General features: G+C 43.2%; 4 protein-coding genes across 4 annotated transcripts; 3 read left to right on the forward strand and 1 right to left on the reverse strand.

The window, feature by feature from the left end:
- Positions 1 to 31,657: 31,657 nt before the first annotated feature.
- On the forward strand, positions 31,658 to 36,509 carry LOC126474565 (cuticle protein 12.5-like). Its single transcript, XM_050102041.1, has 2 exons — positions 31,658 to 31,669; positions 36,210 to 36,509. The coding sequence occupies exons 1-2, from the start codon at positions 31,658 to 31,660 to the stop codon at positions 36,507 to 36,509; spliced, it is 312 nt and encodes a 103-aa protein (XP_049957998.1).
- Positions 36,510 to 55,969: 19,460 nt separating this feature from the next.
- Positions 55,970 to 71,589, reverse strand: LOC126474566 (cuticle protein 38-like). The gene is made up of 2 exons (XM_050102042.1): positions 71,536 to 71,589; positions 55,970 to 56,275 (listed from the first exon to the last, which is right to left on the reverse strand). Exons 1-2 carry the CDS (start codon positions 71,587 to 71,589, stop codon positions 55,970 to 55,972), a joined length of 360 nt encoding a protein of 119 aa, XP_049957999.1.
- Positions 71,590 to 71,595: 6 nt separating this feature from the next.
- LOC126474567 (cuticle protein 38-like) lies at positions 71,596 to 104,370 on the forward strand. The gene is made up of 3 exons (XM_050102044.1): positions 71,596 to 71,607; positions 74,597 to 74,893; positions 104,291 to 104,370. The coding sequence occupies exons 1-3, from the start codon at positions 71,596 to 71,598 to the stop codon at positions 104,297 to 104,299; spliced, it is 318 nt and encodes a 105-aa protein (XP_049958001.1). The 3' UTR covers positions 104,300 to 104,370.
- Positions 104,371 to 132,075: 27,705 nt separating this feature from the next.
- Positions 132,076 to 135,215, forward strand: LOC126474568 (cuticle protein 12.5-like). The gene is made up of 2 exons (XM_050102045.1): positions 132,076 to 132,087; positions 134,916 to 135,215. Exons 1-2 carry the CDS (start codon positions 132,076 to 132,078, stop codon positions 135,213 to 135,215), a joined length of 312 nt encoding a protein of 103 aa, XP_049958002.1.
- The last annotated feature ends 8,964 nt before the right edge of the window (positions 135,216 to 144,179 follow it).

Genomic DNA, 144,179 nt, shown 5'->3' on the forward strand with positions numbered 1-144,179 from the left:
GGAGTAAAATTAGTTTTATTTCGGTGTTACATATGTAAGTTATCTACATTTTACTGGCCAATACATTTCCGTGCTACAGCAGGGACAGTAAGGTTCAAAAATGGTTCAAATGGCTCTGAGCACTATGGGACTTAACATCGGTGGTCATCAGTCCCCTAGAACTTTGAACTACTTAAACCTAACTAACCTAAGGACATCACACACATCCATACCTTAGGCAGTATTCGTACCTGCGACCGTAGCGGTCACGTGGTTCCAGACTGAAGCGCCTAGAACCGCACGGCGAGAAGAGTAAGGAAGCTAGCGGAAAAATGCTTTTATCGGAACACAGAAGTTAAAAATATGTTACTGTTTATTTAAAGAAACTGGCTGAAAATTGTGGTAACAGCTGCCTCATTCTACCTGCCTCAGCCCCATCGAAAATTTTCCTAATAACTTTGGGTGTGAACATATACTGAAAGAGAAGAATACAGTGGCAGTGCAAAGGGACGGGAAAGTAATAAATACAGGAAAATAGTAGCGGGTTTTTTTTATAGATGAGCGAAAAAAATGGTTCAAATGGCTCTGAGCACTATGGGACTTAACTTCTGAGGTCGTCAGTCCCCTGGAACTTAGAAGTACTTAAACCTAGCTAACCTAAGGACATCGCACACATCCGTGCCCGAGGCAGGACTCGAACCTGCGACCGTAGCGGTCTCGCGGTTCCAGACTGTAGCGTCTAGAACCGCTCGGCCATCCCGGCCAGCAGATGAGCGAAGGAACATTGACAGTATGAGAGAAAGACAGTATGAGTGGCAGTGGAATATAGTTATCAGTGACAGGATAGTGCCGGGAAAAGAATGGAGACAGTGCCAGGGGGGTAGAATAAAGAGAAATAGAAAGTGGAAGCGAGTGAGAGTCAGTGATAATGAGACACAGAGTATATGAGAATAGCAACGAGGAAGACAGAGAGAGATGGTGACAGTGAGAAGAGGCAGCAGTAGTAACGGAAAAGGAGTGAGATATTATGAGTAAGAGAGAGCAAGAGAAAGAGACAGTGATAGTGATAAACGAATGTAGTAGTAGGTCAGATAGAAGGGGCTGTGGCTGTGACACAGCAGAGAATGACTGAGAGACGCGAAGAGATAATAACAGCGAGTTGGGCTGAATGCGAGAGTGAGAAAGCGCAACTGGGAGTGGGTAAGTATGAAAAAAACTAATATGTTCGTATTTCAAAAGTTTTAAAGGTGCTGAAGAAAGTAGAACGAGGCAGCTGGTATCCCGTTTTTCAGTCACAAGCTTTTAAATAAACAGAAAAATATTCGTTTATTTTATGCTCCAACAGGAGCATCTTTCTCCTGGTAAAATGTTCCTTCTGAACTGATTGGCTGCAGGCAGTTTCATCCACTGGAAACACGAAGCTCAAGGACCAAAGCTCCTATCACTAAGACAAAGAACTGTTAGAGATAGTAGTATCTCTACAGTGAATAGCACTGTAAAATTTTGCATACAATGCCAGAAGTGTGAGTTAGTACAGGCACATTTACCACTGTTTTTCTCGTCGTAGTTCCTCAGCTTCGGGAGTAATGCTGCAGGCCTTCTTGCTCATTATTGTCGGAGGGATACACGTAAATGTACGACTTTCATGGTATTTTTGTCGATACAAACATATAGCTTCTGATTCATCACCGTCAGCCCTGCCTTCCGCTGTGACTCCACCTACCACTTTACAGACATACGACGTGTGCTACGACTGTCAACTGTATCCATTCTATCCTGCCTGTATGTGCGGCTTGGTTACAACAGTTCTGTAAAAAACACCGGATTGAGGATCGCTTCCAGTGCACAACGGGTAAAGCGTAACGGTGCTTATAAGGAATGAAACCAATGGCACCTGGTACCCATCCATTCACAATTACCACATATCAAGGAGAATTATTTTTTTGTCTACTTGAGTACTACACTCAGTTCCAACAGCATATAACAGTCGATATTGTGTGTATGAATGTAAATGAATTACTGATCGGATTTATACAAATGGTCTCACTCTTAATTCAAAATAAAACACACAGAGATAAAGACACACACACACACACACACACACACACACACACACACACACGCACACGCACGCACACACCACAAATAGAGAGCGAGAGCAAGCGCGATCGGGGGGGGGGGGGGGGGGGAAGGGAGAGAGAGAGAGAGAGAGAGAGAGAGAGAGAGAGAGAGGGGGGGGGGGGGAGAGAGAGAAAAGAAAGGAAGGGATTTGAGTATTTGAGTTATGTATATCAAAGGATGCAACCAATTGATAAATGTAATACTTAAATAAGAGTTCCCAGTTACCATAGAATCTTTAATATCTTTTAATGTTACCTGATGATACACGGAATAGGAGGAAAGCACACGAGTTCACATTTTTTTTTGTCGGTTCATTAGAAACCTTAGCGAAAAACTAATCCGTATGTTACCATAATTTACTTATTTGCTCTGAATAGTGACTTATGTAATTGGGTTATGGAATAACCCCTAAATAAGACAGGAAGCTCTCATTGCACGGAAATGTGAGAAAGAATTATGTATGGTACTGACTAATGATTTTCTTCCAAACAACTGATTAAGGAATAATGTATTTTCCCTACATCATCGCAGTACATTTATTCTCACATGATATTTATTGGAAATATGGCATTGATATGAGGAAAAAGTAATCCTCCAAATTACAAAATTAGAAGTAAAATGGTCGTTACTCTTACTTAAGACTTACTTCAGAAAACAAAGAAGTCAAATACGCTGCCAACTAAATCTTAAACTGCTTACGTTATGTTAAAAACCGATTAGATATCGAGTCAAATTCTAAATTCAGTCAATAACTTCCTTAGAGGTATCTTCACTTATTTCGCGGACGGTTTTTTGAAACTTCCTGTGAGATAAAAACTGTGTACTGGACGTAGTCTCGAATTCCGGTCCCTTGCCTTTCGTGGGCAAGTGGTCTATCGACTGAGGTGCCCAAGCACAACTGAGGATCCTTCCTCACAGCTTGACTTCTGCTAGTGCCGTATCTCCTACCTTCGAAACTTCATAGAAGCTCTCCTGCGAAACTTACCATGTTAGCACTCATGGGAAAAACGATATTGTGAAGGCATGACTTAGCGACAACGTAACGGATGTTCCCAGGAAAGTTTGGAAGGTACGAGCCGAGGTCCTGGCGGAATTAAAGCTGTGAGGAGGGCTCGTCAGTCATGCTTGGGTAGTCCAACTGGCAGTTTTCCGTCGGTTACGGAGTGGCGAGGACGTGCGTTTAGGTTCCCGTCGGCCACGTGTTGTGCGGAAACTTGTTTACTTCGCGCGGGCGTGAGTCGTTAACCACAAGTTCACTAAAGCAACATTGAGCTCTTCTACAGGAAGAACACTATTGACATTACGTTCCAAGCCGTATGTACACGACCTAGAGCATATTAAGTAGGAAAGTTTTTGCGTGATGAACTCGATCTAGATCCACAGGACATCATTGGTATCAATTTCTTGATCACGGCCAGTGTCGTCAAAGATAAGACGATGTAAATACCTACCGAATGCCCGAGGCATGGCGCTTACGGTCCAATGAATACATTTCGTCTGCGATTACGCACCGTCGGGTGTCGGAAAGAGGCGTGGACGTTCACTATTCTTTGTTGAAGATTAGCCTGTTGATTTGGAGAGCAACTAATGCGGTCATCAGTACCATCTTTGGTGAAGAATTAACGCAGCTATGCAGATGCAAGATATATGGTATGATCGGGGGCGATTTTATTTGTACGGCGCTGCCAGCAAGCTCCACATATCAGCCCTGTTACCATTGAACATGCAGGCCTAGGCATGAGGACCCTCCGTTCCGTGTTTCCGAGCTACCTTTTGAGGTACTCGCTGATGCGGTTATCCCCACTCTTACGCGGTACGGGACTGTCATTAGCCATGTGGCTGAGAAGTGACAGACTTTTACAACATATCCCGTACTCACTGGAGTAAGGCAGGGGAAACTCCTACTCAGGAAGAATGTTCCTTCCTACTTAAATATAGTCGGTTGTTTTGCAATTATCATGTAAGCCGGGCAACCGCGCACATGCTCAGGATGTGGACAGGAGGATCATGTTCGCTCCGATTTTGTGCAGCAAATCACCCAGATTCCACACGCGAAGCTGAACATTATCATAGTCCTTCGATTCCACCATTTACTTATGTTTAAATGACGATGCCTACGGCGTCTGGAGCCGGCCGGTGTAGCCGAGCGGTTCTAGGCGCTACATTCTGGAACCGAGCGACCGCTACGGTCGCAAGTTCGAATTCTACCTCGGGCATGGATGTGTGTGATGTCCTTAGGTTAATTAGGTTTAAGTAGTTCTAAGTTCTAGGGAACTGATGACCTCAGAAGTTAAGTCCCACAGTGCTCAGAGCCATTTTGAACGCCGTCTGGTGGCGGAGATCGGGATAGATTACCACTGTAGATTGACGGACACGTTATTGATGAGCCCAGAGGGAGTCGCCAGATAGCCTCGAACAGCAGGGCGATGTTGATCCACGAGTCGTGACAACCCAAGCTTTTCTCTCGGAAGGGGCAGGAAATTCGGATCTACACACATTCTCAGACGGAGTCTCACATAATTCACCAGCTTTCGCTCTGCAAACAGAAGAAACGCCGACGGTCGACGTATGACGACTGTCTCTTGTGAACGGTTACACACGATCTTACTGGTTTCCGCCGTGTCGTGGACGCACTTGTTATTTTGGCGTCGGCCGATAGTACTCCCTGTTTCGGAATTGAGTCTTTTGATTTTTCTTCACCTGGAAATCCGTTCGGAGATGGAGGAAGCAATGGAACACGGTCACAGCAGCGAGGAAACACGACAAGGGCTTCCTGGGTAACCACTGTAACACACCGGCAGTCTCTCTCCAGAGAATCGTATGCGGACGACGCGGAAGACGACTTTTTTTTTGTGGACTCAGCGCTTGTTGTATAGGGAGAGCTACCCCCCACCCCTATCGCCCGAGGAAGGCATGTTAACAGAGACGACAGAGCGGCATTGGGTTAACATAACTCGGCACGGTTCACACTGACGACTGCCACTACCTTGGAGAACAACAGTCATGTCGAATCGCGACTATCAACATCAGGATAGTACGGTAGCGCGAAGCTGTCATTGTTACGCGACGCACTTCATACGGCCGACACTGACGTGACCTTACTGCAGGAGATATACGTTCTCGGCTTCGTGGACATGAATACCTCATGGGTCGGATATGGGCAGTGGCGTGGCAGTTCTTCTCAAGGCAGGGTTATTGGCCACTAATGTAAATACCTACCGAATGCCCGAGGCATGGCGCTTACGGTCCAAGGAATACATTTCGTCTGCGATTACGCACCGTCGGGTGTCGGAAAGAGGCGTGGACGTTCACTATTCTTTGCTGAAGATTAGCCTGTTGATTTGGAGAGCAACTAATGCGGTCATCAGTACCATCTTTGGTGAAGAATTAACGCAGCTATGCAGATGCAAGATAGGTGGTATGATCGGGGGCGATTTTATTTGTACACGATCTCACAAGGATCTAATTCTTCGCCACTCACCTCGCCCAGCGCTGTCATTCACGTGCTCGGCTTGGTAGACACTTTGGTCAACATCTGTGCTGATAGACCGGTTTCATGCACTTCACGAAACATTCGTCTAGCAGAGTTAACGAGGTATATACCGTCCGCTCTCTCAGGAATGCGGGCACCGCTGACGAGCTGTGGCCGACAGCTTTTACTGACCACGTTGCTTACATCTGTACTCACACGTGGACACTACCAGGAGTGGTACAGCCACAACCTGTGGAAACTCACCTCCCATCACCGAGATATCAGGCGGTGGTGAGCGACACGTGGAGACTGCCTTTGACGACGAGGGTCGTACATGTCAGCTTTACAGTGGTGGCTGGACTATGTCAAGCCGAGCCTTCGACGTACCTTGAAGGCATTTAGTAGCGAAGCTGCGGCACGGAGGAGCAGCACTAAGGTGCTCTGTTATGTCATCCTCAGGGAGTGTTCTTCTATGCTTCCATAACATGACCGCCAGATAATTGTCAACTCAACCAAGCAAAAGCCAAGATTGTGACGTTGACGTGTCAGCACTGGGAAGGGACAAACATTCGTATACGCCAAACGGTCGCAATCGCCAACGAACTGCCCTCCATGTACCATATAGTCATGGGTCGAAGGCCCGGGCACAGGAATTTGATCTGTGAGATGGCGACAGAAGATGGTGTCCACCAGGTCATGCACCTGTAAGCGGAAAAGATATTCTATCCAGTTATCGTTGATGCTGTTGCTGGTTTGAATGCGTGGCCGCCCAAAACGACAATACTTTCGTAGCTCGTCCACTAGATGTCGGAGTTCTTCGAGCTCTGCTACTGGAGCAGTCACCATGTATCAGAAATTCTGATGCTTAGCAGACGACAAACATCACTCTGAAAGCACGTGTTGGAAAGCCGTTGGGGAGAAAAATGATGGTAACGGCCGCCATGACAGACTAAACAAACTTATTAAAAACTGACAATCACATATCTTCTAATAAAATGTGAATCAAGTAAGATACTGTAAAGCCAGTACAACCGAAATAAAGTGAAAATTGTAGTGAAACTGGGGGTATAAGTGCTTCCTTAATGCGTTGAATAGAAACCTATCCGAGAATTGAACCAAAATTGTGAAAATATTTATCACAATTTCGGTTAGTTATAGTTAAAAATTGTTAATGTTTTAGGCCGGAATGTGCATTCCGTGCTGAAAAATCGGCAAATTTTGTCTCAAGATTAATCTATATCGTGAAAGTAGCGGCAGCAAAAGAGAATAAAAATAGTTGGGAAAACAGAAATAATTTCATAGTTATTTGTTTATATTTATTAACAATAATATCACCAAAAGTAGAAGTTGTCACGTTAAAAGCGTAATTTATGCAAAAAGCAGAATGTGTACCAAAAATCTAACTTCAGCATGAAAAGATGATAAAATTTGGAAGTGATTTCTTATATAATGTATTTATCGACAGATTTATTTTTTAACATCTCAGAAAACAAATATACTAGATTTGACTCATGTGAACTACGTGAAAACATAAATATCAGCCGTGCGGGTTAGCCGCTCGGTCTGAGGGTCTTGGCACGGTCCATGCGGCTCCCCACGTCGGAGGTTCGAGCCCTCCCTCGGACAGGGATGAGTGTGCTGTGCATAGCGTAAGCTTAAGTTAGATCAAGTAGTGTGTAGGATTAGGGACCGATGACCTCAGCAGTTTGGTCCCATAAGACCTAACCACAAAATTTCCATAAATATCCGCTGGCCATATTGATTCGGGCAGCCTGGTTTGGGCAGTATTCACGAGTAGTTTGTGTGAAATGGACGGGCGGTGAGTCGGTCGCTTCGTGAAAGTATTGAGATTTTTATAAGTGCCGGTTGTGGACCTAGAAAATTTTCTAGTATGTCGCCAGTGAATGTTCAGCAATATTTTAGAGTAGATGCCCATTTTAATACACACGCAATACACAGAATATCTTCGAGTTGTTGACTTAGAGTATTTTTTCGTCAGAGGACGATTCCAAACTCTGAAATTTTACTTCCGATGTAGAGTGTGGAATCAGACTTGTGATTTGTGCCAGTTAGCATCTGAGAGCTTTAACTTGTAACTGAATCAAGCTGGACTAAGAATTTTTCGAGGTTTTGGTGTGGGTTGGGACCTATCTGAGATACTGCCTGGTTATTTACGTTCTCGCATAGAATAAACACTAATCGTTTAGTGTTGATTACAATTGTTACTGCCGGCTGCTGTAGCCGAGCTGTTCCAGGCGCTTCAGTCTGGTTACTGAGGGTCAAAAGAAAAATAAATCTAACGATTTCGTGAAACTCTGCGGGTTTCCAACTTTATTGCGAAAATCAATACATTCTTGATTGGTAATTGTAATTTTGTATTGAATAATTTGGGCAAATGCGACGAATCAATGGTTGGCCCCTAGAAGTTAATGCAGTCGGGCTTTGGAAATATCCACCTTCTACTGTGGCGTGTGGTGGTGTGCTGCTAACTAAATCTTTAATGTGTAGGTAATTTGCACTGTTGTGCTGGGGTCCCAGAGCTGTTTCAGTGATCCATTGGACATTGAAATTCGAGTGACATAATTTCAATTCAGTGCTTCAGTTCTACGTTAACGTTTTCATGTTAGATAGTGCATTTAGAAATTAGTGATCAGTGCAATACAATCGCAACACACGCCACTGTTACTCCGGAACTCCACAGGAACTGCTAGAACCAGTTCCTGAAGAAAAAGTATTGGATGCCATATGAAAATGGGCACCAAATGGGTTGCCCCTGGAAATTTATAGGACGTTCCGGAGGCTATTAGTGCTCTTATTGGACGACTGTATATCAAGAACTCATGAAGCCGGACGTGCAACTTCAGGCTGCCTTTGTGGGAGGTATCATCATCCACATACGTAAGCCTCGCGGAAGATCACGTATTACGGACTTGTGTTACTACCTTTGTTGAACTGTGGCATGAAAATTTTCATACGCCTATTGGAGTCTTCAACTCGGCGTAAGACGTCTAGAATCCTATCAAAGGATCAGGCATCGATGGGTGGGATGCATAATAACCGTGCCGCTCTGTCTCACAGCAGGGATTTGACTGCCGTCGCTTGCTTGGAGCTTTGGCGGTGACAGACTTTAGTCAAGTTTTTGATTGCGTACTTAACTGCTGCCCTTTAGAATATGCGATACCCGGCCGCTTTCGTCGAGGTGGTGCTCCTTCTCCTACACGGCGCAACGTCGAAAGTACTTGTCAACCGTAGACTGTCGAAAGCCTTGCAGATTCGCCGCTCTGTTACGCATGGATGTCCCTTATCGACGATACTGTACGCCGTAGCAGTTGGAACCGTTGTTGTGCGATCTGCGAAACAGCCTCACGGGATTGCCTATCGGTGGCACCCTTTTAAGGTGCACTGCGTAAGCAGATGATCTGTGTGACGAACATGACGTCCGCATAGCCGTGGATTGGTGAGCCTCTTATGGAGAAGTGTAAATGTTCATAAATTGGTGGCTTTGAATATTGGTACTGACACCTGTAAGCGTCGTCCCACTCAGACTGTGCGACATAATCCGCTGTCTTGGTATCGACTTTACGGACGACATCCCACGCAAAACGACCCTTAATTACCGGAGCCTCTCGTGACGCATTTGTGCTGGACTTGTGGATCCTTGCGTCCTGGCTTTGGATCTTCATCAGCGAACCGAATTTCTTAATGCACATAAGATATCGCGAATTTCGCTTGTGGCGGAGGCGCTACCAATGCCTGAACACACAACTTAGAGCCTCATGGCTACATTCGGCTCATTTGTCAGTGCTTTAATGATATCTAATGTACGATACGGTTCCCTCATTCTTCCTAAGGAACGTTACTGACTTGACCATGTCAATATTCGTAATCGAGCGGTCTCTCTCTACGCTGGTATGCACATCAAGCCTTGCGGGCGATGCCCCACCGTTCTCGCGGGCATACTGATTTAGCCTCTTGCACCGTCTCCGCTTGACCCTCCAGTGGCGCTTACCGAGCTACCGCTGCCAGAGACAGAAATTGCAGCATGTATTCTAAAGACACTGTCTAAGTTCCCTTTTCGGCCTCTTCTGGAGTGCAGCTGCGCGGTATGGGATCCGCATCAACAAGATTGACGGAGGACATCGTAAACGTTCAAAGAAGGGCAATTCGTTTTCTATTATCGCGAAACATTGGAGAGAGTAATGCGGAAATGATACACGAATTGGGGTGGCAGACTTCAATACAAAGGCTTTTTCGCTTTTGTAGGACCTTCTCATGAAATTTCAGTCACCAACCTTCTCCTCAGAATGTGAAAATATTTTGTTGGTGCCCACCTACGTAGGAAGAGCCCGCCTCGTTAGTCGTGATGCCTGACGCACTGCTTTCCGGGCAGGAAGGCGTGCCGGTCCCGACACGAATCCGCTTGCCTGATTAGTGTCGAGGTGCTGTGTGCAGGCCAGTCTGTGGATGGTTTTTAAGGCGGTTTTCCATCTGCCTCGGCGAATGCGGGCTGGTTCCCCTTATTACGCCTCAGTTACACTATGTCAGCGACTGCTGCGCAAACACCTTCTCCACATACACTTACACCATAATTACTCTACCACGCAAACATAGGGGTTACACTCGTCTAGTGTGAGACGTTCCCGGGGGGATCCCCTGAGGGCCAAACCGCACAATAACCCTGGTTTCTGTGTGGGGCGGAAGTGGGGTGAGTGGATTGCTGTAGACTGTTGTGGGTTTGTAAACCACTGAGAGCTAAGGCGGGTACGAAGCCTCTCCGTCTTTTCTATGTCCCCAATTTCATACAATACAACACAATAGGTAGGAAAAAATCGTCATCATAATAAAATAAGAGAAAGCGGAGCTTGCACGGAAAAATTTAAGTGTTTGGTTTCCCATGCGTTGTTCGAGTGTGGAACCGTACGGATGTAGTTTGAAGGTGGTTTGATGAACGTTCTGCCACGTACTTAATTGCCAATTGCAGAGTAATCATGTAGACAAAGACTTAGATGTTCTCAACCCTACAACTTTCGTCTTGTGGTCCGTCTTTCCTCTGCAGTATCTTCATAGGTCTTCGATAGTTCTTTCATACCTTGGAATATTTGCTTTCTATCATGATGTGAACCACAGTAGACCGAGAGAGTTGTCCCAGTGGTTGGCACACTAGACTCGCGTTGCGTAGGACGACGGTTCACAACCCCGTCCAGACATCCGCATTTAGGTGTCACCGCTCTTGGATGTCCTAATTTTCAACGTGCAAATAGGTCATTTCAGTTTCACACGCAACTATTTTAGACTCTCCAGCCCTGCTCACCATAATCAGCTCCTTCGCTGACCCCATTGCTGCGCTTCACTTGTTCTTACAACGCATTCTTCGTTGATTTCTCAGCCCAGCAACAGCTATAGAACCTTTCTCCCCCTTTCTGAATCTTCCGTTGATTGCCTGTTTCTGCCTTTTTAGTAACACCAATCTTTATTGTAACTGATGACTACCGTTAACTTACTCCATACCTTCACGTTAATTATGCCCCCATTAGTATTTGGACTAGGATAGCCATTTCTATAGCTGCTTTGCACCACGTGTAACAATCTGACCGACGCCAAAAGATCCCGGTGATGGTGCGGTACAACAGCTGCATCCAGTCGCTGTCCTCTGCTGCTACCGGCCCCGTCACTTCCGGAGATGCTGCCCCTTTCCACTGTCCGTGCTACCTATCGCCGATGTTGTCGGCTGTCAAGATCGTCGTCTTGTCACCAGGTCCGAGGTTAGAAGATCACAGGTTGATTACGACTCACTGACTTGGATAAATAACTGGGTTTCGATGAGGATTATTGCAAGCTGGTAAATGGAAATTAAAATTCGCATTCGTGCCAGTAAATATACGGCTTCTCATTAAAATAGCAAGTGTATCGTTTTTTTTATTTTTATTTTACTTAGAGCGTACAGTACAGTAAGATGAATACATGGTGCATCTGAAAAATTCACAGAACGGTCTCAAAAAATAAAGGAAACTAGATTTGCAAGCAAAATACCCGCCCTGGCTTTCGTATTAATCACCAGCAACCACAATACACCTTTGACATCGGTTGTAAAGCTGCTGGTAATTGTCAGAAAACGCATCTTGTGAAACCACTCAAAGCATCGTGGTCACATGTTGTAGGATGTCCGTATCATTGGAGAATATGAGATCTGGTCCTACCAACACGATCCAGAGACCAAGTGACTGAGGCAAGCTCTTCATTGTCTTCTCCGCTTTCCTCGATAGAGATTCACGCTGGGTCAAACCTTTGGTATGAAAAAAGGTGGTGAACATCACCTTAGTCTTGGATTTTGTCAGCCGACGCTTTTGGGGGGCAGTGAAGACGATGAACACCATGCCACTGATCGTATTGGAAGCAACAGGTCTCATCTCCTGCAGTAACGAGGATGTCCAACAACGCATGACCAGTGGAGTGATACCGCAAGAAGCGTTTGCTGACAGTTCCCAAAAGCTTTACAATCAATGTCAGAAGTGTGTAGTAGCGAATGGTGATTACTCTGAAAGTCAGTAAAGATATTTGGCTTGTCAATTTCCTTTATTTTCTGAGATCATTCGTCGAAATTTTCAGGGACACTTTGTTCACAATTAAAGTTGTAAGTGAATTGGCAGGCTCAACGATTCATCAGTCGTGATGGTGTACCTGCTGTCTCGGTAATACTTAAGCAAATGTTTCAAGTGGATGTGAGTATATGTTGAGCAGGCAAATAGCCGAACATCCGTTGTATCCATTTAAGCCAGGACAGTACGGGCAACATAGGCTTTCAACAGTGGACAACCACTGGCCGTAACACATTCGAAAGGTAATAGCTGCTATCCAAATTACAAGCTACGTGAACCAGAAGTGATCTTTCTGTATACCTGAAGGCACTCGGTACCACGACGGTTGGTGATGGGCCTATGTGACGCTGACGAAAGCAATCTGCCTTCTCTGAGCCTTCACACATGAATATGTCCATCATGATGCTGTATGCAGAACTGAGACTCATTTGAAAATGAGAAGGGCGCTCAGTAAGTAATGTAACATATTTTTTATGAAAGCAGGTTGGCTATTTTCAGGATTCCCTTACAACATATTAACCCCACTTTTTTGCCTACAAAACCCCATTTTTCAACATAACGTCCGTTCAATGCTCCGGCTTACGCTACGGGAGGGCCCGTGTGGACGCATGTACTACTCTACTGGTCGACTTCAGGGCCAACGTCTTGCTGCACCAATAACTTCCCCATCAACCACGTACTGCTCCCCGCAGAGTGCAACCGTCATTGGTCCAAGGAGACGGAAATCGAAGGTGTGACATTCTGGGAGTAGGGTGGATAAGGAAGAACAGTTGAATGAAGCTTTATGAGCTCCTCTCGGATGCACAGATTTGTATGAGACATTGTATTGTCATGGAGAAGGAGAATTTCGTTTGCACTTTCGTGGCCACGACAACGCTGAAGTCGTTTCTTGAATTTCCTGAACAGTACACCTCCGAGTTGACTGTTGCACCGTGATGGAGGACGTAAAACATAATAATCCCTTCAGAGTCTCAAAAGATCGTGGCCCTGATTTTACCGGCTGACTGTGCGGCTTCGAACTTCCTCTCCCTTGGAGAGATACTGTGTTGCCACTCCATGGATTACCGTTTTGTTTCCGGCTAGAAATGATGGACCCATTTTTCACATCCTGTGACGATGTTCAACAAAAAATTGTGACGATCAACCTCGTACCGCGCAAGCGATTCCGCACAGATGGTCCTTCGTTGCTCTTCTGTAAGGTGGCGAGGAACCCAGCAGGAACACACATTTGAGTACTCTAACTGGTGCAAGAGTGTTCCAGCACCACCAAGAGAGACATATAATTGTGCAAAGAGGTGTCTGACTGTGATCCGTCGATCACCACAAATGAGAGTGTCCGCATGGTGCAACACTGCAGGAGCTGCGGCTGTACGCGGCTGGCTGGCGCGCGGGAGGTGTCAGGTTTGGGCGACCTTGTTTCTTTGATGACAGACGTCTTTTGCAACGTACTTTTCTTCACTGCCAGTTCTCCATAATTTTGCAAACGTCTATCAATATCTGCAATGCGGTGGTTTTCCGCCAAAAGAAAACTCAATGACGTCTCTCTGTTTGGAAGGCATCTCAGTTACAGACGCCATTTTGAGGGCAGCCACGAATCGGAACTTCATGAAACTATAGGGACTGAAGCGGGAATGTTTCACAATGTCCTACAACAATTCTTCATTTCTTCAACCGCAACTAGCCGAAAAAAAATTAGCGTTACTTGGTGAACGCCACTGGTAGACTGTTGCACCACTCTTGTGTACGTAACGTCACTGGGTGTACCTTCTCTTGTGAGACAGGCGTAGCTGTACGCCTGATGGTTTGAGAGCCGATGCAGTGCCACGCGAGTCCCGGCGCAGGTGAGCACTGATCGTGAGGAGGTCGCTTGGGAGGTTACACGCTTGACTCTCAGACACACCTCGACCTCTGCTAATGGCAAAATATACAGGCCACCAAGTAAACCGGCGGTTAGATGGGTAGCAGGTAGTCTGAAGAGTTCCTGTCAGTGTTTGTCCCCAGGCGAGTGGCCGTTGCCGACCCGAGCGTTGTGTGAGGGTGGCACGACAGCAGAAACTCTGAGGCCTCAAATTATTTTACGGACGCTGCATAAAACACAGAACAGACAATAGTACCACATCAAAGAGAGAAACGAAGCGAGGAAACATGTCCAAACATCCAGACTGTAGATGCAATAGTTCTTCAGATATTGACGATACACCACTCGAATGCACTTCCCTCCTTTAAAAATTAATTATTTTTAATCGTCGTAAGCGATCTTCGTGAAAATATTCTAGACTTGTAGCGCCTGGAAAGCAGTGTCTTATAATAGCTTGAAAGTTCCTATTAGAGCAATACAATTTGAGTTAATGAGCCAGACTATTAATTGGTTCAAATGGCTCTGAGCACTATGGGACTCAACTGCTGTGGTCATAAGTCCCCTAGAACTTAGAACTACTTAAACCTAACTAACCTAAGGACAGCACACGACACCCAGCCATCACGAGGTAGAGAAAATCCCTGACCCCGCCGGGAATCGAACCCGGGAACCCGGGCGTGGGAAGCGAGAACGCTACCGCACGACCACGAGATGCGGGCAAGACTATTAATTCTAAGGGGGTTAAAAAACGTATTTTACTGCAAAATAAGTCGGAAAAAAGGGTAGCGGTAGAATCAGACTCCAACAGCTATCCGCAGAAATTCGGTCATTCACTGGTCGTCGGGACTTAGTTCGAAGAGGGTTTCATCACTGAAGACAGTTCTACTCCTCTCAATGATATTCCAGGCCAAAGACGTGTCTAGAGACGCCCCAAACAGCGGTGGGCTACCACCTGCTGCTGCCTGCCATACGGCCCGAAACCAGGAGTGATGGTCTGCGGTGCCACGTCTTTTCGTGCCAGGATACATTTGGTTGTCATCAGCGGCACACTTACAGCTTAGCAGTACGTCGAAGATTTTCTACCCTAAATTTTTTTGCCATTCGTGGCAAGTCAGCTTGGACTTACATTTCAGCAAGATAATTTTCTGCTTGTCTTTTGGTTGCCAAACCCTACCTTGGTAAGAAAGGTTGCCGGACCTCCCCCCCCCCCCCCCCCCAATATAATGCTCAAATTGGACAGAATTTGGCGCTATGTTCTTCAGGAGTGAGTCACCCGCTAAACCTGCAGGTGATTAGGATTGTGGAAAGGGCCAAATAAGGTATCGGTCAGGTTCACTCATAATTGTAATTTATTATAATTTAATAACACCTTTAAACCAAAACAGCACATAGTCGTACCTTTAGAACTACGAGTTAAAAAAAGGCAATTATTTCACGGCTGAGGGCCTCCAAACAAGAAATCTTAAAAGCCAACAAAATAAAAATGCAGTTAAAATAGCAAATAAAATAATTAAAATATATATGGAATCACAGCTAGGCTGGAAAGCGTCAACGCAAAGGTAGGAAGAACAAACATATACAAGGTGCAATACAAGCGGCTGAGGGCCACCATTAAATCTGAAAATTTTAAAATATATTACCATAGTCTTTTAAGGCAGAAGGCAGCAATCTTTTTGCTTAAAGAATAATTTCAAGAATAAGGTTTCAAGCGGCTTAAGGCCCACAATTAATTTTCCAAAATTCAAAAATACATAAAGTCCAGTAAAACAAGCATTTTAAAATAATTGCCTATGATACATTATTAACAGACGATTAAACACCGGTGAGTAAACAACACCGATGAGTAAACAAAACGGCATTCAGAAGCCCTCAGGGAGGTCGGTCTGCCCTCGTTCACTTAGGTGAGACAGGTGGTGAGCCCATCTACACTTGATCCGTCGGAACCCAACCATGGGACAGCCACGGACCGATCAACAAACGACTTACATGTCATCAATCGGTACGTGAGAATTCAAACACAAAATGTTATGGGCGTGATTACCCACAATCTAATATGTATATGTATTAAACTGTCAAAACTAACCACCGTGTTGGACAGCGATAACATGTGAGGAACGGACAATGCCTGAAATTACGTTAGTGGCCAGGGCAGGTAACCGGAACACTAACGGTCACAAGGCAGAAAATTCCGCTGGTAAACTTGAATTTGAAATACGGTAATATAGTTAACTTAACCCAGAAGGAACACTGCCTGAATTTACGTCAATGTCCAGGGCAGCTAACCAGAACACTAACGGCCACAAGGCAGAAAATTCCACAGGTGCACTCGAATTGTAGTCAAAAAATATAGTTAATTGCACTGCATGGCAGCTGAATTTCAGCAATAGAAACACTCGGTGTTGCTCACAGGAAAACCTCTTCATCAGCGAAAAACCGAAACGAACCACACAACATGAATGGACGTGGCTTGGGTAGTTGAAACCACTACTCAACTTTGATGTCCTGGGCCGGTGAACCACGAAGCTCGTAGCGATCGGACAGCTCCATACACGCTCCGACAATGCTCAAGGACCGCCAGCGGACCCAGCCGACTGCGCCGCGCGGAGATAACTTCCCCGGACCGCCGCAACCGACCAGCTCCTCTCAGAATGCCGTCATCTAAAATAGTCGCCAATGGAAATAACAGCAACTACACACACACAACCTGACAGACACTTGCACGAAGACCTACATGATACCCAACAGTAACTAAGCACACACGAAGACAAATCGGGAGTTGATGCACACACACACAGCTAACGATGGGCGAGCCAAAACGCGTCTACGGTAGGACGACCAACTGACGATCCACCAAGAAAAAAATGGGTCAAATGGCTCTGAACACTATGGGACTTACCATCGATGGTCATCAGTCCCCTAGAACTTAGAACTAGTTAAACCTAACTAACCTAAGGACATCACACACATCCATGCCCGAGGCAGGATTCGAACCTGCAACCGTAGCGGGCACGGGGTTCCAGACTGAAGCGCCCAGAGCCGCACGGCCACACCGGCCGGCGATCCACCAAGACCGTGGCCCGGCTCAAGTGATGCGTGGTGGCAATGGTCGGGTGAGCCATGTCGACGCAGGCCTCACAGCTCCAACCCGACTGCACTAGTGCCGCATTGCAACTCCCCGACTGGCAGGTCCGGACTGCGCTCCAGACACGTTCCAACTAACTGGCAGACCCAAACTCGAGACGCAAACTACCAACCCGAACTGGCTTATGACAGACAACAACCGGGAAGTAATAGCAGTCGAGCAAATGTACTATGAGGGGGGATATATCGATACGCGCTGCTAGCGCCGGTCACGGTCAGGCAAAGCAGCAACTCAGTGACAGTAGACATATCAATTAAAGTAGTAAGGTGGAAGTACGTTAAAACAGGGTGTAAAATACACGATGGTGGGAGCACAAGCCACGCACGGCTCAAGGAGTATACCCGACAACTGTATTATTCAGTGCCAATCCGAATAACTAGTAGTATAAGGGGCAGGGGTGGGCCAAAGCGTTGTTGACTTACTCAGTTTATGAAGCTCTTTCTCTGTATTAAATCATAAGATATCTTAAATAGCAATCATATGTTCGTCTGTACATGTGTGTCACTACATCCACCGAATTCCGTCCCATTTGGATAGTTCATTCCTGGTGAGTCGTTTTTCACCTTTAGAATGCAGTTGTAATACGCAATGAAACTCGCGCCATAAGAGAAGTAAAATTCACTTGTAACCTACAAGGCATTATGTTAGGTTTGCTCATAATAGATACTCAAGTTGCATGCTCTAAGGTCTGAACATTTCAAATTAATCCCTGCGTAAAATGTCTAGGTGCGCTGTTCTTGTAGCAAAATATACAATTTTTTTTTTTACCTTCGTGGTTTTTGTTACCACATATCGAACTTACGTGAGGGCAGCAGCCACATTGGCCTAGGTCAGTTTGCTTTGCGAGATCGGTGAGTCAGGGCTTGTGCTGGTGAACGGCGTGTCAGTCGTGATTAAAGTGTTTGAAATTTGGTCGGCGAGAATTGTAGGGATTTGTAGAATTTCCGATGGGCTTCAGGAACTTGGAGAAGTGTTTTGTTAATCACGCTCGTGGGCTTTGCCTCTGGTCTCCAGCACCATATTGAAAGATCTATGAAATTTCGATATAGGTTTGTGGACTTCGAAACGTTAACCGCAACCGACTAAACTGACATGTGGTGAGCCGGTTCTTAGCACGTTCTTAATCAAGCTCGTGGAGCAATCTGCCACTGAACACTTAAATTTAGCTGTATGTTGTCGGTATTTGTAAATAGAAACTCTGTCTAGCTGAATTTTTCGCTAATAATCTGAAAACTGTCTGACTTCTAAATTCTGATTAAAAATTCAGATCTAGAATAGGCATAGCTACCATAGTCTTGAAAATGAACTTATTTATGCAAAATTCGTTTTAGTAATGTGATTTTAACTAATCTGAAATACATCTCAGTGTAAATTAGACCGCGTAAAAGGACATTTCGCAAGAATATTCAGAATGAGTAACTGTTATGTAATTTAAATATACCCTAAATATACGGTTCCTAACATTCTGTCAAAAATGTTCAGTTATTCCCTACAGCAAAATCTTACCTTGGAACGGATGACTTGACTCTGCTCTAGCTTTCCAGCAAATAATTATTTGAAATAAGTATCTGCGTGGCAGTTGACCTTGTTGATGATTCAGAACACCAGCTCTTGATTCTCTTTTGAAAATTATGGATTACTGCTCACGCGGAATTGCAAGGCGTCACAATGCAAGTTCTACCGAACATCTCTGTTTGAACAGTGGGCATATGCTCTGTGCAATATTTAAAAATGACAAAACGAAGTATTTTGAAATTCTTTTAATGACACAAAATTGAATCGAACTAATATGAACAATCAGCATTCTCTCTCTCCACGTTGTCATACTCAATAACGCCTGCTTCTACAAAATATTTCTATTGCAAAAATTTATTTCCTTGGATTCATAATGGAGTACTATTTAACCGATCTAAATGGTGGGGGAGGGGGGGGGAGGGGAGGCCAATTTGAACACTGAACTCATGACTGATAGTTTTCCCTGATTACCAGCACATAAATATTGTTAGACACTATGGAATCCTTGAACATCCTGCTCCAATGAGCCAGCAAACAGGAATTCATGGAAGGGCTAAGCCCCAGGTTATGACATCATTCATTATTTCCCAAGTGATTAAACAATGTTCTTTTTTAAAAAAGGCAATAATAGTAAAACTCAATGAAATATTCTTCTAAAAATAGCAAAATGATACCAGACTAACAAAATGGTATTAAATTACAGACCCAAGATTTTACGCGATCCTGACAAATTAAAGCATAATTTTTGATGTTCAAATGTATCAATCACTAGCACAAAATTAGTAACAGATAAAATGTTTAAACAAATTTAAATGTTCCAAGCTAATAGAATGCTGTAATTATAGACCAAAATTTTTGATGATGTGACAGCTGGTAGCACAAATTTAATAACAGGTAGAATTTTTAAACAATTTAAACGTCCCAAGTTAATAGAATGGTTTTAAATTACAAACCAAAACCTTATGAGGCCAAATGTAACAACGACTAGCACAAATTTAGCAACAAGTGAAATATTTAAACAGTTTGGATGTCCCAAGCCAACACAATGGTTTTAAATTCCAAATCAAATTTTTGAAATTCACATGTGACAATTTAGTAAAAGGTAAAAATGGTTAAACAGATTTTCATGTCCAAGCTGAGAGAATAGCATTAAATTTCTAATCAAAATTTAACACGGTCTATTGAGAGAGCTGACTAATTTAAGCGACACAAGGGTCAGCAAATGGCCCGGCTGACTACGGAAAACTTGATGGACAAAGGGCGCGACACAAAAGGGATCCAAGCCAAAAGACAAAAATACTTGAACTCTGAAAATATTTAGACCCACGCTAACCAGAGAAGAATACACTTTAAAAAGCAGTCACCATGCCATAGAGCTGCTTCACACAGGCCAACAGCAACGGCGACTCCTCAATTGCTGGCCAGCAATATGCTGCAGCCGTTACGCTCACCCTTGTCAGACTGGCCCATTTGCACGCATACAATGCATAAACAGTAGCTGATCCATCAGGCAACAGCGGGGCGCTAGTAAAATAAGCCTCATGCAACAAGAAGATGCCGAGAAACACCAACATGTCCATTAGTACAATAACACACTTTCAGAAAATAGTTAAACAAGCCATCCAGAATAAGGTACAACAATCCCGCGAAACGCCGATTAACAGATTACACTCAGAATTTCAAGAATACTACAATTTAAATGCTGACAAGAACCAAGAACAAGCATTTCAACATAACCAAACTACAAACATAGTTAAAGTAGATTTTAAATAACCATCGGAACTTTCCTTCCGGGTTAAATTGCTGGTGCGATTAATAAGACAGGTCTGCAAAAAAATATTTTTTTAGAGTTGTTTGAAATTTGATAACTGACTTTTGTGTACTTTTCAACGATGATTTCAAACATGCAATCCATTTTTTCCATCACGGCACCTTTTCTCATAAAAAAGGAATTTTGGGTATAATAACAAAATTTAAGCAATTTATCACATTCATTCAAAGGTTATAAAATTTTATATAATTTATAAATTATGTTCTAAACTACTTTTCCATCACACTTAAATTTCTTTTTGAGGTCATAAATCCTTATAATAATACTTTTGCTTTCTGTCGAAGCTTATTTATGCTTTTTCCGGCTGTGGACTCGTTGATGATCATCTCTTTTTATCATCCAGCAGTAGTCCGCTATCGTATTGACGTTCCTTCTCCCTTGATATCTTCTGTCCATTTCTTTGATATCTTGGTAAAATCTTTCGCCCTGCTCTTCACTTACATCACCAAGGTTTGCAAGGAAATAGTTAGGATGTGAGTGGAGAAAATGAACTTTAATGCTCGTTTTACAGCCCAGCTTCTTAAAGTTGTCAAGCATGTCTGCGACGATTGTCTTGTAGTTTGGATCTCTTTTGTTTCCTAGGAAACCGGTAACAACTAATTTAAAAGATGTCCATGCTGCCTTTTCTTTTGTTTCGATTTTGTCCACAAAGTTGGGATCTGTCATTAGTTTTCTAATGTCTCGTCCGACAAAGATTACTTCCTATAGCTTTGCCTCGGATAAACTAGGAAACTGTTCACAAAGATATTCGAAACACTCCCCTTCTTTTGGCAATGGCTTAAAAATTGTTTCATCAGCCCAACTTAATGTGAAATGGTGGAAGTAACACCTTTTTCGGATCCACGAAGCTTTTCGTTCAACATTTTTAACCCCTACATGTAAGGCTTTCCTCAAGGGCCAAGCTTTTTTTATGTAGTGTTGCTTTCTGTGTCTACTGTCCCATTCACAGAGAAAGCAAGGGAACTTTATATAGCCACTATGTTGACCAAGCATCAATGAAATCACTTTTAAATCACCACATAGTGTGCATTTGTGTTCTGAATTCAGGTAAGGGTGTCGCCTTACAACAACCAAGGCAGCCAACACGGAATATCTTACAGCTCTCCATCAGTGCACTCGGCATACTAGTGTATCTGGCCAGATTAGAACCTGAAACACAATTAAAAGAACACATTAATTGTAAATGTTCATGACAGCACCAGTAGCACCTGCGACCGCCGTCACATTCCCACCCCATACACAGACGGTGACAGTAATAATGTTAGCTATCATTTGGCAAGAAGAAACACTATTCAAACCAAACAATAAAAAAACCATCACCACTATCAACACACCCGGGAACAACAACGAAGTTACTTTTTAGGAGAGCAACACAGGGAGCTCAGCGAACGCAGGTGGGCAGACTCAAACGGTTTGTGTAAGAGATACACGCCACACTACGTCGGATCCAAAGGCACAGATCCAGAACTCAGGGAAGAATCACGCAAGGCAGGACAGCAACAAGAGAGACCGGTAAGCCGCCAAACTGAATCACATAACACGGGGCGACCACAAGGGAGAGGTGACCTTTCAAAAAATGGTTCAAATGGCTCTGAGCGCTATGGGACTTAACTTCTGAGGTCATCAGTCCCCTAGAACTTAGAACTACGTAAACCTAACTAACCTAAGGACATCACACACATCCATGCCCGAGGCATGATTCGAACCTGCGACCGTAGCGGTCGCGCGGTTCCAGCGCCTACAACCTGTCCGGCCACCCCGGAATAAGCCAAGATAATCAAAGTGGATCCCCTTGCAACAACTCCCTCAGAAAAAATCGGTCAAGATCCCCATTACCGGCACGTGACAAACGCATTTCCTCCACTCAACTTCCTTCCCCCTCGCCCTCCGGTGACTGTGAGTTGCCCCACTCGCCCGCCTCGCAAAAATTTCAGGCCGGAAGACGCGGTGCAAGAGCTCCTTCCGGAGAAGCGAACCAGACATACGATCTACACATTGCAATCGTACGAACCAACACGGCTCACACAGCAATAGTCATTAAATTCGGGCTTGCAGCTACCAAATTCAAATTAAATTACCTTTTTTGAAATGCTGTCTCTTTATATGATTATGTTACAAATCACACTTCATCCTCAGCTTTCAGATCTCTGTGCGGGACATCCGCTATCCAGCTGCTCATTCCGCCATGATACAACACCATCTCTTAGCGATTCCACAACTGCTGCTACTCAAGGCTGTGACTCGGCTCGATTCTTACGTATTAATTTGCCCGTGCTTTTCTCAATAATCGAATCTTTGGAAACCAGAGACGATATATCGCTCATGTGTTCAGTATGCAAAGATATTTAAAGTGTCAATATTGCCAAAAATCAGCTAATTTTAATTAGGTGTGCATTCAATGAGGCGTCAAGAGGTAATATACCAAACTAACTATGATTTTCTATTATTTCATTTAATTATAAAGCTTTCAATTTCTCTAACATAATACTGGCCATAATTTAATCAAGTTATAGGAAGTTAAGAGAACATTAACGGTGTAATACGTCAGGTATGTGACGGTTCCCTAGGCGCATACAAAATCAACAAACTTCAGAAACGCGGTCATGCACTTGCTGAATCCTTTCACGAGAAGAGAATGTGTAAGAAAGGTACTAGTACCTCGAACGTTGCTACCTCGAAAAGAGCCGCTGCATCAGTAATCGCCGTGTTGGCAGTTAGTGGCGCTCCAGACGTCATCGCACTGCCCGTGTGAATATTTTTCTTGAAGATAACAAGACTATTTCGTGACTCAAGCTCCGTGACGTGGCTGAATGAATCAGCACAGGCAAGCTAAGAGTACATTTGCCCTCTCAGGTGCTAGCCGTGTGGGGCCGTTGAGGTCTTGCATGGCCATGAGTGTTATCCTCCTGAATCCTGATTCCAAATTGTGCCTGGCAGTCTTGGGATCCCAATCAAATCGAGCAGCCATATTGCGAAATAATAAATCGGAGCCTCGACAGATGTCGCACTTCGACGCGTTCTGATAGACTCTCCACCTCCTTGAACGAGGAATATCACTCACCAAACAATATTAAAACACCACTTATGAATGAGAAACGCTCTGTATAGTCTCTCCTTGCATATAGAACATTGAAGGCGTTAAGTCTGGCTACTTCGAGCTTTTGGGCTGAAACCTTCTTTGTTTTCATATTCGAACATCTAGCACATTTTATGCCAATTTGGCGTTTGTTTATACCGCCTTCACGGTTCTGCAGTTTCAATGCCCAGTAGTGTTATATTTTTGAAGCATGGTAGCGTAGATTCCACAGCCCGAATAAAACTCACAAATCAGTACTTTTTGAGAACAAAACGGGCAGCCAAAATCTCACCACTTCATCAGCTGCTTTCAAAAGCTTGTGCAGTGCATACTGAAAGTTTGGCTTCTTGAGAAAGCTCTCCTTGCTTCTTTGAATTAGCCTGCCGCTCTGTTCTGAGGCAATAATCCGCCTTCCGATGGGTTCTCGTAGTCTCTATATCACAACCTGAGGCCGGCCGTGGTGGCAGAGCGGTTCTAGGCGCTACAGTCTGGAACCGCGCGACCGCTCCGGCGCAGGTTCGAATACTGCCTCGGGCATGGATGTGTGTGATGTCCTTGGTTAGTTAGGTTTAAGTAGTTCTAAGTTCTAGGGGACTGATGAACACAGAAGTTAAGTCCCATAGTGCTCAGAGCCATTTGAACCATTTTGAATTTCATAACCTGACGGCGTACTGTAGTGATTCGTAGGTCATAAACATATCCAATGAAAAATTTCGGGAATGAAACCGCCTACACACGATTAGAGCCAATGGTGATAAAACGAGACTAAATGGCAAGCTGTGTCTTCCTGATTGTCAGCAATGTCTCGAAATGGTCAAAGCAACGACCATTAGTGACGAATGAGTTCCAGCCAGTCTTGAATCTTACATGTTAAATAGTTACAACATGTAATGAATCTTCACTACATTAAATGAAATCCTTCGAAATAGAAACGGAAAGAAGAGTAAGCATTAACTCACTTTCGCTTCTTTTTATACCAATACTGTCCAAAAATTATTTAAGTAGTAAATATGACAAAGTTGTTCCGATCTAGTTAGTGCGATGAATTTTTGTAGTGATTGGCGTTCGTTCTCAGAATTACACTACTAAGTTAATACTGTAAGTAGATTACATTGTGGTGCTCCAGATTTTAGTAGGCAGTACAATCCTTATTTTCCACCTTAGCGACATCAGATAGACCATGGAAGTATATGATTGAAGTATGCATTTTTATATAATGTATGTACTAAAATGTTTTTGTTTTTCTGTCTGTTTCATGCCGCACGAGAAACATCCTGGCAGGTGGTTCATCGATGTTCCACCGATGCAGTAATTATAAGAGCGCCGACAGTCCGCGACGGCGAGAACACTGGGTCTTGGTTCTCAGCATGTCCTCTGTGTATCATTGTAAAGTTGATGTCTAAACCGAATTTATAAAAATGTATTAGTTCGTAAGAAATCATGTAATGACCATTTCTGTCGGGTCTATCTACTGTAAATAAAAAGAGAGTTATTTAAATGTGTGTTAACTGCGTCTACAGAGTAGCTTAGTCATTGCACCAATCAGAAAAGACTGAGGTTATTACAGTTTGACTCACTTCGAGTTACCGTTTGAAAATCAATAGCTGATGCATTTCAAGGAAGAATAGGTCCTCATTGTTATGATCTGTGAACATTACTGTGAAAGTTATTAGTGATCAAGTTATTTTGGGAAAACATTTGAAAGTGGTGTTAGTAGACAGAGTGGGAATCGCTGTCTGAACGACTCCCACAGCTACTTAAGATAGAGCGCTCACTTTTTAGCATTAATGAGCTTAACGTCAATTAAAAGTACGCCAGTAGGCACATGTGGTAAAGTACGACTGAAGTAACTGGCAATAACCATAGCTTAAACCATGTTTTCAGTTTAGAAAGGGGGCTAACATCTCTATAATTAAACAGGCACTTGCCTGATCAACACTGACAATAAATTCCAGAATATGGCGGTGACCAACGCTCTAAAGAACTGGAAGAGTTCTCGTTGTAGGGCTTGGCAGATGAGAGATCAAGAAAGCCACCGCGAAAAATGAATGACCACAACAACGAACATATGTTCGTTGTTCCTAACGCAATACAAGGGTACCACTTAATAATTTACGCACGTCGGTAAAACAAGCAGCACGGACAAGTATACCAAATGTTCACATAATAAAATCAAAAAAGATCTCGTTCCTTACAACCGGCTAAAAATCAACGACATTCCTCAAGGATCTGGAAACAATCGTTAATACAAGACACTAGGCAGACAAACTGTAAGGCACTAGTCGTTCACGTAGTTGGGCTACCAAAATACACACGACACATGAGTGCCTAATCACAGATTTCATATCATAGTGGCGCTGCCGGCCGCTGTGGCCGAGCGGTTCTAGGCGCTTCAGCCCGGAACCTCGCTGCTGCTACGGTCGCAGGTTCGAATCCTGCCTCGGGCATGGATGTGTGTGATGTCGTTAGGTTAGTTAGGTTTAAGAAGTTCTAAGTATATGGGACTGAAGACCTCAGATGTTAAGTCCCATAGTACATAGAGCCATTTTGAACCGTAGTGGCACTAACTACCATGGATCTATCAACAATTCCTGAAAAGGTGATACGCGATAGATCAGGAACACTCACACCAACAAAACCATTCTGACAACAAATTAGCGTTGCCTGCCGCAGGAAACAAATTCCAGCCTGGTGCTGACGGAACTTGGAAGAAGCCAATCAGAGCTTTCGAATTTTAAAATAAGTTACGAACCAATGTCACAGTGGAGAGAAACAATTCAAATAACTTCCACTTGCAGACATGTATGCGTAGGGTCTAACACTGTGCCGATTTCGTTGCAAATGACGGAGTTCACTACGTGAATGCTGCTACCACTATTTTTCTCTGCCTCGTGATGACTGGGTGTTGTGTGATGTCCTTAGGTTAGTTAGGTTTAAGTAGTTCTAAGTTCTGGGGGACTGATGACCATAGATGTTAAGTCCCATAGTGCTCAGAGCCATTTTTTTGCTACCACTATTACGGAAACGAATACAGAATTTCAGTCGGATTGCGCAACGCAGGTTTCGACGCACAACTGGCTGTGCTAAGTCTATGGAATAGCTTTCGGTCACTAAACCTCCAAATGTTTCGCACACATGACAAACATAAGTATCCCATTAGGAACAGCATATAACGCTGGAAACCTTGCCAAGCAATGAAAGCGATATCATTAGACGTGGTGCCAATTTATGCCGGTAACACGCACAGTCACTGGTGCAAAACATGAAACCGACACAAAATGGAAAACTCCCTACACCCGGTTCACACACCGAACAAGCAAAACACGTATTCTTAATCATTAACCACGCGTTGTTTGCTAACCCAGTCCCAGTGGAGCCAACGAAACTCAGAACGCGTGATTCATGATAGATTAAGAACACAAACACTCGTGTACCACACCGACCACATTTGATCAGAAACGAGGGAAGTAGAAAGTCGTTTGCGGTAGCGGCAGCTGCAGGCAAGCGCGGATGTTATGCCCTACAAAATATAGCACAAGCGACGCAACATTGCGAGGTGAGAGAGCCTCATGAGGTACGGAAAGCTGACACAGGACTATCTAAGCATAAGAGGGAGGAAACCTTTCCACACAGGCGGCTGCCCAAAAGTTTAGTATACAGTATGTGCCGCAAGGCGTAGCGAAAACCAAGCAAATTCAAAACTTCCATCCTCAAGCACGCTAGCTTCCCTAGATATGAAAAATCTCTATACCAATATACCAGTGGAGGAAGCTATTAAAATTATTGCCGATAACTTTGCTAGGAACAATTCTAGTGGAGAAACATATTTGTTAAATATGAAAATAAATCAACACTAGTCGGGACATAACATAAGAGGTGCTGGGTTAAGGCCAAGCAATGTTTCGGAAAACTACGCAATGGGCATTATTTATGTGATATTGTCAAATATTATTATGCGAAGTCATAAGTCCTATAGTCCTATGAAATGAAGTAACTAACAGTCATCAATGGAAATCGAAAAATAACTAATATTAAGTGCATTTACTCTCGAATTCTATAAACGTTTGCCGGCGGTTCTAGGCACTTCAGTCTGGAACCGCGCGACCGCTACGGTCACAGGTTCGAATCCTCCCTCGGGCGTGGATGTGTGTGATGTCCTTAGGTTAGTTAGGTTTAAGTAGTTCTAAGTTCTAGGGGACTGATGACCACAGATGTCAAGTCCCATAGTGCTCAGAGCCATTTGAACCATTTTTATAAACGTTTCATGACTAGACACCGTTATTGAAATGTATGTACTCTTGAAATTGAAAATTGCATTTGAGGTAAAACAGCAAACCTGAAGTCGCTCAGCTGCGGATGAGGATATGTGGGGCTCCAGATTTTAGTGAGCAGCACCGTTCTTACTTTCCCCTACTTTTCCCTTGAACCACATCCGGTAGGTAAGAAAAGTGTGTTGTTTACTTATGTCGGAAGATGCACAAAAAGTTCGCCTATATGTGAAGAATAGTCAGAATTAAAGCCTTAAAAAGTTAGAAAAAGGAAAAACTTAATTTCTTTTGAAGTGACTAATTTTCAACAATACAGCGAAATTGTATCCTTATAATATGTGAGTATGAATTTGATCATGGTAGTCATTCAAAGGTAATCACAGAACAATACGGCTACGCGAAATTTAACCTGTTATGCTTATTTATTTACAGCTTCATATTACAGATGTGTTTGACAGAAAAATCCACATAGGAATTTTAAGGAGTAACGAATCTTACATTCGCATAGGTGACACTTAAGAAGGGACTGCGGACAGGTGGCTCTCGGTGGGAGTGTGGAACGGCCATGAGGCGTACCGAGATAGTCCGTGCAGCTGCGATAACGCTGTGCCTCGGATGGCGCAGTGGTTACCGCACCTGCCTTGTAAGCGGGCGATCCAGGATTCGAATCCCGCTACGGTACACGTTTCCGCTTGTCGCCGCAGAGTCCACTTAATGGTCCGCTGCAGCTGTCAACAGTGATCACCCTTCAATTTACACGAAGTGTTTTACAGTTGCGGGATCTGCGTGGTGTCTGTTATTTCGAAGGAACAGGCGCCTTGCATTCATATATATATATCCTGAAAATGGTATCATTAGGTTTGGTATGCTGCCATGGAAAGTAACATAGAAATGTGTGGCGTGGAAAACATACTGTAATATAATAATATCACCCTGATGCCATATTTCAAATGTTCAAATATGTGTGAATTCCTAAGAGACCAAACTGCTGAGATCATCGGTCCTTAGACTTACACGCTACTTAAACTAGCCTATGCTAAGAACAACACACACAGCCATGCCCGAAGGAGGACCCGAACCTCCAGCGGCCACTCCGCGCGACGATGCCTTATCTGCATCAATGTTCTTGTGTACTGTACATTGTGTCATTTACAAAATTTTACTAGCGGCCTATCCCATAATTTACGTGCGTGCCACGAAAACTGTTGTAGTTTTGTGTTCGGAACTGCTTCTGATAAATTATGTTCTCCTTCTTCTCTCTCTCTCTCATATGTGTGTGTGTGTGTGTGTGTGTGTGTGTGTGTGTGTGTGTGTGTGTCATATAGTGCACTGAGAACAAAGTGTGAAAAACACGAATAATTAAGCCGGCCGAAGTGGCCGTGCGGTTAAAGGCGCTTCAGTCTGGAACCGCAAGAACGCTACGGTCGCAGGTTCGAATCCTGCCTCGGGCATGGATGTTTGTGATGTCCTTAGGTTAGTTAGGTTTAACTAGTTCTAAGTTCTAGGGGACTAATGACCTCAGCAGTTGAGTCCCATAGTGCTCAGAGCCATTTGAACCATTTGAACACGAATAATTTTAACATTTGTGTCTTAAATACTCTCACATTTAGTGCTAGTGCCATATTCAAGCTAATATCACGCGGATGAAAAGCAGGACAGGACTCAGAACATTTAATATTCACATCCCATCGCTCTGTGTAGCTTTCTATATGAGAACAGTATAAATTGTAATAGAGATCGGTAAAACGTGGGGTACGGAATAGAAACGCTTGAATTTCTCTGACGCTATACGTACTACGATAATGAATACCTCAGTAGGCGGTTCAGTTGAAGAGGAATGAACAGCTCTAGAAAGGCCAATCACGGAAGAAGGTTCAAGATTGGGATTAAAATTCAAGGTGCAAGATTCGCTGATGAGATTGCTATCCTCCGTGAACGTGAAGAATAATTACAGGAAGTGGTGCGTGGAACGAACAGTCTAATGAGTACAGAATGTGGATTGAGAGTAAATCGAAGGAAGACGAAAGTAATGAGAAGTAGCAGAAGTGAAAACAGAGAGAAACTTAATGTCAGGATTGATGATCACGAAATAGAAGACGTTATGAATTCTGCTACCTGGGTAGCAGAATAACTTATGATGGACCAAACAAGGACATACAAAGCAGACTAGCACAGGCAAAGATGGCATTCTGGCATTCCTGGCCAAGAGAAATCTACTAATATGAAACAAAGACTTTAATTTGAGAAAGAAATTTCTAAGAATGTACGTTTGGGGCACAGCATGAGCGGCAGTGAAACATGGATTATGAGAGAACTGGAAAAGCAGAGAATCGAAGCATTTGAGTTGTGGTACTACAGAAAAATACTGAATTTTAGCTGGACTACTAAGGTAGGAAATGAGGATGTTCTCTGCAATATCGACGCGGGAAGGACTATATGGGAAACACCGACAAGAAGAAAGGATAGGATGACAGGACGCGTGTTAAGACATCAGGTATTAACATCCATGGTAGTAGAGTGAGCTGCAAGGAATAAAACCCGGAGAGAAACACAGAGTTCTGAATACATCCAGCAAATAAGTGAAGATGTATGTTGCATGTGCTATTCTGAGACGAAAAGATTGGTCCATACGAGGAATTCGTGGATGGACGCATTAAAACCAACAGAAGACTGATGACAAAAAAAAAAAAAAAAAAAAAAAAAAATGGGAAAAATCAAAATCATGTAACGTTTCATATCAATAGCTGAAAGTATGTCCTAAGAAAATCGAAACGCTTGAGGATCATGAATATTTATAGTGCGGTACAAAGGAAAGCCAGCCGGAGTGGCCGAACGGTTCCAGGCGCTACAGTCTGGAACCGCGCGACCACTACGGTTGCAGGTTCGAATCCTGCCTCGGGCATGGATGTGTGTGATGTCATTAGGTTGGTTAGGTTTAAGTAGTTCTAAGTTCTAGGGAACTGATGACCTCAGAAGTTAAGTCCCATAGGGCTCAGAGCCAGCCATTTAATACTGGGTAGGATCCCATCTTAAGCGGTATTTTATTTCGATATTTATAAGATGATGTATACCCCGTAAAATGAAGTGCACTGAAGTTATACAGTTCCTAATATCAATATGGCGTCAATAAATCACATGATTTGGAGCATTGAGTGGTTGTTTTAAGATATTATTTGTTTCATCATATAAAGTCAGTAGGCAAGATATGCACAATATTGATTTATTCCTGCACGTTCCTGGATGGTACAGAAGCATTGACGAGAAACGACAAAAGTGATTGAATATGAGGACGATGAACATAGAATTAGAATCAGGCGGTCATAGCAGTCAAATGGAAGGACACTCCGTAACATCGTCAGGAGCTCGGAATAAACTTACAGAAAGCTTTTCTGCTTACACAGCAAGAGGACATATCATTCTCCTTGAAATAAAATTCCAGGGACAGCGAACCTGAGAAGACGAACGGGCCTTCCTAGTCATATTTGCTTGTCTCGTCTGCTGATATTTTTGTGCGTGATCACAACGCCCGTTGAATCAGGGAATTTGGGAACTGGATATAGAGGTAGAATTCAGTGTTAAGTAGTTAGCTGTTGTGCAGCCAGTTGTAATAAAAAGTAGGGTATTTGGCTCTCGATTGCTGGCGGATAGCGAATGGGATCAAGAACGCACTGGCGTAACGCGCTACCGGTCCAGATTGCAAACGAGACGACAGAACTGCGAGAACGGGAGCCACTACTATATAAGCTCACGGCGATTCTACTCCACATCAGTTGTTTGTAGACAGCAGACCTCTCACATCATGTACAAGCTGGTGAGTACGTGGCTATGCCCACCACCTGAAGTCAAATACAGGCGAGACCACCGTACGCATGTACGGTATTCGTGTGAAGTAAAACTTTGATTTTAACATACAGGCAATAACGTGTTGGAATTTTTTTAATTTGGTAGTACTGGTTATTAAAAGTCTAAGACAGCAAGTACTGAGTAGCAGGTGGTTACCTACATTCATGCACTCTTATGCAACTCAGTACTTCGGCTTGTGTAATGGAATGTAATTAGTGTGCATCGTGCACTGTCTGCACTGTCGCCGTATTCTTTTTCAATAGCAAAATGAGTTTCTTTTTTAATTTTTAATTTCTTTTATTTTTTGAGTCGTCAGCCTTCTCACTGGTTTTATGCAGCCCGCCACGAATCCCTGTCCGGTATCGACCCTTTAATACCATCTCAGAGTAGCAATTGCAATTTACATCCTCAATTATTTGCTGGATACATTCAAATCTCTGTCTTGCTCTACAGTTCTTACCCTCTACAGCTCCCTCTGTTACCAGGGCACTTATCCACTGAAGTCTTAAGAGATGTCCTATCATGCTGTCCCTTATTCTTGTCAGTGTTTTCCATGTACTCCTTTCCTCATCGATTCTGCGGGGAACCTTCTCATTTCTTACCTTATCAGTCCACTTAATATTCAACATTCTTCTGTAGCACCACTTCTCGGATGCTTCGCTTCTCATCTTTTCTGGTTTTCCCGCAGTCCATGATGCACTAGCACACAATGCTGTGCTCCAGACGCACATTATAAGAAATTTCTCTCGCAAATTAAGGCATTTGTATAATATTAGTAGACTACTCTTTGCCAAGAAAACATACTGTACTGAAAAAAACTAATTTCCGTGAATAGTTGAAATTGTGGACATTTATTGTTTTATGTCCGCCATTGACGAATGGTACATAAGATCCAAGCACAATTCTGGTGTACGTTATATGAATCCGCAAACATTAATATTCCTGCTTATTTATGTTTTTCATTTTTATGTTACAATCTGTTTAGAGACACGCGGTTAGGTTCATTTTTACAAAATATTATGGTAATGACGATGTACAGCAGATTTCCTGCAGACGTTAAGTGACCTCAGAAGTTCATCCTGGTAACGTATCAGAGAGTTTCAGATACACGATAGTAGGGTACAGGGTTATGTACGAGTATTTCATGTTTTGGTTAATTAACACGTGTCTGGCATAGTATAGCTGGTACAATTTGCCAATTAGTGCTTCCGTTTGAAGGAAAGGAAACGTGGCTTTCGAAAGGCAAGAGGAGTTGACAGCGGGTAAAGCTCTAGTGGAAGAATGGTATAACGGAAAACACAAATGTTTCTCAACTTGTAAGATCCTCACTATTGTACTGCATTCTCTTCTTAATGTTTGAAGTTTTGTTACAGTACCAAGGTAATCATTTGTAATCATTTGCCAATACCGTAGACTCATTAAAGTCATTGTGCTCAGTTTTCTGTTTCTGAACATACACTCCTGGAAATTGAAATAAGAACACCGTGAATTCATTGTCCCAGGAAGGGGAAACTTTATTGACACATTCCTGGGGTCAGATACATCACATGATCACACTGACAGACCCACAGGCACATAGACACAGGCAACAGAGCATGCACAATGTCGGCACTAGTACAGTGTATATCCACCTTTCGCAGCAATGCAGGCTGCTATTCTCCCATGGAGACGATCGTAGAGATGCTGGATGTAGTCCTGTGGAACGGCTTGCCATGCCATTTCCACCTGGCGCCTCAGTTGGACCAGCGTTCGTGCTGGACGTGCAGACCGCGTGAGACGACGCTTCATCCAGTCCCAAACATGCTCAATGGGGAACAGATCCGGAGATCTTGTTGGCCAGGGTAGTTGACTTACACCTTCTAGAGCACGTTGGGTGGCACGGGATACATGCGGACGTGCATTGTCCTGTTGGAACAGCAAGTTCCCTTGCCAGTCTAGGAATGGTAGAACGATGGGTTCGATGACGGTTTGGATGTACCGTGCACTATTCAGTGTCCCCTCGACGATCACCAGTGGTGTACGGCCAGTATAGGAGATCGCTCCCCACACCATGATGCCGGGTGTTGGCCCTGTGTGCCTCGGTCGTATGCAGTCCTGATTGTGGCGCTCACCTGCACGGCGCCAAACACGCATACGACCATCATTGGCACCAAGGCAGAAGCGACTCTCATCGCTGAAGACGACACGTCTCCATTCGTCCCTCCATTCACGCCTGTCGCGACACCACTGGAGGCGGGCTGCACGATGTTGGGGCGTGAGCGGAAGACGGCCTAACGGTGTGCGGGACCGTAGCCCAGCTTCATGGAGACGGTTGCGAATGGTCCTCGCCGATACCCCAGGAGCAACAGTGTCCCTAATTTGCTGGGAAGTGGCGGTGCGGTCCCCTACGGCACTGCGTAGGATCCTACGGTCTTGGCGTGCATCCGTGCGTCGCTGCGGTCCGGTCCCAGGTCGACGGGCACGTGCACCTTCCGCCGACCACTGGCGACAACATCGATGTACTGTGGAGACCTCACGCCCCACGTGTTGAGCAATTCGGCGGTACGTCCACCCGGCCTCCCGCATGCCCACTATACGCCCTCGCTCAAAGTCCGTCAACTGCACATACGGTTCACGTCCACGCTGTCGCGGCATGCTACCGGTGTTAAAGACTACGATGGAGCTCCGTATGCCACGGCAAACTGGCTGACACTGACGGCGGCGGTGCACAAATACTGCGCAGCTAGCGCCATTCGACGGCCAACACCGCGGTTCCTGGTGTGTCCGCTGTGCCGTGCGTGTGATCATTGCTTGTACAGCCCTCTCGCAGTGTCCGGAGCAAGTATGGTGGGTCTGACACACCGGTTTTCAATGTGTTCTTTTTTCCATTTCCAGGAGTGTATTAATAACAATGATAATATGATATCAAATGGTTCAAATGGCTCTAAGCGCTATGGGACTTAACATCTGAGGTCATCAGTTCCATAGAACTTAGAACTACTTAAACCTAACTAACCTAAGGACGTCACATACTTCCCTGCTCGAGGCAGGATTCGAACCTGCGACAGCAGCGGTCGGGTCGTTCCAGATTGACGAGCCTAGAACTGCTCGGCCACACCGGCCGGCGATAACATGATGTCGGTTTTCATACTTGAGTAAGGTAATTTCCTCATTTATAGGTCGATTTTCCTCGAAAGATTCTAATCTCGCTTTATATTAATAGAAGTTCATTTCAAGTAAGATTTTATGCTCTAAGGTAATTGAAATATGATACTGAACTCTTAATTTGGAATGTCTAGCCCAGATAAGAAAGAATATGAATATAAACGTCACCTAGTAGAAAAAACACTTGAAGAGTTGTAAAAAAAGGGAAAATTAAAGAAAAAGACAAGCAAGCGTAGTGTATAACTCCTTGGTTAGATACGAATAAACATCGGATGCTTGGAGATTGTAAACGCAACTGCACATGAGACTCATAAGGGCCTCCATATTTTGTTACATGGACTGGCCTGTGAAATCATTCGATTTGTATGAGACTTCCTGAATAATGACGATTATTTTGCATACTAAAGTTCAGTGGCAAACTGATCATCGTACTGAAACTGTGAGGATAGGTCATGAGTCGTGCTTGTGTTAACTCAGTCTACTGGCGGCGTCGTGGTTAAGTGGCTACGGTGTTGGACTGTAAACCAAACGGGCCGTGCTCAACACTCCCTCGTACAACTCAATTTTTGGTTAACAATCTGTGTGGCAGCAAATGGGAGGATTCGCTAACACCACAGCTAAATATGCGTGGAGTTTGATAGTAGACCCCCCGACAAATCATTATAACGTACACATAGATTGGTTGTCTATCACCATAGTATAGATCTGATCTTTATACATATACTTAATTTTGTCGGCACGGTACCTCAGCGTGTTCGGTCAGAGGGCTGCTCACCCTCTGTTATAAATAATAGAGTAAAGGAATCGAAGATCAATTTCAACGGATGTCTTGTGATGTCCGCCCATACCAAACGCAACGAACAATACCGAACAAAATGAAACAAAACGTCGATAGAGTACTTGCCCGTGAAAAGCAAAGTTCCTGAGTTCGAGTCTAGGTCTGGCACACGGTTTTAATCTGCCAGTGAATTTGATCATCATACTACTTTCTTTTATTTTATTTAAGTGTTACGCCCTGTCATCGAGATGGTCATATTAATTAATAAAACTGCTGTTGGACCTAGTACTTTCTTTTCTTTTATTAAAGCTTTACACCCTGTCAACGAGATGGTGATATTAATTAATACAACTGCTGTTGGACAAGAACATGTGGCTACATGTTATTTGTGGGCTGTGTTAAACAGAAATTTCCCAAAGAACTATAGGAAAAATTCAGCTCGTTTCCAGTCAAAGCTTTGTAGTGAAATCACACTAATTGCAGTGACGTAATAGCAAACTAAAATTAGTCCTCTTACTTCCTCACCAGGACCTAATTGAGAGATTAGCAATTTCAATACATAGACGATGGTCCTTTCCTGTTGCAGGTGATCCTGATGTGCGCCGTGGCCGCCGCCCACGCCGGCTACCTGGGAGGCTACGCCGCCCCCGCCATCGCCGTGGCGCCCGCCGTGGCCGCCCCCGCAGTCGCCGTCGCCCACGCCCCCGTGGCCGTGGCGCCCGCCGCCTCCTCGTACGCCAACACGTACCGCGTGTCGCAGACCGCCCGCCTCCTGGCCGCCCCCGCCATCGCCGCCGCGCCCGTGGCCTACGCCGCCCCCGCCATCCACGCGCCTGTGGCCTACGCCGCCCCTGCTCTCGCTGCTCCCTTCCTCAAAGTGCACTGAGTGAGAAGGGGCTGTGTCAATGATATTCCACACATAATGAATCATCTTTATTTAATAAAGACATCACAAACAGAGTACATGCAATTTATGTTTCGTCATTCCTTCCTTCTATCACTGCGTTCCAATTCTACAATACAGTCATTCTAAATCGTAGTTAAGTCGTATTAAGTCACTGTTGATCATAACCTTATAAAAATCGAGGACCATACAGCAGAAACCAGCTACACAAAGACATTAATAGAGGTTTCATTCAGTATGGGCATTCTGGTCACCAAATACTGGAGAATAATTGCTGTATTACTTTCACGCCTAGTACACACCTGTCCCACTGCTGTTGATGGACCTCTGTGTTACGCCACTCCTGCTGCCAAAGCATCAATTTTCAAGATGGACTGAGAACAGGACCAGTCAGCAAAGAGCTAATGGTGTGAAATTTATTTATTTGCATGCCTTTTCTGCGCGGTTTCATCCGCTGATGAGTTCTATACAGGTACTGAACACACGTTCTCCTTCCCTTCTCTGTGTCCACCTCATCCTCCCACCTCTACCTGTCAATCTCTTTCTTCACACCCTCTCTGTTTCTTCATCTCCTTCTCTCCCTCTCTTTGTCCATTTTCTCCGCTCTCTTTCATACAGATGTACACATATACATTCTGCTTTATACATAGAACCTATTAAGGAGACTGCCTTGGATTATAAGACCTAAGTTTCAGATTACGTTTGATCCATAAAACTAGTATGAGCTGTGGGCGAAAGAATAATATACGCTAATATTGGCATAGCAAGATGGATGTTTGACTAACAGAACTCAGTACGTTATATTGGATGGCGAATGTGCCCCAGAAAAGAATGAAACATCAGGTGTCCCCCAAGGCAGTGTAATCTACATCATGTACCTCAATCTAACAGTTTGTGTGGGAGGGTACTTCTGGTATGTTGTATGTTAACCGGGGACCTAGAAACGACGGAGAGGCTCCGTCCCCGCTGCAGCCGCAGTGGTCCACAACCCCACGACTATCGCAGTCCACTTCACCTCTCTGCCGCCCCACACCGAACACAGGGTTATTGTGCGGTTCGACCCCCAGTGGACCCCCCCCCCCCACCCCCCTCCAGGGAACGTCTCATACCAGACGAGTGTAACTCATATGTTTGCGTGGTAGAGTAATGGTGGTGTACGCGTAAGTGGAGAAATTTTTTGCGCAGCAATCGCCGACATAGTGTAAGTGAGGCGAAATAACGGGACTCCTAGTATCACTAATAGATTCCCCCTTCCGCATTCCATTCACGAATGGTACGTGGGAAGAATGAGTGTTGGTAAGCCTTTGTATTAGCTGTGATTTCTCGTTCTTTTTCGTCTTGGTCTTTTGGATAGATGTATGTGGAAGGAACTTATATGTTTTCCGACTCTTCCCAAAAAGTGCTGTCTCGATATTTCAATTGTAATGCACAAGGCCTGTTTTGCAAAGTGTGCCACTAGAACGTGTTTAGCATTTCTGTAACGCTCTCGTGCCGACTAAACCGATCCGCTGACGAAACGTGGCGCCCCTCGTTTTATCTTCTACACCTCTCGAAACAATGCTATTTTGTAAGCATCCCAAACTGATGAATAATACTCAAGAATTTATCGAACTTTCTTCGTGGATAATTACATTTCGTTAAGGCTCATCCTCAGCCTGGCATGTGCTTTTGTTACTGTTTGTTTTATGGGAGCATTCCACTTAAAGTCGTTCTGGATAATCACTCCTAGAAATTTTACTGTAGATATTGTTTACATCAATTTTTCATCAATACTGTAGCCGTACAGTATTGGATTTCTTTCCTAAAGTGTTGACAATATACTACATTTTTTTACGTTCAGGGTCATCTGTCAGCGCCTAAGCATTCGTCAGTGCTCTGCAGGTCACTGTGCAATTCGATACTGTCTTCTGGCATTGCTACTTTCTGACAGACAACTCATCTGCGAACAATCCTAAAGAACTTGCGGCGCTTTCTACTAGATCATTTGTATAATTGTGAACATCTGTCCTATGACGCTTGCTGAAAACGAGTATGACCTGCACTTTTCTCCAGTCGCCAAGTACCTGTCGTTGCTCCAAAGACCTACGAAAAACTGCTGCTAGAATAATAAGACTTTTAATGTTCTCAATATGCTTAAACAATTTAACAGAAAGGTTCAGCAACAATATAAGACTGTAGGTTGACGATGTTGTTCTCTACAGGAAACTTATGCCGTTACATGACTGAAAGGAAATGGAAGACTTGGACGAAGTTTTCGTTTGGCTAATGAATGGTGGCTCTCTGTGAAGGTGGACAGAGGCGATATGAAATGAATAGATCTTTCACTTCTAGGGAAGACAAATGGAATATGTAGATTTGTTGGAAGGTTCTGGGGAAATGTAATGCATTTGTAGGGCGAATCGAATGGAAAACGTGTGACGAATTGCATAATATTGTCCCAGAGTTGCAGTCCTCATCAAATAGGCAAGACAACATACGCCGAACAGATCTATTGTCTTGTTGTATAAAACGTCGTTTCTCCTTCGCCCAATACATGACAGAGTAAGGAAGATGGAAGATTAGAATTTAACGTCATCTCGATAAGAGGTCATTAGAGACGGAGCACAAGCCCGGGTGGTTTTATGTATGAGAAACGAAATTGTTCGTGTTCTTTCAGAAGGACCAAAAAAAAAAAAAATGGTTCAAATGGCTCTGAGCACTATGGGACTAAACTTCTGAGGTCATTAGTCCCCTAGAACTTAGAACTAGTTAAACCTAACTAACCTAAGGACATGACACACATCCATGCCCGACGCAGGATTCGAACCAGCGACCGTAGCGGTCACGCGGTTCCAGACTGCAGCGCCTAGAACCGCACGGCCACTTCGGCCGGCGAACCATCCCAACATTTGCTATAAGTAATTTGGGTAAATAATGAAAAACCTGAATTTGGGTGATCAGAACAGAATTTGAACGGCCGTCGTTCTGAATGAGAGTTCACAGTGTTAAGCTCTGCGCTACCTCGCTAGGTATCAATGGAAAATAACAGAAAAAATCTATAATATTGGTATAAAGTTCCCTCCACCAGGCTCAACACTGTTGCTTGCGGAGTATACAGGATATTTTACGAACCCCATTACTGGCATCTACTTGTAGTGGGGACATCGTAGGTAAAATTTTGATGAGAAACCCATGTTCAGAAATTTACCGTCTGGATACAAAATAACTTTGAGGATCCAATCGCTTTCAAATCTCCGCTTCACGGTACGCACACAAAATGAGAGGAGGGCCCGTTCACATATCATTTTCGTCCTGCTAAACGTCTCAGATAATGTGGTACATTAGCGGTTATGAGTGCTGGCGGAAGGCTCCACAGACGCGCACTTGGGCTTGTGTACCGTGTGTATGAAAGCATGTGTCGCAGATACACCTTGCGCAACGAACATCGAGGCAGTCACATGGAGCAGTCCCTGTGAAACACTCCTAAGCTCTTCCCGGAAATGTCGCCTGTTCCAACGGCCAACTACATGCCACGAATTTACCAGGGAATCAAATTAAATGCATTTACCTAACCCTAGGCGTGGAAGCTGTAGTGTTAACATCCACTGCCTCGGGTGAAGAGCATGTAATTCGTATCACGCGTTCATCTGCCCTCCAGGTGCTCGCTCACACTTGGTGGTTGTTCCTCAGGAGATTACAAAACAGTCTCTTCTTGAACTCATTCCTGTTTCCAGCGGGTAATTTACCTTTTTTGTTACACAACAGCCTCCCTTCTCATCTCCTCCCTGCCTGAAGCCTCTGAGGAAGTCTTTCAGCAATTGCTCTACTGCTTGCGGTCCCTGCTGCAGCTCGCCGTTATGTGTCGTGTGAAAGCTCATTCGGTGTATCGATTTGTTGTTACGCCAGAGCATAGTGGTTCGTTAACGCAGATTGCATAAAAACAAGGGCTGTAAGAGAACATAGTTGCGTATCTGCGATCTGTTTGAATTAAATGAACCAACCATAAACTGAGGTACCATTATCAGCAACGGGAAATTTTTACAACGGTACATAATATTCTTCCAAATTAGCTGAGCTACAGTTATGTACAACGCATGAATAGGTAAACTTTCGACTAAAGTTATGTGTTGGCCATTAGATTGTTACAAATATGGTCCCGAAATGGGATAAGGAACAACAGTTGCAAAGAACGCAGGCAATTCAGTAATTAGTACTCGTTTCTAGTGGCTTTGAAACATCAGTGCTATAGACTGTTGATTTGTAGAAACGGTATCATTGTATTTGCAATCGAAGACGCCTCACTGTCGTTGTTATTGTCATTCGTATTAAGTATATGAATAAGAGTCTAGGGGACGATTGAAGCCCTCATAAGTATTTCTGTATACCGTTAAAATTTTGTTTGTGCTTCAGTGATTCTGTGGTAGATAGTTCATGTTCGGAACCTTATACATAGATGGGAAGCATACAAGTATTCATTCCGACTAACAAATTACTACATACTACGAGCTTCATAAAGAAATAAGAGTACACCTAAAGAATTACCAATAACTTTAGCCACACTCCATTCTATCGTAGGTTTCATAGGACCGTTTGTTTAAGAGTTAGGTAATTTAAATTTAAACGTGTTGAAGAGCTGTACATCAAAATTTTCTACAAAAAAGTATAAATCATTTATAGTTAATGCCATTTGATACTTTGAAGCAAAAATACTGTAGTGTCAGACGATATTCGAAACTGTCATCGTAATTTGCAACAGTAATCTCCTAAATTTATTATATTTGACATGTCTTGTCACGATGGTGTGCTTATGGCATTTTTATTAATTCTTTAACCTATGTCCATAAAAATAAGTACTTCATACGCAACAAAGACTCATTCTTCTGTACTCCAGGCTACGGAAGAACTGACAATTTTTGGAATCGTAGCATATACTGTTCTCAGTATAATGCCTGCTATACAACTGCAATTTACGAGCTTTTGATGCAACTTTTACCCACGCAACTGGCAACTTTCATTCGTTATTACCGTCATGCTGCACGATCTACAAACCTCACAGCTATATACAACGTACTGTAATTCTCTTCGTATTTACGAATACATGTCATCGGATAGTTGCAGCTAATGATGTTTTCCAGTGGATAGTCACTGCCTTATTACATTTTGAGCGATCTGAAGATGGGTGTAGATAGCAACCGAAACTAGTTATCGTAGTTTACTAGTTACAGTGCACAAAAGTGAAGACTGTATAATTGATAAAAACTAAACATAGCGAAACTTCAGGTTATTCGTCTCTTTATGAAGCACATTCCATAAGAGCTAAACATGAGAATTCAAATTGATTCTGAATATAGAGTTAGCAGAGGAGTCGATGTAACAGGGATTAGAAAAGTGAAACAGAAGGTTGCGGAACTATTTCCAGGAATAACTGCCGTTACTAACAGGGTAATTACAAGCAGGTTCAGATAACGCAGACAGAACCGGGTTAAGCTTAAGTATACGAGTTGTAAACCAAGTTTAAATAGAAGATTGTGACATAGATAGAAATAATACATCAAAAACATTTTCGAGCGGTAGAACTGCCAGAATGAAATGACAGTCTTCCAAAATTCACATTTCTTTTCCAATTTCACTACATTACTCTTAGAATAAAAGATACATAACTTCACAGTCATGTGATTCTAGCCCCAGCAATATCTTAGAAAAGTGTCAAATAAATAGTTTTCATATAATCATTTATACCATAATATTTAACAGGTGCTAATTTGTAATGTATTTCGTCAACCTACATCTGTAATACAATAACAAGACGTGTAGAAGACACCACATAGATCGCCAAATCGATAGTCAAATCGAAACCAGCTGTATTTTGACCACCATCTTCTCCACTGCACTACAGATTTGTTTTTGTGATCGTGTTTCCAAGTTACTGATACATTTGTGAAAAACTGTCAACGGTGATCTAGAAAGCCAAGAGATCCACAGAAATGGAAACACCTCAGCTCATCACAACGAGACTGCCACGCCATAAAACAAAGTGAGTGACTGTTATAAAACACTTTCATGCAAACATCTGTCCAGCTTACAAAGTGACACCACCTCTTACTAGGTTCTCTTTTCTTCCAGAGGATAAGCACAGCATTTATGAGAAAAATTGTTTAACGTCAGCATGATCCTATTGTGAGACACTGTTTTTGTAATGCCATATAGCCTGATGATGAGATATACCCTCGAAACATGGCGCACAATAAATAAATAATACATTAGTTAACAAAGTTTGTGACTGGCAGCTGTAGTTAAAAATTTTTACATTATTTTTGAGACAGTCACAGTCGGAAAATAAAGTGGCTTCAAAGATAGGGTAAAACTCGTAGCCAGCACATAGCCATCCTCTCGAACAGCATCAAGATGACACCAGAGCTTAATGTCTCCATCGATGGACAGTTTATTATCAACAGCATTACATGCACCCACTCCAGGAGACACTGCACAGAGGTTTGTAATTTAATCAAAACACTGGCACATGGCTCGGGGATTATTTGCTTTTCGAAACCATCTCTAATCTTCCACTACCTGGTTTCAGTCTGGGTACAACCAAACCAAGCGCCATCACACAGGTATGCTAAGCCCCCTGTGCTATGGTGGATGATGAATATTTACTTGGTCTTACGGATTAATCATAAACTGGCATTAGTTTCATCTACAGCTGAGCCAATGTGATCGTTCCACATAATATTCATATACGTTCTCCCTGCAAAATATTTGCATAACATGACTACCAGTACTTGTGATAAGTTAGTGCTTTGTTTTCCAGAAGTACTACAAGATTATTAAATATACTGAAATGGTCCCGGATAGCAAAGGGCGGGTTACCCAGAAAAGAAATATTTTTTTCCAACAGTAACGTTTATTTCTTAGAGTAGTTTTCTTTCTTCCCTCTCTTCTTAAGCAAATTTGGTACAATGGTAATTCTTATATGAAAGTAACTCTTGGTTAACAATAAATCATCACATCAATTTACTGAGCTCAGATATTACTGCTTTTATCTTAATTTGAAATAAAAGGTTTCAGCTATAAAAAAACATAGAATTAAGAAAAATTGGTGAATCTTTCAATATTCAGTATGAATTACCATAAAATTTAGTTAATCAGATAAAACTTAACGCTCTGAAAGCATTACTTCCAGTTGACATTTATATTTCGACGCTGAAAAACATGAGAGCGCTTCTGAATTTGCATCCTCGTGATTCGAGTGTCAGAGAGAAACTTTTCACTAATTTTTCTTCTTTCCTCCGCGACAAGTGAAAACGACCCCGCACAAGATATATTTTCCTCAAGTGACCTCCTAGTTGGTAACCAAAGATACGGACCAAAAAGAATAGCGATGGAAAATGATGTTTAAAAAACCACGAAACTAAGCTGGTTGCGTTATGTCATAGGCACCGTGAGGTGTGATATTACGGTGCTCAGCATTACATTTTTCTATCTTAGGAACTGATTGCTAATCTTTGCTTCATTGTGATATTTTGTCAAAATTTATCTGCAAACTACCGATGTACAGGGTGGTCCATTGATCGTGACCAGGCCAAATATTTCACGAAATAAGCGTCAAACGAAAAACCTGCAAAGAACGAAACTTGTCTAGCTTGAAGGGGGAAACCAGATGGCGCCATGGTTGGCCCGCTAGATGGCGCTGCCATAGGTCAAGATAGTGCTACTTTTTTAAATAGGAACCCCCATACACATATTCGTGTAGTACGTAAAGAAATATGAATGTTTTAGTTGGAACACTTTTTTCACTTTGTGATACATAGCGCTGTAATTTTCACAAACATATGGCTCACAATTTTAGACGCACAGTTGGTAACAGGTAGGTTTTCTAATTAAAATACAGAACGTTGGTACGTCTGTACATTTTATTTCGGTTATTCCAGTGTGATACATGTACCTTTGTGAACCTATCATTTCAGAGAACGCATGCTGTTACAGCGTGATTACCTATAAATACCACATTAATGCAATAAATGCTCAAAATGATGTCCGTCAACCTCAATGAATTTGGCAATACGTGTAACGACATTCCTCTCAACAGCGAGTAGTTCGCCTTCCATAATGTTCGCACGTGCATTGACAATGCGCTGACGTATGTTGTCAGTCGTTGTCGGTGGATCACGATGGCAAATGTCCTTCAAATTTCCGCACAGAAAGAAATCCGTGGATGTCAGATCCGGTGAACGTGCGGGTCATGGTATGGTGCTTCGACGACCAATCCACCTGTCATGAAATATGCTATTCAATATCGCTTCAACCGCACGCGAGCTATGTGCCGCACATCCATCATGTTGGAAGTACATAGCCATTCTGTCATGCGGTGAAACATCTTGTAGTAATATCGGTAGAACTTTACGTAGGAAATCAGCATACAGTGCACCATTTAGATTGCCATCGATAAAATGGGGGTCAATTATGCTTTCTCCCATAATGCCGCACCATACATTAACCCGCCAAGGTCGCTGATATTCTACTTGTCGCAGCCATCGTGGATTTTCCGTTGCCCAATAGTGCATATTATGCCGGGTTACGTTACCGCTGTTGATGAATGACGCTCCGTCGCTAAATAGAACGCGCGCAAAAGATCTGTCATCGTCCCGTAATTTCTCTTGTGCCCAGTGGCAGAACTGTACACGACGTTCAAAGTCGTCGCCATGCAATTCCTGGTGCATAGAAATATGGTACGGGTGCAATCGATGTTGATGTAGCATTCTCGACACCGACGTTTTTGAGATTCCCGATTCTCGTGCAATTTGTCTGCTACTGATGTGCGGATTAGCCGCGACAGCAGCTATAACACTTACTTGGGTATCATGATTTGTTGCAGGTCGTGGTTGACGTTTCAAATGTGGCTGACTACTTCCTGTTTCCTTAAATAACGTAACTATCCGGCGAACGGTGCGGACACTCGGATGATGTCGTCCAGGATACCGAGCAGCATACATAGCACACGCCCGCTGGGCGTTTTGATCACAATAGCCATACATCAACACGATATCGACCTTTTCCGCAATTGGTAAACGGTCCATTTTAACACGGGTAATGAATCACGAAGTAAATACCGTCCGCACTGACGGAATGTTACGTGATACCACGTACTTATACGTTTGTGAGTATTACAGGGCCATCTATCACAAAGCGAAAAAAGTGGTCCTACTGAAACATTCATATTTCTTTACGTACTATAAAAAATGGGGTTCCTATTTTTAAAAAAAACGCAGTTGATATCCGCTGACCTGTGGCAGCGCCATCTAGCGGGCCAACCATGGCGCCATCTGGTTTCCCCCATCAAGCTAGACGAGTTTCGTTCTTTGTAGTTTTTTATTTATTTATTTATTTATTTATTGTTCCGTGGGACCACATTTAGGAGAAGTCTCCATGGTCATGGAACGAGTCAATACATGAAATTATAACACGATTGTAGAAACAGATAAAATGAAATATAAGAAACATATTCAGGCGACAAGTCGTTAGTTTAAATAAAGAAAATCAAGAATGTAACACTGGAATTTGCTTAATTTTTTAGCTCTTCCAGGAGCTCCTCGACAGAATAGAAGGAGTGAGCCATGAGGAAATTCTTCAGTTTAGACTTAAAAGTGTTTGGGCTACTGCTAAGATTTTTGAGTTCTTGTGGTAGCTTATTGAAAATGGATGCAGCAGAATACTGCACTCCTCTCTGCACAAGAGTCAAGGAAGTGCATTCCACATGCAGATTTGATTTCTGCCTAGTATTAACTGAGTGAAAGCTGCTAACTCTTGGGAATAAGCTAGTATTGCGGACAACAAACGACATTAAAGAAAATACATACTGTGCGGGCAATGTCAAAATTCCCAGACTATTGAATAGGGGTCGACAAGAGGTTTTCGAACTTACACCATACATAGCTCGAACAGCCCGTTTTTGAGCCAAAAATACCCTTTTTGAATCAGAAGAATTACCCCAAAAAATAATAACATATGACATAAGCGTATGAAAATATGCGAAGTATACTACTTTTCGTGTTGAAATGTCACTTATTTCAGATACTGTTCTAATGGTAAATAAAGCGGCATTTAGTTTCTGAACAAGATCCTGAACATGGGCTTTCCACAACAGCTTACTATCTATCTGTACGCCTAGGAACTTGAACTGTTCCGTCTCGCTTATAACATGCCCATTCTGTCTGATTAAAATGTCAGTTCTTGTTGAATTGTGGGTTAGAAACTGTAAAAACTGAGTCTTACTGTGATTTAGCATCAAATTATTTTCCACAGGCCACGAACTTATATCATGAACTACATTATTTGATAATGTTTCAATATTACACACAAGATCCTTCACTACCAAAGTGGTGTCATCAGCAAACAGAAATATTTTTGAATCACCTGTAATACTAGAAGGCATATCATTTACATAAATAAGAAACAGCAGTGGCCCCAGCACCGACCCTTGGGGAACGCCCCATTTAACAGTGCCCCATTGGGACTGAACATTATTACCACTCTCAATATTGCAGAGGATTACCTTCTGCTTTCTGTTCTTAAAGTAGGAGGCGAACCAATTGTAAGCTACTCCCCTTACTCCATAATGTTCCAACTTCTGCAGTAATATTTTGTGGTCAACACAGTCAAAAGCCTTAAATCAAAGAAAACACCTAACGTTCGCAACCTTTTATTTAATCCGTCCAAAACCTAACAGAGAAAAGAGAATATAGCATTTTCAGTTGTTAAGCCATTTCTAAAACCAAACTGTACATTTGACAGCAAATTATGTGAATTTAAATGCTGCAGTAACCTTGTATATACAACCCTCTCGATAACTTTAGCAAACACCGATGGCATAGAAATAGGTCTATAATTGTCAACATTATCCCTGTCTCCTTTTTTATAAAGTGGCTTCACTACCGAGTACTTTAATCGGTCAGGAAACCGACCACTCCTAAAGGAAAAGTTACAGATATGGCTAAGTACTGAGCTAACATACGTGGAACAATACTTCAGTATTCTGCTAGATACCCCGTCATATCCATGAGAGTTCTTGGTCTTTAGAGATTTAATTATTAACTCAATCTCCCTCTTGTCAGTATCATGGAGGACATTTCAGGTAACAGTCTCGGAACACTTTTTTCTAAGAGCGCTATATGATTCCCTGTTGGGACTAGGTTTCTATTTAGTTCACCTGCTATATTCAGAAAGTGATTATTAAGTACTGTACATACATGCGACTTATCAGTAACACGGACATCCCCACTACGCACTGATTCTATATTCTCGACCAGTCTCTGCAGACCAACCACTTCCTTTACGACTGACCATATGGTTTTAATTTTATCCTGAGACTTAGCTATTCTATCTGCATACCACATACTTTTTGCCTTCCTAATAACTTTTTTAAGCACCTTACAATACTGTTTGTAATGGGCTGCTGCATTTAGGTTTTGACTGTTTCTAACGTTTTGGTATAATTGCCACTTTGTTCTACAAGATATTGTTATCCCTTTAGTCAGCCACCCAGGCTGCCTGTTTGTGCTAGTACCCTGTTTTGAACGTTCTAACGGAAAGCAACTTTCAAAGAGCACGAGAAAAGTCTTGAGGAAAGCATTATATTTATCGTCTACTGTATCAGCACTATAAACATCTTGCCACTCTTGTTCCTTGATAAGGTTTACAAAAGTCTGTACAGCAACTGGATCAGCTTTCCTAAAAAGTTGGTAACTATATTTAACATGTGTTGCAGCACAAAAATCTTTTAGACTTAAAATTTGTGCACCATGATCTGAAAGGCCATTCACCTTTTTGCTAACATAATGCCCTTCTAATAATGACGAATGAACAAAAATATTGTCTATGGTTGTTGTACTGTTCCCTTGCACTCTCGTTGGAAAGAATACGGTTTGCATAAGATTATATGAATTAAGGAGGTCTACCAGCATCCTTTTCCTTGCACAATCACTTATACAATTAATATTGAAGTCACTACATATAACTAACTTTTTGTATTTCCTATAAAGTGAACCAAGAACCTCCTCTAGCTTTAGCAAAAATGTTGTGAAATCGTAGTCTGGGGATCTATAAATAACAACAGTAATAAGTTTAGCTCCACTAAATTTAACCACACCTGCACAACATTCAAACACCTTTTCAGTGCAGTACTTTGGAACATCAATTGACTCGTTTGACGCTTATTTCGTGAGATATTAGGCCCCTTCACTATCAATGGACCACCCTGTATAGGTTCATTTGTCTAAAACATAGTTAAAAGACCTTCGACAAAATGGTAGGTAGGACATCTTATCGGTTCCCGAGAAAAATCCAGTTCTTTTTAAGCAGTGAGAAATTGAACTTTGCGATAATACGGGACTCGAACCCAGATTTGCTGCTTACTATTAACAGTATTAACTATTCAGCTACGGCGGAGGTTCGAGTCCTGCCCCGTCATGGGTGTGTGTGTTTGTCCTCAGGATAATTTACGTTAAGTAGTGTGTAATCTTATGGACAGATGACCTTAGCAGTTAAGTCCCATAAGATTTCACCCACATTTGAACATTTGAACTATTAAGCTAGATGTGCCTGCCTCTAAGCCTAACTCAAAATTTCGTTGTCACTCATGTTTCCCTCTATGATTTTCAAACACTAAAATCACAAGTCGTATCGCGCGGTATCTGGAAATATCACCACTACGTGATTGGAACTTGTGGAGGGCCGTGATTATCCTGCCACAAGGGACGTATATTAATTCAATGCAGAGAAATGAAGTGAATAAATGTACGAGGATGAAATGAATGACAATTCAATGACGTGAAATTATATCAGCCTATATCGTTCCGACAGGCTGCAGAGCATGTTTAGCGCTGGTATCATCTCATGTCGTTGAATGTTCACTAATTTCATCCACATCAATCTGTTCATTCCATTGGAATATATACAATTCATTTTCATCTGTTTTTGAAGCGGAGAAAACTATCGTGATCAGTGCTGTACTCGCATTTGTAGCCATGACTTCTGCATCCAGATAGACTTCTAGAGATACAGACGCTGTCTCCTTCGTTCACATGAAACTCGACTTAACTTTCTCGCCTACATCACCCTGAGTTGATTATTTTTGTAAGCGTTTCGCTGAAGATGTTGAGAAACGTGAACGGGAGAATTATGCCTTGACACTTTCACAAATAAGCTATGATAATAGATTAAACGTATCCCTGTTGCTAATTTGGACAATCATCAGCAGTATAATTGATTTAAGACAGTGAAAATTTGTGCCGGACCAGGATGTGAGCCAGCGTTCCCAGTTAATTGCAAGTGGTAGCCTTACCATTTCTTTTTTAATTTTTTAAAGCTTCAGCCAGAAGACCATGTCTGCACAGGAGCTATGTCAGCTGAGCGACGGCCTCGAAGTTCGTCTTTACGCAGGCTTGCTTTCCGATTTGTTTTGCAATACGTAGTAAGTGGTCCTGTGCGTCAGTTCCCGACCTTCAAGAAAGATGTGTCCTCTGTACGGTTATATACATAATGGATATACGAGTACAGATTGTAGACACATGGCTGACGACATACTGGAGTTTGGGTCTGACAGTGAATGACGTTCGGATAGTTAAATGGTGAGGCGACCTGTCGCCATAAGACTTCGAGTCGCAGTCCGGCGTAAATTTTAACTGTCGTAAATCAGTTATACAGCTGATGGTTGTCCATATTCGAAACTGCGAATACAGTTAATGTACGAATATTTCGTAACGTCTGTAGTCGACGCAGTGCCTGTTCCTTCGAAGACGCATGCAGTTTCGTAGATATGTTACTGGTTGTGTTATTAATTTTAACTGAACTTCAGTGTAAGTGCAGATGATGTGTACTGCATTACTCAGTAGTACGAACACTGTTTGTTCCATTTAAAAATCAGTGCTACGTTCGTCTGTATGTAATTGTACTAGGAATTTAAATGATGTGCCACATAGTAATCTTATAGCTTTCTACAGCGTATTATGAAAGAGTGATGTTGATTGGCAAGCATCTGTCCCCTCTATAATCATAATATTTCAATCCGAGAACACTTAACATTTTTGGTCCATTGACCACGTGTGATCATTTATTTTACACCAAGGCAAGATACCATTCCCTCTCGAGATACATTGCCTGACAAGAGGAGCTAAGGAGACAGAAGTCTTTGTAAATGCTCACGTTTTCGTACACATACATACCTTCGTCGGGTATGTAAATGATTATTGAGAGAACTCGGCTGGCACAATGCCACGTCACAGACATCCTCCGTCCTCATGTGTTACTTCTCATATAACAGCATCGAGGTACCATTTTTCAATAAGACAATGCTACTCCACACGTGGCAGGTGTCTCAGTGAACTGTATTCCTGATGCTGAGGTATTCCCTCGGCAGCATGATCCGCAGTTCTCCCCATGTGGAACATGTGTCAGTACGTCAGCTCCATCCCAGACCCAGTATGCAGGGTATTAAGGACCAGTCACAGCAGTCTCTGTTGATCCAATGTGGATGTGGGACAGCAAGGAAAATCGCCAAACAACCGTATGTTTTGAAAAGTTATTTTATTGAGGCAACCAGTTTCGGCATCTCAATAATGCCGTCTTCAGGTCCCATACGCACTTCATGTATAGACAGTCTAGATGTATCGATACTTGCATACTGGAGCCATCAGTACCTGAATGCCGTGAATTCCTTATTCGAGTGTTTCTTTCGAAAACTTGACAGCGCTGCTGTTGCCAAGTTTTCGAAAGAAACACTCGAATGGCTACACATGAAGTGCATATGGGGCCTGAAGATGGCACTATTGAGATGCCGTAAAAACTGATTGTCTAAGTATAATAACTTTTCAAAACGTACGTCTGTTTGGTGATTTTCCTTGGTCAATAAAAGTCACGACAGTTGTTGGCCGGCCTGACTCAGGAGAGGCTACAAAGTCTGTATGTTACCCTTCCCAACTGAGTCAGTGTGTCCATCCAGGCTAAAATGATGCACTGTCATACTGATGAATGGGCTTATGCTACCAAGTTTTTTGTTTATTTGACTCGATTCTGTAATCACTCCAATAATATCATATACCCTCACAGCCTGTGAAATTTCATTTCGTTTCCTACGCCCTCCCCCGGCGTCCCACTTTTCTTTTGTGAAGCACTGTATGTATGTCTCTTATCCATTACCTTAAGACTGTTAATCTAGCCATGTATATCAAACAACTGCGGCGGAACTCGTAGCGCTAATTCCATACTGCGGGGAGTGATATGTTGTACAAATAGAACTGTATTCTCTGCTGTAGCCGTTGGAGCTCGCTGAGGGACAGATGATCAACTCCTGAAGTAATAGATGATCGACACCAGGACCCGAAGCGTGGGAAAGCTCTCTGAGAGTAGAGAACTCTGTCCTTGAACAAAGGCAGATCGGAGGATCTCCTTTATCAGAAATGGCACCAAGGTCCACTACGTCAAGTAGTAACATTTAACGTCTGAGTTACTGGAAAACCAATGTAATAATGCTGAAACCTTTGCTCATGTTGCCGGCCGCGTTGCTGCTACGGTCGCAGTTTCGAATCCTGCCTCGGGCATGGATGTGTTTGATGTCCTTAGGTTAGTTAGGTTTAAGTAGTTCTAAGTCTAGGGCACTGATGACCTCAGATGTTAAGCCCCATAGTGCTTAGAGCCATTTGAATCTTTTTTTTTTTTTTTTTTTTTGCTGATGTTGATGCTTTATAATTGCAGTTTCATTTATTAAAAATTAATCTGCAGAGAATAACAAATTAATTAGCTCACTGCTACGAATATAGGTGGAGGTGGCCAAGCTGTAACGAGAGTGTGCCTCGGGCAGGCATGTGGAAACAATTTCTGTCTAGTAACAGTCACCACTCAGCATCGATGACATGATAAAGTATAACAGAAGGACTAGTTATTTTAAAGTAAGTGAAAGTAATAGAAATGATAAATTTCCCTTGGGAAACATTAATTTGATTAAAATATTCGGATTTAAAGACAGTGAATTCATGTTCAATGTTTGCGGTGCTCCAGGTAATACGATCAGGCCTGGGGAACAGTACATTAATTTATGAATTGCGAATGTCTGTTACTAATTGTTGATTGCTTTATGTCCTCCAACAAGGGTTAGCGCGCCTCCCCCGACCATGGCTTTTGTACACTTTGAAGACGATACTTTTCACTTAAGTAACTTCTCAGTTGGCATCACAAGTCGGAGTGCACCTCCGACCAAGGAAAAGTCCATGGTAGTACAGGAAATCAAAGTCCTCAACATAGAAAAACACTGAGCTAGCGTGCCCGATATCACCAGACACAAGTGTTGCCTTATTTCACTTGGTCGAATGAATAAGGTTGCATTCCTTTTTCATAAGGTAAGGACTTGGAACGTCATTGTCGTGACCGTAGTACCAATTCCAACATCAGCATTTAATTTCACTGTTAATGAGTAATGTTTGTAGCGGCGACCTAAGAATAGAGGAAATCCAGTGGGGGTGGGGAGAAGCTTTAGAAGATACGAGGTAAGTACGCATCTTCCCAAACAACCAGCGAAACACCGAGCCCAAACCGCTAGGATGTACTCTTTCAATTTATGAAACGCACAGCTCTATACGCATCTTCACATAAGGTACAATTTACGGCGTTAGTACATTTAGAGCCGGCCGGAGTGGCCGAGCGGTTAAAGGCGCTACAGTCTGGAACCGCACGACCGCTACGGTCGCATGTTCGAATCCTGCCTCGGGCATGGATGTGTGTGATGTCCTTAGGTTAGTTAGGTTTAAGTAGTTCTAAGTTCTAGGGGACTTATGACCACAGCAGTTGAGTCCCATAGTGCTCAGAGCCATTTGAACCATTTGAACCAGTACATTTAGACACAGCAATGGATCGTAGCAAGAAGGTTCCCTACGTCGAGTTTTTCAGTAAAGGATGCCGGAAAAGAGGAACTGCTGTTGATACAAGCTGCGGGGAATGTATGAAATCAGTACAGTAGGTTTTGATGTAAATTTTTCTTGGCAAAAATGATAGCTTGGAAAAAAGTTTTACATGTTAGCCCATTCTAGCAAGATGTTTGTATTATAATATTCTTCTGCGTCTACTTAAAAATTTTAATCTCGGTGGATACCAGTCACCAATAAAGCGATATTCATTAAAACCAGAGCATGGTTTTCCTTCTAGTATAACTTTATGCTCAAGACCTGTATGCACCTTATTTCCTTTCATGACTGCTCAAATACTCTTGATTGAAACATCATCTGCTAGGAAGACAGCAACCAGTTACCTTCAGATTGAAATGCTCCCTCTGCTGTTTATTGATATGTTTGAGAAGGGGGTAGATAATATAAGCAATATAGCTTCCAAGGTTTGAAAAAATATCTGCTAAATCGTCATGTGCTCACCAAGCACACGGGTATAAGAAAGTTGTTGAATAAGAAAGTCTTGCATTTTATGTGTGAGTAAACCATAACCCCAGAAGTGAAAACAGACCTGGAAATATCAACCCAAGTTTTTATGGGGATCACAATAGAGACAAAAATATTCCATTTAAACTTCATAATGTGCATTGCTTTCTCCAAAACGAAGAAGTGTTAAGACGCTGACAATATTAATATCTCATTTCACATAGCTTCATCCCGGCATAAGTTGAAATTTTGTTGTTGTTTCGGTCGTATTCAGTCAGAAGTTCTCCACGCTACTCTATCCTGCTGAAGCCTCTTCATCTCCGAAAAACTATTGCAACCTACATCCTTCTGAATCTTCTTAGTGTGTTGGTGTCCCTTTACGACTTACGAAACTCCCCAACCACCTATACTTGCCTTGATTCCCGGCGGGGTCAGGGATTTTCACCTGCCTCGAGATGACTGGGTGTTTGTGTTGTCCTCATCAGTCATGTAAGTGGCGAGTTTGAACTGAGCAAAGGTTGGGAATTCGTACGGGCGCTGATAACCACGCAGTTGAAAGACCCACAAACCAATCATCATAATCAGCATCATCATCATACTTGCCTCCAGTAATAAGTTTCTGATTCCGTGATATCTCAGAATGTGTCCTACCAACCGATCCCTTCTTCTCGTGACGTTGTGCTACAGAGTTGTCTTCCCGTCAATCCTCTCCAGTTCCTCCTCATTAGTTACGTGATCAACCCATCTAATCTTCAGCATTCTTTTGTAGCACTACGTTTGGAAAGCTTCTGTTATCTTCTTGTCTAAACTGTTTAACTTCAATGTTTCCTTCTATACATGGCTATACTCCATACAAACACATTCAGAGAAGACTTCAAATGGCTCTGAGCACTATGGGACTTAACTTCTGAGGTCATCAGTCCCCTAGAACTTAGAACTACTTAAACCTAACTAACCTAAGGACATCACACACATACATGCCCGAGGCAAGATTCGAACCTGCGACCGTAGCGGTCACGCGGCTCCAGATTGTAGCGCCTAGAACCGCACGGCCACTCCGGCCGGCAGAGAAGACTTCCAGACACTTAAATCTATACTCGATTTTAACAAATTTCTCTTCTTCAGAAACGCTTTCCTTGCCATTGCCGGTCTAAATTTTATATCCTCCCTACTTCGACCATCATCAGTTATTTTGTTCCCCAAATAACAAAACTCATTTACTACTTTAAGTGTCTCATTTCCTAATCTAATTCCCTCAGCATCACCCGACTTAATTCGAGTTGAATCCATTATCTTCGTTTTGCTTTTGTTTATGTTCAACTTATATCCTCCTTTCAAGACACTGTCCAATCCGTTCAGCTGCTCTTCCAGGTCCTTTGCTGTCTCTGACAGAATTACAATGTCATTGGCAAACATCAAAGTTTTTATTTGTTTCATCTAGACTTTAATTCCTGCTCCAGAATTTTCTTCGGTCTTCTTTACTGCTTGGTCGATGTACAAATTAAATAATATTGGGGATAAGCTACAACCGTGTCTCACTCGCTTCTCAACCACTGCTTCCCTTTCATGCCCCTTGTCTCTTATAGCAGCTGTCTGCTTTCTGTACAAGTTGTAAAGAGCCTTTCGCTCCCTGTGTCTTACCGCTGCTGCCTTCAGAATTTCAAAGATAGTGTTACAGTCAACGTTGTCAAAACATAAAACGTATCTTCTAGAAGTTGTAGAATCAGTATTGCCTCACGTGTTCCTACATTCCTGCTGAATCCAAGCTGATCTTTCCCGAGGTCGTTGAAATTTTATCCTTCAGCATTTAAAAAAATCATTTACTATACAGCTGTGTGCAAGGTATGAATGCATCGTTGAATCAATTGTTTCTCAGTACGTTTGAACGTCGCTCTCCAGTAGAACCAGAACAAGGAGTTCCAGATTCTCAAACTTCCAACAGCAGAAGGAAGGGAAAGGTAGGCAGAAATGTAATGAAGCTGGTTTACGAAATCTTTAATAAATAAAGATGAGCCACTGGGTTTGGCACGTCACTTAGAGGCGTCGATCTTAGTGGACCTTGAGCAGAGGAGCAGCGACAGCAGGGGCGGCGTAGGCCAGAGGGGCGTGGACGGCGGGGGCGGCGTAGGCCACGGGGGCAGCGTAGGCCACGGGGGCTGCAGCGACGGCGGGGGCGGCCAGGACGCGAGCCGTCTGCGAGATCCTGTACGTGTTGGCTATGGAGGAGGCGGCGGGCGCCACGGCCACGGGGGCGTGGGCCACAGCCACGGCGGGGGCGGCCACGGCAACAGCGGGGGCGGCGTAGCCTCCCAGGTAGCCGGCGTGGGCGGCGGCCACGGCGCACAGAAGGATCACCTGTGACACAACAGGATTGCGTTAAAGACCTCAGATGAAGTTGAATGATGCTATAACGGGACAAATACATTACCTGTAAATTTACGGTTTTAGCTTCATTAATCTATGTTCATAATATAAAGCCAAGGTATGTACAAGACGGTGTTTGAAACGAATTTGAGTGTTTTTGTATTCCAATTATGTCATGGGTAAATTGCAGAAGAAATGTTTTACTATGTGCTTCTGCCATATTTTCTGTAATTTCTTCATGACCTTTCATATAAACCATCTAAATATGTAGGACTGCTATTTATTGTGACTTTCAAGCCCCATGTTTCAGAGAACTGTATGAATAACTTACGTATATTGTTCTGACTTGCAATACTATTCCTCAAATATTTCTATAATGCAATTGTTATCTTTAATCATACAAAGGTTTTGTTTTATTTTACAATTTCTTTTCTTTTATGGCTATTATAACTTGATAATTAGGTCAGTGTGATAAAATGAAGTAATTTTGAATGAAAGAGACGGCCTAGCTGTAGATTAAACGCGAGTGACTGCTTCTAAATACGTTGTAGATACCAGAAGAGTTCAGAATGATCTAGATCTACGGAAGGACCTGACCGTCCGGCTGGAGAGCCGTTGAAGACTAATGTTTTGATAAAGGTCTGAGTTTACACTATTTTTATAACTAGCAATAGGAAAAATGTGGCTAATGTTCATTGTTTGCATAAAGTGTGTTATAAAACTTGTGTTCGTCACAAACAAAGATGATTTTTGGGGTTCTGTGCCTGAGTCGTTAAAAACAGAATCCTTATAGAATCACACTGGTGTCCGGCTATTTGTCTGTCCGTCTCTCTGTCCGACTAGTAAAAACCCTTTCCTTCAGGAACAGTACAGGTGTCAAGTTCAGATTTATCTCACGTACTGGGGTCTACGGACCCTTGGTGATGTAAGAAAAACGTTTCTGAGTCAGTGCACTCAAAAGAATCGTCCATTTATGTCACATGCTTGATACTCGAAAACTCACTCATGAAAACCTATAGCGTACTTCCCGTTGAACTAGAATCATCAAGTTTGGCAAGCATCAAAGTGTCAAATTTACATGGAATTCGTAATCTGACAAAAATCTCAGGAACTACTGCACGGAATTTGACCTGGTTTCTAGAAATAGGTAGAATGATTCAAGAGGAAGATTTCTGTAAATAATTTACAAACATTTCTTGCTAAATGGCTGAGCTACGATGAAATGAAGTCACCAGCCGCAATGAAAACGATGCCTTTGCATCTAGCGTTCGTAGGAGTAAGGCCGTTTTGCTACTACCGTGCTGACAGTCTGTTCCTACGACATGTACAGCATCCGTAATGTTTCGAAGCAAAGTAATGCTGGTGATCAGTACGGGATTGCGCTTCCATTGTTTGAGTTGAGGTTCCAGTATCCCATAAGGTATCCACTGAAGCATCCCATAGAACAATTAGACATATTAGTAACAACAATATCCCTATGAGCGGTTGTATCCTTTTCCTCTCTGGTCAAACCTTATCAGTAATCATAGCAGGGACAAGTGCATAAAAAGTTGTGTTCGGTTGTCTTGGGGGACGAGACCAAACAGCGAGGTCATCGGTCTCATCGGATTAGGGAAGGACGTCGGCGGTGCTCTTTCAAAGGAACTATCCCGACATTTGCATGCAGCGATTTAGGGAAATCACGGAAAACCTAAATTAGGATTGCCAGACGCGGGATTGAACGGTCGTCCTGCCGAATGCGGGTCCAGTGTGCTAACCACTATGCCGCCTCTCTCGATCAGAGAAAGTCAACGCATGTGCAACTGCCAGTTAGCGTAGCATGTTAACAAAACTCAAAAGTTAATAAAATAAATGAAAAATTACAACAGCAAATGCAAATAACAAAAAATGAGATACTTAAAATCAAAACATTCTCGAAAGGGTTGAAATTCCCTGGATTGATATCGGGTTAGTATCGATTTCGATAAGAGGCAAAAACTGTCCAGATTCTCGTTTCCTGGGATCGGTGGACTGTCTATATGCGTAATTAAGTTCGTACGGAATCCTCGGTGCGCGACACCTACTCTCAGTTACCCGGACTTCTAGCAGTCCAGTAGTCCAGCAGGCTCAGTACACTAGAGGCCCTGTGCGTTCGCTTATCTGGCTGGGTCGTGCTACTCACCAGCTTGTACATGATGGTAGGGCGTCTGTTGTCGTCTGCTGGCAACTGATGCCGTTCGCCCGCCTGGCCACTTTATATACCGGCCCTCTGTGGGTCAGGCGGCCTCCGGCACTCGCACTCGCAGTCCGAAACCAGGCTCTCGCAGCACTATGCTGTCCTTGGTCTCGTTCCGTTTGACTTATCCAGGTGTAGTGTAGCTGATCCCTTCCGTAATGTGATGATTTATAATATAATTTATCAGGTCTACAACATTGCTTTCGCCGTTTTGCAATAGACGACAGTAGCGGCAAGTGGGGTTCAGGTGGTTGGTCATAGGTGTAATACAATAAGCTTAGGCATCTGTAAACATAAAGCCATAAAAATATTAGTCGATTTGTGATCGCATCGTAAGGTTATTCTCGATCAAGTACGTCAACTTACGTACCCATTTCTCGGCATTTGCGGGAACTTTTAATTTTCTGCTTTAACCTGAATAAACCTGCGGCTGTGTCTCTTAAAATGCTGGGTAAGACCAATGGTGAGGGAACTACTAGTGGAAGAACGTGCAGAGAATGTTTTGAACGCCTTAAGAAAGGTGGTTTTGATGTCGAAGATCGGCATGGCGGTGGAAGACAGAACGTTTTCGTAGCTACTGAAACAGACGAGACAGTCACAGGACATCATTATCGAAAGCAATTGATGCGTTCGAGCCCAGCACTGAAGCACAAACGGCCACAATACAGCGACAGACACGTAAAAGCAATTTTGCAGCAGGTCAGTGCTCGACCCCATGTCGCAAAACCCGTCAAAATATACATGGAAACGTTGAAATGAGAAGTTCTATCCCTCCCACCATATTCTCCATACGTTGCTCTCTGACTACCACCTTTTTCGATCAGTGGCATACAGTCTGGCTGACCAGCACTTACAATCATATGAACAAGTGCAAAATTGAATCGATTCATGGACACCCACAAAAAACGCCCAGTTCTTTCGCCACGGGATTCGTATGCTATCCGAAAGATGGGAGAATGTAGTGACCAGCGATGGGCAATACTATGAATCACAATTTTTTATAAGTTTTTCAAAATAAAACCCCGAACTTCGAGAAAAAATGGTGGAAGCAAAGTTGTAGACCTAGTATATTTCATGTACGCATGATGCAAAACAAAAAGGCGCTTTGACATCCAGTCGGCAAACGAGGTCATTAGAGATGGATCTCAATCTCAGAACAGAGACGAATTTTCTAGGGATTCGGTCACGTCCTAGTCAAAGGGACCAGTCTGGCACTTGCCGTAAGGCTATACGAGTATATGGAAACCACACAAGACCTAGGTTTCTTTCATCTATCGCTGGATAGGATTTTCAACTTCGGTCCTTCCTAAAGCGAGTATCTTAACCACTGCTCAACCTTCTTAGTATCTGAGGTACAGCCACTGAGCAGTCTGTGGGTAGAGGGATGGTGTTACAACATCGATTACGTTCCCCAAGTTAAGCTCCTCATTCCTTATCACTGATGGATATGTTTTGTCGATTAGTAAGCTGATACTGTTTATTGTCCCTGACTACAGGAATTAATTTTTTGTCTTGTAGTCGATTAGTGTTGATCATAGGAGATGTCTGTATTTTAATATCGCAATCTACATCATGTGTTTGGTGTTAATGAAAAAAATTGTGAGTGTTTATTAAAGAATTATTTGCACTATGTGCTGTGATTTTTGGATCATAAGCTGGCCTGATTATGGGACTTGGTACTAAAACAGGTAGCCAGTAGGCAAATTTATAAAGTACAACTATAGACCAAAATAAATAATTACGAAATAGAATGAGATTTTCACTCTGCAGCGGAGTGTGCGCTGATATGAAACTTTGCCTTTCGCGGGTAGAGCACTTGCCCGCGAAAGGCAAAGGCAAAGGTTCCGGGTTCGAGTCTCGGTCCGGCACACAGTTTTAATCTGCCAGGAAGTTTCAATTACGAAACAGTTTCGCATTTTGCGGCTATCCATTGCCGTCAGCTGTTAACCACACACCAAAATTTGTGCCGGACCAGGACTCGAACCTGAATTCCCGCTTAGTGTGAGCGGTCCCCTACATCACTTCAACTCTCTGAACACGCCCTCAGGACCGATCCAAACCTCCATATGCCAACTCTTATTCTCTCATAATTCCTGATACTGCACAGGGAGACAAATATATCGTCATTTTAGCCTGTCGAGGCACGGATACATTACTGATGGCTACAATGTTTCTATACAGTGTCTTTACCTTCACGATACAGTGTCATTCAGACATGCATACATGGACATTGTATTGTAAAGGTACCTACACTGTATAAACACAGGCATTCTACCGATCAATAAAGTAAATACTGTTTTGTTAAAAGGGATATGAAAGTATCTGTACACGCAGCGTTGCTCCCGTATTAGATGTATGATCTAAGGCGGAACAGATACGCTATTCATCGAGCTACAGTCTGATATGCCGCTAAAGAGCCCCTTGAACTTGCCTCAACAATATATTTGATGAGAAAGAGATGTTTTCTGGTTGCGCGAAGTGCGTTCCTATCAAGTTTCGTGCCGTATGGGGCAACCACGACTAAAGAAGATATCTGCTACCACCACCTTCAGTTTGTATTGATTTAAAATTTCGAATGAAACCAGTACTAGAATCTTGTTTGCCATTAGAAGTGCCGTTTATCAAAATGTTGCGCTATGTCGTAGATAACTAACAGAATTTCCTCTGTCACAATATATCTATCGTTTACCGTTTATCGCGTTCTGCGTACAACGCATTCATCGTACAGAAATTTTATGGCTTGGTCATTATAGTAATTTACGTGGTCCTTCCCATTTTGACTCTCTTATAGCTCCCAACGAGGTGAACCTAACAAGAATTTGAGTGTATCACACAGGAGGAGATTTCTATTTCTTCACACTACGTACAGAATGAGAGCCATAGATCTACATAAACATGAGGATAGTGCAATGAAGTTCCAGTAAATTGTCATATAGCAATTAGCATTAATTTTGATTTTCGTCACGTGTTTGGTGATGATAAGAAGAATTTTTACAGGCCAACGAACTGCTTCGGATGAAGTCCTCTTGCAGACAGCCACTCCTTTTTCCTCATATATACATCAGCTGGCAATTGGTAACAAATCCTGCCTTCTGTACGTGGTAAATTCAGATATATTTCCAGAAAGTCGTGTTGATCATTAAGAAGACATTCTTAAATAATGCATGCAACGGCTAGAGGACACCATGTACAGTACAGAAGACACTCCATATTGTTGACTTTTGCCAATTACATGGCCTTTTCTTTTTTTTCTGCGGTCTAATGTAGAACATTTCTCACCGCATTACGACATGTCTACGGGGACTCCTTAAATAAACAATATTAACTTATAATTAACTTGTACATACATAACTTAGTACAATAAGATGAGTGTATGAAACGAACCTGAATTCCGTGGCGTGGTTTCCCAAATTAAAAGAATGATCTTATGCTACTCACACCAAACATCTAAAAAAAGATAAGTAAAATAGAGACAGGGACCATAAGCCACATCAATGAATGTACAGATCTTTGTCGTCAGTGTTCTCACTGGTCTGATGCAGCCCTGAATGAATTCCTTTCCTCTGCCAACCCCTTCATGCACACACTTACACCCAAATCCCTGATGACTTTTTGCATACGTTCCTACACAGCTTTTATTCTCTACGCCTGCTTCCAATACCATGGAAGTTATTCCTCCATTATGAACGTAAGTCCTATGATTCCGTCCCTTCTCCTAATTCCTAATCGTGTTTTCCACGTATCCCTTTCCTCGCCATTTCTCGGAGAACCTCCTCATTTCTTATCAGGCCACTTTATTTTCAGTCTCCTTTTATAATAACGCATCTCAAACGCTTCGATTCCCTTCTTTTATTTACTATACAGAGTCCGTGATTTACATGAATAGAGTTCTACGCTCCAGGCATACATTCTCAGAAAAATGTTCCCGAAATTACGTACTATGATCGATAACAGTAGACATATTTAGCGGGGAATGCTGCCTTGGCCTGTGCTAATAGGCTTCATACACCCTTCTTTCTTCGTCCGTAATGCGTTATTTTTTTCGAAAGTAACAGAATTCCGGCACTTTGTCCCAATTTTGATGGTTTATAGAAAATCTTATTTCTGTTACTCCTAATTATTTTCGCCTTTCTTTGTTATACTCACAGCAGGTAATCTGTGCTCATAAAACTGCTTACTACACTAAACAGGTCCCTTAATTCCTTCTCACTTTCACTGAGAATAGCAATATCACCGGCAGATATTTCCATTGGTATACATTCACCCTGAATATTAGTCCGTCTCCTGAAGCTTTGCTTTATTTTCATCATAACTTATTAATTAAGGTATCGGTTGAACATTGGTAAAGAACTACTGCGTCCCTGCCTTATGTCCATTTTACTCTGCGATCTTTTGTCTACGTATTCCACTCCAAATGTTCCCCCTTGGTTTTTGTATATACTGTTTATTGCCCTTCTGTGCTTATAGGTTACACTTGATCCTATGAAGCAGTCTTGGTCTTTATCTTTTTTAAAAAGAAGTATTGCACTATCAAGCATAACGCCAGAACTGCGCCTGTGATGGCTTTACCTTTCCAGTCTGACTCTAATACATACATCAAAGAAGTTTTGCATCACCCCTGTTCCCAGAACTCCTGAAGACAGACGTTGACTGTGGATATTGTGTCACAGACACAGTCCCCTTGACTGTTCAGAGATGTCACTAACCCTCTCAAAGATGTAGACAACCACGTATGAACAGCGCCTATTAGACGGAGGGAATCCGACAGCCGATCAGTTCCAGTCATTCCAGGAAGGAGGTACACGGCTCGTGTTGTCTGTAGTTCAACCATGCCTAGACGATCAATACCGCGGTTAGATGGAGTCCGCATTGTTACTTCGTGCCAGGAATGGCTCTCAACAAGGGAAGTGTCCAGGCGTCTCGGAGTGAACCAAAGCGATGTTGTGCGGACGTGGAGGAGATACAGAGAGACAGGAACAGTCGATGACATGCCTCGCTCAAGCCGCCCAAGGGCTACTACTACAGTGGATGACCGCTGCTTACGGATTATGGCTTTATAGTTAGGGCTGCGCGACGCTTGATTGCGAATATTAACACGTCTTTATCTCGGAATGCATATGTTTTCGGACCCATGTTTGTTAGACTCATTTTTCTTGCTTCGATGAGTACTATCACCTATCGAAGAATTCGACACCTTTTTTTGAACACCCTGTGTAAACCAGTGTACAACCATAAGGAATTTTATATACATCTGTTGTAACCAAAAGATGTCGAAAATCTTTTGCCAATTTTAAACATTATTTTATCTGCCTGGTGGGTCTGCAGGTAGTTTCCACACAATACTTTCTTAACACTATACCGATGCAATCCGTAATCGTACTGATGAACGAAAGGAAAACTTTCCCTTTGGGTGGCCGTCGTCCCTAGTCGATTCTGGTTCTCTCCCTAGAGCGATGCGCTCGATCTATGTCCTTGTTGGAATAACGGTTCTTCTTAAATGTCGACAGTAGATGACACTTAGCCCTAGGAAGAGAATCAGGATCGACGAGGAACAACAGCCATCCAAAGGGAAAGTTTTCCTTCCGTTCATCAGTAGGATAACAGATCGCATTGGGAAAGTGTTAAGTAAGTATGGCGCAGAAACTGCCTTCAGACCCAACAGGAAGGTAAAAGAATATTTAAGATTGGCAAAAGATGTAATACATCCTTCGGCTATACAAGGGTATATACGAAATTCCCTGTAGTTGTAGACTGGTTTATACAAGTACCACAAAAAGAAGTTTTAACACCCACCTGATTGAACACAGGAGAAATTCCTGTGTGGGACATACGAATGAATCGGCCGTAGCGGAACATCTTTACCAAGAGGATGACCATGAAATAAAATTCACTGGAGACGAGTGTCATACCGAAAACATTTCATTATTACGTCTGTATGTGTAGAGAGGCTAAAAAATGGTTCAAATTGCTCTGAGCACTATGGGACTTAACATCTGAGGTCCTCAGTCCCCTGGAACTTAGAACTACTTAAACCTAACTAACCTAAGGACGTCACACACATCCATGCCCGAGGCAGGACTCGAACCTGCGACCATAGCGATCGCGCGGTTCCAGACTGAAGCGCCTAGAACCGCTCGGCCATACTGGCCGTCTGTAGAGAAGCTATTGAGGTTTATAAACACCGCAGTAATTTTAACAGAAAAGAGGTAGGTGTTAAATTAGACAAACTTTGGATGTCAACATTGCAACGTAATGGCGAAGAACGATTACTGGGGTAATCCCAAAAGCAAGGTCTCCTATTTTTTTATAAGTACATAGCCCCGTTTATTTCTACAATGATTTATATCAGTTTACAGCTTGAACATTTAGCTATTTTTCGCCATAATTATCATTTCCGTCGATGCATTTTTGTAGACGCTGTGGCACCTTTTGTATTCCCATGTCATACCAGCTCGCCGCCATGCTGTTCAGAAAGTTACGAACTGGCGTGATTGCTGTTTGGTCTCAGGTGTAAAGTGGTATGCTCAGGTTTCGTCACCCGTGACAATTCAGTCCAGAAAGTTATCCTGTTCGGCTGCAAGGCGGTGAAGAAATGCGCTGGAAGCATCACCTCGTTGCCGAAAGTGGTCCTCAGTCAGTATGCGTGGCACCCATCTAGCGCACACCTTCCGGTAGTTCAATGTTTCCGTTAAAATTCTGTGCGCGGTGCTTCGGGAAACCTCAGGAACCAACGTGCAGAGATCATCCAAGGTGATCCGCCGATCTTCACGCATGCTTTGCTCAACCTTCAACACTGTCTCGTCAGAAATTGACGGTCTCCCGCTGCTTTGTTCGTCATGAATTTCGGTCCGACCAGCTGCAAACTCTCTAAACAACTTACGAACAGTTTTGACATTCATGCACGACTCACCATACACTTCCGTCAGTTGGCGATGGATTTCAATCGGCGCAGTGCCCTTTGCGTTCAAAAATCGAATAACTGCGTGCAATACGCACTTGGCGGTAACATCCAACGGGAGCTCCATTCTCAACGGCTGCCAATCCAAGACTGGGTGCCTCAGCGCGGCGTGCGCATGTTTACACACAGCATGTGAAGCACTCTTCATAACAGTGTGACCAACAGCCACACAAACAGAGTTCTGTACCTATAAAAAAATTGGAGACCTTACTTTTGGGATTACCCTCGTACTTTCAATCGAGAATGTTGGCACTACCAGAGATAATCTCATAGCTGAAGTCAAGTGATGGACTGTGATGTTCTCTACACTGCACATATATTCGGGGCTTCGTCAAGCTCTAGTAGCAATTCGTCACTTTACCTCTGAAGATGTATCCCACATTCAAGAGAAAACATCAGGAGAAAGTTTTATACATCGACCACAGCCTGTTGGCCCGGAAGATTTAAGTGATGTCAGTATCAACCTTGAAAGCTTACATTATAGTCTATAGTTTGTTTCTGACTGCCTGGGTGAAAATCTCGTTTCACGTTATTGTATAGTTAAGCACAGTCGGAGGTGGGCAGGTTCTCACGTCCTTTCAGAATTTGACGGAAAAACTTCAGGAATGGACTCCTCATATAAAAAGAAGAAAGGAGCCTAGTAAATATGGCTTCTAAAATGTATACCTTATGAGCTATGAGCCCTTTTTTTATTTCGGTAACGTGAAACAAATCTCTTTTTAATGCAAGGTCTTTGCTTTACATACACTCCTGGAAATTGAAATAAGAACACCGTGAATTCATTGTCCCAGGAAGGGGAAACTTTATTGACACATTCCTGGGGTCAGATACATCACATGATCACACTGACAGAACCACAGGCACATAGACACAGGCAACAGAGCATGCACAATGTCGGCACTAGTACAGTGTATATCCACCTTTCGCAGCAATGCAGGCTGCTATTCTCCCATGGAGACGATCGTAGAGATGCTGGATGTAGTCCTGTGGAACGGCTTGCCATGCCATTTCCACCTGGCGCCTCAGTTGGACCAGCGTTCGTGCTGGACGTGCAGACCGCGTGAGACGACGCTTCATCCAGTCCCAAACATGCTCAATGGGGGACAGATCCGGAGATCTTGCTGGCCAGGGTAGTTGACTTACACCTTCTAGAGCACGTTGGGTGGCACGGGATACATGCGGACGTGCATTGTCCTGTTGGAACAGCAAGTTCCCTTGCCGGTCTAGGAATGGTAGAACGATGGGTTCGATGACGGTTTGGATGTACCGTGCACTATTCAGTGTCCCCTCGACGATCACCAGTGGTGTACGGCCAGTGTAGGAGATCGCTCCCCAAACCATGATGCTGGGTGTTGGCCCTGTGTGCCTCGGTCGTATGCAGTCCTGATTGTGGCGCTCACCTGCACGGCGCCAAACACGCATACGACCATCATTGGCACCAAGGCAGAAGCGACTCTCATCGCAGAAGACGACACGTCTCCATTCGTCCCTCCATTCACGCCTGTCGCGACACCACTGGAGGCGGGCTGCACGATGTTGGGGCGTGAGCGGAAGACGGCCTAACGGTGTGCGGGACCGTAGCCCAGCTTCATGGAGACGGTTGCGAATGGTCCTCGCCGATACCCCAGGAGCAACAGTGTCCCTAATTTGCTGGGAAGTGGCGGTGCGGTCCCCTACGGCACTGCGTAGGATCCTACGGTCTTGGCGTGCATCCGTGCGTCGCTGCGGTCCGGTCCCAGGTCAACGGGCACGTGCACCTTCCGCCGACCACTGGCGACAACATCGATGTACTGTGGAGACCTCACGCCCCACGTGTTGAGCAATTCGGCGGTACGTCCACCCAGCCTCCCACATGCCCACTATACGCCCTCGCTCAAAGTCCGTCAACTGCACATACGGTTCACGTCCACGCTGTCGCGGCATGCTACCAGTGTTAAAGACTGCGATGGAGCTCCGTATGCCACGGCAAACTGGCTGACACTGACGGCGGCGGTGCACAAATACTGCGCAGCTAGCGCCATTCGACGGCCAACACCGTGGTTCCTGGTGTGTCCGCTGTGCCGTGCGTGTGATCATTGCTTGTACAGCCCTCTCGCAGTGTCCGGAGCAAGTATGGTGGGTCTGACATACCGGTGTCAATGTGTTCTTTTTTCCATTTCCAGGAGTGTATTTTGGAAGAGAGCAGTATGGAACGAAACAAGAAAAAAATCCAGTAAACATGGGCTCTAAGACGTATACGTTAAAAGATGCGAGATCTTGTTGATATTGGCTATTGTGAAACACTTCTATTGAACTTGCTCATAGTTGTTAACATATGCATTTTACAGCCATTGTTACTGGACATTTGTTATTGCTTTGCTTCATACTACCTTTTCCCAGAATATGGAAAGCAAAGAGGTTTTAGTAGAAGAGATATGTTTCACAGTATCGAAGATGAAGAAGCGCCCGTAGGTCTTAAGGTATGCATTTTAGAGCTCATGTTTACTAGAAAATTTTTCTTCTTTTTACATGAGGAATCCTTTCCTAAAGACTTCGCAGAAGCTCTCCTAGTTCTGCAAGGTTCGCAGGAGAGCTTCTGTGAAGTTTGGAAAGTAGGAGACGAGGTACTGGCGGAAGTAAAGCTGCGAGGACGGGGCGTGAGTCGTGCATGGGTAGCTCAGATGGTAGAACACTTGTCCGCGAAAGGCAAAGGTCCCGAGTTCGAGTCTCGGTCCGCACACAGTTTAATCTGCCAGGAAGTTTCATATCAGCGCACACTACGCTGCAGAGTGAAAATCTCATTCTGGAATGCAGTAAGTGTTTTACACCTTTCAGTACTGTGTACGTGGAGATTATCTCGCTCTAGTTGTATACCGTTTCTTGCGTGGGGATTTCTATGTATGACATTCACTTGCTTTCTACGGAATAAATACAGTACAGGAGACTCATGAGACAGATATTCAACACAAAGCGTTTCTGGATTCTCGTTCTTCCGTGTATTCAGCTCTCCCTTATGCAGGACCTCCTGTGCTGGAACACCATAGCAGTAACACACAACACTGATGTAGGGATACATTTTGGAATCAGATCAACCGAGATTGGCTCTGAGCACTATAGGACTTAACATCTGAGGTCATCAGTCCCCTAGAACTTAGAACTACTTACGCCTAACCAATCCAAGGACATCACACACATACCTGCCCAAGGCGGGATTCGAACATGCGACCGTCCTCTTCTTGAGTACTGCTGCGCTGTGTCGGGTCCACATCAGACAAGACTGACTTAAGACATCGACAGGGTCCAAAAAAGGGCAGCTCGGTTTGTATTATCGCTAAATAGGGGTGAGAGTTTCAACGACATGGTAGGCAATTGAGGGTGACAATCATTATGACAAAAGCGTTTTTCGTTATGGCAGGATCTTTTCAATAAATTTTAATCAGTGACTTTCTCCTGCGAATGAGAAAATATATTATTTGCGGCCGACTACAAATGCAGGAATGTTCATTGTAATAAAATGAGAGAAATCATGTTTAAGTGTTCGTCTCTTTCCGCCGCTATTCGAGAACTGAACTGTTGAGAGATAGCTTCAACAGGGTTCGATGAACTTTCCGTCACGAGTTTAATTCTGAATTGCAATGCAGTAACGTAGATGTGGTCGTAGATGTAGAGTGACACTGCACTAATGTTACAAACGTCATGGGATATCCCCTAATATCGTTTAGCACCTCGTTTTGCCCAGTGTAGTGCAGTAACTCGGTATGGCATTGGCTAAATAATTCGGAAGTCCCCTACAGAAATGTTGAGTCATGCTGACTCTATAGTGTGCGTAACTGAGAAAGTGTTGCCGGCGCAGGATGTTCCGCACAAACTGACCACTCGATTATGTCCCATAAATGCCGATGAGATAATTGCCGGGTGATCTGGATGGCCAGTTCTATCGGTAGAACTGTCCAGAATGTTCTTCAAAGCACTCGTGAAAAAATGTGGTCAAGTGACATGATACCGTAGTTTGGCAACATGAAAGCCATGAACGGCTGTATAAAAATGCTTTCAGTATTACGTAACTTCAGTGAGAGATTAGAAATCACTTTTTCAGTCACTCAGTGATCATACAGGCACCGAAACGTAAGATAAAAGAGAGAAGTACCAAATATTGAATTCGGTCTTCAGAAACTGTTTCACCGCTGAAGATCGTAATATTGTTCCTCGTTTCAACTATCGTACGAACGTCGGAATGGCAGATGTTGAGCTAACCGATTGCGGAATAGAAAAGAAGATAGGGTCACTTTCTACTGGAAAGGCATCAATACCGGATGAGACACTTGTGAGATTCAACAAACAGCAAGCGAAAGAACTTGCTCCCCTTCTACCAGCGGTTTATCGTAGTGCTCTGGAGAAAAGAAGGGTACCTAGCGACTAGAAGAAAGCCCAGGTCACTCCCATTTCGAAGAAGGGCCGTAGAACAGACGCACTTATTAAGACCTGTATCGTTGACGTCAGCCTGTTGTAGAATAAAAGAACATGTTTTACGGTCAAGAATAATGTCGGTTCTGGAGAAGAAAAATCTGCTCTATAAAAACATCAACATGGTTTCCACAAACAGAGATCTTGGAAATCTCAGCTTGCTCTGTTCCTCCATGAGGTTCGTAGCACTGTACACAACAGCGCTCGGGATGATGCGGTGTTCCTTGACTTCAGGCAGACATTTGACACCATCCCGCACTGCCGTTCAGAGAAAAAAAAATACGAGCTTACCGAATATCGGACCGGATTTTCGACCGGATTCAAGACTTCCTTAGCGATAGAACATATCGCTCTTAACGGAAGAGAATCTAAAAATGTAAAGGTAGTTTGGGGTTACGCATTGAAGTGTGTCAGGACCGTTACTGTTTACAGTGCATGTAAATGTTCTGATAGAAAGCGTAGGGAACTCTTTAAGACTTTTCACAATGATCAGATTCTCTATAAGAAAGTAATAACGCCAGAAGAGAGTACCGATTTGCGGAAATACCTACTGAGGACTGATGAATGGTGCAGGCTCTGTCAGTTGACCATGTTCTTAAATAAACGTAACATAGTGGGTAGACAGGAAAAGAAACACACATCCATACAGCTACACTACTGCTTGAAACAGTACCTACTGTAAAATATGTAGGAGTAACTTGAGTATTGTTCACCTCTCTGGAGCCCTTACCAGGTAGGGTGATAGAAGAGATAGAGAAAAATGAACGAAGAGCGGCAACAAACTCCAGTGGCAGACGCTGCAAGAGAGATTTTGTGCATCACAAGAGAGCTTTACTACTGAAATTTCGAGAGAATATTTCCGGAAAGCGTCGAACAACCTATTACTTCCTCTCAAGTACTTTTCAAGAATTCACCACTACGAGAAAATTCGAGAAGTTTGAGCTATACAGAGGATTACCGACACTCCTTCTTCCCAAGCGCCACTTGCGACTATTATAGGGAAGGGGACATCAGTAAGTGGTACGACAAGTATATGATGTAGATGTAGATGCAAATCCGCAATGCACACAATTTCGTTATTTGCCGTCTCTCCTGTTACTGCAGTTTTAATCATCAACACTGACCGCTGTAGCTGATTTTGAAAGACAGGAAGATGGTGCTCCTTATATCTTTTCACAAGTGTCTACAATTGCAAGTATCGTGCAGAAACTGGAAGGAGATCAAAGTACTGCAAGAAATGAGCGAAGGCGCATTTGGGAGCAGTAGATGTAACGAAAGGAGGAATCAAGTATATATCACTTATGCATCACAATCATGTCGCAAGTATGGCCAACAGAACACGTCCAAAGACCTCATTAGCATCAGTAACGCCCACTAACTTCTCTGCGGTCACGAGGTTGTGGTGATACCCAGCACGCGACCAAGGGCAAGGTGGGCGTACAGTTACAAATTAACACAGACGCGGTGGGCTGACCTAGTCTGCCGCGGCGGTCAGCTTCGGATTCGCAATCTGCAAACGCTGAACCAGAGCGCAAAGTGGATCAAGAGCACCGTCTGAGGGAGCTGTGGCCGTGTCGCGGGCAGAGGACGAGGGCGTGGCTCGCAGGCCCCACAGCTACCGCCCGCTATATATACCGACGGCGAACCTGGCTGCGGCACCTGTTGCTCTCGCCGGACAACAACTCCCATCACAACATGTACAAGCTGGTGAGTTGCCTGCGCGATGACACACACTTCCGAGTGACTCAAGCCATTACTTCCCTTCTCTTGCTTCTTCAACTGTTTACCTCTGCTATGGCACTCTTTCTATCAGAACAAATTACGACACCCAACAGACTATTGAATAGTCGGTACAAATGAAGATTAGTCATAAAGTTTAAACTGTTGTGGTCTTCAGTCCAGAGACTGATTTGATGCAGCTCTCCATGCTATATCCTGTGCAAGCTTCTTCATCTCCCAGTACCTACTGCAACCTACATCCTTCTGAATCTGCTTAGTGTATACATCTCTTGGTCTCCCTCTACGGTTTTTACCCTCCGCGCTACCCTCTAATACTAAATTGGTGATCCCTTGATGCCGCAAAATGTATCCTACCAATCGATCCTTTCTTCTAGTCAAGTTGTGCCACAAATTTCTCTTCTCCCCAATTATATTCAGTACCTCCCCATTACTTATGTGATCCACCCATCTTATCTTCAGCATCCTTCTGGAGCACCACATTTCGAAAGCTTCTATTCTCTTTTTGTCTAAATTATTTATCGTCCACGTTTCACTTCCATACATGGCTACACTCCATACAAATACTTTCAGAAATTACTTCCTGACACTTAAATCTGAACTCGATCTTAACAAATTTCTCTTCTTCAGAAACGATTTCCTTGCCATTGTCACTCTACATTTTATATCCTCTCTATTTCGACCATGATTAGTTATTTTGCTCCCCAAATAGCATAACTCATTTACTACTTTAAGCGTCTCATTTCGTAATCTAATACCATCACCATCACTCGATTTAATTCGACTACATTCCATTATCCTCGTTTTGCTTTTGTTGATGTTCATCTTATATCCTCCTTTCAAGGCACTGTCCATTCCGTTCAGCTGCTCTTCCAGGCCCTTTGCTGTCTCTGACAGAATTAAAATGTCATCAGCGAACCTCAAAGTTTTAATTTCTTCTCCATGGATTTTAATACCTACTCCGAATTTTTCTTTTGTTTCCTTTACTGCTTGTTCAATATACAGATTGAATAACATCGGGGATAGGCTACAACCCTGTCTCAGTCCCTTCCCAACCACTGCTTCCCTTTCATGTCCCTGAACTCTTATAACTGCCTTCTGGTTTCTGTACAAATTGTAAATAGCCTTTCGCTCCCTATATTTTACCCCTGCCACTTCCACAATTTGAAAGAAAGTATTCCAGTCAACATTGTTAAGAGCCTTCTCTAAGCCTACAAATGCTAGAAACGTAGGTTTGCCTTTCCTTAATCTATTTTCTAAGATAAGTCGTAGGGTCAGTATTGCCTCACGTGTTCCAACATTTCTACGGAATCCAAACTATCACCTCCTAAAGGAGTAAAGTTACATAATTAATGTACCCAGCCTTGGTGCACAGTGCAATGCCTGCGCCAGTGCACTACGGTACGTTCTTTATCGCTTTCTGCTCTACCTGCTAGTTGTATGATTTCCACTTTATTTAATCTAAAATTCAAATTTCGTGCCGTCTAACACGTAATTTCAATTTAACAGATATTTCGTCTTTCCTGCTGTGAGCGAGGATAGTTGAATCAAGTTGGGGGGGGGGGGGGGTGTCGCTTTGAGTATCTTTCCATAGTATTTAACTTTAAAATTGTCTAGGAGTAGTTGCAAGAACGAAGAATTGCACAAAAGACAAGGTGTAGCAAGTGGAATGTGTCGGTATGTATTGCTCCTGGAGTTCAGTTGATATCTTACGCTAGCTAGCGTTATATAAAAGCAGGATGTCAGGATCGGATCGCAGTCTGTTGTTTGTCTAAGTCGTGATGCTTCTGCAGAATAATAAAATGGGAATGGCGAAACATTTCATGCAATGCGATCCGAGTGATAAAACCGCTATTCACCAGATGATTTATTTTCCGACAAAGCGTCCTTTGGGCCAAGTTATACAGATTGACAGTAGCGGCTTAGTAGCTATGATGATGGTTGTAGGACCTAGAACAGTTAGTGGCGAAGTCTCCGTGAGAAAATGCTGTCCGTATTGAAGAGTAGGCGCAGCCAATAATTTCATACACTCGCGAAAATTGGAAGCTGTATTCTGCCTCGTCCACGATTCACGTACAGCCACAACGCTATGAACGGAAAGTACATTTCTAGAAGTTAATAACTCAGGAATGTTCTGGTTGCAAAATTATTAGGAGAACAATGATTTTAATTGCTTTTTAGTGAGTTTTCCATTGGTGACAATACTTATAACATGACAAGCACATTTCACGTTCTGTAATTGGGAGCTGATATCATCTAGTTAGTCTCCAAATGAAATGATGTAGTAGAGAGATTTCAGAGTGTCACAATTTTACGACATTGAAAGTATTCAAAGTACTTTTAGGATTTTTCTTTTGCTGGAGAAATATTCTGATCTCTATTTTATCCGCCATCCCCTCTCTCTATGTCTTTGTCTTTCTCTGTTTCTCTAGCACCGTTCCTTACACCCCTCAACCCCCAATCCACACTCACACAACCATAAAAAACAGTATAGATAACTTGTTATATATATAAGAAATTGTAAATTCTGTATTCAGCAGGCCTACTTACATTTTACTTAATTTACTTCATCCCTCTTCTATCGAGTAACTTACCTCAGTTGTGTGGTGCACATTATCTTTATTTAAGGTTACTGCCTCTAATTCTCCTTTCTGATACCATTGGAACAAATCCACAGTTGTAGACGAAATAAATGCTTGAACAGCTGTGTTCAATGCAGTTTCTTGCCTCTTACAGTAATTGTCATTCATAATCAAGACATTCAATTTTGGTGATGTAATGCACAGATCACAGCCGAGGTCGCGTATCAATCAATTTATTTTGATTGGCTTCCCTCTACACAGACGACTATCTTCATGTATTTGTAGCTCTAGTCCCACCATGTTGCAAGTGAATAGCTCCTCTTGCAACCACTGCCAACACGACCTTCTGTCGAGCTCTGAAATACGCGTTGTCGCAGGTGATCCTTCTGTGCGCCGTGGCCGCCGCCCACGCCGGCTACCTGGGAGGCTACGCCGCCCCCGCTGTTGCCGTGGCCGCCCCCGCCGTGGCTGTGGCCCACGCCCCCGTGGCTGTGGCGCCCGCCGCCTCCTCCATCGCCAACACGTACAGGATCTCGCAGACGGCCCGCGTCCTGGCCGCCCCCGCCGTCGCTGCCGCCCCCGTGGCCTACGCTGCCCCCGTGGCCTATGCCTCCCCCGCTGTCCACGCCCCTCTGGCCTACGCCGCCCCTGCTGTCGCTGCTCCCATCCTCAAGGTGCACTGAGACGGGCAAATGTCAGTGATCTATCATCCATTCTGACTCATCGTTATTTAATAAAGACATCATAAACAGAATATATTTAATCTATGCTTCGCTATTCCTTTTTTCCATTACTCCAGTCCTGTAGTTGTCCTAAATCGTAGTTAAGCCATGGTAAAACACTGTTACTTCTTAAGCTAATATAAATCGTGAAACCTCGAACAGGAAACAACAAACTTCAGGAGGTAGGCGGCGAAATCACGTAAGTGGCGCAGTCACCCAGTACTTAGAAAGACTGCTATGTTGAATATTTATCTGTATTGGAAGCTAATGATGGTTAAGCAGTTCAGGCAGTAACTATGGACACACAGATAATACGATACAACGCAATGATCCTAGAGTACTCAACGGGCATGTGGAAACATGACGTAATGACTTGGTAGCTGCTCTGTACGTGTCGAATCTGAAATTTAGATGATTTTTAGGGTAATTTTCTGAAATTTTAGTATTAGGAAACTTGGTCGCAGATGGTTCCATTTAGAGTAATAATGAAATTCCGATTTATTCGGTTCCTTACCACAACTACCTTTTTTTCTGTGAAAATATCTTCACAACAGTGTAAAATTCTATAAAATGCAAGATGCGGTTTCTCGTAGGTACCCATGTACAGATACAAAACACCTGTGATTTCTTTGTGTCGTTGCAGGAACCGATAGGCAAAACGTCATTGTACTGGTCTTACATGTGTTCAGTGAACCGCATACGAGGTATCAGCCAACTCTTCATTGCTGGACCTATCCATAAATCAGTGTATTGGTCTTAGCTAGCAAATAACACTGATAGAAAACACAAACTCGATATAAAACCCAGTATTACTGAATGCAAAGTTGATGCTGAAGAGTAAAGTAGGTATTATTGTACTTATAACACAGTACAAGATTGTCAATATAATCCTTGCAGCACGAGGTAGGCCATGTACTATTCACCTACTTGCCCACCTGTTGGAAAATGCAACAAAGATGACAAATTGACGCAGAAATTTACATGCTGTACAGTCTACAGAGTATGGCAGTAATTTCAGGGAAGACTTCATATTATACTGAGAACGGCGATACAGCAAAATCAAGCAGAACAGGAACTCTGGCAAGATCAAACCAATTTCCAATCCCAAAGCCTGATATGGTTAACCTCTACCTAGTCAGATTAGAGAATGAGCATCGACAAATCAGAGCTCTTGGAATTCAAATATCGAATCGCAACACCGCATGACAAATTGTGGAAGAATCGAAAATATAAAGAGATATGTATCTAAATATATAGGAGCACAGCGTTCTAGTACTTACTAGTACAACTATTCATTTATTTATTCTATCTGTATCCTTAAGAACTTTAATATTCGGCCATAAAGAAAGAGAGAATGCGCTTACATATAAGCCCTTTGCAATGCTGAGATGGAACAGCACGGCCACGAATTCCTTCAGCTGTCAAGTTTTAACTCAAGAGAGAGATTTTCTTCAAGTTTTAATTGAATGAACTTCACTGAGTTTTAATTTTAAGTATCTCATGACAAAAGAAGCATTAGGCTCTTTCAAAAATTGATCATTTACTTTTTATTCTTTCTTACTGCCTGATTTTTCAGGGACTTGCGTTTATTTACAAAGACATATGTAAACGTTAATATGTCGTAATTAGGTGTTTTATTGAAAAAATGACATACAAATAAGAGAGGTAGAGAACGCATTTAATTTACAGTAATTCAACGACTGCTTTGTAACAATTACGATGAGATGAATTACGCGGCAGATAACACAAACATTGGTATGTAGCTGCAACGGAAAATTACTTTCATAATTATTTAATGACAAAGACAATTAATTTAAGCACAACATGATATTTTTGACCGAGAACACTACATCACTACATCACTACATCACTACTCTTAAATATTCCACATGCATACCATGTCTCCACTCTTTTGTCTTTACGGAGCACACCTAAGACAGGTCTCAACAGCACAAGATCCAGTGGCAGAGTGCTAAAACATGGCCATTCTTCAGGTTCTCTCGCACCTCTGTCGAAGTGGGGGAGCACCTTGCTACCGTATTGGTCAGCCACATTTCAGGCGCTCAAAGCTCCGGTAAGTCTCATCTCTTTGGTTCCACCAAAGGTGGCCAAATGATCGTATCAAAGATGATCATATATTCACATTTGCTATATGCGGTTAGCAGACGATCATACATTCATTCATTTCACGGATCTCACCAAACTGGATGTAGGGATTTATTTTGTGGGAGTGCACATGTGATCAATTAAGTAAATAAATTGTCATTCTTTCCCACACTGGTATCCGGCTTCGCTGTATTAATTGAAATTGAGTTATTTTACAAAAAAAATTGTTGTTCTGACAATAATAATGAAGTATGTTGTACCTATTTTCAATTTCGGGCGGTACTGTACCCTTTCAGTATCCTGTCACTAAGCAAAAGTATTTTCCTACCTTTCTTAACATCCCTTGTTATACATGTTGTCTAACTTTTGTCTAACTTGCTATCGCAGCCCTATGATCATTGATACCGTCCTCTACGTTAACTGATTCGACAAGTGCAGGAATATTGGTTTGCCAGGAGGTCCAAGACTTTACTTTTTCGGGTTAGTTAGAAATAATTTTCGGACAAGATATTGTGAACAGTATCACACAGATAATTGTAGATGGTAACAGTTTTGATAGCATGACTCTCCCAATCAGTGCTTGGCAAGATGAAGTCAAGGCAACTGCACGTTCAGGAATGTTACCAACGATATTCTGCAATTTCTTTCTGAAGCACACTACTACCGTAGCATCTGACTCAGGCGGTGTATAAAAGCATCCTATTACATTTTTGACCGACCTTTGATGCTTAATACCACCCAAAGTCATTCACATGCAGAATCCGTAAAAGAATTCGCTGCATATTATCGAATTTTTTACTACAATCAATACGCTCCTGCTATCGGCGAATAATCTATCCTTACGGTAAATATTCCAATACGAATTTAGGATTTCGATCTTTTTCTCTTCCAGTTTGAACTAACTTCCTGTTCCTAATATTATTTGGAAATTTTAACGTTCAATAAGCGCTACTAATTCTGAGATGTTTCCTTGGATGCAGCTGCAGTTTGCTAGCATCATATTCATCTCTTCTATATCCGATTTGCGAGGGCGAACATTCTTGGAGAACATTGTGGCTGATGTATCATCGATTTTGTCAGTTAATTCGTTTCTGATCCCAAGGATGGATTCCTCCTACCTAAAAAAATAATAATAATTTTAAAAAAAACATGTATACTTCACACGTAATGCGCTACTCTAGTGGCCACTTCTTGCATGTACCTTACACCTGACCTATTAAGGGGAACACTACAATCCTCCATCCGAAAGCAGAGACCGAAAACCGCAGCCAATACTATTGCAGAATCTACTGTGCCTCGGATTTACACTTTTCACCTGCTCCAAACCAGAGGACTGCGAACGACCCCGTATACGATGTTACAAATAATGAGGTTTCAAAAAATCAAAAACAAATAGATAAATTAAGTATAAATAAAAAATAAAAAAACTGCGAAAGTATCACGGAAGAACCTCCGAAAACTTGTCTGTGTAATTTACGTAATTCAAGTGTACTCCGTACCACTCTCCGAGTCGGAGTGTCTACCCAGTTTATGACTCAGTAGTGCTTCTTGGGTCTTCTTGCGTGCTTTATGCCAACGTTTTTAACAGTTTCCTGTGGCGAGCTGTGTCCTCTTAGATTTTGAGCGGAGATGTCGGAGAGACCAAGTAGGACGTGATTAATGTCAACGGCTTAGCTGGTTCAGATTGGGCAGTCGAGGAGAATGTAAGTTCCCGTTGATAGAATCTTCCTCGCCTTTGGTTCAGGAAAGCATGGGAAATCTAAATTATGGCTGCATGACATATTCAAGCTTAGCGTCATCACTACTCTTCCTGCTACTTAATATTTTCAGAAGCTTCCTTAAAATTATTAACGAATGTCATCTGATTTTCATTTTAATTTTTATTCGTATATCAACATTAACGTACAAATATGCTACAACTTTCGTTCCATATTCTTAATACGAGCTGTAATCAACATGTTTCTTGCCCTGTACTGGGACTTGCGAAACCAGTGGCTCATTGTTTACAGGTCTGCACTACTCGCTTTTACTTCTTCAAACTCTAAATGTCCTCAGATTTTACTGAGGTGAAAATCTAGTTGGAAAAGCTAGGCAGCACTAACTCTATGTGGACGGAAAATAATTTCAAGTGATAATAAACGATAAATGTTCACTCTGTCATTAACAAACGATCTATCTGGTCATTTATTATAGCGACACAACATTCTTCAAAGCCCTAGTGTGATCATGATGTCAACTGTCAATATATTGCAACTATATTGCGTCAGTAAGAGTCTGATATTATCCGAAAAAAGATCGGAGTCCAACCTATTCACGCAAGCTCCGCATAAACTACGTTCGCACGTAGTCTATGTTCAGATTGCGCTGATAATCCGGTAATTAAAAAAAAACCTCGAATTGACTTCAAAACGGTGCTAAAAATCTTCAAGGTCTTAACTGTGCAGCTAACAAGCCAGGCAGACTGACAAAACGGCTCGCTGCAGACTGCCCTCCCTCTTTTGCCCTGTAAGGGCAGCGCTTTTAGACTGCACCGAAATGACTGCCCAGTACCCAGTTGATTTCTTTTGAAAAGGGTCATCATTCTGTGCAGTACTTCACGCGGACATATTGCCTGCCAGTTATGTTGATGGTTGCTTTTACTAAATTTCTGGTGTTTTTGTTGTCTTCTATTACCAGTTTCTGTTTGCTAGTTGCTTCGATTCTATTTCGCTATTATTCAACTAACTTTCTAGCAGGCCCGCTGCCTAGTTTTGGCGTTCGCACTCTCGACCGCGCTGGCTATCAGATGCTTGTACTGTATGTTGAAATTCAGCAGGGAGGCGAGTCCCAACAAATAGGTTCCCATTGGTCAATGCCCCACCACATCACTTAGGAGACCACTTGAAGCTAGCTTCTGTTCTGTGTTGTGCTGTGCAGTAACTGAATGCTCTTTCTGGGATATTTCTCGTATCTATCTCAGTTATATTTCTCAGCTTATAACAAAATTTGTTTACTGTTCATTTAAATTTTTATAATTCTTTTGCTTTAAAATTTTCGTATGTTGGTACTATATTTTCTTTAGATGTAAAGTGTGCTCTACTGGAGTTTGAAGTTCTTTGCATTGTATGTGAGAAATGTATGTAAAATACTACGTAAATTGTTTATTACGTTAAATAATTTTCTGATAACGTTTTGTATTTAAAATTATTTGTGTGAATAAATTATTCATGTTGATGCAAATTTGACAATTTAAGAAATGGTCACGCTTAAGAACAATGCAAGAAATAGGTGTTATGTAAAAGCCAGTGTCCTTTTGTTTGAAACGAAAGTGGCTCTGGGGAGTGGAAATGGTGGCGAGAGCGAATTGGTGCGCTACCTAAAGCAAGCGCGGCAAGCAATTTACACAGTCCATAGACAGCAGTGATAGAGGCAACACCTTTGAGGAGCAGGAGAAGCTTTGCCTGCAAATTCGCACAAAAATGCCTCGGATGAAGACTGCAAACGGCTTACGGCATTCCTGCGAGTTGCTGGGCTACTTTACGTAAAACTGAACAACGCCAAGAAGAGAAATTGAGCCCATACAGCATGTTACGTGCAGACCGTACTGCGGGTAGTGTAGCCGTCATAACTGTTTGCCACACCCAAGCCTACAGCCACCAGGTAAAATTTTTTTGTATTTTTACTTTTCTACACCGTGAACCATTAATTTAAACTATGTTTTAATAGTCATTCTTGAACGTTAAAGAAACTGGTTCACCCTATTATTTCATCCTAATCATACACCTCGTTTTTGATTAATCTGAGTGTCCTGTTTTACAGACTTGTGAAGGGCCAAGTTTATATAAATAGGCACAATTTAAATTGTTTTTGTGTAAATAATGAGAACATTTTCTTAACTATAGCAAAGAGTTATAGTAAAGATTTGTTTACGTAAAATTTAATCGATGTGAAGCCAAGTTACTAGAACCTGTTAAATGAAAATACAGAGATAGTTCAAAGAATAATAGCTTTTGAAAGTTAATTCCAGTAAGAAAGAGGTTTTCCTGAAGTGAAGTGTTAAGTATATAAAATGTGTGTTTTAGTATTTAAGTTTGTTGATTATAGGAAATGCTTTTCTAAAGTTGCCCCCCGGGTCATGTATTTTTTAGCTACTATGAATTTTTCTACTGGAACTTTTCTCTTTTAAAAACGTAATGTATAAGGCTGTAGTCCAACAATGTTTACGTAGGGTAATATTTATGTGAAGAGGCAACTTAAACAGTAGCAAGAAAGTGGGCAAAATTCATACTTCTGCTTTTCCAATACTTCACTGTCTCATTCCCTGGATAGGCTAGAGACCGTTAGTACATGCTTTAAACCACTAAAAGAACTTGGAACTGAGTTGTCCTAAGTGTAATATAATACTATTCATATTGCGTTTCTTTTTAATCGCTGGGTAAGATCTTAGGAAAAGAACTGAATAGTCTGATTCGCTTATCCATTAGACACAACATTCGGTCTAATCCTGTAAAAATGGTAACTCTATCGATTAGCTTTTCTTTTTAACAGGACTATCCTTCCATAGTATACTATATTTGGAAATTTTTGGAAATTTGTGGTAGGGTCGTATGGTACCAAACTGCTGAGGTCATCGGTCCCTAAGCTTACACACTCCTTAATCTAACTTAAACTAACTTATGCTTAGGACGACACACACACCCATGCCCAAGGAAGGACTCGAACTTCCGACGGAGGAAGCCGCGCGGACCGTGACAAGACGCCCTAAACCGCTCGGCTACCCCGCTAGGCCTTTTTTTGGAAACCAAACTAAATTTTAGTATGAGGATTTTACATGACAGGACTCTTTGTTCTGTTGGGGTATAGTATACGTGGCAACATAGAGACAGAGTTTTCTGTTATTTAGGTTGGTTGGTTGGTTGGCTTGTGAGATTGAAGGGACCAGACTGCGATGGTCATCGGTCCCTGTTATTTAAGTAAAAGCATGCTAAATTACAATAGTACATGTAGGGTTATAAGCTCTGGTACATTTTCCAACAATTACTGTTCTAATCGGTCAAAGCGCCACATAATAACGGTGTCAAAAACAGAATAAGGTTTCTGAAATTGGTTTTTACTGTTCCTTAAATTACATACACATAATAGTTGATATGATTATAAGATCAACAGGAATATCACATCCACAATGATAATGTTTCGGGTCAGATGTGTCACTCAAGTTAATATAAACTGAAGAGCCAAAGAAACTGGTACACCTGCCTACTACGTGTAGGGCCCACGCGAGCACGCAGAAGTGACGCAACACGACGTGGCATGGACTCGACTATTGTCTGAAGTAGTTCTGAAGGGAACTGACAAAATGAATCCTGCAGGGCTGTCCATAAATCCGTAAGAGTACGAGGGGGTGGAGATGTCTTCTGAGCATCATCTTGGAAGGCATCCAAGATAAGCTCAATAATGTTCATTTCTGGGGAGTTTGGTGGCCAGTGGACGTGTTTAAAATCAGAAGAGTGTTCCTGGAGCCACTCTGTAGCAATTCGGGATGTCTGTGGTGTCGTATTGTCCTGGTGGAATTGCCGTAGTCCGTCAGAATGCGCAATGGACATGAATTGGACCGGATGCTTACTTAACTTTCATCCGTCGGAGTCGTATCTAGACGTATCGGGTGTTCCATATCACTCCTACTGCACACGCCTCACACCATTACAGAGCCTTCACCAGCTTCGATAGTTCCCTGCTGACATGCGGGGTCCATCGATTCATGAGGTTGTCTCCGTACCCGTACACATCCATCCGCTTGATATAGTTTGAAACGAGACTCGTCCGACCAGGCAACATGTTTCCAGTCATCAACAGTCCAATGTCGGTAATGACCGGCCCAGGCGAGATGTAAAGCCTTGTGTCGTGTAGTCATCAAGGGTACACGAATGGGCCTTTGGATCCGAAAGCCCATATGGATGATGTTTCGCTGAGTGGTTCGCACGCTGACACTTGTTGATGGCCCGGCATTGAAATCTGCAGCAATTCACGGAAAGGCTGCATTTCTGTCACGTTGAACGATTCTCTTCAGTCGTCGTTGGTCGTGTTCCTTCACGATCTTTTTCCGGCTGCAATGTCGGAGATTTGATGCTTTACGGATTTCTAATATGGTCGGTACACTCGTGGAATGGTCGTTCGGGAACGTGCCATCATAGCAGCAGTAATCGATCTAATAACTGCGCCGGGCAGTTGTTGTCTTATATAGACGTTGCCGACCGCAGCGTCGTATTCTGCCTGTTTACACATCTCTGTATTTGAATACGCATGCCTATACCACTTTCTTTGGCGCTTCAGTGTATAACGGCGATATTATCTTAAACGAGTTTACTGTTGGATGTTCAATGTGTGGATGCTTAAAGAGGCGCGTTCTACAGCTTGTCCCGTCTTTTGAATTCAGAGCTCGTCTATTCTTGTAGAATTCTTGTAAATATCTACCATTTAGTCTTCCTGTTTACACATCTGCTTCCGATGATAGTCCTCTTCTTCGTGTACAAAGTTATATTCGCTCCTGTCTTCGGATTTATTATCGATTAAATTGGAAGCTCGTTTCATGCACAATTAAATGGAAAGAAAATTTTCGTAGGCTGCATTGGACTTTCTTTTAAAGTATTTGTATTAGGACAAGTTTCTCTAAAAACGTACAGTTATTTGAGAAGGCAAATGTGTCCTTTGTCCTATAATTCAACGTCCGAAAGACGAAGGTTCACTTCCATACCATCCATACAGATACCTTCAGAAAATATATCTTAACACCTAAATTTACAGTAGACGTTAAACGGAATTCTTTTATTCAGACTTTATTTTGCTATCTCCCTGCCTCAATTATTTTGCTTCCTAAATGAAAAAAAAAACCTCTACTTCGTGCATTAATTTGTACTTGTGTCTTATTCATTCAAGGAAAATTTTAATACCTTACTCAATGTCAGGTTTGATGTATCTCTGACATATTTTCTTATATTCATTATATTTTTCCAAGCATCTGTCATACACTCTCTCTCTCTCTCTCTCTATCTCTCTCTCTCTCTCTCTCTCTCTCTCTCTCTCTCTCTCTCTCTGTCTCTCTCATCCGCTCTCTGTCATCCCTTATCAGTCTCATTGATTTTCCTTTTCTCTTTTAGGGATTTTGCCCTAGTGAAATTAGTATCTTTGCTTCCCGACTTATATAGTCTGACAACAGATAATGAGTCCTTTCTTCTTCATAATTCTTATCAAACTAACTTTTCTTCATGTAATTTAATTGAAACTTAAGTTCAAATTTCTAAGAGTGGATCCCTATATAGCTACATTTATGTATCCGAAACCCTAAGAAGCTTATTCGAGGCTTTTACTTGCATTTGATTGCGTGCCCGGGATCACTGTGGTAATCCTCAGCTTGCGATTCTCTTAGGTAGGATAGTGTTAGGGTTGCCCAAAACGCGTGTATGTTCCCTTGTTTTCAGCCTTTGTCGATCGTCAGTATAAAAACGCAGGTTTGTTCCTCTGACTCGCTCAAAGTCATAGTGGTACGTTAGTATCACTCGGTGTTGCAATTTAACTATAGCGGACAGTCAGTTTCCAATTATCATATAGTTTTACATTTTCGGAGATGGAAAAGGATTGTATTCCTGTGTAGAGACCACTGCCTTACACTACATGATGTGGGAACGGCTGTGGTGAAGTATGTGACGTCACTCTTACATTTCACATATTCTTGAGACCCTGACAATTCTGCTCTTTTTGACGTACATGACTGAGCCAGTTCTTCATGAATGGAAGGACAATGGAGAAGTGCGGCCGGTACTTGAGTCTCTAGGCACAAAGTGAAAGTGGGTATTGGTCACACGACTGTCCCTTTAGGCCACAGTAACAGATACCGTATACTGAGAGCAGATTTTAGTCATCAAGGGATACCTGAACTTTGGGGTTTGTGTCTGATCTTCCTGCTAATTCCGGACAAGTACAGACAAAGTGTAAGCTGGGATCGCCAATGTTACGCTGGAAAAGGAGTCCCCAGGGGAAATACTGTCAAGCCAGCAAGAAAGGCTAATGTGTGCACTCGTTGCGTCGGAGATGTGGAAGAGAATCTGCAGGCGGCTGTTGAATGTATAGGATGCAATAGATTGCAAATGTCACATAAATGTGATCAAATGTCAAAAGATTCATTACCCACCTTTTGCCGCGTGGACCGCTGCGTGACGTGCAGGAAGAGAATAAATGGGGTTCTCTAAGGTGCAGACAAGGATATGGAACGTTGCCGACTCCAGAGCTGTGCCCAGTTGTACTAGGTCGCTCGGTTGAGGATCCATCGATGTGGTCCCACGTATTCTCGACTGGCTTAAAATACGGGGAGTCTGGTGGCGAAGGGAGTACGGTAAACTCATTTGGTGCTCATCGAACCACTCACGTACACTACGAGCTGTGTGATATGTTTCATTGTCCTGCTGGCAGATGACATCGTGCCGAGAAAAAACAGAGTGCTAAAGGGGTGGGCATGGTCCACAATGATAGATACCGCTGATGATTCATTGTCCTTTCCAGAACGAGGTGATCACGCAGCTAATGCCACGAATACGTTCCTCAGCCAATACGTTTCCTTTTCTGGGATGGACCATTCCGACGACTGTTGCAGGATATTTGCTTTCAGACGTTTCACGCCGTACACGCCAACAGCTATCTGTCCGATGGAGCTTAAAACGCAATTTATCTGAGAAGGTTACCTGTCGCCGCTCAGTCGACGTCCTGTTTCGGTGCTGACCTGCAAACCCCCACCTTCATCGCCGATCAAGAGTAGTCATGGGTGCACGTATTTGGCAGCCTCTGGTTCATCTGGACGGTCAGCTGCTCAAAAAGCAACACCGCTGTTCGCCCATACACGTCTCGTCTGCCATCGATGACCCCTGTCATCAGAAGCTTGTGATGCCGCACAGTTGCCACGGCGCTTGTTTTGGATAGCGCCACTTTGCCAGGCACGGTATACTTTGACGATTGCTCTGTTCACTTCGTCCCCCGCCGCTACGGTCGCAGGTTCGAGTCGTGCCTCGGGCGTGGATGTGTGTGATGTCCTTAGGTTAGTTAAGTTTAAGTAGGTCTAAGTTCTAGGGGACTGATGACCTCAGAAGTTGTCCCATAGTGCTCAGAGCCATTTGAATCAACGCCTATCATAGTCAGACTACTAAAGAACGTTTGTTTCTCCTGTGTGAGACTTCATTATACAACTTTGTTCATTTGACCTTTTTTGTGACCATACTGCCAGTATAACACAATGCCTTTCCTCTGTTGTATTTGGTACACATTTTATACTCAGTTTCTACTAACTCTCGCCTCTCATGGCGTACATTACTTTCATATTTCCTGTTTTAAAACAATACTCACGTTTTTGCTGCCTTTTCATTGCATTAAATAGTTGTTACAAATGTTTTATGATGCGCGAACGAAAATGTCATCTAGAAACTGCCGGAGTGGTAATTCCTCTCCTTGCGATTTTACTCGTGTTCTTTACCTTTCTTTCCGATAATTCTATCCTACAGAATGAAAAAGTAAATTGGGAATGGCAATAAACTGCTATACTCTAACGTAGGGCGTGCACGGTGACCGAGGTACGCTAAGCACAGCTAACGTCATTGACCTACCTATGATGTCACAAGTCAGGTCCTCCTTATCAAGGAGATCATCACACATACCAGTGACATCATGAGCCTTATTAGTTACGTCATCAAGCCACGTCTCCCCCCCTTCCCCATCCACTTCAGCCAGTCACCAAGTAGTATTAAAAGTAGACAGTGAATTACGTAAAACGGCACCAATTCCGTAGATAAGCGGTAAATTACGCAACCTTCATTTGATTAGGCGTCAAGTTCAAAGCTCCTCGAAAAAGTCAAAGATAATTGTGTATACATACCTCTACATTACATCAGCATAATATTCAAATGCTCGGTAAAAATGGTGCCAGGCTCTGTTATAACCGTGAAAGCAAAGATATTAGTCTCTGAAATGTGTGTACACAACACACAAATACACACTTCCGCACATGGTTGATGAAAGCTGTCAAATCTCACACTCGTAAGAACCACGACCTTTGAGCAATGCAAGGTCCGAGACACCCGATATCTCAATCTCGGATAAGTGTTTTGAATCTTTGCAACAAACACGGAACAGATACAGGGACCTCACCACAATTTTCGTAGTAAAAAGCTTTTTGTTGCGAAACATATTTTTTCTGCTCGTTAAGGCGTGTGTAATAATAACTCAATATGATACGCCTCTTGCAGTAAGAAAGCCCCCGTTCTCCCCATCACCGGGTTGGGTGCACTTGTGTGTGACTGTTGCAGACATCATACTAGCTTGGCCGATATTTTCAACTCCTTTGCGGAGAAGAATAAGATGCCTCGTCCGAGATGCTAAACCTCATGTGAACTGTTTCCAAATCGATAAAATGAACTTTTTGCAGACATCCCTCAACCGATAGAATGTCCTCATTCTGTAAAATAAAATGCACATTTTGAGTATACTTGTTGACCTCTTCTGAAGAAATTAAGCTTTGCCAACATATCACTACCTGGGCAGCTGAAACATGTTCACATTTCTGAAAAACAATAGGAGAAGGTCTCTGTAAACGTCTATGGCACCCAATATCCAGATTATGAATGGATGGCTGTGGAAGACAAGAGACATCACAGAGAAATCTGAGTTGCAGTGCACTATATCACGAAACACCATCGTAAGGAACATGTGAATCTATTAACGTTACAGATAGGTAGCAGAGATGTGTATCATTTCTGTTGCATAGAAAACTTGTTGAGACTAGTTCATAGCATTAATACTGCTCACCGTGAGTCAATCTTGATACGTAAATGCCGTCTTTGCTGTTTTCATTCCCAGGAAAAATTAGATGCAAATATATACATTTAGTTGACTGTGTACAGTTTAAAGCAGTTAACAGTGTATTACCTGGCGTCCAAAACCATTTTGTAAAATTTACAAACTTCAGCAATTTTCTGTTTCAAAATGAAAAGAGGGAAATAAGCCCCATAGGAGAATTAGCAAAGGTCTGCTATATTTGCAAGAAATTGTTTGACGAAGGCCGTGTAAAACACAGACACCACAGTTATTCCCACAAAGGGTAGCAAAACGCAGCACATCCCAGTTGTAACATGAATTACAGACCTCACTATGCAGTGTCAGTCGTTTTTCACAATGTGAGCAATTAGAATGCGCATTTCTTGAACATGAACATTTGTAAGCAAAAGACAACAAATAGTGACGAACACATTGAATTAAATCCAGGTTATATTTCTTATCTGCCATGTAATATGGACAAATATAAATCATATATAGAGATTGTTTCAGTAACTCTTCTAGAGAAGTGATGCAATATAAATTTTGAGTTTATCGATTAACTAAATTCTGTGATGTGTTTCCTTGAAATGTTTGAATCTTGCCTGAAACCCGATGAACTCAAGGTAATGATAGCTGATTTTCGCCATGATCATAAGTTAAAGAAAAGGTTTTTTTTCTTATGAATACGTGAGCAATAAATCGATTTTACTGACAGGTCACCCACTGTCAATTAAAAATTTCCAAATTCTTCAGTTTCACCTTTTTATTTACCGGGAACCAGAAACTTTTTTTAGTTCCTTGGTCCGTTTATCAGCTATTCTGTCAACCGTTGCAGTATTTGTATTAAGTGACTAGTTTCGAACCTTACAGGTTCATTTTCGATCCTGACCTACTGATGTTGCACTGGCAGTATCTGACATTAATAATAAACATCAAAGGGGCAACATACGCTTTATAAATGTTTATAGAATGAATGCCACAATCCACACATGCCTCTTATCAAGTCAAAATCAAGAAAAGTAACTGCAACTGTTGGCGGAACCTTTAATAAACGCTCTAAGGAAAAGCCTTCAAAGTTTATTAACGGGTGAAAAGAGAACAAAATTTCTGCGCTTAAGAGTTTCCAGTGTGTGGAATGTACTGAAGCGTAAAGCATTGGGATAATATTCCGATTTATAGTTGTAAACTCACATGTTGCGTCGTGTTCCAAAACTTTCGCGATGTTTGCTGTAAGACATGTGAATTGGATCCTGCTCGTTACGTTACTTCATCTGGTGTGCTGTGGGATGTTCTGCTCAAAATTATTAAAGCTGAATTGCAGCTTATAATCGATATCGAAAAACTCCTGTTTATTGAAAGAGCCGTTACAGATGGAACTGTCCATTGTTCTTGCAGACATTCAGTTGACAACAACAGGTTCATAGCCAATTATGATCACAAAATTGACGAATCTTACACCACTTGCCTTGAAGTAAATAGCCTGTACGGATGGCCAATGTTGCAGTGTCTCAGGTAACCAGTTTCGAAATTTTTTGATGTATAATGTACCACATCAATCCAATATACGTTTTAGAAGTCGATCTCAAATACCCAAGAGTACTGATGCTTTGTATTCGGATTTGTCCTTACATTCAGATAAATACTGCCACCATCTTATAGTAGAAAACCTAAGGAAGTATTTTTGACATTGTGTGATGAGAGAAACTATGTTATTTATTACAGAAATCTGAATCAATATTTACAACATAAACTGACTTTAGAAAAGATTCATCTAATTTTATGATTAAAGCAAGCTCCTTGGTTGAAATCATACATTGAGATTAACTCGCAAATATGTATGATTGCATGCAAAAAATGTAATAATAATTATTTCAAGCTGATTAATAATTGTTTATTTGGAAAAAACATGGAAAATGTGCAAAAGACTTGAGCTGTAAGGCTATAAACATCCTGGGAAAGCAAATACAGCGCAACTGCATTAACTGACAAACCAAAGATTCGACGGAGCGTTATTTTTAACGAAAATTTAGTTGCTATTGAAGTGGGTTAGGCTAAATGGAGGGTTTGATAAAGTAGGAGTAGGAATGGCCGTTTTCGATATTAAGGAAACCTTGTTTATCGACATTCACTAAGAATAAATATTAAGCCAGTTTCCAGCAAACCATGTAAAACTCTGATACGAAGACACCAATAGTTTAAACTATTACACTAAAATTCCAAATATCTAAGGGGATTTTAGGAGCGATGTGCATACGAGGTTCGATATGTCGAGTGTTTCTGTACATAACAGGTACAATATTCCGCTGCTAAATAAAAAAGAAGTTGGTTTAATGAATGGCGAACTTAACGGTGACCCTTTTAAAGGATTTATTGGCCTCTGAGCAAAAATGTATACTCCTGAACCTGAACCTGGGCTTGTTATATGCACAACAAAAGCCATAAAACGATGTCTCGTTATTCGGTTAACCATAGATGACTACAGTCAATTCGTTTTCGATTCAGAAGTACAAACGACTGAGCAGTAAGTAATTCAGTCCATCCAGCTATTAGGCCAGATGATCTGTGCAGAGAGGATAAATATTTGATACTTGCTGATGAGGGAAATACTTTGACTTTTTGCCATTACCACATGAGAAATTATGATGATGATATTCCTGTAAATACCTGTTAAAATGGAAGACTGTAAATACCTGTTAAAATGGAAGTACATAAAAAGAAAATATAAATAACTGTTAATAACGTAAATACCTGAAAATTTTTTTGTCAAAAATGTAAATTACAACTCATGTGAGCTCACATATTCGTTATATTGATGTATACTTTCAGAGAAAAAAGTAGTCCTCCATCGTAGCTGCACACATAGTGACAAACACGTTGTGCAAGAACATTATATACATAACTGAGTGCGAAAAAGAAATTTTATGCCTAAAGTATTTTTTTCCTTCTCATGTATCTGTAGCATATGCAGCACAACATTAGCAGGTTGCCAGGAATCGTATCCTTCTCTCATACCAGTTTAATCCGTGCTGTTTGTTCTCAGGACATTTAAGGAGTGAGGTGATAACTCCTATACTGGCCTTTCTCACAGCAAGTGGACATGCACTGAGACACATAACATGTGTCTGTGTGCATACATGCAGTTATGTGTGTGTGTGTGTGTGTGTGTGTGTGTGTGTGTGTGTGTATATATATTTACTAAGGAAAGAGCTTAACTATATATACTTTCTTGGGCGTGGCGCAAAAAGTTGAACCTACAGTGCAGTGGGTGTCAGCTATTGATTGTTGTGTGGCCAAACATGAGAGATAACACAAGGAAGAGATGCTAGATATGAAATTTACTAGTCTATAAATCAATGGAATGTGTAAATATTTTGCGGACACATTTATGTGAGATGAAATTTAATGATGAGGCAGAGGCGGAACGATAGATAAGAAACATGTATGGTGGGGTGAAATTTAAATGATGCGGCAGTAGAATATTTACACAGGTTTATGCAATGTGTCTGTGTCATTGGCATACCGAGCAGTATACAGGGTAATAGAAGTTACCCAGTAAACTGACAGTCACTCTGCACTGACCATCATTGTCCACCTGACCGTCATTATCCACTGATGCTCACTGTGGAACAATCTGTTCCAGTTTCAAACAACACGACTATGTATGGAGCAGCTTGTTAGAATTCTTTTTTGACGTTTATCTGTAACTAAACATAACATCGTAGGCAATTAGCTACAATTTTGCTGTAATGTGGAGGGTAACTCGTTACAGTTAAGCTATTACAAGGGCATTTTGTTACATGACGGGGCAATATGTTACAAATTTGCTGTAATACAGAGTGTACTTTTTAGCTTACACTCTACAGAAATAATACGCTTATTCAGGTGAAGGTTACATAACTTCTTACAACTTATCTTCGAACTTGGCGCTGTTTTTACTTGACTGAATGTTCCATTTTAACACTAAAATCATGTTGGCTGGAAAGAGGAGATGGAGAAAGGCAAAAATCTCAAATGCCTAACTTGGAGCTTTTTATTTTCTTATTTTATTTACTTATTGAAACTACCTTCTGATTGGCTGCCTCATTTTAATACTACAACATGACTGGGTGGATAGGAGGGTGGAGGGTAGAGGGGGAGGACGGTTGGCTTGATGACGTAACTGATAAGGATGATAAAAGTAATGTGTTCTTCGATGAGAAGGGCCTGGGTTATGACATGATACGTAGGTAAATGACCTCAGTCACTGTAAAATATATAGATCACACAAAAAGAATTTTAATATTAAATGTCATCAAGTACACTCCTGGAAATTGAAATAGGAACACCGTGAATTCATTGTCCCAGGAAGGGGAAACTTTATTGACACATTCCTGGGGTCAGATACATCACATGATCACACTGACAGAACCACAGGCACATAGACACAGGCAACAGAGCATGCACAATGTCGGCACTAGTACAGTGTATATCCACCTTTCGCAGCAATGCAGGCTGCTATTCGCCCATGGAGACGATCGTAGAGATGCTGGATGTAGTCCTGTGGAACGGCTTGCCATGCCATTTCCACCTGGCGCCTCAGTTGGACCAGCGTTCGTGCTGGACGTGCAGACCGCGTGAGACGACGCTTCATCCAGTCCCAAACATGCTCAATAGGGGACAGATCCGGAGATCTTGCTGGCCCGGGTAGTTGACTTACACCTTCTAGAGCACATTGGGTGGCATGGGATACATGCGGACGTGCATTGTCCTGTTGGAACAGCAAGTTCCCTTGCCGGTCTAGGAATGGTAGAACGATGGGTTCGATGACGGTTTGGATGTACCGTGCACTATTCAGTGTCCCCTCGACGATCACCAGTGGTGTACGGCCAGTGTAGGAGATCGCTCCCCACACCATGATGCCGGGTGTTGGTCCTGTGTGCCTCGGTCGTATGCAGTCCTGATTGTGGCGCTCACCTGCACGGCGCCAAACACGCATACGACCATCATTGGCACCAAGGCAGAAGCGACTCTCATCGCTGAAGACGACACGTCTCCATTCGTCCCACCACTCACGCCTGTCGCGACACCACTGGAGGCGGGCTGCACGATGTTGGGGCGTGAGCGGAAGACGGCCTAACGGTGTGCGGGACCGTAGCCCAGCTTCATGGAGACGGTTGCGAATGGTCCTCGCCGATACCCCAGGAGCAACAGTGTCCCTAATTTGCTGGGAAGTGGCGGTGCGGTCCCCTACGGCACTGCGTAGGATCCTACGGTCTTGGCGTGCATCCGTGCGTCGCTGCGGTCCGGTCCCAGGTCGACGGGCACGTGCACCTTCCGCCGACCACTGGCAACAACATCGATGTACTGTGGAGACCTCACGCCCCACGTGTTGAGCAATTCGGCGGTACGTCCACCCGGCCTCCCGCATGCCCACTATACGCCCTCGCTCAAAGTCCGTCAACTGCACATACGGTTCACGTCCACGCTGTCGCGGCATGCTACCAGTGTTAAAGACTGCGATGGAGCTCCGTATGCCACGGCAAACTGGCTGACACTGACGGCGGCGGTGCACAAATGCTGCGCAGCTAGCGCCATTCGACGGCCAACACCGCGGTTCCTGGTGTGTCCGCTGTGCCGTGCGTGTGATCATTGCTTGTACAGCCCTCTCGCAGTGTCCGGAGCAAGTATGGTGGGTCTGACACACCGGTGTCAATGTGTTCTTTTTTCCATTTCCAGGAGTGTAGTAGATGTTAATTTCCGGTGTAGGGGTGGCATCTTAGATTAGTAATAAAACCGTCCTCTGTACCGGGTTCGAAACCTGCCACCTCTTGACTTTGTTTCATAACCAGCTTTGGCGACTGAAGACTTCTGGCATAAGAAGTCATCCTCATTCTGCCAACGGCCTTGCCAAAGAGGGCAGAGGAGCGGACAGAGATTCAGGGCACTCTCTTGTCCTAGGAGTTGGAAACTGCGCCTAAAAGTGGAAGAATCAGCAATAATCAACGGCATGAGTATGCAGAAGGCATTGGAAACCACTGCATTAAAGACACGTAACGTGTATCCACAGGACATGTGGCCTGTAATTGAAGAAGTGTCTTGATGAATTTTACATTGGCAAAATATTCCAGAATAGTACCCCATTCGGATCCCTAGGAGGGTATTGCCAAAGGGGAGGTTACCATGAGAAAAAAAATTTAATAACCAACGAAAGGATAACGTTCTACGAAGCAAGGCGTGGAGTGTCAGAAGCTTGAACGTGTTAGGGAAGCTAGAAGATCTGAAACGGGAAGTGCAAAGGCTCAATCTAGATATAGTAACCGTCAGTGAAGTGAAATGGAAAGAAGACATGGATTTCTGATCAGCTGAGTATAAGGTAATACCAACAGCAGCAGAAAATGATATAACGGGAGTAGGATTCTTTATGACTAGGAAGGTAGGGCAGAGAGTGTGTTACTGCCAACAGTTCAGTGATAGGGTTGTTCTTATCAGAACTGACAGCAAACCAACACTGAAAGCAATAGTTCAGGAATACATGCTGACGTCGCGAGTTGAAGATGAAAAGATAGAGAAATTATATAAGGATATTAAAAGGGTAGTACAGTATGTAAAGGGAGATGAAAATCTAATAGTCACAGGGAACTGGAATGCTGTTCTAGGGGAAGGAGTAGAAGAAAAGGTTAGAGGAGAATATGGGCTTGGGATAAGGAATGAGAAAGACGAATTGAGTTCTGGAATAAATTTTAATTACTAATAGCGAATATTCTGTACAAGAATCACAAGATGAGATGTACTTGGATAAGGCCGGGTGGTTTGGAGAGATTTGTCAGATTACATCTTAGTCAGGCACGGATTCAGAAATCAGATTTTGTATTGTTAAGGCATACCCAGGAGCAGATATAGACTCAGATCACAATTTAGTAGTGAAGAAGAGTAGGCTGAAGTTCAAGAGATTAGTCAGGAAGAATCAATACACAAAGAAATTGGATACGGAAGTAATAATCAATAACGAGATATATTTGAATTTCTCTCAGGCTATAGATGCAGCAATAAGGAATAGTTGGGTAGGCAGTACAGTTGAAGAGGAATGGATATCTCTAAAAAGTGCAAACACAGAAACTGGAAAGAAAAACATAGGTACAAAGAAGGTAACTGTGAAGAATCCACGGGTAATAGAAGAAGTACATCAGTTGATCGATGAAAGAAGGTTGTACAAAAATGCTCAAGGAATTTTAGTAATACTAAAATGTAAGTCGCTGAGGAATGAAATAAATAGGAACTCCAGGAAGGATCAGACGAAATGGCTGCATGAAAAATGCGAAAACATAAAAAAAGAATTGATTGTCGGAAAGAGCGACTCAGCCTATAGGAAGGCTAAAATAACCTTCGGTGAAATTAAAAGAGAGAGTGGTGATATTAAGAGTGCAACGGGAATTCCGCTGTTAAATGCAAGCAGAGAGCGGATAGGCGGTAAGAGTACCTTGAAGGCCTCCGTGAGGGTGAAGATTTGTCTGATGTTATAGAAGAAGAAACTGAGGTCCCGTATTAGAAATGGAATTTAAGACAGCTTTGGAGGACTTAAGATCAAATAAGGAAGAAGGGATAGATAACATTCCATCAAAATTTCTAAAATCTTTGGGGGAAGTGGCAACAGAACGACTATTCACCTTGGTGTGTGGAATGTATGAATCTGGCAACATACCATCTGACTTTTGGAAAAACGTCACCTACGTAATTCCGAAAACTGCAAGAGCTGACAAATGCGAGAATTATCGCACAATCAGCTTAAGAGGTCATGCATCCAAGTTGCTGACAGGAATAATATACATAAGAATGGAAAAGAAAATTGAGGATATGTTAGACCACGATCAGTTTGGCTTTAGGAAAGGTAAAGTCACGATAGAGGCAACTCTGACGTTGCGGTTGATTATGGAAACAAGGGTAAAGAAAAATCAATACACGTTCATGGGATCTGCCGACCTGGAAAAAGCATTCGACTATGTAAAACGATGCAATATAGGGAGATGCAAGATAGGGAGAGACTGGTCATACACTATATGTACAACAGCCAAAAGGGAATAATGAGAGTGGACGACCAATAACGAAGCGGTCGGATTAAAAAGGGTGTAAGTCAGGGATGTAGTTTTTCCTCCCTACTGTTCAACCTGTACATCAAAAAAGCAATGATGGAGATTAAAGGAAGGTTCTAGAGTGGAGTTAAAATTCAAGGTAAAAGGATAACAGTGATACGGTTCGCTGATGACTTTGCTGTCCTGAGTGAAAGTGAAGAAGAATTACATGACCTGATGAGTGGAATGAACAGTCTAATGAATATGAAGTAGGGATTGATTGTGAGAGTAAATCAAAGAAAGACGAAAAAAAATAAGAAGTAGCAGAAATGAGAAAAACGAGAAACATCGGGATTCATGGTCAATACGTAGATGAAGTTAAGGAATTCTAATACCTAGGCAGCAAAATAAGCAATGACTGACTCAGCAAGTAGGACATCAAAAAGGACATGAAAAAGGGAATTCCTGGCCAAGAGAAGTCTTCTAGTATCAAACACGGGCCTTAATTTGATGAAGAAATTTCTGAGAAGGTACATTTGGAGCACAGCATTGCGTGGTGGTGAAACATCGACTGCGGGAAAACCGGAACAGAGGAGAATCAAGGCATTTGAGATGTGATGCAACAGATGAATGTTGAAAATTAGGTGGACTGATAAGATAAGGAATGAAGAGGTCCGGCGATGAATCGGAGAGGAAAGGAATTTATGGAAAACACTGACAAGGAGAAGGCACAGTATATTAGGACATTTGTTAAGACGTCAGGAAATGACTTCCATGGTACCAGAGGGAGCAGTTGAGGACAAAAACTGTAGAGTACGACAGAGATTGGAATACGTCCATTAAATAATATAGGAAGTAGGTTCCAAGTGGTATTTTGAGATGAAGAGGTTGGCACAGGAGAGGAATTCGTGGCGGGCCGTATCAGTCAGAAGACTTCCTAGAGCTTGTGACGATACAGGGCTTTTTACAGCATCAATTATGGCAGTAACGACTTATGGCAAGTGTAAGCCTAGACTTATTCATGTTAACTAAAGTATAACACAGACAAAGTTTGTGTAAATTATGTTAATTACTGTTTGTTGTTTTTTGTGTTTCTGAACGGCGCAGCAGCTAAGCGGCTGCGGAGGTATCTTCCACCTGGGCCGGATGTTGAAGCTGCCGGATGCAGACTCAGGGAGCCGACGGTCGTGCCCAGGAAGAAGATGCTGGCAGCTTCTCTTAGATGCTGTGGCCCACGTTTTCAGCAATGAAATTATATTTGATAAACGAAAATTTAATGTTATAACCTCAGGTCTATTTCAGATTTCAATGTTAGCTGCTCTGAAAGAGCCACGCTTGAGGGCAGATGTACACTACTGGCCATTAAAATTGCTACACCAAGAAGAAATGCAGATGATAAACGGGTATTCATTGGACAAATATATTATACTAGAACTGACATGTGATTACATTTTCACGCAAATGGGTGCATAGATCCTGAGAAATCGGTACCAAGAACAACCACCTCTGGCCGTAATAACGGCCTTGATACGCCTGGCCATTGAGTCAAACAGAGCTTGGATGGCGTGTACAGGTACAGCTGCCCATGTAGATTCAAAAACGATACCACAGTTCATCAAGAGTAGTGACTGGCGTATTGTGACGAGCCAGTTGCTCGGCCACCATTGACGAGACGTTTTCAATGGGTGAGAGATCTGGAGAATGTGCTGGCCAGGGCAGCAGTCGAACATTTTCTGTATCCAGAAAGGGCCGTACAGAACCTGCAATATGCGGTCGTGCATTATCCTGCTGAAATGTAGGGTTTCGCAGGGATCGAATAAAGGGTAAAGCAACGCGTCTTAACACATCTGAAATGTAACGTCCACTGTTCAAAGCGCCGTCAATATGAATAAAAGGTGACCGAGACGTGTAACCAAAGGCACCCCATACAATCACGCCGAGTGATACGCCAGTATGGCGATGACGAATACACGCTTCCAATGTGCGTTCACCGCGATGTCGCCAAACATGGATGCGACCATCATGATGCTGTAAACAGAACCTGGGTTCATCCGAAAAAATGACGTTTGCCATTCGTGCACCAGGTTCGTCGTTGAGTACAACATCACAGGCGCTCCTGTCTGTGATGAGCGACAAGGGTAACTGCAGCCATGGTCTCCGAGCTGATAGTCCATCCTGCTGCAAATGTCGTCGAACTGTTCGTGCAGATGGTTGTTGTCTTGCAAACGTCCCCATCCGTTGACTCAGGGATCGAGACGTGGCTGCACGATCCGTTACAGCCATGCGGATAAGATGCCTGTCATCGAGACTGCTAGTGATACGAGGCCGTTGGGATCCAGCACGGCTTTCCGTATTACCCTCCTGAACCCACCGATTCCATATTCCGCTAACACTCATTGGATCTCGACCAACGCGAGCAGCAATGTCGCGATACGATAAACCGCAATCGTGATAGGCTACAATCCAACCTTTATCAAAGCCGGAAACGTGATGATACGCATTTCTCCTCCTTACATGAGGCATCACAACAACGTTTCACCAGGCAATGCCGGTCAACTGTTGTTTGTGTATGAGAAATCGGTTGGAAACTTTCCTCATGTCAGCATGTTGTAGGTGTCGCCACCGGCGCTAACCTTGTGTGAATGCTCTGAAAAGCTAATCATTTGTATATCACAGTATCTTCCTCCTGTCGGTTAAATGTCGAGTCTGTAGCACGTCATCTTCGTGGTGTAGCAATTTTAATGGCCAGTAGCGTACATTGAAATAATTACGCTTACACAGCAGTGATCTGTGTATAGTGTTACAAAATAAAACGTTTTTGTGTCTTCTAAAAAGAAAGTGTTAAAGAAGTAATTATTTTGGAAATTTTCAATCTCTGACTTATCGAGTTTACGAGAAGTGATATAAACTGCGAATCTTGGAATTATTTTCAAACCATAGTGTTCTGACAGCGTATATCAGTGAAATCTCAGCACTTTTATTTTTCAAGATGAACCTAAATTGAATGCAAATTACGTAATTAATAATTTACTGCATTTGAGAATTTTATTACACTCACCAGAGATAATTGTGTTTATGGATCTTGCTGTTAACAGCATTAAGGTAAAAAAAGAAGGGATATAGCGCTACAGACTTGTGCCGTACGTTGTATTGAAGCCAGAGTGAGCGGTGCCTCCCGCCATCTGAAACAGCCCAAAACATTAGTAGACTACTATATACGAACGCTTCTTGTTCCTTGTTTCTGTCGTGTACACGCAACAACTGTTTTAAATACGATAAACTACCGTGTTTCCGTGAATAACATAGCGCCGGAAAGGCAATTTCAAACGTTTTTATGTTCATAAATGCGTAATTGCTGAAGTAATATGACACGTCTGGCCTCGTTAATGTAACTTATTTTTGTAGATATATTTCGAATAAACGAGATGAGAACGAAGTGATGTGCAAAGAATGCTTCCGTAATCCACTTAATACCATTTTTACCGTATTTGTATCAGTATCAAATACAACTGATACAGTTTTCAACTCGTATGATCAACATTTTTAATGCTGCAATTTGCAAAAAACGTGCAAAACATGTGCAATGACGGAAGACGCAAGGCATGCTATCGTATCTGTGCACATCATCAACGTGAAATGTCAGAGAAGAGAACGACATAGAGCAGTACCTCCATGCAGAATAGAGTTCTTGTTTTACATGTATTATATTGTCAGTGGATCAGTTTCACTGTAGTTTACACTTCTTCTCGCTTTGAAATCTTATACCTGACGCGTCATTTAGTCTCTGATCAGTACTAATAATTTACACGGTAAAAAAAGATATAATTTTTAAGCCTGTTCCAGTATTGTGCAGCACTATAAATGTGATTAAGGGAATGGTCTCAAACGCTTGGATCAGGTTAGTTGGGTATTTTGCTTTAACGTTTATGTAAGTCTGTTTTTTGTAATGATATCCTAACCTGTGTAACATATAGGCCTACCTTTCAAACAGTAAGCTATTTGCTAATTTTACCGGAATATTTCTCGCCAGTAACTCTGTCAATTTTTGAGGAATAAGGATATATATCACAATTGGAACGTATGTCTACTTTGACCATCTGCTTCAGTTCATTTTTGAATTTCATTTTGAGGTTTCCGAAATATATGCCTATACCATCGATTGTGATATACCAACAGTTGGTTAGTTAGTTAGTTCCATGTTCCAAGTGCCACATCCATGATAAATCATAATGATGTGGAACGAGTCATTTTAAATTCAGATAATTGTTTTTTTGTAAATATGTCTCCTTGCTCATCATTTATTAGATATTTGTTTTTTAATTAAAGACAGACAGATGTTAGTCCGTAATTCCTACCCATCACCATTTACACATTACAATAACAGACAGCCTTCTGAAGAGTAGGAGGAATTGTCAAATGGTTCAAATGGCTCTGAGCACTATGGGACTTACCTTCTGAGGTCATCAGTCCCCTAGAACTTAGAACTACTTAAGCCTAACTAACCTAAGGACATCACACACATCCATGCCCGAGGCAGGATTCGAACCTGCGACCGTAGCGGTCGCGCGGTTCCAGGCTGTAGCGCCTAGAACCGCTCGGCCACTTCGGCCGGCAGGAATTGTCAAAGAGAAATGTTTTCAGTTTCGTTTTAAATTTTACTTTTCTGTCTGTCAGGCACTTTATATCACTGGGCAAGTGATCAAAACTTTTGATTGTATAAGTGATCAAAACTGTTGGTTACAACATTCTGGATCGCTATTTGTTCTACAGACAACCTTAATGTGGCGTAAAGAATATCTTTTTTTCCTTCTGGTATTGTAATTATGTATATCATTGTGCTTGTCGAGGTGCAGTGGATTATTTGCAATAAAATTCATGAGGGAATAACTGTACAGTGGAGCGGACAGACTGCTTCTCGCAAGCTGAGCAGTAGGGAAGCATTCACGTAAATTTTCGGCCAAAGCCTTCTTCAGAAACAAGGCAAGGTACACACACAGACACATTCGATAATCATAAACACAAAACACACACACACACACACACACACACACACACACACACACACACACACACACACATATATATATATATATATATATATATATATATATATATATATAAAGAGATTAAAAACTCGTTTCGATAGCTTAAGATACCATCCGCATTCACGACGCAGTTAATCGATCTGTAGAAGACAGATTAAGCGCAATTTATTCTTGGATGACCTATTTGATGACACTGATGTCGGTGTTCTTTGCTGCCAGAATAACAAGTTCGCAAAGTCACTGAGGATTTTTGTAATCTCGAGAATTGCAGCACTGTCTTTGTTGCAGTCGATATCACAGGAAAGCGGCTACATTGTTGTTATTAGGAATGTGTGTCGACTGGTCCCAGCGGAGGTTCGAGTCCGCCCTCGGGCATGGGTGTGTGTGTTTTTCCTTAGGATAATTTAGGTTAAGTAGTGTGTAAGCTTAGGGACTGATGATCTTAGCAGTTAAGTACCATAAGATTTCACACACATTTGAACATTTTTTTAATTTCCGCCTTCGTACAAATTTTCACTTGTCGTTTGAGTCTACATACAAATTCTAAAGTGGGTTTTAATTGCAGATTCATACAGATACTTGGGAGGAGGAACACATTCTGTTAGAAATCAGTGAAGGCACGTTTAGGGACAGTGGATGTAACATAATAAGAAACTAAATCTACTCATCGTCACATATGCTATGTACGCCATTATCTGGCAAATATAGCATACAACTTCTAAGACTTCAACATGGGAACAGCACCCACTAATCTCTCTGCTGTCATCAAGTTGTGGTGATATCCAGTACGCGATCAAGTGCAAGGTGGGCGTACAGTTACAAATTAAACATAGACGCGGTGGGCTGACCTAGTCTGCCGCGGCGGTCAGCTTCGGATTCGCAATCTGCAAACGCTGAACCAGAGCGCAAAGTGGATCAAGAGCACCGTCTGAGGGAGCTGTGGCCGTGTCGCAGGCAGAGGACGAGGGCGTGGCTCGCAGGCCCCACAGCTACCGCCCGCTATATATACCGACGGCGAACCTGGCTGCGGCACCTGTTGCTCTCGCCGGACAACTCCCATCACAACATGTACAAGCTGGTGAGTTGCCTGCGCGATGACATACACTTCCGAGTGACTCAGGCCATTACTTCCCTTCTCTTGCTTCTTCAACGGTTTCCCTATGCTATGGCACTCTTTCTATCAGAAAAAAACATACTTTTGAACAGTCAACACATATGAAGAGTAGTTATACAGTTTAGACTATCACCTCCAAAAGAAGTAAAGTTATGTAATTAATGTCTATAGTATGGTGCACAGTGCAATCCCCGCGCCACAGCACTTCGGTACGCTGCTAGAACAGCCAAAACGAAATGGTGCAGCACATCTACACTTCACCAGAGGGTTCTGACATGTGACTGCAATAAAACAAAAAGTTATTTACGTAACTTTTTTATGTAATAATTAAAACTGTATGAGTCCCTCGTATTCTAGTACGTATCTGTCCAGGACGTTTCGCTTCTACTGCCTCTTACTAGGCAAAGTTTTTGCTTCTGAACGTATTAGCACGTGTTTCTGTTTCTTACAAACACTTCCATTCGATGTTTTTGTTTCTCTTTCTTTCTGTTACGTCTCGTCTTCAGTCAGAGAGGCAGCACTGCGATGGAGATGTTGCTTACGCTTTTGTTGTGACTACGGTTCCAAAACCCAGCCTGTTTCTAGCAGCATTTATGTCAGCTGAAACTGTAAACCTCTCTTCGTTTCCCCATTTTGTAATTGCTATTGGAAATATATTCTCGTCTCGTCCTCTACGGCAGCTTTGTTTCTTAGCTAAATATCAATGCCAGATGGTGAAAATCTCTTTCACCCTTTGTTTAGGTATCTTCAGCTGCACCACTCGACATTTTGTGTCTTGGTATGCCAAACATTCCTGATGCCACAGTGTATGCTTTCTTTCTACGTAGCAGAAGTTTTGCTACCAATTTCTTCATCGCTTTGTCTCTCTCTGCTACCAGTATAATTGCCGCTTTATTTAATTTAAAATTCAAATTTAGCCCTGACTAACGTGTAAATTGAATTTAACAGATATTACCCGCTTTGAGGGAGAATAGTTGAATTGAGCTGGGAGGTGTCAGTTTGTGTGTCTTCTCGTAGCATGTAATTTTAACATTGACACGAATTAGTTGCAAGAACGAAAAACTGGACGAAGGTGTAGCAAGTGGAATGTATCGATATGTATTGCTCCTGAAGTTCAGTTGGTATCTAACAACAGCTGGTGTTTTATAAAAGCTGGATGTCAATATTGGATCGCAGTCCGTTGCTCGTATAAGTCGAGAAGTTTTAGTACACTAATCATATGGGAATAGCGAAAATTTCATTCAATGCGATCCAGGGGAAGGATAAAACAGATATTCACCAGACGATTTATTTTCCGGAAAAGGGGCCTTTATGCCAAGTTAAATAGATTGACATTAGCAGTTAGCAGCTATGATGGAGATTGTACAACCTTATACAATGAGTGCCGAAGTCTCTCCCCCTCTCCCCTTCCTTACTCCCCTCATCCCCCCAACCCACACACCCATACAGTCACAAAAATAATATGGGTAGCTTCCTACTATTTGTAGGACATTGTAAGGTCTGTATTCAGAAATTCCATTTTACTTCATTTTCTTCGTACTTCTGTCGAATAACTTATCTCAGCTGTTGGTGCATATTAACCTTTATTTAGGGTTACTGTCTCTATGTCTCCTTTCTGAAGCAACCGGAACAAATCCACAGTTGTGGACGAAAAAAATGCTTGAATTGCTGTGTTCAGTGCAGTTTTTTGCCTCTTACAGTAATTTTCATCCATAGCCATTTGGTGATGTAATGCACAGATCACAGCCGAGGTCGCGTATCAATCGATTTATTTTGGTTGGCTTCCCTCTACACAGACGACTATGTTCATGTATTTATAACTCTACTCCCACCATGTTGCAAGTGAATAGCTCCTCTTGCAACCACTGCCAACACGGCCTCCTGTCGAGCTCTGAAATACGCGTTGTCGCAGGTGATCCTTCTGTGCGCCGTGGCCGCCGCCCACGCCGGCTACCTGGGAGGCTACGCCGCCCCCGCTGTTGCCGTGGCCGCCCCCGCCGTGGCTGTGGCCCACGCCCCCGTGGCCGTGGCGCCCGCCGCCTCCTCCATCGCCAACACGTACAGGATCTCGCAGACGGCCCGCGTCCTGGCCGCCCCCGCTGTCGCTGCCGCCCCCGTGGCCTACGCTGCCCCCGTGGCCTACGCCGCCCCCGCCGTCCACGCCCCTCTGGCCTACGCCGCCCCTGCTGTCGCTGCTCCCATCCTCAAGGTGCACTGAGAAGGGCAAATGTCAGTGATGTATCATCCATTCTGACTCATCGTTATTTAATAAAGACATCATAAACAGAATATATTTAATCTATGCTTCGCTATTCCTTCTCTCCATTACTCCAGTCCTGTAGTTGTCCTAAATCGTAGTTAAGCCAAGGTAAAACACTGTTACTTCTTAAGCTAATATAAATCGTGAAACCTCGAACAGGAAGCAACGAACACCAGGGGGTAGGCGGCGAAATCACGTAAGTGGTGCAGTCACCCAGTACTGGAGAAATACTGCTATGTTTAATATTTATCTGTAGTGGAACCTAACGATGGCTAAGCAGTTCAGGCAGCAACAATGGACACACAGATAATATGGCACAACACAATGTTCTTTGAGTACCCAACGGGCATGTGGAAACATGACGTAATGTCTTGGTAGCTGCTCTGTATGTGTCGAATCTGAAATTTTGACGATTTGTGAGGGTACGATTTATTCGGTTTCTTACCACAACTGCCGTTTTTTCTGTGAAAATATCTTCACAACAGAGTAAAATTCTGTACTGTGCAAAATGCGGTTTCTCGTAGGTACCCATGTACAGATGCAAAACATCTGTGGTATCTTTGTGTCGTTGCAGGAACCGTTCGGGAAAGTGTCATTGTATTGGTCATACATTGTGTCCAGGGTACCGCATACGAGGTATCAGACAACTCTTCATTACTGAACCTATCCATAAATCAGTGTATCGATCTTAGCTTTTAAATAACACTGACAGAAAAACAAACTCGATACAAAATCGAGTATGACTGAATGCGAGCTTGATGCCAACGAGTAAAGCAGGTATTATTGTACTCATAACATGGTAAAAGATTGTCTATCTTATTCTTACAGTACGAGGTAATCCATGTGATAGTCACTTGCTTGCTAAACTGTTGGAGAATGCAACAAAGACGACAAATTAATGCATAGATTTACATGTATAGTCAGCAGAGTACCGCGGTAGTTTCAGGGAAGACTTCATACTCGTATTATACTGAGAACGGCGATACAGCAACATCAAGCGAAACAGATGCTGTGGCCAGACGCAAGCCAAATGCAAACCCCACAGCCTGTTTTGTTTGAGCTTTATCTAGTCAGATAGTACATTACGGAATAAGTATCGACAAATCAGAGTTCTTGGAATTCAAATATCGGATCGGAACACTGCATGACAAGCTGCGTAAGAAATGAAAATATAAAGAGATGTTTTTCTAACCATGCAGTGGCATACTATCCTAATACTTATTATGACTTATTCCTTGATCTGTCAAGACAGAGATTTTCTTCAAGATTATAACTGAATGAACTTCATTAAATTTTAATTTTGACTATCAGATGAGAAAAGAAACATTAGGCTCAGTCAAAAATTGATAATTTGTATTCTATTCTTTCTTATTGTGTGATTTTTTTAAGGACTTCCTTTTATTTGGCTATATGAACGTTAACATGACTTAATTTGCTGTTACGTTAAGAAACTTACATACAAATAAGAAAGGCAGAAACCCATTTAATTTACAATAATTCAACAGCTGTTCTGGAACAATTACGTTGAAATGAATTACGTAGGAAGATCACACAAACATGGACATGTAGCTTCACAAGAAAATTACTTTCATTGTTATTTAATGAGAAAGACAGTTAAGCTACGCATGAAATGAAGTTTGTGACTGAGAACACTACATCACATTTTATTTGAAAACAGGAAAGCTCAAGAAGCTAGCCAACGATGACCGTAATGGAGAGAGCAAGTAGGAACTACAAGTGACCCTTGGAGGCCTCGGAGTGAATGGAAACAGTTTATGAGTACGTTTTGTTAACTCGCTTTTCGAAAATGGAAAGCTAGAAAAATAGCTTGAAGATGATTCGATGAACCGTCTGCCTGCTGCTGAAGTGTAAATTACAGACTAAGTATGTAGAGGTATTAGTAGACCACCATATTATTGCACTTGTGTATGAGGATGTGCGGCTGGTCCCGGCGGAGGTTCGAGTCCTCCCTCGGGCATGGGTGTGTGTGTTTGTCCTTAGGATAATTTAGGTTAGGTAGTGTGTAAGCTTAGGGACTGATGACCTTAGCAGTTAAGTCCCATAAGATTTCATACACATTTATGAGGATGCTTCTGTCAACTCATAAGGAGTTTTTATCGTGGTATTTCGTGAGAACACAATAAACCGCTCGATAGTACACGCACAAATGTCCTGAAAGTATTCAAGTGCGATGAATTTTCTTCAGTTGCCACTTTAATTATTCACTGTAAAATCACCACATGTTTCCTGTAACGGCCATAGGACGCCAAGTGCAATAACAGCGTGGTCATGTAGTAGATGAGTTTGCTTCTACACAAGTCACACAGTCGATACATAAACTGTTTGAACAAACGCCGAAGCGCCAAAGAAACTGGAGCAGGCATATGTATTTAAACAGAGGTATTTAAACAGGCAGTATACGACGCTGCGGTCGGCAACGCCTGTATAAGGAAACAAAGGTCTGGCGCAGTTGTTAGATCGGTTACTGCTGCTACAATGGCAGGTTATCAGATTAAAGTGTGTTTGAACTTGGTGTCATTGTCGGCGCACAAACTATGGGACAAACATCCCCGAGGTAGCGATGAAGCTGGGATTTTCCGGTACGATCGTTTCACGAGTGTACCGTGAATATCAGGAATCCGGTAAAACATCAGATCTCCGAGATCACTGCGACCAGAGAAAGTTCCTGGAAGAACGGTACCAACTCGACTGAAGAGAATAGTTCAACGTGACAGAAGTGCAACCCTTCCGCAAATTGCGCAGATTTCAATGCTGGGCCATCAGCAGGTGTCAGCGTGCCAACCATTCAACGAAACATCATCGACATGGGTTTTCAGAGCCGAAGGGCCACTATTGTAGCCTTGATGACTGCACGACACAAAGCTTTACACCTCGCCTGGACCCGTCAACTTTTGGACTGTTGATGACTGGAGGCATATTGCCTGGTCGGACGAGTGTCGTCTAAAATTGTATCGAGTGGATGAGGGTCTTCAGGTATGGAGACAACCTTATGAATCCATGGACCATGCCAGTTAATAGGGGACTGTTCAAGCTGGTGGAGGCTATGTAAAGGTGAGGAGCGTATGCAGTTGGAGTGCTTGACACGCCTATATACGAGTCTGACAAGTGACAGGTACGTAAGCATCCTGTCTGATCATCCGCGTCCTTTCATGCCCATTGTGCATTGCAAAGGACTTGGGCAACCCTAGCAAGGAAATGCGACACGCCACACATCCAGAATTGCTACAGGGTGGCTCTAGGAAGACTCTCCTGAGCTTATCCACTTCCGCTGGCCACCAGACTCTTTAGACATGAGCATTATTGAGCATATCTGGATGCCCTGAGACGTGCTGTTGCTGTTCAGAAGAGATCTCCCCCCCCCCCCCCCCCCCCACTCGTACTCTCACGGATTTATGGACAACCGTGCAGCCGTGCAGGATTCATGGCGTCACTTCCCTCCATCACTACTTCAGACATTAGTCGAGTCCATGATACGTAGTGTTGCGCCACTTCTGCGTACTCGCGGTGGCCCTGCCCGGTGTTAGGCAGCTGTACCATTTTCTTTGGCTCTTCAGTGTATTTTCACTGCAATACGTTGCACTCGAAATCAAATGAAATGCAATTATTCTGTTATTATGGACTGGTGACAAAACGTCGCTAATCCAAAACTGCATCAACAGTCCTCAAACCTCCTGAGGGTATACGGCGGAGAATACTTCTGGCACCAATAACCCTTCTGTAAAAGACACTGGCGCGTGGAAAGAATGATTGTCAGTAAGTATCTGTATTTGCTCTAATTTCTTGAATTATCTCATCAGAGTCATTACGCGAGATGTATCTGAGAGGAAGTAATATCTTGTCCGACTCTTCCAGATATGTATTCTTTCGAAATTCCGGTAGAACAGTCACCGCGACTCACAACACCTCTTCTGTAGCGTCTACCACTGGAGTTTGATGAGCATCCCAGGGTGAAAAGTGCCGCTCTTCGTTCGTTTCTCTCTATGAGTTACTCCTAGATATTTTACAACAGATACTGTTCCCAAGAGTAGTGTAGCTGCACAGAAGAAGTTTTCTTTTCCTATGTATGCGCAGTATGTTACATTTATTTACATTCGAGGTCAACTGACAAAACCATTCGTCAATCCTCTGTAGGTCTTTCTGCAAATCGATACGGCCTACTGGAGTTACTACTTATAGACAACCTGATCATTGTGAACGGTGTCAAAGAGTTTCCGACGATGTCTACTAGAACATTTAAGTACATTGTAAACAGTAACGGTCCTGTCACACTTCCTTGTGGTACTCCCGAAATTACCTTTACATCTTTCGATTCTCTTCCGTTACGAGCGATATGTCGAGTTCTATTGCCAAGGAAGTCTTGAATCCAGTCGAAAAACTGGTCCGATACTCGGTAAGCTCGTTTTTTGAGTTTTTGTCCTCTCTCTCTGAACGGCAGTGCGGGGCGGCGTCAAGTCAAGGAACACAGCATCAACCTGACAGCCGTTGTCTACAGTGCTATGAATCTCATAGAGAAACAGAGCGACCTTGCATTCACAAGATCTCTGTTTGTGGAATCCATGTTGATTTTTATAGAGAAGGTATTCGTTCTCCAAGATCGACTTGATTCTTGAACATAAAATATGTTCCCTTATTCTACAACAGGCTGATGTCAACGATTCAGGGGCAATTATGTGCGTCTATCCTACGGCAGCGATCTGGGCTTTCTTCCAGTCGCTAAGTACCCTTCGTTGCTCCAGCGAACTACGATAAACTGCTCGTAGAAAGGGAGCAAGTGCTTTCGCGTAATGTTTGTAGAATCTCACGGGTGTCTTATCCGGACCTGATGCCTTTCCACTGCTAAACGACTGTAGCTTCTTTTCTGTTCCGCGGACTTTTAGCTCAATATCTCCCATTCCGACGTCCGTACGATAGTTGAAAGGAGGGACCGTATTATGAACTTTCGCGGTGAAACAATTTCTGAAGACCGAATTCAGTATTTCGGCCTCCTCTCTGTAATCTTACGTTTCGCTGCCTGTATGGTCAATGCGTGACTGAAATGGTGATTTCTAACCTCTTACTGATTGTACATAAGACTAAAGTTCTTAGGGTTTTTACTCAAGTCTGTAGACAAAATGTTACTTTCAAAGTTCAAGATTTTAAACATGGCTGAAACAGCAAATGTTGAAATGCTTCATGGTAAATGATGACAGCCAAAACAGTTGCAGGATAAAGATTTATTAAAATTCTTGAACATGGTTTCGGTATATATAAATATACCTTCATCAGAAGCAAAATACCCAAATTACATCCTGCAATGGAGATTAATAAAACAATTGTGCCAAAGGCGTCGTCAGTAGTTAAAACATCATCTCCATTTATACAACATGATTATGGACAGAGGGTCGATGCGAACACAGATTAGCATCAGTCTATGCACCGGTGGCGATACCTACGACGCGCTGACATGACGAAAGTTCCCAACCGATTTCTCGTACACAAACAGCAGATGACCGGCGTTGCCTGGTGAAACGTTTTTGTGATCCCTCGCGTAAGGAGGAGAAATGCGTACCATCACCTTTGATAAAGGTCGGATTGTAGCCTATCGCGATTACGGTTTATCGTATCGCGACATTGCCGCTCGCGTTGGTCGAGATCCAATGACTGTTAGCAGAATATGGAATCGGTGGGTTCGGAGGCTAATACAGAACGCCGTGCTGGATCCCAACGGCCTCGTATCACTAGCAGTCGAAATGACAGGCGTCTTATCCGCAAGGCTGTAACGGATCGTGCAGCCACATCTAGATCCCTGAGTCAACAGATGGGGACGTTTGCAAGACAACAACCATCTGCAAGAACAGTTCGACGACGTTTGCAGCAGCATGGACTATCAGCTCGGAGACCATGGCTGCGGTTACCCTTGACGCTGCGTCACAGACAGGAGCGCACGAGTGGAAAAACGTCATTTTTTCGGATGAATCCAGGTTCTGTTTACAGCATCATGATGGTCGCATCCGTGTTTGGCGACATCGCGGCGAACGCACATTGGAAGCGTGTATTCGTCATCGCCATACTAGCGTACGGGCCTTTCTGAATACAGAAAATGTTCGACTGCTGCCCTGGCCAGCACATTCTCCAGATCTCTCACCAATTGAAAACGGCTGGTCAGTGGCGACCCAACAACTGGCTCGTCACAATACGCCAGTCACTATTCTTGATGAACTGTGGTATCGTGTTGAAGCTGCATGGGCAGCTGTACCTGAACACGCCATCCAAGCTCTGTTTGACTCAATGCCCAGGCGTATCAAGGCCGTTATTACGGCCAGAGGTGGTTGTTCTGGGTACCGATTTCTCAGGATCTATGCACCCAAATTGGGTGAAAATGTAATCAGTGGCAGAGCTAGTATAATATATTTGCCCAATGAATACCCGTTTATCATCTGCATTTATTACTGCTGTAGCAATCTTAATGGCCAGTAGTGTATATAAGTGCGCAGAGGTCTTAAAAGTGGTAGGAAATGCCTTTATCTCTCTTCTGCCTCTGTCTCTGTATCTTGTTATTCTTTCTGCTGTTATTGTGTTTTTCTGAGAATTATTTTCCATTGAAATGAAATGAAATACATGGCTATCGACCAGTGGTGCCCTCGACGTCTATGGGTGGCTGCTGTCCAAGATCTCCTCTATGACCTCCATCAAACTGGATGTTAAGTCTTCTTCGTGTGGCCGCTGGTCACATTGAAATCTCAGGAAACGAATATGTAGACTGGTTGGGCAAGTTGGCAGCCAGTATGCCAATTTTGGGGATGCAGATACAAGACTCCTACACCATTAGTTGTCGGGGGTTTGGAATATGGATTGGTGCGCCTTGGATTTTCCAAATAAACTGCGGACCGTAAACGATGGCGCTGTATTAGTCACAAACATTTGGCTTACAATTTTAGCCGAACAGTTGGTAACAGGTAGGTTTTTTAAGTTAAAATACAGAAAATAGGTAGGTTTGAACATTTTATTTCGGTTGTTCCAATGTGATACATGTACCTTTGTGAACGCATCATTTCTCAGAAAGAATGCTGTTACAGCGTGATTACCTGTAATTACCACATTAATGCAATAAATGCTCAAAATGATGTCCGTCAACCTCAAAGCATTTGGCAATACGTGTAACGACATTCCTCTCAACAGCGAGTAGTTCGCCTTCCGTAATGTTCGCACATGCATTGACAATGCGCTGACGCATGTTGTCAGGCGTTGTCGGTGGATCACGATAGCAAATGTCCGTCAACTTTCCCCACAGAAAGAAATCCGGGGACGTCAGATCTGGCGAACGTACGGGCCATGGTGCTTCGACGACCAATCCACCTGTCATGAAATATGCTATTCAATACCTTTTCAATCGCACGCGAGCTATGTGCCGGACATCCATCATGTTGGAAGTATATCGCCATTCTGTCATGCAGTGAAACATCTTGTAGTAACATCGGTAGAGCATTACGTAGGAAATCAGCATACATTGCACCATTTAGATTGCCATCGATGAAATGGGGGCCAATTATCCTTCCTCCCATAATGGCGCACCATACATGAACCCGCCAAGGTCGCTGATGTTCCACTTGTCGCAGCCATCGTGGATTTTCCGTTGCCCAGTAGCGCATATTATGCCGGTTTACGTTACCACTGGTGGTGAATGACGCTTCATCGCTAAATAGAACGCGTGCAAAAAATCTGTCACGTCGCGTTATTTCTCTTGTGCCCAGTGGCAGAACTCTACACGACGTTCAAAGTCGTCGCCATGCAATTCCTGGTGCATAGAAATATGCGGGTGCAGTCGATGTTGATGTAGCGTTCTCAACACCGACGTTTTTGAGATTCCCGATTCTCACGCCATTTGGCTGCTACCGAAGTGCGGAATAGCCGCGACAGCAGCTAAAACACCTACTAGGGGCATCATCATGTTGGAAGTACATCGCCATTCTGTCATGCAGTGAAACATCTTGTAGTAACATCGGTAGAACATTACGAAGGAAATCAGCATACATTGCACCATTTAGGTCGTGGTTGACGTTTCACATGTGGCTGAACACCTCCTGTTTCCTTAAATAACGTAACCATCCGGCGAACGGTCCGGACACTTGGATGATGTCGTCCAGGATATCGAGCAGCCTACATAGTACACGCCCGTTGGGCATTTTGATCACAATAGCAATACATCAACACGATATCGACCTTTTCCGTAATTGGTAAACGGTCCATTTTAACACGGGTAATGCATCACGAAGCAAATACCGTCCGCAGTGGCGGAATGTTACGTGATACCACGTACTTATACGTTTGTGACTATTACAGAGCCATCTATCACAAAGCGAAAAGAGTGGTCCAACTAAAACATTCATATTTCTTTACGTACTACACGAATATGTATTGAAAATGGGGGTTCCTATTTAAAAAAGCGCTGTCGATATCCGTTTGACCTATGGCAGCGCCATCTAGTGGGCCAATCATAGCGCCATCTGGTTTCCCCCTTCAAGCTAGATGAGTTACGTTCTTTGTAGTTTTTTCGTTTGATGCTTATTTCGTGGGATAGTCGGGCCGGTCACTATCAATGGACCATTCTGTATATATCGAATATAAATTGAAGTGTTAAGAAGTAATTTCTAGAGGTGTTTGTCTGAAATACAGCATCGTAGTGAAGCGGAAAGTGATAGATTTTCAGTTCACTCAAGAAGAGAATTCTATCTTTTGAAATGTGATGCTACGGAGGAATGCTGCAGTCTGGGTGGGTAGACCGAACCAGAAATGATGAGAAATTAAATAGAAAAGAAATGTGTGACAGGACTTTAACAAGGGATTAGTTGATGCCACACATCCTAAAGCATCAAGAAATTTTCAGTTTGGTTAAGGGAGGTTTCGTCTTCTGGCAGGAAGGGAATCAACAATGCGAACACCAATAATTTGCCTTTGTATAAATTCTGTGAGGTAGTTCAGAGAGGATTGGGGAGCGAACAGAGGTTCAGGGCACTGTCACGCCCCTGGGATGCTGTCCCTAAAGGCGGAAGAATCAGCAACGATCAACGGCAAGAGGATGCAGAAAGCAATGGAAACCACTTCTTTACAGACACATAATGTGTATCCACAGGACATGTGCCCTAAAGCTGAAGTAGTGTCATGGTCTCTCCACTGGCAAAAGCTCCAGTAATAGCCCCCATTTGGATTTCCGGGAAGAGACTGACAAGTGGGAGGTGACCATGAGAAAAAGACTGAATAACCACCGAAAGGATATCGTTCTATGAGTCGTGCTGTGAAATGTTTCAAGTTTAAATATGGTAGGGAAGATAGAAAACCTGAAAAGGGAAATGCAAAGGCTGAATCTAAATATAGTGAAAGACAGTGAAGTGAAATGGAAAGATAATAAGGATATCTGGTCGGATGAGTATTGGGTAATATCAACAGTAGCAGAAAACTATATAACGGGGGTAGGATTCGTTATGAATGGGAAGATAGGGCAAAGAGTGTGTCGTTGTGAACAGTTCAGTGGTAGGATTGTTCTCACCAGAATATACAGCAAACCAACACGACAACAATAGTTCAGGTATACATTCCGACGTCGCAAGCTGAAGACGAACAGATAGTGAAAGTATATGGGAACATTGAAGGGTAAACCGAGATAAAAAATCTGCTGGTCACAGAGGACTGGAATGCAGTTGTAGGGGAAGGAGCGGAAAGAAGGTTTACACGAGAGTATGGCCTTGGTACGGGGAATGAGAGAGGAGAAAGAATAATTACGTTCTTCAATATATTTCAGATAGTAATAGCGAATATTCTATTCAAAACTCACAAGAGGAGGAGGTATACATCTAAAAGTCCGGGAGATACAGAAAGATTTCAATTGGATTACATCATGGTCAGGCAGGTATTCCGAAAGAAGATACTGGATTATAAGGCGTACCCAGGAGCAGGTACAGACTCAGGTCACAATTTAGTGTTAGTGAAAAATATGGTGAAGTTTAAGGATAATTACGCAAAGAAGTGGGAAACTGAAGTAATAAGGAATGACGAGATATGCTTGAAGTTCGCTGAGGCAATAAGCAATACTTCACTAGGCAGCACAGAAGAGGAATGTACGTACATCTTTAAAAAGGCAATCACGGAAGTTGGAAGGAAAAACATAGCTACAAAGAAGGTGACTGTGGAGAAACCATAGGTAATAGAAGAAATACTTCATTTGATCGATGAAAGAAGGAAGTACAAAAATGTTCAGGGTGACTCAGGAATACAGACATACATGTCGCTGGGGAATGAAATAAATGCGAAGTGCAGGGAAGTCAAGACGAAATGGCGGCATAAAAGATGCGAAGAAATCGAAAATGAAATGATTCTCAGAAGGACTGACTCATCACATAGAAAAGCCAAATAACCTTCGGTGAAACTAGAACCAATGCTGATAACATTGAAAGTGCCATGCGAATTCCATCGTTAAATGCTTCGGAAGATTTAATATCAAACAAGGCAGACAACACTTCATCAGAATTTCGAAAATCATGGGGTGAATTGGCAACAAAACGACTATTCACGTTGGTGCGTAGAATGTATAAGTCTGGCGATGTACTATATGTCTTTCCAAAAACTATCATCCGCACAATTCCAAAGACTGCAAGAGCTGACAAGTGCTAGAATTACTGTACAATCAGCTTAACGGATCATGCATTGCTGAAAATAATAATATACAGAAGAATGCAAAAGAAAACTGGGAATGTGTTAGATGGCGATCAGATTGCCTTTAGGAAAGGTAAAGACGCCAGAGAGGCATTTCTGACGTCGCTGTTGATAATGGAGGCAAGACTAAAGAAAAATCAACACACGTTCAAATGGTGCAAGATGTTCAAAATTCTGAGAAAAATAGCGGTAAGCAGTAGGGAAAGACGGGTAATATTCAGTGTATACAAGGTCCTAAAGGGGACAATAAAAATGGATGTCTGAGAACGAAGTGTTCAGCTTAAAAAGGGTGTAAGACAGGGATATAGTACTCCGCCAATAATGTTTAATCTACACATCGAAGAGGGAATGATGGAAATAAAAACATACTTCAGAAGACGAATTGCATTTCAAGTGAAAGGATATCAGTGTTATGATTCACTGATCACATTGCTATCGTCAGTGAAAGTGAAGAAGAAATACAGGACCTGCTGAATGGAATGAACAGCCTACTGAGAACATAACATGGATTTAGAGTAAATAGAAGAAAGACGAAAGTTATGAAAAGTAGCAGAAATGAGGACAGTGAGAATATCAACATCAGGATTGATGGTCACGAAGTAGATGAAGTTAAGGGATGCTGTTACCAAGGCAGAAAAATAAACAATGATGGATGGAGCAAGAATTACATGAAAAGCAGACTAACACCGGCAAAAATGGCATTCCTGGCCAAGGGAAATCAAACATAACCCTTAAACTGAGCAAGAAATTTCTAAGAATTAACGTTTGGAGCATGTATGGTAGTGAAACATGGACTGTGGGAAAACCGGAACAGAAGAGAACCAAAGACTTTCAGATGTGGTTCTACAGACGAATTTTGGAAATCAGATGGATTGGTAAGATAAGGAATGAGGAGGTTCTGCACAGAGTCGGAGAGGAAAGATATATTTGGAAAACACTGATAAGGAGGAGGGACAGGATGATAGGACATCCGTTAGGACATCAGGGAATAACTTCCATGGTATGAGAGGGAGCTGTAGAGGGTAAATAGGGTTGAGGAAGACAAAGATTGGAATACATCCAGCAAATAATTGAGGACGTAGGTTGCATGTGCTACTCTGAGTTGGTTGGTTGATTCAGGGAAGGGACGAAACAGCGAGGTAATCGGTCTCATCGGATTAGGGAAGTGTGGGGGAGAAAGTGGGTCGAGCCCTTTCGAAGAAACCTTCCAGGCATTTGCCTGAAGCGATTTAGGGAAATCACAGAAAACCTAAATCAGGATGGCCGAACGCGGGTTTGAACCATCATCTTCACGAATGACAATCCGCTCTCCATAGCCAAACTACCTATCACACGTTTCTACTGTGCGTATCTTTCCAGGAATATCCAGTAGCAGAAGAAGTTTTTATCGTCAGTATTTTGCCGGCACTGGGAGGAGAGATGATGGCGTATAGTTCTCCATCAACAGACTTCGCTCCAAAGCCCTGGGTTATATCCGAAACTTCACTATAGTGTCTCTCGGAGTGAAGGCATCTGACACTTCTGCTGGTGATCCTTCCATCGGATGGTTATGTTAAGCTCAGCGGTGTTATTTGAGAGGAGTAGGCACACTCTTTCATACCTGTCGTTGTCAAGGACAACACAAGCACTACGCTGCACACAATGCACGCTCACCACGGTCACTCATACTAACTGGTACAGTTTGGATATTACTCAAACTTCACGAAGAGAAGATGCCACTACGCCCGAAGACTGGGACGACGCATCATCACAGCCAACAATGACGTACGTTATATACGAGGCTGAGTCAAATGAAAACCTTAAATTTGTAATAACAAATCGAAATTTCGCGCCGTTATCCTGTAAGTTGGTAGGCGTGCTACAAACAGCATGCAGAATGGCCTGCAGGTGGCAGCATAGTGCAGATGTAGACATATCGTCGCAGTATCAATATAAAGATGGCCGACCCACTTGCGACTTGCACCAGGGAAGAACAGTGTTATGTTATTCGGTTTATGCGCAGTAAAGGTGTGAAACCTATTGAAATTCATCGACGAATGAAGGTTCAGTACGGTGATGCATGTCTGTCACAGCAGCAAGTCTACGAATGGAGTAGGAAGTTCGCAAATGGTTTGACTTCAGTGGAAGATGCTCCTCGTCCAGGTCAGGCACAACGAGTTGTGACTCCACAGAACACTGCAGCAGTTGAAGCCATAGTGAAGAAAAACCGCCGAGTGACACTGAATGACATTGCAGCATGTTTACAGATTAGTCATGGGCCAGCACACCACATTGTGCATGATGTGCTCCAGTTTCACAAAGTGTCTGCAAGATGGGTGCCACTGCAGCTGACTTCTGAAATGAGAGAACGACGTGTTGATGCTTGTGAAGAGCTTCTTCGGCGCTTTGAACGAGAAGGTGATGGATTCCTTGCAAGAATCTTTACTGGGGACGAAACCTGGGTTAACTTCCACCAACCGGAAACGAAGAGAGCGAGCAAGGAATGGCACCATTCCTCATCACCAAAACCATAGAAGTTTCGAACAGCACCTTCAGCAGGGAAGGTTATGCTGACTCTCTTTTGGGACGCAAAAGGCGCCATTTTGGAGCATTACATGCCTAGAGGGACCACTGCCACCAGTGCATCATACACAGATCTCCTAAAAAATCATCTGTTGCAACAATCACAGACCTGCATTTTGTGTGTCTTCCTCATCCACCATACTCACCAGACCTAACCCCAACTGATTTCCATCTGTTTGGACCACTCAAAGACGCAATGGGAGGAAAGAAGTTCCGTTATGATGAAGAGGTACGCCACGCAGTGCGTGAGTGGTTGCGGGGACTGCCAAAAGAACTTTTTTCTAAAGGAATTTATGCACTTTGTAAGCGCTGGAGTACTTGCATTGAGCGTGGGGGTGAGTATGTTGAAAAGTGATATAGCTTTGTACCACTTATGCACAAAAATAATATTTAAAAAAGATTTAATGTTTTCATTTGACTCACCCTCGTATATAATGGCTTCTTTCGGACATATTCGAAAGAACAGATACCATCTTCATATATATATAAGGCTTACCAGCCATTTGACCATCTACTTCTGTGCAGATGCACAAACAGTGCCCGAACTCTTACGGGAATCGGCAGTAAAGCCGCGAGTAACGAGTATGATGGGCAGTGGCACTATGAATATAGTTTAGGGCAATAAGTTGCGAATGCGGGTCTCACGGGAGGCAGAGATAAGTTCCTGCAGTCGCAATATCCTTTGTGTCCTCGGTAGCTCAGCTGGATAGAACGTCTGCCATGTAAGTAGGATATCCCGGGTTTGAGTCCACAGTCGCCTTTCTGCACGCTAGCGGTACGGACGTCTTGTTTACGTCCTCGCCGCGCAGCTCGCTCGCGGAGTTGTTTACGTGATTCTGCCCTCTTAGCGCGCTATTTGTCCTTCGCCAGAGAATGGCTTATGGTTCAAATGGTTCAAATGGCTCTGAGCACTATGGGACTCAACTGCTGTGGTCATAAGTCCCCTAGAACTTAGAACTACGTAAACCTAACTAACCTAAGGACATCACACACATCCATGCCCGAGGCAGGATTCGAACCTGCGACCGTAGCGGTCGTGCGGTTCCAGACTGTAGCGCCTTTAACCGCTCGGCCACTTTGGCCGGCCAATGGCTTATGCCAACAGAAAATCTACACTGAAGATAAGCTCTGCACCTGAATATGCCCGACCCAAAGCACTGGAAATCGAACTGTTTATCAGAGATAAAGTCAGGATTGATTGCAACGATCTTCTTGGCATCCACCTGTCGATAGTGAGCAGTGTGGCATACGTGAAATTCGTTAACGAAGACATATGTGACAAAATTATAAATCCAACTCGAAGTGATCTTAAGTTCCGTCACTCTGATGGACACATTGGTGACGTAACTGTGGAACATGTGGGACTTGGACTGCGGACGATACGTGTATTTGAACTCCCTTTAGAGGCGCCTTCCGAGGTAGTGGAAAGGTTATTAGCCATACAGCTGAAGAGTGGGTTCAGTTCACTACATACCCGGTTCTCAGGGGAGTACGACAGATCGCCATAGAGCTAACCAAACATGTGCCGTACTGCTTATATATAGGTGCCTGCCGTGCAATTATTATTTATGATGGCCAGCTGAAGACATTCTCGGGATGTGGCAAAGAAGGACACCTCCGTTCCAGCTGTCTGCAACGCAGAATCACACAGTTACCGCCTGGGGACCTGCCGGCCACGACCACTCCGACGACGCTACCGCTGACGTTTGTCGAAGTTCTCCATAACGACCCCAGACCGCGATGACCACTGGCTCCTACTACTGCCACACCGTCGTCACCGGTAATGCCTCACGCTGTTGCGGAAGGATCGATGCCTTTCCCTCCTCCTCCCGACATGTGCATTGGTGAGCTATCTCTAGGACAGGGGATGGCCCTTGACTCCATGGTTGTTCCTACCGATGCTTTTGTGCCTGAACATCCGGATCCCCAGGCGTCTTCGGACACTGAAGATCACATGCGCAAGCAACGGTCGCCGAAGAGACGTCGGAAACGGTGGATCGCCCCGTATGACACCAGCAGGACGCAGTCTCAAGACGATGAGGATCACACCTATCGTTGCCCCGATGGACGATTCCATGGTGGAAGCACCAGTGTGCACCCCGTCAGAGGTACAACCATCCTTGCATGCACCAGACGCTGTACCTATGGACGTTGAACAGCAGCTGAGCCAGAACCGCTCTTCCGCCGCCGACATGACGCCGCCTTCGGACTCCACAGGTACTCCACCGGACGCACACCATTCACGCACATTTGCGTGGTCTGACGATGTAGACGACGAAACACCCATCGTTGAGATAGCAGCGAATGCTGCTGCTCCATCCAACGACTGCTAATCAACAGAGTTGCTCGGTGGGGATGTGAAGACTACTGGGCCCTCATTCCTCTTCGCTGCTGCTCTTCGTGCCTCCAAGATCGTCCCAGTAGTCCATAAGCTTACAGGATTGGCTCCATCAGTGTCAACACCATTGGCACCCCTGTCAAACTACAATTGCTCCGTGAAATGCTGAGGGCGTCGGACCTCAATGTTGCCCTTTTGAAGAAAGTTCACCTGGCGACGTTCCCTAATATCTATGGCCATGTGTCCTACCTCACGCCTTGTGCTGACTGAGGCAGTGGGACAGCTATTCTTTTAAAGGAAGGCATTGAGATAGACGACGTGATTTAATCACCATCGGCTAGGGGTCTTGCTGTGACTTTCCACGGTGTCCGAGTCATCAATGTTTACGCTCCCACGGGACGGCCAAGCGACGGTAACGGTCGCGATTCTATTCAGAACAGGTCGCTCCTTCGTTTGTAGGCCGCTACGACCATTCTTGGGGGCGACTTCAGCTGTGTGTTATCCCAGAAGGACCAACATCCCCAGTTCAGCACATGCCAGGAACTCAAGCTGCTCGTGCATGAACTGAACCTCACCGAAACTTGGGGCCGCATGCATGGTGATCGGCCTGGATATACGTACGTCACCAGCCATTCAGCAAGTCGTCTTGACCGTGTCTACGTTTCCCAAGGAATCGTAACTGCCATGCTTGACGCTGAGTTATGGCCTATCGCCTTTCCGACCATATCGCCTACATTTGCACTGTTTCGTTCCAGAGGTAGAAGGTGTGGCGCGGTCGAGGCCTGGGGAAACTGAATGTCGCCCATCTCAAGGATCCGCAATGCAGGCAGGTCGCAGAAACGACGTGGAACAACTGTGTGAGACGCCTTCCAGCGTATCCTTCAGCACTCCGGTGGTGGCTCGACTGCACCAAGCCTGCTTTACGTCGTTCGATGATGAATTACGGTCGCGACGAAATGCTGTGGCAACGACATACCATGGAATAATATTTCACAATTCTCCGGGAACTCTCAAACCATGCCCCCTCTGTTCAATGACAGGTTGAAATTCAACGTATTAAGGCGAAGATAATTTCTCTTAAGCGTCACCGCCTTGAAGGCTCAATAGTACGCGCAAGGTGTCACGATTGTGTACTAGGAGAGCCCCCGTCCATACATCATATTATACGAGAGAAGCAGCGGTGTCGGAGAAAGCTGGTCAACGCCCTCGACATGCCAGTTGATCGTCAATAGACGTCCCAGAATGACATCGTAAAAGCCTTTGAGAAACCCTACAACCAGTTCTATGCAGCAGAGGACCAGAACATAGGGGTAACGACTGATGTACTCCATTCCTTGACGTGTAACCTGGATGAGGCTGCTGTGGAGATTCTCACAGCGACAATTACGGCTGATGACGTCGTGCCGCAGGTCCAGATGGGTTCCCACTGGAGTTTTACCGCACATTACACGAGATCATGGGCTCACGCTGGACTGCGATGTATGAAGAACTGATGAACCTTGGCCTTCCGCTCCCACCCGAATTCGTAGAAGGCTTGCTTATCCCGGTCCCCAAGCCATCGGGAGGTCGGGGAGTTGGGCATTATCGGCCGGTGACCATGTTAAATTGTGACTTCAAGGTTTTTACCCGGATTCTTGCAACTCGCCTTCGGCGCGTCATTCCTCAACTCATCTCTCTGGATCAAACGTGCTGTGGTGGTGACAGTAACATTCAGACGGCACTCAGCGATTACCATGACGTCATAGCCCTGGCCACGACCTGCCGCCGTAATGGTGCCTTAGTGACAGTGGACTTCGACCACGACTTTGATAGAGTGAGTCATGCCTTTCTGGAAACGTACTCCGACGGATGGCCTTTCTCCACAGGTTTATACACATCGTCTTGCGGTTCCTCCGAGGTGCCACGTCGCGAGTGCTGGTCAATGGCGGTGTGGTGGGCCCTATTAATGTCATGTGGTCGGTCTGTCAAGGATGTCCGCTGTTGATGCTGCTTTTCGCCATCGTCCTTGAGCCACTGTTAAATGGTTTGAGGAGCCGGTTCACAGGGATAACAATGAGGGGGAATGCTTTCATCTGCAGCGCCTGTGCACATGACGTGGTGTTCTTGGTTCTATCGGAGGATGACGTGCGAGAGGCACTGGCATGGATCAACCAGTACGGGACTGCTGCAGGTAGTCATGTGAACCTGACGAAATCTAGCGCTATGTCTGTCGGTAGAGGTCTTCCAACAGCGAGTGTGGCTCCATTGCCATTAGTGGACAAACTCAAATGTTTGGTGATCACCTTCAAGCGTGATATACAGCGCACGATGTTATTTAACTATAAACGCCTGCTTCAAGCTATCCGCACCAACATTCGTGGCAACCTCCTGAGAGCATTGGACATGTTACAAAGAGTGGATTTGGTTAACACTCAGCAGGCCATTGTGGCCGATCGGTTCTAGGTGCTTCAGTCTGCGGTCGCAGGTTCGAATCCCGCCTCGGGCACGGATGTGTGTGGTGTCCTTAGGTTTAAGTAGTTCTAAGTTTAGGTGACTGATGATCTCAGATCTTAAGTCCCATAGTGCTCAGAGCCATTTGAATCATTTTTGTTAACACTCATCTAGTCTCACGACTACTCCATTTAGCACAGATTTTACCGCTGCCAAAGGCAATGGCACACGGACTTCAGGCGGCGTTCAGCTACTTTGGGAGCGCGGATCTTATCTTCAAAGTCCGCTACGACACGCTGACACTTCCTCCTCGAGATGGCGGCTTTGGCCTTGTCAACGTCCAAGCGAGAGCAGCAGCCCTTTATGTAAGTACGATGGTTAAATCGTGGACCCGCCGCCGTACCGGATTTTCGGGAAGCCTGATTGACGAACTGGCCCCTCCCTCTCGAGTGGCACCTGTTGCAGTAGCCCATATTTCATCCTCGCTCTCACATGTCAGGACCTTTTTTATCGAATGCGGGTATGTCCATGCCGATATGCCTAGTACCAGAAACCCTATCGCACGTGCGTTTACCGCCTAATGATGAGAAATCATACTCGGAATGTTGTGAAAAGCCGACATCCTACGATCGCATGGACCTGTGGTTTGGCGTTCTGTGCACCACATCCTCCTCGACACGAGCGCTCGTGCGACCTGGTATCTGGTCGTTAATGGAAAATAAATGACACAGCTTCGTCTACATGCCATGAAAATGACGGATTGGCCACTGTGTTCTCGTTGTCACACGCTTGATAGGAACGAACATCGACTGATGTGTGGATCTTCTGCAGAGGTGTGGCAGCTGATTCAGAAGATCCTTGCCTTCCTTCTACGTACGACTCCTCATGCCATTACACCGAAGTTTCTTCTGTTCCCAGATGAGACATACTTCCCACGTACGAAACCAATCCTGTGATCTGGATAAAAGGCCTCTCGACCTCTTATTTGTTCTGTAAAGGTGATAAGAGTGTTCTTGATTTTTGGACGTTCCTGCAAGATCGCTTTACTTTTCTCGTGCACCATCCGCGATACCGTCAGTACTATGCCAACTTTTTGGGTAGTGCCTTCTTCGATCCCCGCCTGCAGCTTGGGTGTGTCAGGTATTTCAGTGAGATTGTGTAATACCAGGACTCAGTCCAATGCACCGGCGAATGAAATATTCTTCGTGAAGACGTGCCTGGAATATACCTGACTGCCTTGGGATTCTGGGTGCGTCTACCCACAAGTTAGCGGGACACGGATGCCATTTTGTCTGTTCTGCCAGGAGGGCGTTTTCTTTAATTTCGATAATTTCCTTCTTATTTTATTTGTTATTGATGGTAATTACACATAAATGTTTTTCGCCTGGAGGGTGATCTCAACACACACATATATATATATATATATATATATATATATATATATATATATATATATATATATATATATATATATATATATATCCCGGTCGGGGCACACATTTTCAACTGTCCCCGTTGACTTATATCAACGCCTGTATGCAGCTAAGGGTATTCATTTGATTGCAATGACGTACGACTTTATGTTTAAAATAAAAGCTTCGCTAGCACTTTCACTTGCGGTTCAAAATCTAGAATATGCTACTGACGATTCAGCAAACCACCTCCGCAAGTTAAGCATTTATTCGGAATGTCTATATTCCACATGTACCACATGCTGGGATATGCAAATGATTAGCATTTCAGCTCGTCCAAACAAAGTAGGAGTAACCTCATCTAAATCCACGTTTATATAAAAATGAATGTTTGTTTATTCAGAATGTATTATCTCAAGAAAAATGAAGCAATTTAGGTGCGGTTTCTTGCAAACTGGTCAGCATTGTCTGTAGAGGATTTACAGTTGTATAGCTTATACGGCTGTTGTTAAAATATAGTCATTACGATATATCAATATACAGACGCGATTCGACAAATATCGATATACATCGGCGAACAACGATTCGTCGGTAATCGATATATCGATACAATAGGGGCAATATCGAGCAAACCAATTCTTATTTTATACTACATTTTTTCAGAATTTTCGATAAATATTGGAAGACGTTCTTTTGAAATTGTAGTAGAACATAGTTTTACTTTCACTGCGTAAATGTCTCTGACCACTTTCTGAGCTTTCATCATGTCTAGTCTTTCTCTTTGACTGTTTGAAGCAAGAAGTGTAGATGGCACAAAGAAGAACGGAATAACAAGACATCCGATAGGAAGAAATAGCGCACAAATTGCATTAATAATAATTTTTAACACTACTAGTGTGCTGTTTTCTCACGTCGGCGTTCTTCAAAAACCGTTGCTGAAACTGATGAACAAGAGTCTAAATAGAAGACTGGTCTCTACGGTGGGCGGGGACACGCGGGGGGAAATACTGACGTAATCGACTCTCGGTGCTACCTACAGAAACTGCAACGTTTAACTTCACCACGCAATTCTGATACTACAATTTCTAGACCGAAGGCGGTTGCAGAAATGAAAAAGCAGGGAAGACGACAGGAAGTACTCCAGATAAATCCGATATATCACGAAATCGAACTATGGACCTATTGGACATCTTTTATTGCGCGAGCTGTAGTTACCAATGTAAACAAAGTGATTATCGCCAAGTGTGAACGTGCATCATTTTCAAAAAATGGTTCAAATGGCTCTGAGCACTATGGGACTTAACTTCTGCGGTCATCAGTCCCCTAGAACTTAGAACTACTTAAACCTAACTAACCTAAGGACATCACACACATCCATGCCAGAGGCAGGATTCGAACCCGCGACCGTAGCGGTCGTGCGGTTCCAAACTGTATTGCCTAGAACCGCTCGGCCAATCCGATCGGCCCACGTTTTGAAGCAGCACTTCAATACCAGCTCAGTGAACAACGATTCTGTGTATTATTTTCAACCGGCCGGCGCATCATTTTTGTTTCAGTTCTGGCTCTGAGGGGGATAAGCAGTATGCTATCTTGTTGATGTACAGAATATCTAATAATAAATCAATACAGCTGTAAAACTGGCAGTATACTTAGGTTGGTTCTAGGCACTTCAGTCTGGAACCGCGTGACCGCTACGGTCGCAGGTTCGCATCCTGCCTCGGGCATGGATGTGTGTGATGTACTTAGGTTAGTTACGTTTAAATACACTCCTGGAAATGGAAAAAAGAACACATTGACACCGGTGTGTCAGACCCACCATACTTGCTCCGGACACTGCGAGAGGGCTGTACAAGCAATGATCACACGCACGGCACAGCGGACACACCAGGAACCGCGGTGTTGGCCGTCGAATGGCGCTAGCTGCGCAGCATTTGTGCACCGCCGCCGTCAGTGTCAGCCAGTTTGCCGTGGCATACGGAGCTCCATCGCAGTCTTTAACACTGGTAGCATGCCGCGACAGCGTGGACGTGAACCGTATGTGCAGTTGACGGACTTTGAGCGAGGGCGTATAGTGGGCATGCGGGAGGCCGGGTGGACGTACCGCCGAATTGCTCAACACGTGGGGCGTGAGGTCTCCACAGTACATCGATGTTGTCGCCAGTGGTCGGCGGAAGGTGCACGTGCCCGTCGACCTGGGACCGGACCGCAGCGACGCACGGATGCACGCCAAGACCGTAGGATCCTACGCAGTGCCGTAGGGGACCGCACCGCCACTTCCCAGCAAATTAGGGACACTGTTGCTCCTGGGGTATCGGCGAGGACCATTCGCAACCGTCTCCATGAAGCTGGGCTACGGTCCCACACACCGTTAGGCCATCTTCCGCTCACGCCCCAACATCGTGCAGCCCGCCTCCAGTGGTGTCGCGACAGGCGTGAATGGAGGGACGAATGGAGACGTGTCGTCTTCAGCGATGAGAGTCGCTTCTGCCTTGGTGCCAATGATGGTCGTATGCGTGTTTGGCGCCGTGCAGGTGAGCGCCACAATCAGGACTGCATACGACCGAGGCACACAGGGCCAACACCCGGCATCATGGTGTGGGGAGCGATCTCCTACACTGGCCGTACACCACTGGTGATCGTCGAGGGAACACTGAATAGTGCATGGTACATCCAAACCGTCATCAAACCCATCGTTCTACCATTCCTAGACCGGCAAGGGAACTTGCTGTTCCAACAGGACAATGCACGTCCGCATGTATCCCGTGCCACCCAACGTGCTCTAGAAGGTGTAAGTCAACTACCCTGGCCAGCAAGATCTCCGGATCTGTCCCCCATTGAGCATGTTTGGGACTGGATGAAGCGTCGTCTCACGCGGTCTGCACGTCCAGCACGAACGCTGGTCCAACTGAGGCGCCAGGTGGAAATGGCATGGCAAGCCGTTCCACAGGACTACATCCAGCATCTCTACGATCGTCTCCATGGGAGAATAGCAGCCTGCATTGCTGCGAAAGGTGGATATACACTGTACTAGTGCCGACATTGTGCATGCTCTGTTGCCTGTGTCTATGTGCCTGTCTGGCGCAGTTGTGAGATTGGTTACTGCTGCTTCAGTGGCATTTTATCATGAGTTAAGTGAGTTTAAAGGTGCTGTTATAGTCGGCGCGCGAGGCATGGGACACAGCATCTCCTAGGTAGCGATCAAGTGGGGATTTTCCCGTACAACTATTTCACGAGCTTACCGTGAATATCAGGAATCCGGTGCAACATCAGATCTCCGACATCGCTGCGCCCGGAAAAAGATTCTGCAAAACGACTAGACCAACGACGACTGAAGAAAATCGTTCAACCTGACAGAAGTGCAACCGTTCCGCAAATTGCTGCTTCTTTCAGTGCCGGGCTATAAATAAGTGTCAGCATGCAAACATTCAATGAAATATCATGGATATGGGCTTTCGGGCTTTCGGAACCGAAGTCCCACTCGACGCAACACATTACGCCTCGCCTGGCTCCGTCAGCGCCGACATTGGACTGATGATGACTGGAAACATGTTGCCTGGTCGAACGAGTCTCGTTTCAAATCGTATCGAGCGGATGGATGTATACGGGTATGGAGACAACCTCATGAACACATGGACCTGGTTGTCAGGAGGGGACTGTTGAAGCTGGTGGAGGCTCCGTAATGGTGTCGGGCTTGTGCAGTTGGTGTGATATGGGGTCCTTGATACGTCTAGATACGACTTGACAGATGACACGTACGTAATCATCCTTTCTGATTACCTGTATCCATTCATGTCCATTTCGCATTACTACGGACCTGGGCAGTAGCAGGACAATGTGACACCCTACACGTCCAGAATTGCTACAGAGTGGCTCCAGGAACACTCTTCTGATTTTAAGCACTTCCGGTGGCCACCGAACTCCTCAGATATGAACATTATGAACTCTATTTAGGATGCCTTGCAACGTGCTGTTCAGAAGGGATCTCCAGCTCCTCTTACTCTTATGGATTTATGGATAGCGCTACATGATTCATGGTTTCAGTTCCCTCCAGCACAACTCAGACATTAGTTGAGTCCATGCCACGTCGTCTTGCGGCACTTCTGCGTGCTCGCGAGGGCCCTACACGATATTAGGCAGGTGCACCAACCTGTGTCCTTAGCTCTTCAGTGTACAAAATGGAGCCGATATTTAGTTTTAGCCAGTACATTGTTATACTGCTGAATATGGTCTTTATAAATGGTATCCCCGATATTAAGCAAGAGAACATTCCTAATAATTTTTCCAACAACCACGTAGTCGCTTTCCTGTGAAGTCGACTGCGAGAAAGACAATGCTGCGATTCTCGAGAGTACAAAAATACTCAGTGACTTTGCGAACTTGTTATTCTGGCAGCAAAAAACACTGAAATCAATGTAATCAAATACGTCATCCAAGAATAAATTGCGGTCGAATCTCTCTTCTACAGATCGATTAACTACGTCGTGAATGCGGACGGCTTCTTAAGCTACCGAAACGAGTTTTTAAACTCGTTAGATATTAATGGTGTCACCCAGCATATTTAGTCACAAAAAATCGGTGTCTCAGTAATGCTTTTGCTCAACATTAATCCACCTCGATTGTGCAGTGGAACCAGGCTCGCAGCAGAATAATTTACGCTAAACGTTACTGAGGTGATTAATTCTGAAAGGCAAGTTAAACGGAGAAGACGTGCTCATTTCACGTATTCCTATCATTCCCACTGACACGCTATTTAATTTCAACCGACTACAGTTCCACCTTTGTCTAGCATTTTCAATGACTGTCAGCAAAGCACGAGATCTATCGTTTCAAGTCTGTTGATTAAACCTCGAAAATCCACTATTTTCACTTGGTCAGTAATGTGTTGCATGCTCACGAGTGGGATAGTCGAAAAATTTGTTTTTCCGCAAGACGGAAAGTTCAAAAATATTGTACATCCCAGTGCAATTAAGAAACTTTATTCACGGATAACGCAATGATGAAGAAATCATTCTTTTATTTATTTTCTACATAAGTATTTGCATAGTTTGTATGTATACTTCCAGTAAATTACAAAACAGTTGAAAGTGGCGTGATGCGTGCTGTCATTAAGTAGTTACGTGCACAAGGAAAGATTAAACATTGTGTTATCCTTTTCATGCAATCGTTAGCTAGTTACGTATACAAGGAAATATTATGCATCGTGTTATCCTTTCAGAAATCCTAACTGATTGCTTATAGTTTGTGATAAGTTCGTTTATGCCTCGTTTAGGAAAGAAGCACCTGTAGCAGTAGATGGAACTCGAAAGCAACAGAATCGTTGCTCGTCCAGACTGCTTCTTATTCGTGATATTGCTGCTCGCATTAGTTGGGATACCTTGACTAGCACAGGAGTATGGGATCGATGGGAACAGGAGTGCCACAGTCAACCTAATGGAGAACATCAACAGCCCTAAGCGACTAACCCCTGAGAGGCTCGTTTGGATGCGCAGTATCGTATAGCCACGTCACGAACCGGAGTTAATAAGACAATTATCCACACAGACAATGGAACGACTTAGGCAGCACAACGAACTGCTAGTTGGTAACCATTGTTGCAGCTTCTCTTGTTGCCCTAGCTAAAAGAGGAGAACCAAGAGTGGTGCACCCGACAATAAATGTGCATACAGGAGGGCCAACATGGCGTCTTTTCATACTAGACCCGGTTCTGTATACAGGATGTGTCATGTCCCTGTGCAGAGGCACTGAGGAGATCGGAACTAACCAGACTCCATTGGTTGTCGTCATATGGGTCCACTGCGCGGTGTGATGGTACGAGGAATCACTGGATACACAACACGATCATCCCTGGTGCCCTTAGCTGTTAATTTGGACAGCAGGTGCTACAGCGTTGGACTCTCCAGGCTGGTGGCTCTGTCTTCGAAATCTTTGTTCGTTATTTTTCAAGAAGACAAGCAAGACTGCGTATTGGCCATGCTGTCCTGGCACAGAGGTTGTTCGCTTGTGACAGAACGTTCTCGATATCTCTCACCCGTGGGTTGCCAAGAGACTGGACGAATCAACTATCAAGACTCTCTGTGGCATCTGACTTGCCGGATTCCTGCCATCATCATCGCCAGAGATGGCAGCTCTGTGAAACAAATTTCTTTTCTTGTACAGCTGCAAATTTAGTAGTAACTTAAGGGGAGACGTTGATGAAATTGAGCAAAACTGTCGATTTTGGATTTATTTTATGTTAGTACAACTCATCGACAATAAGTTTCCAAAGTTTTAATGTTGAAATCGCATCCGAAGTGCCTGAAAATTAATTAAAAGTGTGACGCAGCCTCCCTATCACGCCCACGTTTTGAAAAAAATGGTTCAAATGGTTCTGAGCACTATGGGACTTAACTTCTGCGGTCATCAGTCCCCTAGAACTTAGAACTACTTAAACCTAACTAACCTAAGGACATCACACACATCCATGCCAGAGGCAGGATTCGAACCCGCGACCTCGCGTGGTTCCAGACTGTAGCGCCTAGAACCGCTCGGCCACTCCGACCGGCCCACGTTTTGAAGCAGCACTTCAATACCAGCTCAGTGAACAACGATTCTGTGTATTACTTTCAACCAAACGTGTGCGGGATACATCTGGAAGGCCGTGATATATACTCTTTGGTTTTATAGATCATCTTTGACTGTTCCGTATCTTATACACAATAACAAACTAGCTGCATCGTTTATGACGAAGTAATTCTTTTTTTGCCTTGTGATACTGACGGAGATTTATACAAGTGTTCGATTCTTTCTTCATTCAGTTACGCCACGACCACAAAGAGGTATAAAAACTGGATAAACTGCGTTTGAATAAGTTAGCGAATGGAAGACGTGAGAAACAACGACAAACTAGCAATGAGGCTACGTCCGAAGTAAGAAAATCTGCTGAAAGTCAGTTGAAGACCTGGTAAAGGAAGGAAGACAGACAACAAGAAAACAGAAGAGAAGCCTTGAAGGGAAAGACGACGTTGGAGTACAAATGTGATGCCTTCTGAAGAAATGATATAAGTAAAAAAGTTAGGTTGAACTTTAAATTGCGTTTCCCGAAAAGTTTGTTTGTTAAAGTTTATGTACCTTTTCCTCAGATTCTATGAATGCTAGAAATATGAAATTTTGTACATATATTTCTGTAAACCTAATAAACGTTGTCTCAAGATAAAATTATGAAATTCGGATTGAAAGCTGAGATATGAGGCAACGTGCTTGGAATTTTGCATGAATTTAAAATTGTAGTTGTGGAAATATAATTTAAAAATTATGAAAATTCTCCTATTTGACTTATTCCAAAAACCTCATGAGAGGAGCTTACAACATATAAAGAGATGAAACAGAGAAATTTTTGTAGAAAAATCTTGGATACTTTCTGAGAAAGAGGAACATACTTAATTTTTTTTAAATAAAACTTCGAAATTCATTAAAAAAAAGTTGAATATATATAATCAAAGGATTTTATATCTAATTTTGTGTTACTTTCATGTAAAGCGTGGTACAAAATTTCATTGCCATATCGCCAAAACTGTGGATTTGGTGCAATTTTGGAATAGTGTGTGTTTTTCATCAACGTCCCCCCTTAATCAAGTATGCTCCCTACCGTACTGTATATGGTAATTAGGTAAAATTAAGTGAGTTTGTATCCTTCCCGATTTTGCAATAATAATTGCCAGCAGAATACGTTACCTAAACCGTGTAGCTGGTAACGAATAATGGGGAAATGGTGCAATTTAAATATTCATAAACGTGTTTTGTTTGCAAGTTTCTTACAGAAACTCGGGAGGTCAAGGTCCTGCCAGTAATGAGTGAAGGCACGTGTATGGACAGTGGACTGTAACGTAATAAGAAACTAAGCTACTCGTCATCACGTATGCTACAACTCTATCATCTGGTAAGTACGGCAGATATGTTCTAAGATATCAAAATGGAAACAGCGCCCACTAACCTCTCTACTGTCACCAAGTTGCGGTGATATCCAGTACGCGACCAAGGGCAAGGTGGGCGTACAGTTACAAATTAACACAGACGCCGTTGGCTGACCTAGTCTGCCGCGGCGGTCAGCTTCGGATTTGCAATCGGCAAACGCTGAATCAAATCGCAAAGTAGATCAAGAGCAGTGTCTGCGGGAGCGGTGGCCCTGTCACAGGCAACCGGCGGGGGCGTGGTTCGCAGGTCCCACAGCCACCGCCCGCTATATATACCGACGGCGAACCTGGCTGCGGCACCTGTTGCTCTCGCCGGACAACAACTCCCATCACAACATGTACAAGCTGGTGAGTTGCCTGCGCGACGACACACACTTCCGAGTGCTCGGGACACTACATGTCTCCTCTTATTTCTTTCATTTTTGCCCTGTCTTACTGGACCGTTTCTGTCAGTGCAGCATTACTGCACCCCAGAATTTTGAATATTCAGCACATACTAGGGTTAGTCATGAAGTTTAAACTGTGGGGCTCAGATTTCAAAGTGCACCAGTGCTGTAGACACGTGGCAGCAAAAAATTAGTAAATGAATCACATAACTTTATTTTTGGGAGACGACAGTTTTCAACTTTATATCTCCCTCGTATTCTAATAATATCCTCTCTTGAATTTTCCCTTCTGCTGGTCTTTCCCCGACAACGCTTTTATTTCTGGACACATTAGCAAACATCTCGGCTTCTTACAAATGTTTCCCTTCCAACCCTTTCTCTCTCTTCCTACTACATCTTGCCTTCGGCTGCGTGAGGCAGCGCTGTGATTCATCCGCTGCATTTGTTTTTGATATGACGTAGGTTCAAAACTCTGTATGGCACAGTGATTGATGTTAGTGCTCAGTTTCTAAGAGCCTTAACATCGACTGGAGTTGCTAGTAAACCCTCCATCCATCCATTACTCGTTTCGTAATTACATTTACAGAATTCAACTAGTTTCAGCTCCTCTAGTATCTCGGCTGTCTACATTTTAAATCTACACAACGCTGTACTCATGAAGAAGACTTCAGAAGTCTTTTCCTAACTACATATCAATATTTGATGGCGAAGGACGTGTTTCTTTAACTACTATGTATGCTTGTTTTCTATGTAGCAAAAGTTTTGTGATTTTGATTTTCATAGCCCAATTCGTAGTCAACAGTTCGTCATCTCTCTTTCTTTCAGCTACTTCCGTCGTTGCCGCCTTATTTAATCTCTGATACGAACTTTGTGCTGACTAATGCATCCAATGAATTTAACAGATCTTTTATCTTCTTTGCTTTCACGAAAAACGGTTGAGACTGCTGCGGAGTGTAGTTTTGGGTGTGTTATCATAATACTTAGTTTTAACATTGAAGAGAAGCTGAAAGAACGGAAAAGGGTACAACAGAAAAGTACTAACACGAGGAAAATATTCGTCTACACTTCTACAGCAGTTAAGTTCTTATAACAGTATGTCGTAAAGGCACGTTGTCTAGATCAATGCTTTACTTCAGCAAACAAGTAGAAATATGAAAACATTTCTTTCCGTATGCGATCCAAGTGGGAAATCAAACCATTGTTCAGCTAACGATTTGTTTATGGACAATAGTATTGTGTGATTACGAAAATGATCTCCATGCGAAGTTAAACAGATGAGCCGTAGCAGCTCAGCAGCTAGGAGGGAGTTTGTAGAACCTGGCCACACAGACGAATAAGTGACGACTTCTCCGGGAAAAAGAGAATAATTTAAGTAACACGAGAAGATTGGAAGCAGTGTTTCTGCTTAGGCCGTCATTTAGATACAGACAGTAAGCCATAAACGTGGCACAGGTGTGATAAGGTAATATACTAACGGAGGAATGTTATGGCTAGAAAACTAGTACTAGAGCAACCCTAGTGACTGTTTAACCGACAACAAAACGTAAAATAGAACTAGCGCGTCCCACCCTCCAGAGTTAGAAACGCGTATCACGATGCAGCTAGACACCAGATGAGATGGTCTCGTGAAGAGTTTCTACAGCGTCAAAAATTTACATAAACCATTTGTATAAAGTTTATTAAAGCTCTGTTACTGCTCGTATGGATCAGAAATGGAGGGATCAAATAGGCACATAGGTAAAGCAAACTTAGTTTCACAAGCAGGAAGTGGGAAAAGTGCAATCAGTCTACAAAGGAGGCTGCTTACCGAATGTGTGTGACATTTTATAATGTGTTTCAAGTGCGTGGGAGACATAACAACCAGGAGTAGCAGGGGATACTGGACGTTCACAACGAAGGACAGCACATAAGAGAACAGATTTGTTTGACTCACAGGTGAGCGTCACAGAAGCGCTGAAAATCTGAATTTGCAGACGCTTGAAGAAAATCACTTCAACCACGAATTTCAACTTCCAGCCTTTCGAGAGCCAGTATTAAGTAAAGAATGAAAAAACACATTTCAGCTCTCTAGATGTTGCTCTGATAGAGACGGCAAATCAAGATTTGGGTACTAACAGAGTGCACCATGATTTGCGAAGTATGTATGTAGATGTAGGCACAGACGTTTCAAAAAGTCGCTAGGTCAACAAGAACTTAACGCCGCATTTATTACTCCGTCAGAATGTAGAAATAGGAAAATCTACATGTAGGCTATTTCTTTTATTTTGGAGCTACTTTGTCTGTATCTGGTCTTATTGCCCCCCCTCTCTCCGCTCCGTCACTCCACATCCAAGGCCATAAAACATTATGCATAACTTCATACATTTCTGCCATTTTCAGTAGGTTGTAAGTTCCGTATACATTACTTCCATATCACTTGCATTTTCTCTACTCATGTCCTACCCAATAGCATACATGAGTTGCGTGGTGCACATTTCATTCGAATTAGATATATCCTCTCGGTGTGCCCTTTCTGAAGTCATTGAAGCAGATCCACAGTTTTAGACGAAAAAAACTGCGTCTGCTGTATCCAGTGAATTCATGATGAGACATTCATTTTTGCAATATAAAGTACAGATCATAGCGGCAGGCCGCGTATTTTTCGATTTACTTTGCCCAATTTCATTTGACGGACATGAGCACGTTCAGACATTCATTACCCTGTGGTATCGCATTAAAAGTGATCAGCACTACTTGGCACCACCGCCAGCAGGAAGCTTCTGTCGAACTGTGAAATGCACGTTGTCGCAGGTGATCCTGCTGTGCGCCGTGGCCGCCGCCCACGCCGGCTACCTGGGAGGCTACGCCGCCCCCGCCGTCGCCGTGGCGCCTGCCGTGGCCGCCCCCGCCGTCGCCGTGGCCCACGCCCCCGTGGCCGTGGCGCCCGCCGCCTCCTCATACGCCAACACGTACCGCGTATCGCAGACGGCCCGCCTCCTGGCCGCCCCCGCCGTCGCCGCCGCCCCTGTGGCCTACGCCGCCCCCGCCATCCACGCCCCTCTGGCCTACGCCGCACCTGCTGTCGCTGCTCCCCTGCTGAAGGTCCACTAGCAAATGTACCTGAAGCTATGAACAGAGTTATTTATTGTCAATAAAGGGCAGAAAAAGTGTATATGTTCTTCATTTCTTCCTAGCTGGTGCTTGTACTGGTGCTTGTTAAATGCTTGCTGCCACGCCCTTTTCCCGGCTGGACGGGCTGCAGTTACACATGTGCTTTCTCACACAGCAACATGTCATCTTACAAGCAATTGTATAATATGAAACGATTTTTTTATTATTTCTTACGACTACACTTTCAGTGATACTTTCTTCACATCTAGTTCATGTAAAAAGTATAGTTTCATGAATCGCTATAAATTTTTAAAAAATGGTTCAAATGGCTCCAAGAACTACGGGACTTAAAGTCTGAAGTCATCAGTCCCTAGACTTAGAACCAGTTAAACCTAACTAACCTAAGGACTTCACACACATCCATGCCCGAAGCAGGATTTGAACCTTCGACCGTAGCAGCAGCGCGGTTCCGGACCGAAGCGTCTAGAACCGCCCGGCCACAGCGGCCGGCGTTATAAATTCACATTGCATTCTTAAGATCTTGGAACGAATAAGGAATTTAATGCTACAAACATTTTGTGGAGACACGTTTCTAATGTTGTACACTCAGAATGAAACTAGTAACTGGTTTAACGTTTCCATTGAAGTTATAGTACTTAAAACCAATTTCTATAAAACATTTCCGAGTTTTCTGCTGAGTTGAAACGAAAGGACTTTGTCTGCGAGTATGTTTATACAACGCTTTTACACAATGTAAAATGCCACAATATCGTAAATCCAACAACAAAAGTTACATTTTCAGACTGCTCTTGGTATGACGGGCGTTCAATAAGCAATGCAACACATTTTTTTTTTCTGAAAGCAGGTTGCTTTTATTCAGGATTGCACTACACCATATAATTCCCCACTCTTGGGGCTACAAAACCCTATTTTCCAACATAATCTCTGTTCAATGCGACGGCCTTATGACACCATACTGGGCAGACCAGTATGCCCGCATGGTACCACTCTACTGGTCGACGTCGGAGCCAACGTCTTCCTGGATCAGTAACCCTCCCCATCATCCAAGTACTGTTTCCCGAGAAGTGCATCCTTCATTGGACCAAACAGATGGAAGTCGGAAGATGTGAGATCCAGGCTGTTGGATGGATGAAGAAGAACACGGACTTGAGTACCCTAGCCGGAGTGTCAGCAGTACCAGCAGGCACCTACAGCTGGGCAGCGAGGTGGTTGAGTCTGATCCCTGGACCATGTCGAATGAGAGTGTCCGCACGTTCCAACACTGCGTGAGTTACAGCGGTGTCCAGCAGGCCGGAACGTTGTTTCGACGATGACACACGCCTCGCCCAAAGAAACAACGTGCTTTTTTTCACTGCCAGATCATCTAAACATTCTGCAAGAGCCTATGAATATCCGCGATGCTGTGGTTTTGAGCCGAAATGAACTCAATCACAGCTCTCTGCTTAGAACGCACCTCCGTTACCAACGTCATTTTGAAGGTAACGTATAGCGCCGCCACAAATCGGAACTTTATGAAACTATAAGCGCTGAAGCGGAAATATTCCACGATGTCCCACAATAAATTCCGCATTTTAATCAACGGAAGTTGGCCGAGAAAAGAATGTTTTGGGTTACATATTGTACGTACGTTGCATTAAGGAAACATACATAAACTAACCAACGTAAGTAAGGTTATAGTCTCTGTATGCCACAAAAGTTGCTGGTGTAGCTTACTTTTAAAAAAATGTGAAAAGAGAACGGTAGATGTCTGTGAAATGATTTGTCTAAATATAACAAGTAAAACAGATTATATAAATTTTTGAAGCTGAATTATGATCGAAACTATGTACAGCAAATAAGGCGCATGAAATGTTTCTCTAATCTATTTTGTTTCTTACTTTCACACAAATAATTTCACAAAATATTTGACCACCTTTTTAAAAATTTTTAAATTACTTGTTTTTTTCTGATAGTATGAAATATATTCAAATGTTAATCGGTATGCAATTATTGTTAACAGCATATTGATCAAAAAGAATCAGAGACGTTCCATTTTACGTAACTTGATATTTATTTTATTTTTTCAACATGAAAGAAAAAGTCTACTATTTTACGCAAATGTAACTTTTTATGCACAGATTAGCTGAGCCTAGACGAGACGAAATTTCTAGCACTTCATTTACTATCAGCAGCTGTTAGTGAAATGTTTCAGTTGTCCCTCAAATCATTAATTAAGCTTTTCTCGATTAACCTGACTACTTTCAAGCATTTAAATCTTACTTTGCAAAACTAAACCTCACTCTAGTCAATTTTGTCCATTTCTCGCTGTTCGTTTTACTACGAAAATACAGAGGAAAATTCGTTGCTTGTTTTTAGGTAGTCTTGCTTTCGCTTTGCTCATACATATAATTAGAACGACAATCAAACATGTGAGTCTTATGAAGTGAGCGAATTGTTAAGTCCTAGTTAGAGGTGTGGACTGTATGACGTCCGAATGTTGTGGCAGTCTGAGAAGTGTCTTACAGACAAGTACGTAGTGAAGATGAGACCACGTCGCGATTTGACCGATTTTGAACGTGGCGAAATAATCGGTGCAAGACGCATGGGACACAGCGTATCGTGGATTACACGGTTTCCATGGCGAGCAATGTCTGGGTTAGGGAGGGAATTTTCAGTGTCTCAGAGGCAGCATACTACGCACGTCATCATCCGTACAGTATGATTCAGGGATTTGACGAACTAACGCCACCCCGTTCACGTGGACAAATATGAGGTGATGACTTTCTGCTGTCTGTCACTTGGTTGCCGATTTGAATGTGGAACGTCAAAAACGCGCACCCACGATGACTCCACGGACACAAGCGCACCACAAAGGCATCAGCAAACAACGACCGACATAACATCAAATGCCAGGTAGGGTACGTCCGTGACTTAGATGTCAAAGAGCCGACGATTCAGAAGTGGTGACTGTGCACGACAGGTGCTTTTAATTAGAAATAAATCTTAAGGCCTAATAGTAGCAAACACTACTTAATAAGATTAAACGAGTACATGACGACTGGTAGATTATTTCAGTTGCAGTTCCCTCATACTATGTGATAAAAATAATATAGTGTCTGGAAACAACTGTGTCTTAAAAATTGAGGACGAGGTGACTTATACTGTTTAGTCAGTTTATCTGATAACTGGTACGCTATAAATTAAACTGTTAATTGAATTATACTCACTTGACTTTTTAGTTAGCCTGCAGCTTAAATGATACATCCGCGCATTAAAATTTGCTTTATTATTGAGCGAAGCTCTCTTGATAAGTCCAATGGTTCCTTCTTGCTACCTCTTGCATCGAAACATCTGATGACGTGCATGGCAATTCGTGCTTTGACTTAATTTTTAATATGTACATCATCACATTAAGCAAAACAGCAAAGTGAATAGTAGATCTGCTATTTCAGTGCCCCTTAAGGATTGAATCTGCAGAGACAAAATTTGCAGAGAGATATATGCTTTACGCCTACAATGAGACTGTACCAGTGTCTGAATATTTCTCAGATAGAAACTGGGCTGCTCGACAGTGCTAATTTATTGAAAAATAACCTTTCTAATTCTTGGAACGAATAGCCACTCTTTTAGCAAACAAATTACTTTCTATACCGTTGTACATGTAGCTCAGTTTTGTTGAGATGCAGATGGGCACTACTCAGCTACTTGCTTTAGATTGGTTAACATCACTAAAATTAAATCCAGAAATTCTTCCATAATTTTACGATGTTTTAAAGTGAATCATTATCCATGTTGTAGAGACTCGTCATAATGGGCTACAACAGTTTTGTACAGAACTAGTTGAATACCCGGCATTGCCTCTATAAGTATCTATTCCAGTCCTCTATTAGTCCCTCTCCTACTTCCCCCTGCCCATTTTCTCCTTCGTCCCCTCTCTGTCCATCTCCTCTACCCCCTGTGTTCGTCCACATTTTTCATCACCTTCACTTTCCGTCCATCCTGTCCCTCTCTCTGCCCATCTCTCCTCCTCCTCTCTGTCCATCTCTTTCACCCTGTCTCTGTCTATCTCCACCTCTCCCCTTACGCTTTCCATCTCCTCTTCTCCCCTCTCCCTGTCTATCCCCTCCTCTTTCCGTGCCCTGTCCACCACCTCCTCTCCTCCCTCTCTGTCCATCACACTCTTTTCGCTTTATCTGTCCATTTCCTTCTCCCCCCCCCCCCCCCTGTCTCTGTTCATCTCCTCCTCACGCATTGTCTGCCTGTTTCTTATTCCCTGTGTCTCTGTCCATTTCCACCTCTTTCCTTTCTCCATCTCCTCCTCTCCCCTCTGTCCTTTTCCCACCTCCATATCTCAGTCCATCTCTTCATCCTCCTTACCTGTGTCCAACTCTTCCTTCCACATCGCTACCTGTCCATTAGCTCCTCTCTCCTCAAAAGGAGACTGGTAGTTCATAGGCCCACAATATTTCTTCCCAGATCGTATCTAATGTGTGTACCAAATTTTATAGAAATTGTCCTGGGATTTAGGATGAGCTTTTACCCATAGGTTTTCCAGCGTACACACACATATTTTTAACATAGTCCACACGTATTTGTACGCATATTTCACTTGCATCTTTAGTGAATTACGTCCTGCTGTTTCATTTCCAAGCAGCTCAATGTTTGTGACATCGTATCTCCTGAACTATGTTCTATACAATGAAATAATTTTTCAGGTACAGCCAGTGTTATATGTGGACTGCCCAGAAAGTAATGCACCGCATTTTTTTCTCAGCTGGAAACAATACTACAAATGTGAAACGTTACGTATGTATTATTTGAAGTCTCCTGAGTGAGCGTGCCAAGTTTCCCTCACTTCAGACAGATAGTGTATCTGCAGGACTGTTTCAAAATGGCGTCTGTAGATGACGTACGTTACAAGCAAAGTGCCGTCATTGAATTTTTCGCTGCAAAGAAAGCAAGTGTGGGGAATATTCACAAACGCTTGTGCAAAGTCTATGGAGGATCTGCTGTCGACATAAGTACAGTTAGTCGCTGGGCAGGGACGATAAGGTCATCAGAAGACGGTTCGGTGGAGCTACACTATTTGCAGCGGTTGAGGAGACCATCCACAGGTGTTACATCTGACATGTTGCAGCCAGCTGATGTTGTCATTCGTGAGGACAGAGTAAAGGATGTCATTTGTGGAAGACAGTTTGACGACTATGAGGAGATGATTCACACAGTAAAGCGATGGCTCCGCCACCAGGACAAGGAGTGATACCGACAAGGCATACCCACCCATGTTTCGCGCTGGAAAAAGGCCATAGAACGCGATGTAGATTACGTGGAAAAATGGGATGTGTGGATAAAACACCATTCTTTCTTGAGTGTAATTCTCATTATGCTCATTAAAGAATTGTTGAAGAAAAAGAATACGGTGAATTAATTTCTGGGCAACCCTTGTACTATGTGACTAATATGTGCGAACTGTGTTGTGAAGGCCGGCCGGGGTGGCAGAGCGGTTCTAGGCGCTACAGTCTGGAACCGCGCGACCGCTACGGTCGCAGGTTCGAATCCTGCCTCGGGCATGGATGTGTGTGATGTCTTTAGGTTAATTAGGTTTGAGTAGTTCTAAGTTCTAGGGGACTGATGACCTCAGAAGTTAAGTCCCATAGTGCTCAGAGCCATTTGAACCATTTTTGTGTTGTGAAAAAGAGTTGATAGTAAAGAGGTGATACATTAAACCTCATGCATGATGCTGCAATTTTTCACGCATATCAGTGTTTATGATTTCGTATCTCCTTCACTATATGCCGAATAATTTTTCTGGTACTTTCAATGCTATATGTGAATACTGTCTACAAAATGTGTCGCGAATACAGCTTCGCGCGGCAGTTTCTCCGCATGAACAGCGAAAATGTCGTAAGCGGTAAACTGTTTTCCTTTTATAATTTTGCTAGCGAGAAAATGTTCACAAAGGTTTGAAAGTACGAGGGTCACTCCACAAGAATTGCACACTATATTTTCTTAATCCATCTTTTATTCTACATGTTTGAAAGTTTTACATTGTGTAGACACATCGTTTAGGAACAATATTTTCATTTCTACACATAATTTCCATCCCTCTCAATTGCCTTATGCCATCTTGGAACCAGCGCCTGTATACCCACACGTTAAAATTCTGGACCAACCTGTTGGAGCCACTGTTTGGCAGCGTGCACAAGGGAGTCATCATCTTCAAACCCTGTTCCACGAAGAGAGTCTTTCAGTTTCCCAAAAAGATAAGTCACATGGAGCCAGGTCAGGACTGTAAGGCGGGTGTTTCAGTGTTGTCCATCTGAGTTTTTTGTTAAATTTATGGTGGTTCCCCTTGGCATGATGTCCACAAGCAAGAGTCCTTCGGAATCGAAAAACACCGTAGTCATAACTTTCCAGCAGAAGGTGCTGTTTTTGATTTTTTTTTTTCTTGGATGAATTTGCGGATGCCACTCCATTGATTGCCTCTTTGTCCCTGGTGAAAAATGATGGAGCCATGTTTAATCACCTGTCACAATTATTCTAAGAAATTCATCTCCACCATTCCCGAACTGTTCCAAAAGTTCGCTGCATACCGTTTTCCTTGTTTCTTTGTGAACCACTGTCAACATCCTGGGAACCCACCTGGCACAAACCTTTTTTAACGCCAACACTTTCATTCTGTGAACACTTCCTTCCCCTATCCCAACGTAGCGTGACAATTTGTTCACTGTGATGCGTCTGTCAGCAGTCACCAATTCGTTAACTCTCTGCACATTGTCTGGAGTGTGTGCAGTAGGAGGCCTGCTGCTGCGACGACAATCCTCAATATTGCCGTGCTCGCTTTCATCACGTAAGCTGCTTGCCCACTGACTAACTGTACTGCGATCGAGAGCAGCATCTCCATACATCTTTTCAACCTCTTGTGGATGTTTCCCACTGTCTCGTTTTCACAGCACAGGAATTCTATGACGGCACGTTGCTTCTAACGAACGTCAAGTGTAGCAGCCATCTTGAAGACATGCTGTGACGGTGCCACTCACGGGAACAGGTTGAACTAAGTTTGAAAACAAGCGGAAAGGATGTCTCTACACACTGTGAAACTTTCACACATGCAGACTGAAAACTGTATTTTTACACAAGTAGTGTCCATTTCTTTTGGAGTGACCCTCGTATGTGTATGGTTTGTTGCAAATCAATAAGTTCTCTCGTTCTCCATTACTGGATGACCAAAGTATGGACACTGGCGTGTCTTGGGTTACACCGCTTTTTCACCCCCGCAGCTTTGATAGGAAGGTGACTCTTACACCCATAGAGAATCAGTCCCCACTGTAAGTGATATGTGTAAAACGTTTGGTGGAGAGCAGTGCAGTGTTTCAGGAGGATTTATCATACATAGATACATATATACACTGACGTAAAAAAACGCAACACCAAGAAATAATTAGAGTAACCAAAGAAAGCAGGTGTTGACAGATGTGAAAATTACCGAACTAACAGTTTAATAAGCCACGGCTGCAAAATATTAACACGAATTCTTTACAGACGAATGGAAAAACTGGTTGAAGTCGACCTCGGGGAAGATCAGTTTAGATGCCGCAGAAATGTTTGAACACGTGAGCCAATACTGAACCTACGACTTATCTTAGAAAATAGATTAAGGAAAGGCAAACCTACGTTTCTAGCATTTCTAGACTTAGAGAAAGCTTTTGACAATGTTGACTGCAATACTCTCTTTCAAATTCAAAAGGTGGCAGGAGTAAAATATAGGGAGCGAAAGGCTATTTACAATTTGTACAGAAACCAGATGGCAGTTATAAGAGTCGAGGGGCATGAAGGGGAAGCAGTGGTTGGGAAGGAAGTGAGACAGGGTTGTAGCCTATCCCCGATGTTATTCAATCTGTATATTGAGCAAGCAGTAAAGGAAACAAAAGAAAAATACGGAGTAGGTATTAAAATCCATGGAGAAGAAATAAAAACTTTGAGGTTCGTCGATGACATTGTAATTCCGTCAGAGACAGCAAAGGACCTGGAAGAGGAGTTGAACGGAATGGACAATGTCTTGAAAGGAGGATATAAGATGAACATCAACAAAAGCAAAACGAGGATAATAGAACGTAGTCGAATTAAATTGGGTGATGCTGACGGAATTAGATTAGGAAATGAGACGCTTAAAGTAGTAAAGGAGTTTTGCTATTTGGGGAGGAAAATAACTGATGATGGTCGAAGTAGAGAGGATATAAAATGTAGACTTGCAATGGCAAGGAAAGCGTTCCTAAAGAAGGGAAATTTGTTAACATCGAGTTTAGATTTAAGTGTCAGGAAGTCATTTCTGAAAGTATTTGTATGGAGTGGAGCCATGTATGGAAGTGAAACATGGACGATAAATAGTTTGGACAAGAAGAGAATAGAAGCTTTCGAAATGTGGTGCTACAAAAGAATTTCTGTAGATTAGCTGGGTAGATCACATAACTAATGACGAGGTATTGAACAGAATAGGAGAGAAGAGAAATTTGTGGCACAACTTGACTAGAAGAAGGGATCGGTTGATAGGGCATATTCTGAGGCATCGAGGGATCACCAATTTAGTATTGGAGGGCAGCGTGGAGGGTAAAAATCGTAGAGGGAGACCAAGGGATGAGTACACTAAACAGATTCAGAAGGATGTAAGTTGCAGTAGGTACTGGGAGATGAAGAAGCTTGCACAGGATAGAGTAGCATGGAGAGCTGCATCAAACCAGTCTCTGGACTGAAGACCACAATAACAACATCGATAATTCGGGAATGCATTTGTCTGGGTAACATATTTAAGTGATTAACTTTGGAAGATTACAGGTTAATGGAAGCCCGAGATAAACCAATGCGATTGTGAAATGCATGTACATTAATAACCTGCGTGATCGCTAGACAGTGGAATGCAACCATGCAAACATGAATGAGCCATGGGGATCTCACAGTCTATTTCAC

Source organism: Schistocerca serialis, chromosome 4, assembly GCF_023864345.2.
Source record: "Schistocerca serialis cubense isolate TAMUIC-IGC-003099 chromosome 4, iqSchSeri2.2, whole genome shotgun sequence".
Taxonomy (NCBI): domain Eukaryota; kingdom Metazoa; phylum Arthropoda; class Insecta; order Orthoptera; family Acrididae; genus Schistocerca; species Schistocerca serialis.

What these genes read in the sequence shown, in the direction of transcription:
- LOC126474566 (XM_050102042.1), bottom strand. Translation starts at nt 71,589, where the DNA reads ATGGGAGTTGTTGTCCGGCGAGAGCAACAGGTGCCGCAGCCAGGTTCG. An exon ending in CGCAGCCAGGTTCGCCGTCG is followed by an intron (nt 56,276 to 71,535) that starts GTATATATAGCG and finishes GTTGTGTCACAG; the next exon opens with GTGATCCTTCTGTGCGCCGT.